The sequence below is a fragment of the Emys orbicularis genome, chromosome 13 (assembly GCF_028017835.1).
Source record: "Emys orbicularis isolate rEmyOrb1 chromosome 13, rEmyOrb1.hap1, whole genome shotgun sequence".
Lineage (NCBI taxonomy): Eukaryota > Metazoa > Chordata > Testudines > Emydidae > Emys > Emys orbicularis.
Window position 1 is genome coordinate 38,271,906 of NC_088695.1, and position 144,179 is coordinate 38,416,084.

Sequence of the window (144,179 nt, forward strand, 5' to 3'; positions counted from 1 at the left end):
GAGGCCTGGATGGAAGTTCCCCCTTTCCCCAACCCCAATGCCAGCGCCCCTGTTATGGTCACTATTCTGCTTATATTCAGCTTCTTTGTGTGTTGGTCTGCAGAAGAGTGCTGTCATTGGGACCGGGGGAAGTTCACAGTGGAGAAGAAATTCCAAGCTAGCTTTGGCAGGTTTAACTAACATGTCCGTTTCTGAGGAAACTGATAGTCTGGCCAATTATCTCTTGTAACCCCACCCTCTCTAAGCAATCCAAGCTCCACTCCTTTGAGGAGGCAGCGGCTCTAGACTTACACATGGTTTCCACAATGCAAGAATCCAGGCGTATGACGCTTTAGACCAGAGATAATTTAAGTGCCTGCCTTGTGCAAACTACTATGTAAACCTCCATAAAGGCCCTTGGCGTGGCACGTGCAACCATTGGATGAAATGCTGCACTCCTCCCACTTGGCATAGTGTATTGCTAACCTCCAGCCTTTCCAGCTGCAGTGCGGGTGTACCCACCAGGAAGGCAGCAAGGAGGAAGATACATTTTTCAAAGGGTGAAATTCATCTCTATGCATAAAGCCAGCCCCAGTGTTATATCTCAGGTTAAATCCCACTTAGACCCTATTTCAGGGACTGAAGTGTTGCCTAGCCCTTTGGGCTGGCCCTCTGCACGGGGGTGAATTCCTTTAATGGGAAAATATTAATCCTGAGAGAGAGAGAGAGAGAGAGAGAGAGAGAAAATAATCAAAGCCTATTCAGTCAGTCTAGTACGAGACAGCATGGCAGTGTGACCTTCCCGGATACCTTCAATGTCCTGTTTCTCAGCAACCAGTGCTCTAGGCCCAGTGAGATCTTGGCTCAGAACTGTATCAACTCTGCATCTCTGATACTGCACAGTAATTGCTAGACTGGATCAGATCACTGGTCCATTGAGTTTGGAGTCGTGCCTAAAGTAGTGCTTTTGAAGCAGACAAACCCCTATAATGTATCTAGCAAACTGAACAGTGCTGTATAGAGGGAGAATTCCTTCCTGACCCCTGTGGCAAACAACAAAGACCCTGACGATGAGAGAGGATTCCCCTTCTCTTATGTGCGATGACTGAGCACAGGATAGTTACAACTGTCTCACCTGGACCAGTACTTAAGAGAGGAAATCCATAACCTGAGACTTTACAGAAGTAAATAGGAAGGCAGAGATGGGAAATGTGCAGCCCCATGATATGTATTTTCCCCTTTACATCTTCATGTTGTCTCTGAAATTGCAATGGTGCCATCTTGTGTTCAAAATGCAAGTCAGCTCTTCGAACTGTGGATTTTGTTTGATTTTTCCATCATGCATCTGGAATAGTCACTGAATGTCATGATCAATAATTCACATGATCTGTTCCCTTTCTCATTGCTTCACTATAAATATTGCAAAAAACAGGAAGCCATGCCTTCCCAAATCTTAGTTTATTGGCTGAAAATAAAAGGTTTTTTTAATTAAAAATAATTATGTCCTCACATGGTTACAACAGGTCCAGGCAGGCAGTCTAGTAAAGCTTCTGCATGTGCCAGGAATATCCTAAAATGCCATGAATTTCACAGGAATGCTTAGTAGAATTATGGTCACACCTAGAGGCCACAATCGGGATCAGGGACCCTAAGGTATTGTATACACAAGTCTGAGGAGAGAATTCCTGCCCCAAATCACTTACAATCTAAATAGATGAGCCAGACAAAGGGTAGGAGACAAACCAGAGGCACAGAGAGGTGCAGTGAGTTGCCCAAGGTCACACATGAGATCAGTGGCAGAGCCAAGCATAGACTCCCCTTCTCTCCTGGCTCCCTGGCCAGTATCCTGTCCACACTGCCTCTCTGAACACTTAATTTCAATAATATCTATTTTAGCAATGTATTTTTTTTAAGTTATAAAGCTCCCACCATCAGCAAGGCACCCAAGCTGCTCTATAATGTAATAAAATAAACAAATAGCCGCCCCCCTTTTAACACTCAGTCAGATAAAACAAGGGCGATGATCTGGGCGCATGGTGATGGCACCGTTGTAAGTAGTACAGGGTGTGGAGGCCACTACAAAAATGCAGGGGAGAAAATGAAGGCTCAAGATACGAAGTGACTTTTCTATACAGTAAGGTGGAGGGGTGGCACTAATTGTTTCTGGCTCCCATCCCATACTGAGGCCTTTCAAGTGTAGTAGGAGGGATCTTTACCATCAGCTCAGATGTTACAGTTATAGTCACCATAGAAATGCCTATGAACATATAATCTGTGGAGCCACTCTTGTTTTCCAAGTAAAGAACATAACGTGCTTAGCTCAATCTGCTGCTAAGGGGAGTCATTTCTAGCAGTTCGAGCAAGCAACTGAGAGTCAGGAGTCATAGGTTCTATTCCCAAGTCTTCTACTCACTGGAAAGGTAACATAGTAAGAAAATTATATCATATTTATAAACTATAAATAAAACCCAGTGAATTTATCCTAATGGTCACTTGCCTTGCAAGCAAAATTTATAATAAAATCCTATGTACAGTGTATGGTAGCCACAATCCAGAGAGATGCACAGGAATACAAATTTGGCCACCTTTGAAGGGGCACTTTCTGTGCCCGCCATGGCTAGAGGAGCTGCCTCTCCCTCTCCACCCCTTGCAGCTAGAAGAGCTGCCTCTTCCTGCGGGGCCCCTGGTGGAGCTGACTCGCTCGCCCTCTCTCCCCCTGGGGCCTGTGGAGCTCACTCTCCCCCAGCAGCTCCAGGGCCGAAGGAGCTGTCATCTCCCGCCCCAGCCGAGGGCCGGATGAGCTGGCTTTCCCCACCCCGGTCCCAGAGAAGTTCTGTGGCCCGTGCCCCTGCTTGCCCCCTCCCCTTGCACACACCCCTGCCACAATCAGAACATGAAAGTGTTTATCAACCCACCCAAAGCCATAGAACTTTTACTGTTCAGGCGCCAGCCTGTCCCCACAGATGTCTAAAAACCACAGGAAAGAACTTTTTGAAAGCAAATTTCCATAAGGATTTCTTTGGGGGAGATTCCCCCCCAAAATTGTTCCATCCCGGGGCAGAGTTTGTACCCCCAAAGGAAATATTATTTTTGGCTGCCAGCTTTCATAGGGTTTGACTTAACCTTTTATCAAACCCTCACTTCATTCTCAACAATTAGGTTTGAGAAACACCTCTAATCTGGCAGTTAGCATCTAAGTATCCGTTTTGCAGTCTGTGTTCATTGTATGAAGAGAGAGATTTGCTGGTGCTAAACTGAGTGACAACTCCGTTACCCCAGTCTGTTAGCTACTCCTACAAAACTTCTCAGGACTCTGCCAGCCCTTACTTTGCCTTGTTAGTAACACTGGGTGCATCCCAATTCATCAGCCGCTTAGAACAGTGTTCCCCTGGAGTATCCAGCCTCTGGCACTGGACACTCACAGAAATGACCAAATTTACTATCTCCAAAGAGACAGCGTACACACCAGCTTGTTTGATTCAACTTTACTTCATAGTACAGCTAAAACAAAGAGAAGTTAATTGACAAAGCTTTACGTGATATAAAAAAAGGATAAGGGAAACAGAATTGGTTACAAAGGAAGCGAAAGTATAACACGCTACACGTAACTTTAGCAGGCTACACTCCTTTGGCTAAAGCAGTTTTCTTACCCTCTACGTTTTTCTATAGAGCTTGCTGATTTTCAGTCAAATCATGATTTTCATGATTCCCCATGCCCTGGCAGGGGGTCTCCTCAGTAAATAGATAACCAAGTGTCCTTTTCCTTCACTCTATGCAGGGGCGGCTCTAGCTTTTTTGCCGCCCCAAGCATGGCAGGCAAGCTGCCTTTGGCGGCATGCCTGCAGGAGGTCCACCGGTCCCATGGCTTCGGCGTACCCGCCGTCGAATCTGTGGGACCGGCGGACCTCCCGCGGGCATGCTGCTGAAGGCTGCCTGACTGCCGCCCTCGCAGGGCGCCCCCTGCGGCTTGCCACCCCAGGCACACGCTCCTGCGCTGGTGCCGCCGCTGACTCTATGCTTCCCAGAGTTTGTCGTCTTTGTTTCTAGGGATGAGACTCCAGTGTTGTCTCATGTTGATTTCACATCTCCCTGTCAATTTGGCTTTTACTGTTGATGTCCATGCAAATGCAGCTCCCATTGTACTTGGTTCCACACTAGCTCAATTTGTATTAGAGACATGGAGATAACTCCCTACCGTCCTCCCTGTCTGGAAGAAAACCTGTTTGTCCCTTTGGTTACAAACTTTAAAACATAATATCAATACGTAGCCATAGTCCTCATTCAGTGTTAATACATAAGTTTCACAATTATATCTATCACCACGGGTACCAGCTTTCATTCAGTACCTTACAAGACAATATAGATAAAGATAACAGCAATGCATTGGGTGTAGTGAGTTTGTCAGGCCTAGTAAGCGTTGCTGTTACAGGATAGTGAATCCTTTGCCTGTTGGCAGCAAGGGGGGTCAGACTGTTAGATGGGTCATATAAGGTCTACTTAATGTACGAGTATGTCCCAACATACCCACTGCAGTGGCTTCTGTGTGTCTAGGATCCTACTACACCTCTACCCCGATATAACACGAATTCGGATATAACGTGGTAAAGCAGCGCTCCGGGGGGGCGGGGCTGCGCACTCCAGCGGATCAAAGCAAGTTCGCTATAACGCGGTTACACCTATAACACGGTAAGATTTTTTGGCTCCCGAGGACAGTGTTATATCAGGGTAGAGGTATATGTGGTTTGATTTGAAATGAGGCACATTGTTTTGTAAGATCACCGCAGCTAAAGAGCCTCTTTTTGGGGGTTTGCCAGTCATTGCGGGCGATCTCTGCATCTCAGACTGTCATTATTGCCATCCTAGTCTTTCCCTTTTATGATATTTTTAATGGTTTAACTGCCGTGACAACAGTAGGTAATTATCCCCATTTTATCAGTGTGGAAACTGAAAGATTAAGTGACTTGCCTAAAGTCATTCCGGTCACTGCCAGGGCTGGGAGAACTCATGCTCCTAGATTCAAAGTCCAGGGTGGAGCCTGGCATGCATTTGTGTACAGGGGACACCAGTGATTGTGCTTGCACAGTGGTAAGTGCTCCAGGAAAAGGGAACTTTGGCAGCAAATCAGGTTCAGAGATGACCAGCTGAAAAATCTTTGTAAAACAAGCTGCAGGGAATGTTTCAACCCTGTAGCGCCGAAACTGTGATTTGCCCCAGATATTACGGGGGGAAATACATCAATCTACCCTGCACTGAATGTGGCATGTGGCACTTCTTGGAAGTTGCAGGGAGGAAGTAAAAATTAGGCATGTAATAAGGGGGAGTTAGCTTCATCTTAACTAGCATCCATCCTATAAGGCTTTACATTGTGAAAGTGCTGTAATGAAATGACCAAAGAACCAGTTTTGAAAAGCTACTCACAGCTTTAGCATGTGTTGCTTTCCTGTTTTTTTTCCACATAGAGGCACTGCAAGAGGGAGTCTGAGTCCATGTAGCTAGTAACTCCACCTTGTAGGGAGATTGCTATGACCCTCAATAGAATGCGTCTGGCAAAAAAACCCAAACCAACCCTCCCCCCCCAAATTTAACCCTCCCCCCCAAAAAAAACAGGTAACACAAAAGTTTAAAGCAGGAAGAGATGTGGCAGACCTACACATTGGCCTTTTTTATTTGATCCCAATCATCCATTCCTGCTTTTTAACTATTCCTCTTAATCCTTTTTTCTCTTTTGTCACAAAAGAATGTGTAAAAATGTATTCATCGTCTGAACTTCAGTAATCTTCTCTTGTAACTTGATCTATAAGATTTTTCTTTTGTTCAAGAACCCATTCTTTCTATATCTATTTCTTTCTCATTTCAAATACTCAGCACTGACTTAAGGAGGCCAAATTCTAAATGGATGTTCATTGGCAAGAGGCTGTTCCAAGAAACTTCCAAGTGTTTAAAATGCTGGTGAGTAAAGCCACACTGGAAATTTTCTGAACCATGGACTGTTTTACGCCAGAACACACTCTTCAGTTTAGGCATAGTGTTGTAGTCCTAGCAATCCTTAGCATCTCGCTGCACTTCTCAGCTGTAGCTCGGTGTTATCCCAGATGGGGAAATGAGGCACAGATTACTTGCTCGTGCTCTAGCTGCTTTTGTATAGGCTAATTTATCTACCAGAGACAGGTACCAGTTGATAGTTGGGGGGCACAATTTAAAGGTTCTGGGAGGCCACCTGACCACCCCATATGTCACCTCTGCTGCCCACCCATCAGCCATTTTGCATGCTTCCCTGGCCAGCACCCCAGGAAAGCCCAAGACCCTCCCACACAGGGCACTGCCCAAGCCCTGCGTGTGCCAAAGCCACCCAGAGCACCTCTCCGTGCCTCAGATAAGCGCTGGAGGGGGGTGAGAGGAAGTGATTTCCAGCCTGTTCCGGCCCCAAACTCGCAGGGTCTGCAGAAGGCCCCTGGGCAAAGACTTAGAACCCTCTTTGCCCCTCACTGTGCCGCTTGGCGTGGGCTGCTCTATTCCCTAGGCTTTGTGAGTGAGGCAGCAGCCACATGTGGTGCTGCTCCTCCTGCTGGTGGTGCCCTCCCTTGCTGAGCCACCTCCAGCTGGGCTCCACAGCTGCTGAAGCCCATGCAGAGCCCAGCACCTGCAGCTAGTTCAGGGAAAGTGGGGGTGGGATCTGCTGGTCCCCCCCAGCTCAGCTCCCCACTGCTGGGCACTGGCAGTGGCTCTGCCCCGCTTGCTCCAATAGCCCCAGCGTGCTGCCCACCGGGATGGTCCCTCCAGGGAGCGCCCTGGGACTCAGCTGCTCCTGCTGAGCCCCTAGGACTGCGATGGCTCTGACCCGTAAGCCCCCCCAGTGCTGGTGGATGCCTAGCTAGAAATGAAAGGCAGAAAGCTGGGGGGAGGAGGGGCGGGCCACCTCTGTTATCTACCATAAAATGTTTACAAGACAGGTGTATCTTAAATATGTATCGTCACTTGACATAGGTTCTACAATGGATTGTGCTGAACTGCACGGTCCTCAGCTGTAGCCTTCATTGGCAGGGAAATGGATTAGAGGATGTAACTAGTGTTAGAACGATAGCCACGTTGCCTTGTCCCATAATGCTTTGGGGGAGGAGGGGGGGGAGTATTTTCAACTTTCTAGAAGGCAGTTAAAAATATTAACTAGTTTTAAAAGATTTACAGAAAAGTAAACGGAGATGGCCATTTGCTAAAAACTAACTAAGCCACACATCTAACAGATGGCTAAACAGAAGCAGGTCAGCCAGCAAAAGCTGGAAGCTGACTCTAGCTGAACATTGTGTCCATGGCATGAAGAATGCATCTCTTGGCATTGTCTCTTCTCTTTCCTCCTACCTTTGTAATTCACTATGTAGTTCCTGTGTGTGTCTGGCCTCTAATAGCAACACTTGTGTTTTGGCTTGAAAGAGTCAAGTCAGATACTTTGGCAAGGTGTAAAGAAAAATACAGTTCTGTGCCAGAAACTATTTAATCTGAGCTGCAATCAGAAGTGGAAATCCTCTAGATTCTTAACATATGAATTATAGGTTGATTTTTGCCTGTGAATAGAGCCAGCTTTTTAAAACAAAACGAACTATGATTAGGAAGTGAATAAGGCAGTAAAAATGTCTCTTAAAAGGGAGGAATAGTTAACCAGGGAAGTCATAAGCAATAAACAAGAACTGGCTATAGCTAACAAAGTGAGCTAGTTTTCATCTGTGTTCTCAAGACCAGAGGGAAAATGCCAGAAAAAAAAAAAAGCAAGACCAGAAGTCTTTAAGCCACCCCATCTGAACAAACCCTGGGTAAAAAAGTTCAACGAAAGGGACAGCCTGAGCATGGAGGAGCTACAACTTAAAATCCACCAAAACCAGCCAGACTGACTACATTAACAGGCTCCCTGAAGAACTGAGTGGAAGGCGAGACCATACCTTTGTTATGTCAAGCTTAATCATGTGCAACCTGAAAGTCACTTAGAACTTGTCTTCACTGCAGTTAACTCGTGTGTTGCCCCTAACGGTCCACACACAGAAACCCTAAATTTGAGTGTGGTGATGTTTTAAACTAGAGTTGGCTGGCCTATCAGGAACTGCACTACAGTCTGAGTCTGGGAGTGGGAGATACTGAGACTTGGTGTAGGGGTGATGAGAGAGATGGCTTCAGGCTGAGAAGGAAAGTCCTGGGGATTCCTACCTGCTGCTCCTAGGCCCAATCCTGGGCCTCACCCTGGCAGCTCCAGCCTTGCTGGGGCCTGCTCTTCCTCCCCTCCCCCGGACATGAGCAAATTTAAATATTTCCATTGCAGGGGCACTAGCCCCTCTGGCTAGAGTTGTAGTACAATTCTAAGGTAGCTGGTCATCCAATCACCACTGCAGCTGGAAGTTTGTATCACACTGTGGCTGCTCTCTCTTGGGCTAAGCTAACACCAGAGGAGTCGACTCGAATTAACTCTCCCATGAAGACAACCTTAGAAGCTTACACTATTGTAGAATATGGATAGCTGTGTCACGTACAGCAGGGCAGTCATTACGCGTGTGCTTGATACTCTGTACTAAATCCTTCTAGATGAAAATCAAGATCCTGACAACAAAACCCCGAAGGTCTAGTGCTCTGTAGGGACCAGTAGCCCTGAGAGAGTGGGTGGCAGGGCCACAAGGGTGCAATCTCCCAGCCAACCCAGAGAGATGCGTTTTGGAAAAGTGAATGATCAGGCCAAATTCTGAACCCCTTCCCAACACCCACCCTGTGGTGGAGAACGCCACATTTATGGGGCTGCTGAATAGATGTGGTCAGGAGAGGTACAGGGGCCATGAGGAAGCCAGAGCTGGTGCTGAAAGACCAGGGCCCTTGCAGTGTCATGAGGTTTGTGAATGGATTCAATTCTTTCCACTGAGAGGTAAACTCTGTCCATCCACCCCAAAGCAATCAACGAGAAACTCCATGAAGAGTTTCCTTAGCCCACTCCTGCTGGTTTTACCAGGGGAGTATGCAACCTGACTCTTGGTTACAGATATTACACATTTACATCAGTTACTTAAGATGAAGTTATTTGGCCGTTAGTTTAAAACTATTTGACAATTGTCTTCTGGTACCAATTGTTAGACATTTAGCATGAGGCTACAAAGAAAACACCAAATCCAATGTATGTTTCATATACATATTTATATATATTTCATGTACAAAGTTACATTCTGAACCCCAAGGATTCAATAGAAATAAATACTGAAATAACTACACTGCTATATGAGCTGTCTTGCTCACAGAAAAGCCTCAAATTTTAACAGACAGCAAGTTGAACGCTGTAGTATCCATCTCAGATTACAGAGGCAAGTAAAATTCAGCGTAAAGTGTCTAACAGACAAAACTGTCAAATTACAGACCATAAAATGTTTAAAATATGTTTAAAAGGTTGAGAAATGTGCAACAAAATTAATAAAGGAAACTTAATTTTGTTAGAGGATGGGACAGACATTTAGTGTATAGAAAAATGCTCTGAGGTGCAACATATGTCGTTACAATATGGCATAACCCTGTTAGAAAAAATATTTAACTTCCGCATAGAGCTGTATTTTTTTTTTTTTTTTTTACTGTGTGTCTCATTTTACAGACGAGGGTCACTTACAAGACCCCAGCTCAACAGGGTCACTTACAAGAGTGCTAAATCAGGTTTAATCCTTTGGTAACTTTTATAATACTCACATGGAAATAAATATTCAGTTACACACCATTTTAAAGACATACGTTCTTTAGAACAGTTAGTATAATAAAACAGATTTAACATTTGTTTGTTACTAAGGCAGCCTATGATAAAGTGTCTACACTCTGCCAGCTCTATCTGATCCAACGCAGGAAGACCTTTACAAGAAATTAACAATACAGCAGCTTATACAAGTCATTTTACCTTTATCATGCAAACACACTTATCCAGACAAGTAATGTGCTGCATATTTTGTGCTCGAAATGTTTTCAAACTATTAACAAGCTGTAGCTATCAAGAAATTCATTCCTATTTATAGGACGTTTAAACCACAAGTCTGTGATGCATAAACACATTCTTGAGATTTAGATTTTTAGGAGTTTGTCATCTTGATGCATGGGGTTTTGCGTGCTTTACCCACCTTTCAAAGTGATCTGGAATTTATACATCCCAGTGCATTGTGAGGAGAATAAGTACGCCCTTAACCTACTGTTCCTTAGAACAGGGGATAAATTTTAAAATGAAAATGCAGAGTAGTGTGCAACCCCCTCTTCTACACCCACAGTTGTACTGTAGTGACAGGTAGTGTTTCCTTTAAAACCCCTCCACTATTGGACAGACACTTCTGTCTCTGCAGCCATTTGCAAGAGCCGGTCCATTGAAGTGAATAGAATGGCACAGTGTACCAGATTGGGCAAAAAAGACGAGGTATGCACTTGCCAGACATATCTGCTCTATTTGACAGCAGTGAAGCAGTTCAGAGAAACAGTTCATTAATAATTACAAATAAAATGCTATACAAGATTTAAGGAACAGAATTGTGCGTTCTTTCTGAGAATACGTGAATGTGAAAATCCATTGGCGCGTAAAGCTTGTAGAATGTTTTCCAAATAGCCAATAAGTTAAATTTAAAAGGAAAGATGGCAGGAGGGGCAATAAAATTGCACCAGTTGTAGTGATGTTTGCATCACTGTTAAAGTTTAGTCAGCATTTGTCTCAGACACCAATTTCATGAGATATAACTCAAATGTGCTTGAAGTTCAGCATACAAATCTAAATATATTTTTAAATAGGTCTTTCTTATAACAATGTTTAAGACGGTCTGATTTTATGTACTTTTATTTATTTATTTATTTATTTATTTTTAAGTTCCCAGATTTCATATTTAAGCCAAAGCAATTCAAGATTGATTTTAAAAATGAAAATTTGGAAAGTGATTTGTGAATAAAACTCATCACGTTTGGCATTCTGGAGAGAAAATACACTACCAAGGTATTAGGCATTTTTAATAAGGATTTTTACTACATAGCCTATGTCCTAAATACATATTTACGAGAGTGGAACAGTTGTGTACAAAATATGCTGTTTAAAAAGTATTTATACATATAAATCTAACCAATAGACCTGAATGGAGTTTTTCTGGTTTATCAGATATGATATGCATTTGAAAAAAGCTGCCTAAATATATATTTACACAATAGACCTCAGCTAAATGTGTTCTTTTAAAAAATTAAGAAAAATATATAAACACGTTTGCCTGATAGACCAGAACTGCTCCTATTGCATAAAAATGTTTAGGCAGTTTTAAAAAAAGTTTGTCTATATTTATTCCTTTGAAACTGTTCCATTCCGTCACAGATTGCTCAGACAGTCTTTTGGGGATACGTGCTGAATGTTTGGATTTTACAAAAAGTCTGTTTTTCAGAGACTAAATTAAGGAACATCCTGGCTAAGAGTTATACATTTTACAGAAACTCTATAGAAAGGGTTCAACTCAGTTTTGATACCAACTCAGGAAATTCAAAGCAAAAGGAAGACACTCAATCCTGAACTCACTCTATTGTGGTTAAAAAAATATATGGTGAGTAGACAGAATGTCCGCCTTGATATTAGACTCTCCTGGCTTCTGTCAGTTAATTCAATCTTCATGTTACTTAATCTGTTAATGTGTTTTTCTTCTCTCTAAATAACATAGTATTTCACTACCTAACCAGGGGTATGAAACTAACAATTATGTGTTTTTTGCCTAATTACAGAGCTGAAGTTCCTTTGCAATTTCATTTGGGCAGACTGTATTTTCTTTTTTGTAGTCAGTTCTCTTGCTCTGTTTGAGGTCTCTAACCTCCATAACAGTTACTCATGAGTTTGACTAGCTAGGCAGAGAAGATTGCTCTAGGGTCTAAGAAAAGATATATGGATTTAAGTCATGAAGAAAATGAATGTATCCCCTGCTCAAGGATTTTACAACTTTTCAGTTTTATAATCATCCCAATGTCTAAGTGTCCTTTGGAAATTACTGAGATGTTGCCATTTGACAAGGAAAAAGTGAGAAGACTGTTCTCCAAACTATTCGTTATTGAGGGTAGCAGTTCTCAAACTTTAGAGTTCTTCAGCAGTCAAACATGAAACTTTATTTAAATATTGTTGTTTTAAGTTCTTCTATACAATCCCCTCTTTCCCCAGAAGTTTTGATGAAAACCACAAACAAAACTGTATACACTATATAAACAAGATTTGTCAGGTTTGAAAATAAAAGTTAAAATTTACAATTCACTTTAGCCCTCACTGAATGTAGACATGAATCTTGATAATTCATCTGATATTAGTTTGTCAATGTTATAATACACTGGGAATAACTTTGCTGTTTCACTCAATATGTTGTGCAGATAAATTAATCTCAGTTGTAATGAAGTTTAACTCAATTAGTGATAGAGAGTGACACTAGCAAAAGAAGTGAACTACGTTAGATTCTTGTGGTACAGTAAACTGTCTGGATTGCTTACCAGTGGTCACCAGTTTTGAGAAATGAAACACTGATTTTTTTCATTATACTGATCTTACCTATGTAACACTGGTGCAGTAAAACAGCACAAGCTAATTCCTGTATTGTTACGGTCTGACAGATTTGCAATATAAAGTTAAACAGCAAAGAAATGCTTCAACACCATGTAGTGAAACAGATTCCGCAAAAATAAAAAACCAAAAAACATGCAGAAGCCTTTTTTCAGTCTCCAGCTGCTTCTTAGTGGGTTCACTCATTGCCATACATTACTTGCCACACTATCAGGTGACTCCTCTCAGCTTTGGCTACAGAAGGTTCAAGTTGCAGAGCTTCTCCAAGAAGTTCAGATTCCCCACCTTCATCACCTGAGAAACGACAACTTAGATTCAGCTGAACATACCAATGAAAATAAACTGGTCTTAGCACTATACACCAGGAAGGGTCAGTGTGGTAACAGGCAAGAATACACAATAAAAGACCATTGCCATCTGCCCCTAGAGCCACAGCAGATTCAAAACCCTTAACAAAAAAACTAAGTTAGCAAGCTGGAAACTTGCACTACAAATATTCCACAATAGTGCATTCTGAAGACCATATTTATTAATACTAGCCCTGGCCTAAGTTAACTGTAACTGATAAATGTCTCATTTCATTTATTTTCTGCTAATCTAAGGTTTGATGCTAGGGTACATAAAGCAAAGTAGAAAAGGGACACAACGTTTACCCTGCATATCACCCAAGCAGAAGTGTTGACATGAGTGGGATTGCAACAGAGAGGAAGAGCTTGCAGACATACAAGCCAAATAAACAGAGCCAAGCATCCAGATACATAAAATGCTTCTCTGACCTAGGAGTAGAAACTGAATGCAAACTGTCACCATGAAATGTTAATGTAATCTGTACAGAAGCTGTAACACTTAAAGTCTGCTGTGAATTCTTTAGTCTTTCCTTTCTCATGACTTGTTCTCATTTTAACTGCTTCACACCATTAGTTTGTCTCACAACTCAACCACTGTACCTCAGTCCTAACCTGCATTAACCCCCCAGTGCTGCACTGATGCCCTTGAACAGAAACCAGTTATGGCAAAACAAGTGATTTTGCAATACGTATGAATAAATGGAGGTTTGGCCTAGACCACCTGAACTACCCTCTGAAGTCTGTTTACAGGTAACAGGCCAACACACTAACCTACTACAGCATATAGCCCTCACTGTAGCTTGTATGTGACATCTGTACAGAAGAGTTTTAATATATCCAGGTGATGTGAGAACATGATGAAAACATTAGAAAGGCTTGAAATGGTTGTCTGGGTAGGTTAGACTGATTAAATCGAAGTATGACTTGGGAAGCTAAACATTGCCTGCATCTTTAGATTGATCTTCAGTTGTATGTTACTGTTTTTCACCAGATAGTAGTGTGCTACAAAATTGCGCTGTCTTCATGGAATTTGAGAAGATTTTTTGACTTTATATTAGAGAGATGTAAAAAAGTGCTGGAAGTGAAGCAGTCAAAACTAGATCCATCAATCATGAGATTATCAGCCACACTTTTTTCACTAAATTCTCCATTTGCAGGGCAATACATTAATTTTTTACTTTGATTTGATTTTATAATTTTGCCTAGAAGGGGCAAGGGGTGGTACATTGTTAACTGCTTTGTAGTGGTTACACCTATTAACTCTTACGCTTCTCATTCATGTATTTCTTTCCTAAAGCAAAGGCTTTTGATTAAGTAAACTCTTGTTTATATGGTAAATGTACACCAAGTCGATACAGGTTGGATCAATGCAAGTGTGTTACTGGAACAACAGGAACCTTTACAAGCTTCTGTATGAAAAAAAGGGCAAGTATAGATCTGAACTGATTTTTCCTTTTTTCTTATAAAGGAAACGAACACTTTCTGGACGAAGACTCATGTAATCTTTAAAAATACAGTTTAATATAAATTAAGACAAGGGCACATGCTCCAGCAATGTAAGATATTAACACAAAAGGACTTAATTCCTTGTTGTCAAAGTACTCCAAGAAATACAGTAACATGACTCAGGGCTTGAATGAATATTTGTATGCAGATTGCATTAGCCTTGACAAAGACTTAACTAAAATCTTTTCGTTTTATCCATCTCTCCTCCACTTTTCTACAGCCCGAGTTCATATGTATCACTGACTTATTTGCCCATTAATAAAAAACAGGGCTTTGGAGCGGAGCCCGGAGCTGAAGCAGCTCCAAAGCAGTGGAGCTGCAGGTTTTTGCCTGGAGCTGGAGCAGAGCCGGAGCACAGCTCCAAGGAAAACTTCTGCCACTCCCCCAATAAAGTCCTGTTTCTTCTAGCTTAGGTAGTGTAGCTGCATTTCAGAAGTGGGTGAGTGAAGGGATTCCTAGATAGTTAATATATGAACTACAGTGTATCTAAATGTATGAAAGCATTCTGAAATCCTTCTCGATGAAAGGCATTAAGACTAATAACTCATTCTCGCAAAGAACATGGTTACAGTTTCAATTCAGTCTTATATTAAATCCATACAGAGCTAATATTTATCCAAACAAATTTAGATACCAGAAACGTTCATAAATTACTGTCCCCTTCCTTAGCCTCATAACAGATTTATCTTTTAAATAGGAAAATAGATCAAGTCATTAACTCTATCATAAAGCACTTTTACTGCATTATACAAAGGTAATGAAAACACATTTTGCAAGATCCAACTTCTTACCCATCCTGAAGTCAATATATCCCTCTCCTCCACTTATCACCAACATAGATTTTAAGGGAGTTTGGCTGAAGAATTCTTGGGCAGATTTATCACCTGATAGTTCTGCTCCACCACTGTTGGCTGGGCAAACAACTTGACCTGTATTTCAGAAAAAAAAACATTGTTTTTATTCAGCACCTTGAATATGAAATCTCTTCAAGTAACTGATTAGAGACTAATAGTGCAGTGGCTTTGCTAGACATATATTTTATGGCCAACCATGCATTCAGCTACTCACAGCCTTGATGCTAGACCCCATTAGCAAGAGACAGATTGGCCATGCTAAGATTATTCCCTAACTCTTTAAAGAGATGTGAGATATAAAGAGGTTACTTACCTGTAACTGGAAGCTCTTTGAGATGAGTGGCCCCTATCTGTGTTTCACATGTGGATATGTGTGCGTACCACGTGCCTGAGACTGGAAAATCTTGCAAGTAGTGTCTGTTGATCCACACCTGTGCCCTGGAGCTCGTCATACTCAGCACTCAGGCTATAAAGAGAGGAGCGGATAGACTGCCTCTCCGGTTACTCCTCTGCTTTAGATCATGACAGGATTCATGGTAGAGGAGAAGGAGGGCAGGTAGTGAAATACAGATAGGGACCATACACCTCAAAGAACCTCCAGTTACAAATAAGTAACCTCCATTTCTTCGAGTGCTGGTCTCTATGTGTATTTCACACAAGTGACAGGTAAGAGGTAGTCAAATAGGAGGGGGATGCAAGGATGCACAGAGTGCAGATGTCTGTTTAATACTGCCATTCCAAAGGCTGCATCTTCAGAAGAGGCTTGGACTAAAGTGTAATGAAGGTGTAGCTGGAACTCCTGGTTGTTGCCTTACAAGGCGTCCAGCATAGGCATTTCTTGAAGAAATACCACTGAGATTGCCTGTGCTCTAGTGGAATGGGAGCTCACCTCATCCAGGGAAGGGAGATGCGCTGATATCAAAGGAGCATACAACCAAAAATCCACTTAGTTTCTGAGTGGATACCACTTGTTTGCATTCTTGCTCTGTTATAGCAAGTGTCTTGGCATTTTTCTAATTGATTTCGTACTCTGCAGGTAGAACGCTTTGCAAAGAATACTGGTAAGTTAACTGATTGATTTATATGTAACTCTGAAATTACCTTACAGATGAATTTCGGGTGGAGACGAAAATTTCTTTATGGAAAAAAAGCATATAGTAGGTCAGCCAGAAGTGCCCACAGCTTGCTCACCCTCTTGGCTGACATGATGGTAACAAGGAAGACAACTTTCATGGGTAAGTGGGACATCGAGCATGTGTCCAGTGATTCAAAAGGTGGCTTGGTAAGCAGTGAAAATATAAGATTGAGATTCCTTTGCAGTGTTAGCTTCTGTCATAACTATAAAGGGAAGGGTAACAGCTCTCCTGTGTACAGTACTATAAAATCCCTCCTGGCCAGAGACTCCAAAATCCTTTTACCTGTAAAGGGTTAAGAAGCTCGGGTAACCTGGCTGACACCTGACCCAAAGGACCAATAAGGGGACAAGATACTTTCAAATCTTGGGGGGGGGGAGGGAGGGGGAAGGCTTTTGTTTTGTGCTCTTTGTTTAAGGGTTTGTTCGCTCTTGGGACTGAGAGGGACCAGACATCAATCCAGGTTCTCCCCATCTTTCTAAACAAGTCTCTCATATTTCAAACTTGTAAGTAAAAAGCCAGGCAAGGCGTCTTAGTTTTACTTTGTTTTCTCAACTTGTAAATGTACCTTTTACTAGAGTGTTTATCTTTGTTTGCTATACTTTGAACCTGGGCTAGAGGGGGGTCCTCTGAGCTCTTTAAGTTTGATTACCCTGTAAAGTTATTTTCTATACTGATTTTACAGAGATGATTTTTACCTTTTTCTTTAATTAAAAGCCTTCTTTTTAAGAACCTGATTGATTTTTCCTTGTTTTTAGATCCAAGGAGTTTGGATCTGTATTCACCAGGAGTTGGTGAAAGGAAGGAGGGGGGAAGGGTCAATTTCTCCTTGTTTTAAGATCCAAGGAGTTTGGATCTGTATTCACCAGGGAATTGGTGAAAAGTTTCTCAAAGCTTCCCAGGGAAGGGAATGGTGGCAGCGGACCAGAACTAAGCTGGTAATTAAGCTTAGAAGTCCTCATGCAGGCCCCCACACTTGTACCCTAAAGTTCAAAGTGGGGATACAGCCTTGACAGCTTCACTACTGGTGGGAAGGTCCTAGTGAGACCCTTCAGGAATCTGGTTGTTATTAGGTGAATAAGGATAGAATAGCCCTCTACTTGAGTATGGAAGACACTGACTGGTCCCAGGGAGACCTGCAGGGAGCTAAAGAACAGGCCCAACCTCGTGAGAGCAAGGAGGTAATCTAGAATAGCAGGAATACCTGCTGTTTCTGGAGATAACTGATTTTGTTGCACCCAAGGAGAGAAACGTCTCCATTTACCGAGATAGCATTTTCTGGTGGAGAATTTTCTGTTGTGGTTGAGAATGATTTGAATGGTCTCTAATGTGAACACTCCAGGTCTGACACCCATCCAAATACCAGGCCATAAGGTGAAGAGGGGATCTCTAATCCTGCCATTCACTTGAGTTAGCAGATCTGGGAAGGGTCATATAGGATGGGAAGATGGGTTGATATGTGCAGGAGGGTCCAGGAAACCAGAAATACCTAGGCCAGTTAGCACTTTGTTGTGATGAATCTTCTATAGAACCTGTTGTAGCAGTGGAATGGGAGGAAAAGTGAACCTCAGGGGGTCTGTCCGGGATAGCAGAAGGGCACCACTCTTGGGAGTCCCAACTTAGTGGCTGCTCTGGAACAATACATGTTGGGTTTCTTGTTCGTCTGGGAGGCGAACTGGTCCCAAGATGGCAATCCCCACTTCAACCTCCCTGGCCACACAATAGCAGATGTAAAGGTAGCCATCTTACAGCAAAAAAACTTCCGGACCAGACTCCAAAGAGAAACTGCTGAGCTCCAGTTCATTTGCAAATTTGACACCATCAGATCAGGATTAAACAAAGACTGTGAATGGCTATCCAACTACAGAAGCAGTTTCTCCTCCCTTGGTGTTCACACCTCAACTGCTAGCAGAGCACCTCACCCTCCCTGACTGAACTAACCTCGTTATCTCCTCACTGACTTATACCTGCCTCTGGAGATTTCCATTACTTGCATCTGAAGAAGTGAGGTTCTTACCCACGAAAGCTTATGCTCCCAATACTTCTGTTAGTCTTAAAGGTGCCACAGGACCCTCTGTTGCTTTTTACAGATTCAGACTAACACGGCTACCCCTCTGATACTCAATCCCCACTGAGTGATGATTTCATTTAGCATTGAATTGTGTATCTCCCACTTGTGGTCGGTGCAGAAGTGCTTGCTAAGATTGTCCACCTCCGAGTTTTGTGCACCCGGGAGGTATGTCACAGAGTGTGATGTGATTCCAGATACACCAGTTCCCTAAGAGGATCAACTCTATGCACAGAAGAAGAGATTTCATCCCTCCTTATTTGTTTATACAGAAGACCGTCATCAAGTTGTCCGACATCATCTGGACATGTCGGGATTGTGTATGTGGGAGGAATGCATTGCAGGCCTGTCTGGCTGCTCTTAGTTCCAGGAGACTGATGGGCATTCTGGCCTCTGAAGGTGTCAACGTACCTTGTGTTGTGTGGTCACCCATGTGGGCTCCCTAGCCTATGAGGGATGCCTCCGTGATTATTTTCAGAGTAGCAGCCGTGTTAGTCTGTATCCGCAAAAATAACAGGAGTACTTGTGGCACCTTAGAGACTAACAAATTTATTAGAGCATAAGCTTTCGTGGGCTACAACCCACTTCTTCGGATGCATATTATGATTGTGTCAGATGTGGGAGGAAGGTAAGGGACTCCAGCACGCACTTGCTCTGGGTTCATCCACCAGGCAAGGGAAGCCCTGATATTGGTGGGGACTGTCACTTCGGTATTCATACTGTGTCTTTCAAGTAAAAATACCAAAGCCAGGCCATTAGGCAATGGAGATGAAGCCTGTCAAACAGCATTAAGTAAGTATAAGAAGAGACCATGTTGCCTAGTAGGGAAAGACAGACCTTGACAGTAGTTGGAGGTCTGTGAGTGATGTCTTATCAGGCTGCTCATGGCCTCGAATCTGTCCATAAGGAGGCATGCCCTTTCTGAGGTCAAGGCTAGGATTGCTCCTATTAAGTCTACGGTCTGAGAGTCAGTAAACTTCTCTGTGTTCATGCAGATTCCCAAAGATGCCAGGCAGGGCCGGCTCTAGCTTTTTTGCCGCCCCAAGCAGCGAAGCAAAAAAAAAAAAAAAAAATAGATAGGCACGTTCGGCGGCAGCTCTACTGTGCCGCTTCATTCTTTGGCGGCCGGTCCTTCCCTCCGAGACTGACGGAGGGACCCGCCGCCGAAGACCCGGACGTGCTGCCCCTTTCCATTGGCCGCCCCAAGCACCTGCTTCCTTCGCTGGTGCCTGGAGCCGGCCCTGATGCCAGGAGGCAAAGCAAAGATGAACTTTGCAGCTGGATCTTCCTGTTTGGAGCAAGTCCACATCTCGGAAGATGGTGTAGCAGTTTTGTCTCATCTGTGCCACCTCTACTGAGAAGACCTTTGTGAAGACCCTGAGTGCTGTTGCCAAACAGAACAGGAGTACCTGGAATTGGTCATGTTCCTGTCCTATTAGAAATCTGAGAAACCTTCTGTGCCATGGGTGAACATTCACATGAAAGTAATCATCTTTCATGCTGAAAGCCACAAACCATGCGTCTTCTTTCAGAGATGAAATTATCAGTGCCAACATAACTATGCAGAATTTGTAAATAAAAATATTTAGTTGATGCAAGTCAAGAATGGGCCTCCATCCTTTCTTGGGAACTACGAAATATGAAGAGTAGAACTCTTTCCCTTGATGTTGAGGTGGCACTTGCTCGATAGCCCCTCACTCGAGGAGAGTGTCCACCTCTTGTCAGAGGATCTCCTCATGAGACTTATCCCTAAAGAAGAGCTGGGAAGATGGTTTGTGGGGAGGCGGAGAAAGAATCTTGACAGGGTAGCCAAATGAGTACTAGATATGATCCACTTTTGTCCATGATTATAGCCCTCCAGTTGTGGGTGAATAATGCTGTGCAGGAAATGGCATCTGTGATGATTCGCAACTCCTGAGTGTTCCATCAAAAGTAACCTTTACCTGGTGGCTGAGGTCAGGTGGCTGACACTGAGGTGGATGGAGTTGCATATCTTGGTCTTTGCAACTTCTGCCACTTCATATTGGTCAATGACAGAAAGGCTGTGGAAGAAACCTTGGTTTATATACCTGTCTATGGTAGGTATTCTTCCAGACCAGGGTATACATGCACAGGAAGCAGAGGCTTGTCCTGGAGTCTTAAAAAGTGTAAAGACTCATCTGTCTTTTCGTCAGAGATTAGTTCTGTCAAATATCAGGGGGTAGCCGTGTTAGTCTGTATCTACAAAAACAACAAGGAGTCTGGTGGCACCTTAAAGACTAACAGATTTATTTGGGCATAAGCTTTCGTGGGTAAAAACCTCACTTCTTCAGATGCATTGAAAAAGTGAGGTTTTTACCCACGAAAGCTTATGCCCAAATAAATCTGTTAGTCTTTAAGGTGCCACCAGACTCCTTGTTAGTTCTGTCAAAGGACAACCTTGATGGTGTTCTGGGGACCCCCGAAGAGGGAAGCCACAATTTATGCCTCAGTACTATTGAGTTGCTATAGCTATAGATGTGACATCAGCCACATCAACTGTGACTTGAAGTGAAGTTTTTGCCATGAGTCTACCCTCATCGACAAAGGTTTGTAATTGGGCTCTTTCCTGCTGGGGAATTTATCTTTAAGCTCCAAGAACTTTAAATAGTTCATAAAATCACACTTTACTAACAGGGCCTGGAAGATAGTGATTCTAAACTAGAACACCTTCCTCCTAAGAAGGTCAGGATGGTTAGTGCCCTTGTCCACAGGGGGCATCTTGTTGCCTGGATCTTTCCAGGGCTGTTTGTACTACTGGGGAACTGGGGGCACAGGTGAGTGAATACATATTCTGCCCCTTTTGGAGGGACATATCTCTCAGCTATTTGGAGAATAGATGTGTATGATGCAGATGTGCGCCATATCACTGTGGCTAGCTGCAGAATAGTCTCATTTACTATGAGCGCTATGTGACTGGGTCCAGTGGTTTACAGTATGTCCAAGAATTTATGCTCTGTGTCATGAGCTTCCTCAAGTGGGATCTGAAGTTCAGTTGCCACCCACTGCGAGAGGTTTGGTATTGTCTGTGGGTATCAGGTGGGGATGGGGTGATTGCTTCATCGGGGGAGGAGGAGGAGATGCTGCCAGCACCCTGGTACCAGTAGATCCAGCTCAACGTCGTCTTCCTCCTCCATATATGCTGGTGGAGACAGTTGCTGTTGCCTAGGAGAAGAGGGCTGGTGAAACTCTTGGATGGATCCAGGGTGTTGTGCATCATGATCCATGGACCACATCAAGGCCAGTATGATGGTTTGAAGGCTAGCTGAGAGAGAAGCCCGAGGCATCAGGTACTAGCAGTTGCTGGGAGGGTAATCATCTGGTCAAAGAATGGATTCAGGACAGTCTAGAAGCCCTGTCTGGTCCTTTGTGGAGGCAATGGTTTGTCCTGAATATCAGATTTAGCTGACAAATCAGTCAGATCCGGTTCCATCTGTGGTACTGTTGATGCTGGTGGATGGAGACACCAGCTTGTGGACAAAGCAGGAGAGTAGCTCTTGTTCAAGGTGGATTCCTTTTCTGGTGTTGAAATGTCCCTCAGAAGGACTGGACCTGAAAGCAGAGCAGATTGTGGCTATGGGAGGGCGAAGATATCCTCCAGGGAGGTTAACTCTCAGTCCATCCTGAGCATGAGGAGTCCCAGTACTTGGTACCGTCGGAACAGGTACATCCACAGGTTTAGTAGTTGGTGGGTCCTTATGAGATTGGGCTGGTACCCCGTTGGAGAAGAGTCCCATTTGGAGCTCTTGGCCAGTGCTGGTGATGCCTATTTTTTGGCTTACTAGCTGGCACTGAATTGGTACCATTGGATCCTTGCGGTCAGGAGGATTAAGTGGATCTAAGTCTTAAGGACCTGAGTGCGAGAACTCACCCAATCTGGAAGGAGTCAGAAGAGATCCTCTCTTGGGAGCAGACCTGAAACGGATCTGTTTCTGTGTCAGTATCCATTACTCTCATGAGAAGCTCGAGACAACAGGTCTTTTGTTTTATCAGATCTGGCCTCTGCTTTGGAGCTCGTGCTCAGAATGGAGATGCTTGAGGGCTGAGGCCAATGTATTGGGGGGGGGGGGGGGGGGGGGGGGGAGGGTGTCTGCCCAGTCTGAATCTGACTGGGGTCTCATGGCTTTCTACATAAGGTACTTGCTCTCATCTTACTTGGGCCTGGGGAGAGGAGCAGCAGGAGATATTGCACTTGGAGGAGATATGGGCCTCCCCAAGGCAGCAAAGACAGCACTGGTGGTCATCACTGGCCGAGAAGGAGCAAGGCACAGAAAACAATTCTTGAACCCCAGAATTCTGGGCATAGTCCTTCCCATAAGGAGGGAAATAGAGAGGGTCCCTGAAGTGAGAAAAACTAATTTACACTAATTATAAAGAGGACTACCAAAACCACTAAAATCTATATGCCATTATGTTTACAGATAAAGAACCTGCAAAGTTAGCTTCAGACACAGAGAATTCCAACTCAGGCCATGTGGCAATAAGAAGGAACTGGAGAGGCAGTCAGTTTGCACCTCCCTTTATACCCTCAGTACTGAGCATGGCGGGCTCCAGGGTGCAGGTGTGGACCAAGAGACACTACTTGCAAGGTTTTCTGGTCTCAGGTGCATGTGTACCCATCTGTGGAAAACACATAGGGACCAGTGCTCGTAGAATTTCAACTTCTACCTGAACAGTCCAATTGGACAGACAGAAAAAGACCTCTGTTTAACAGCTCACTTGTCAACTCATGCCTGCTGCTTCCTGACTGGTAGAGCTATAATGCTGATAGTAAACTTGTTGCTAAATAGGAGAAGAGAAATGGTCTAAGGCAAACTGGAATACCAGTGAATAAATAGTCTCTTTCTAAGGAACATCTAATCCAAACAGGTTCAGTTTCTCATGAAAGGCTTGAAGCAAGACATGGGTAGACTATATTTGCACATATCTTGTGTTTTAACCCCTCATGTTTTAGGGACAGGAAAAATTGATGTAGGTTACTTGAATTTAGGTAGCAATCATTTGTTTATTGTAAATTAAAGAATGCAACCAGTCTAGTTTGGTTACTAGACACTGAAATGTAAAGCTAATTCCGTTTCAGCACAACATTTAAATCCACTTTCAACAGAGACTTTAGAAAAGAGCAGAGCAATTGGAATTCTTTACATATCATCAAAGTACCGTCACCTTTTGAAGCAAATAATCTAACTTCTGCCTTCCTGGGGCCAACTCGTCTGTGTGCATGCACATTCAATAAGGGCATGCATCTGGCATTCTAGTTTCTAAAAAAGCGTGCTTGGCTTTTTGAACCGAGATTTTTTTTACAATAGGGGCATTCTCTATCAATTGTGCTTCATTCATACAGAATTGTTCCTTGATGACAGGAACTGGGCTAGCTAGTGCCAAATTCTTACATTACAGCTGTAATCATCTAGTTTTCATTTCACTACCTTTTTAATAGCGAAGTGCTCAAGTCCTCCCTTCTTCACCACTGCATGGCATCTCCTCCCAGATGAAAGCAAGGAATTTTCTCCACTACCGCCCAAGACCATTCTCATACCATTAAACAGGGTGGGGCTTTCTGAACTGAAATGCTGACCCACTGTCTCAGAAGCAAGGAGGTCTCCCTCCAAATGCACTATGATTTGAAGTCTAGAATCCTAGCTCCATTTCTGAACATGGGGTTTTCCCCTCACATTGGCTTCGCCTGTCTCAACACTGCATCCACTGAGCAGAGATCTAAAAAAAGGCAAAACCCCGCATTTTAAAAACAGGAATACAGAGCTTACCAGGTACTGCAACAAAGAACTTAACAGCATCACGGTGCCCATGGAAGCAAAGCTGTGCATGTGCCATTGAACAATATGGTATGAATGTTCCAGGAGTCACTTTATCACTGTTTTCATCCCCATATACACGTATAACACTCCCAGGACGGTTTCCAGAGCCTGCTGTTGTTTTATTAGCTGTAAAAGAAAAGAACAAAAATGTTTTCCACTTGAAATTTCAGTCTGTAGAAGTGGTTATTTGTTAAGTAACCTTATGGTACTATCTAAAAGCTAAAGCCAATTCAGATAAAATGGAACAGAAGGGCAGAAATGCCAATTCAGGACAGAGCTGGAAAGAAAAAATAAGACTGCATGCTTGGTTATTTGAAGTACATCACAAAATGGAGTAGGATTCTTATTCGTCTAGCATAATTGTCTTAAGATTTACTTTTTAGAAAACCACTAAATTCATGAGGGGAAAATATCTTTAATATATAATACATCTAATTGATGTCTCAATGAACAAATCCTAAAGCATTCAAATGTATAACTATTAAAATGTTAAAGGAAGATTTCCTTAGCATCTGTGATTATAGGGTATCCCATTGCCAGCACAAACCCCACTAAAAATAGTCAGCTGTGGGCATAAAGGAGCTACACCATTATAAACACTGTTTAGTTTTTGCTGGGATGATTTAAAGTCCACTGACAGAAAAGTGCTGCTTATTCATGCTAGACAGACAAGCCATCTCCATTCCAAAGACTATCAAAGGAGTGAAAGAAATGTGATTTGTAATGAGACAAAGTCAACGATGTGGATTAATGACAAAGTTATGAGATATGGTATCAAATTATTTGCTGGAAGAAAAACAAAGTCGGTATGAAAGTTCAGCTGCAACACAGGATGATACACTAAACTGCTGAGCAGATTGGTGGCCATTTAGCAAACATAAAACTGCTGCAATGCAGTAACTGAGTGGAAAAACATTAAGGAACATACAAAGGGTCAATCTATAGAAGTGGGAAACAGCCTCAAAGTGGCTATTAGAAGCCTGAAAATAGATTTTTGTTCAGGATCTGCACTTACCCCTCAGCCCCAGTAAACGTCCCTGGTGGAGGATTACAGCTAAAGTGAGAAAGGAGGAAAGGGGAAATGGATAGGTATGACAGTAGAGGAGAAGGATTAATGAGAACCTGCCACTCTCATATTTGAGTATTTGATAAGACAGAATTTTAGATTTTAGCTCCTAACTTAAGTTAAAAAACCTAGTTAAAGAAGATTCAATAAAAGTAATCAAGAACAATATCTTGTTATATGGTTTCAGGATAAATGGTCAACGAAGGCCATGTCACTTTAATGTGATATTTTAGTTACTGTTAAGTTATATAATTAAATAGTAAAGTTTCCCCTTTCTCTCTTTTCTTAAATGGACACTATCAAAACTGATGGGCAAAACAATGTATAATTAAACAATGTTTTAATATTTCTTCCTCATTCTGAAAAAAATCCATCAGCTCTAGAAAGTGATTGCTATGCGCTAGATAAGATGTCCTGCTCATCAACTCACCAACAGACCAAGGGGACGGAGTTTGTTTGTAGCTGTGTATGCAAGCAAGCTATGTGGTGTGTTCTCCTAATCATGAACATTTACAATGGCAGGGTACTGAAATTTACAAAATTCTGCCTACTCATAAGTACAATGCAGGGAGAGAAGCATCATTGTGTCCATGAACCAGAACATTAATAGACCTAAAATTAAGCCTACCAGCATTGATAGGGTCCTTTTTTAAGTTCACAGTATTCAAAAAGGAAAATCCCCACCAAACTTTAAAAAACTGACTTTGCTACAAACTAAGTGCAACTATTTAATTTTTGGAAGCATGATTTAACTATTTATGTCTTTGCTCAATACACCCATGCAATGCAAAAAACAAACATTTATTTAATGGATGATCAATGTAATGGAACAGTATGAGAAACATAATGCATGTGCTATCAACAAAGGAATTAAAACATGAAGATTTACCACCAGCAAATTTAAAAGAAAGGTCTTCCTCAGGATTGATTTACAGTCAAACCTTAAAAACCTTATACAGTAAGATGTTTAACATCACAATTAATACTATATTTAAAGTTGCCAGCTTTTCCTTTCAGAAACCTTTGTTCAAGCATTTTCTGTTATTAAAAGCTTTGATCCAAATTTCATCAGTGAAGTCTTTGGCAGGGAGCTCTTTTTTATCAAAATTTTAGGGAATGAATTAAACAGATGTTTGGGTTTCAAGACAAAATTGTCGTTCATAGCATTTAAGACTTGTTTCTGTTTGAATTAACAGTGGTTTATTTCTTGGTGGGGGGAGGAGGGGGAGAGGAGAGGAGGTTGGTAGTTCTATTAGCCTTTATAAAGGCTAATTGCTTTTCCTAGAATGCAAGTATTTCATTTTTAAATGTACCACCAGCATATGGCAAAAGTTCACAACTTTTTTATTTTTTTAAGCATACAGTCTTTTTGAATAACCAGTGGCTGAATTTTACCCACCACCTGAACTCCTCTATTTGAAGAATGTGGTTACAACTCGTATGCCCTTGTGCAACGCCTTTAAAAGCAGCTCAGTTTCACTGCCTCTCTAGTCGTAGACACCAAGGAGACATTATCGGTTGTGTGATGGATTCTGAGAAAACAAGGCCATTTCGAATTGTGCTAACTATACCCTTACTGCCAAAATAAGTTTTAAAATGTGAATTTAGAGCTCATGGGAAGTGCCAAATTGTCATGATCGAGAAGTTGAAATCCTCTATTCGCAAGCGGTGCATCACAGGCAGTGCTATCAAACTGACACAGATCACTGCCAATATCCCTACATTCTTTAAGGGTAGAAGTCCCAGTGTCCATTCAATCCATGGCATTCCAAAGGTGCCTTTTGGGATGAAGTGTTTTATATGGAGAGATGTCTGCTAGGAGATAGACCAGATGCTACCAATCCATTTTATGCAGGCTAAATAGCCCTCAGATATTTACTAACCTAGAGCAGATTCAAACCTGGAGATGAATGTATCTATATACTTTACCAAACCCATGGATGACACTTCATATTTTAGCCTTATTGCTACAGTAGTTTCATTGACTGTTTTTGGTATTCAGTTACAGACATTCATTCACATTTTACTTACTTTCTGTTAATGGAATGGAGATGATGACACCATTTCCTGTTCCCACCCACAAACGATTACAAGACACCATAAGAGCTGTGATTCTCACAAATGAGAAGCCTAGTTTTCCAGTACCTAAAAAAATAAACAAGTGCTTCAGTAAAAATTCTGGGCACCAATAATAATCATCTGGATTTCTAGAGAGTTCAGAGCATTTTATAACGTCAACATCCACGTGAGATGGGGGAAATGTTCCCTTTTTACACAGAACCAAGGCATAATGGTTGTGTCCAGAGTGTCACAATCTAGAGAGGGAACTCATGTGGGCCAATTTCCAGGCCTGTTCTCTAGTCTAATCTTGATTCTGTAAGGAATAAAATACTATACTGATAAACAGTTAATTTTAAAGACTCATGATTTTTTCATGCTGCACATTACAGTAAAATGCTTCTGGGTTTACAAGGCAAAGGCAATGATCTACCCAAAACAAGGGATGTAACTTAAAGACAAGTTCAAAGAGCTGTGACACCATATTTTTCCTGGCTAGTTAAAAAAACAATACTGTTTCTTGTTTAAAAAAAAAATCATACAGAAATAAATCTCAGACTAATTTTAAGCTATGTGGGAAAAAACAAAATGATAGCAAAATCAGAAAACAGGTATTCAGTTTTATGAGAAGCAAATTATCTGAGGTTTTGCCTCAGTATTCTCCCCATATAAGTGCAAGGCAACTTTTCTAGGCAACCTACAGCCTCCTCCCACATTTACAGGCTGCAAAACTGAGGCCCAGTTCCAATCAGAAGTTGAGGGGAACTAGGAAGGAAAATCTCAGGGGCTTCATACACTTCTTCCCACTACCATCTTGTCTTCCTAAATAGTTCTGAACTCCTAATGGCTGTCCGCAGTGTCCTTAAGATTAGGAGATTGAGCCAAAAGGACCATGATTCTCTATAGTCCATATTAGACTGTTTGACTTGGACACTAGAATCAGAGGTGTTGGGGAAGTTAAATTCCATGCCACTATAGGCTTTTGATGTCTTGTTTTAAGTTTCTTCTTTGGTTGAGACAAGCTGTTTGACCCATGGTAGATAAAAAAAAGATCTAAGTAGCAACAGGAATGAAAAAACACGATGGTTAATTTTATTACAGTCAGCAACTTACCTAGCATTTTGCTTACATAGGGTTCAATGTCCACATCTTGTAGATGCTGATATGTGTGTGCGTGATAGAGTCGGAGTGTGGAATCCAAACGAATAGAGACCCACACCCCATCACCCACCCAGGCCAGCTGTCTCACTTGGCTCTCTTTCCTTGGGTGTGCATCAAACGATTTCTATGGAAGATTGTACTTTGAATTAGATTGGTCACGAAAAAGACAAGATGATCTCTCTTCTCAGCCAAATCTTATACATATTGGTAACTTTTCCCATAAACTGTCTACTAACCTTGCCTTGAGTGTTTTGTCAAGGCTTGGCATAGCGTTGCCTCACAACATACATCTCTACAGTCATTTGCTATTACATCCCCATTTATGAGCCATTATAATCTACCAACCCTTCTATCTAGAGAGAGAGCGCGAGAAAGAGAGAGAGCGAGACAGAGAGAGATCATATATATTTATATTTTTGTTATTAGGTTCGCTGGTACAGTTTGAGACATTTGCCTAAAAAGTATTTGGCTCTTTCCACTGCTATCCTGTCCTCTTGTGTACAATGAAATAAATATAACATACCAAATAATCCTGGAGCTACAAGATGCATGCCAACCCTCAACAATAAGCATTCGGATGAGGCTGCATCAATTCCTTCTAGTCTTCACTTCCTTTTCCCATATATTGCCTAATAGATTGCAAGATGCTCTGAGCAAGGATCTTGGCCAAGATTTCCAGAGTGATTAGTGATTTTCGGAGCCCAACTTGAGACACACTTTAAAGAAACCTGGTTTTCCAGAGATGCTGAGCACTCAGCCTCTAAAAGTGAAGACCCTTTAGCGTGTTCTCAAGTTAGGCACCCAAAAACTAAAGCACCTAAAATCCCTAGTCACTTATGTTGGCTATTTCCTGTATATGAAACATGCCATGTACCTGTAGGGCACTGCAGAAACAACAGTTTAGACCTCTAGGTAAATTTTAAGTTTGCTTGAACTAGATGGCAAACGCCCTCCTAATACAACAAGTTAAAAAAATCCATCCCCTAGAAATAAAAGTATGGAAAGCCAAATCCTAGAAGAGGCTGCTGATGGAGGGGGGAAGACCACAAAATGCAGTGTGTTGTGCGCTCCCCCTCTAGGCATTGCAGCAGCTGGTTGGTTACCAGGTTTTATTTCACAGGATCTGTTCAGGGAGAGGAAGTGTTGGTGATGCAGATTCCACAAAAATTGATGTACAACCTCTACCCCGATATAACGCGACCCGATAGAACACGAATTCAGATATAACACGATAAAGCAGCGCTCCGAGGGGGCGGGGCTGCGCGCTCCGGCGGATCAAAGCAAGTTCAATATAACGCGGTTTCACCTATAACGCGGTAAGATTTTTTGGCTCCCGAGGACAGCGTTGTATGGGGGTAGAGGTGTATTAATTTAATCACTTTTATAAACAGATGTGGGATAAGTTTTATACTCAAAGCAAAAAAGCTGCTTTTTTAAAACCATAATGTGAAATATTATCCTTGAATTTTAGAAGATATTTGACTAATTTCTCTCCAAAAAGATAATTTCTTAATGATGGCCTGTTTCTGTGCTGATGAACAGTGTCTTCTCAGGATTCATGGATAAGGGTGGGGGGGTGTTTAGACAAAAAGACAATGGCAAAAATTAATTATACTTTAACTAAACACTGTTTTAACTTGCCTCTATTTTCATGGCCTTTGGTTGAACAACATAGATTTTGTTCCTGTAGCCACACCAGACTTTATCATGTACAACAGTCATGCATCGGATGGAGTGATGAGGTCGGCCCAGGTCTAAGAGGTGATAGTTTGTCAAGTCCCACTGACCATCTTTAAAACAAACAGGAATAATTCATAGAGGTTAAGCTCATTTGCAGAAGTTAATCTGCATGCATATTTGCTTTTAAAATGGTACATCTCTACTTTTAGAAGAGTAAAAACCAATGAGGAGTCCTTGTGGCACCTTAGAGACTAACAAATTTATTTGGGCATAAGCTTTCGTGGGCTAGAACCCACTTCATCTGAAACCTTTTAGAAAAGTGTTAGACGCTCATTTAAAAAGTCAATTCAAATTCACGGTTATACTTTCCATTAAATTGAAACAACAATTAAGTGTGGGACTGTTATTGTCTAAGGAAATAAGTGCAATTTTTGTTCTTACAGAATGTGATTGTACATAGTGACTCAGTCAAAGTATGCCAAAGCATTTTAAAAAGCAGTCAGATACTGCTAAATGCATTTGCTTGGATAGGCATATAACAGGTACAATGAGCAACAGCCTACACATAGCACTGAACATTAGCTGTTTGACTGAGCATGGAAATGCTGGCCATGCACTGAGGTTATCCCCTCTGTTGTCTAAAGTGTGCAATGACATCTTTAAATGCTGCCTACTATCTGTATGCCTTTTTTAAAAATAGCACATACAACAGTGTCACTCACCATTAACTGGAGTTCTCCTCTAGGTTAATCTCCTCCAAAGATCATCATTCTTTGACATACTTGAGATCCCTCAAGGACCCTGTAGCCATTGGAATTTTAGGTAACTAAAGTGAGTGTATCAGTATCAAGCCAGTTGAGCCTTTCCTTATATTTGCGTCAGTGCTGCATGCCTGCTTAATATTGTTAGAAGCTGATCGCAAGGATCCAAAGCGCCACAAGGAAGAGAGCAAATAAGTGAGGAACCTGTGGTGATGATCCAACAGGAGAATTCCAATTACTGGTAAGGAACACCCCCTTCTCTCCTATTTGAGATCTCCCAGAGAGATCCTTACTCAGAAGACAGAGGAACAGTGCCTGTCCAGGAATGATAGGGCTGAGAATTTTGAATACAGATTTTGAGAAACAATATTATCAGAAAGAGGTTAATGCTCGCAGCCATGACCAACTACTAATGCTCACAAAGAGGCAGGGGTATATAGTGCATCTTGTGGAAATGACTAAAGGGCAGAATAACCTAAAGTCTGTTCTGTTTTGATAATTAAGTAGCTTTTGTTACATAGCTTGTATATAGAGACTTCCCCAGCTCTCCCATCTTCTGCCCAAAATATGAATGAGTTTTAACAACAAACCAGAAGGATGGTGGATTGGTTTCTGTAGAATTCAGAATAAGCCCTCACTTTCCTCAAATGCCATTAATAAGAACAATGTTATTTTTATGGAAAAATAATTGATGGGTCAAGACTTCTGGCCGACATAATGGCTAGAAAAAAAAAAAGGCTATCCTGCTAAAAGGAAGTCTTAGAAATGCTCAAAGAGCCTGGAAGACTAAACTGAAGTTTATGGAGGATATAAATCAATGTGAATGTTTTAAGGAAAAGATTGGAGAACAAGAGGAAAAAACTGATCCCACCATGGGCCTGCAACTAAAAATAGACCTCTATGACAGACAACAGACCAGTTATGAATTGTTATGGAGATTACTTACAGCTTTGGATTATGTATTTGAAACATTTGCAGCAATGCTAAACCTAGAGAGGAAGATGCAAGCTTGATGAAGTGAGACTGGATAATAAAAAGCCTCCAGAAATTCACAAGACAAGGACAACTTCCAGTTAGAAGACTTTTTTCTGACTCCTTTGATTTCAAAGGGAAATATACTGGAGTATATTAACTCCCAGTGTTATTTTTAGTGCTTCTATGGTGCAAAGGTTTTTTGAACTGATGGATGGTTTCTACCATTTGACATTAACAGAAAGGTCTTGCAGAACAAGTCAGAATGGTGGCCTTTACATGGCTAAGGATTCAAGGCAAAAAATATACAACAACCTTCAAAAAGCCTTAACTTTGGACATAAGTGACAGTAAAAAACTGTCCTATATTTATGACCTGATATATCAGAATTGGCACAAGACAGAAATAAGCAGCAATCTCATTGCTCAGAGGTGGGAAGAATAGTGACAACATAAAATATGGATTATTGACAAGAACTAGATTCAGCTACACAGTGTGGCCAGGATCAATAGATAAGCAAGGTTTAATATATACAGTTCTCAAAATTATACCGGAGGCCTAAATATGACAAACCCTGTTTTCAAGTAAGGGCATTAAGCATTCTATGACAAACAAGACTCTGAAGACCAGCCTCAACACCACAATACCCAACTAAGGCAAAACAAACCAAGATAATGTTACGTTTCTCCTTTAAAAGCAAGAAGAACTTGAAGTAGAGACAGGCATGAGTGAAACTAACATGGAGTTCAGACAACCCAGCTGACTGAAAAAATCTGTACTGAAGGGGTGCACAACAATGATGGAGATACAGGCAGAGGGTCGACTGGCTTAATGCATGCACTTTACTTACTGTACCTATAATTCAAAATTTCAATTACTCCACAGTCCTGGAGGCAGCTCAAAAGAACTTCAGAGTGAGGATCCATGGTGGTGATTCCAAGTAGGAGAAGTTCTTGGCTATCTACTAGAAAGAAAGGGAGAACAGGGGAATTCCTAATTACTGTAAAATAAGTTTGCCTGAACATATCTAATGCTACACTTCATCAACCAAAATGCTAGCAAATTAGTTTTTTGACAAGGTACACAAAACATTAAAGAGACTGGAAATGCTTGTTGTATTAACACGGTTTGCAAAAATCAGATAATTCAGTGCATTCATTTTCAAAGTAAAATATTCACTAATGATACATTTTATTTACTCCGTTTCTATCATGAAGCATCTCTCTACGGTCATTGATTCTGTTTAAGGTCGTTCAGCAGAATGCTTACCAACTCCTCTGTGAAATATTGCTAACGTTCCATCAGCTAGTGCAACTAATACTATTCCTTTTACATGTCTGGAAAAAGAAAGGAGGCAAAAGTATATCATTAGTGTTTAATTCATATTATCAATATAAAAATATAAATAGGACATTTTATAGTAAATATTATTTTACAGTTCAGCATAATTTTATAAATGAAATTCACATTTGCTCTTAAATATATAGTTTTCTAATTTTTAGAATATGGTTGATTGAACAGAAGGGGCTGTGAGACGCACAGGCTGAAAACAGAAAACTGATAATAACAATACATTAGCTACAAAGTAAGTAGGACGCATCTCTAGGAAAATTATAGTTTCCTCTTTATACGAGTCCCCAAAACCAGGAAATACCCTTGATATTTCAGTACCCATAAAATCCCCTTTATTTCCCCTGCTCCCCATTATGCTGACTTAACCCTCCTCTCCATCATCTTCCCCAAAAGAATAAAGAAATGTAGTTTTTTTAACTAGCGTCTCAATGAATTCAGAGTGGAAATCTACTTAAACTACATTATAATTATGCTATCTATAATAAAGGTTCATAAGTTAGCAAAATTTACAAAACATTATTTCAGGCAACTTACACAATACTGAGAATAGAATCTTTAAGTTTAATGGCATGAACACATTTCCTCCACTGGGCCACTGAAGAATGAACATACAAGCTGCAAGGACATAATTGGGATGAATTAAACATGAATACTTCAAGACCATGTTAATGTCTCAGACAATACAAGAATTGTAATCAATTTCGGCCAGGGTAAAGCTTTAATTATGGGAAAAAATTCTCTCATACTGAAAGTGCAGCATTGCTACAGCTAACCCACTGGCTGCCCAAAACATTACTGAACATCTATCCACAGAGCCTGTAACTGGGATAGTAAATGATCCTAGTGATCTGACATTCAGCACTACAGAATCCTTAGATAGTACCATATTTCTTTGAATAAAAAGAAAGCCTTTTCTAGAGACATGTCAGAGATAACTTTGTTTAATTTGTTATTGAAAAAAAGATATATTTGTTAAACTCCTACAATATATAGTACAGTATATTATGCTACAGAAGGATACATTCTGTATGTTCTATAATGCCAAGACAATAAGGCATACTGAAAGGTACTACTGCAGCTTTGGTTCAGAATTTTCTTCCTTTTGTGGGTTTCTCACACTTCATCTTAGTTCTTGGCGCCCCCAGGTTGATATTTAAACTCTTTCTGAAAGCAGGCTTAAAATGACTCCTAATCTTTTTAATTTAGCAGTTTTATAATTAGCATTTTCTTACCATCCATTCTGTGCTCCAAGCCACATTGTAGGTAAAAGGCTGCTCATTTTCTGTGCTTCTTCTCTCACTAGATCTTGCTCATTTGGCAATTCTACCACATCTTTACACAAGTCCGACTCACTACTGAGAAAAACAATGGTAAAGTGATAAAAAATAGTCTGAAAACAAATGCAAAGACTGCTCAAACTATAACCCGGACACCAAATTCAAAGCTGTTAAATGTTAAAATATCCTGTGTATTATAAGTATATCTAAAGCAGAGTAAGAATTCCATTAAGTATACCAATTGTACGACTGAAATGAATACCTTTTTAGAGTCAATTATTTCATGAGGATATCTACCTCTTATGAGGAATGAGAGACTGCATTCAGCCCCATTATTCTGCTCCCATACAAACACACACACCAGGTGGAACCTCATGTGAAGAGCTGAAGGCCTTGAAAAATCTCAGAGATGTCCCAATTTTATTTATTAATGACTCCTACAAACCTCATTCAAGTTTTCCCTCAACTGCCACAGCTAATGCACAGTAGTTGGCTGGACTGAGAAAGAGGCAAGTTACATTTGTTCCCATACACTTTTGAAGAGCCAAGTGCCAGACATGAATAATAGAGCAAGTGTGATATCAATGTGTACACCAAGTGTTGAACAATACTAAACCAGCAGTTTGCTGAAATGGTGGGTTGAAAGGAACAAATAGTTAAAAACAGATTAACACACTCCCTTTTGGAGGTACCTGCGTAGAAAACGTAATGAAGTTACAGTGAAACTATTCTTCATTCTCACTCGAGACCACTTTAGAGAAACTAGTGCAAGATATTCTACATAACTATTTTGTAAAGCTTAATCTGCACACACACCTAGAAACACTTCAGTTATAAAAAGAACAGGAGTACTTGTGGTATCTTAGAGACTAACAAAGTGCCACAAGTACTCCTGTTCTTTTTGCGGATACAGACTAACACGGCTGCTACTCTGAAACCTTCAGTTATATAGTGCCTTCCAAATGATGGCCTCAAGTGCTTTACAAATACTGTATATGAACCTTTGTCTCAATAGTACTCTAAAATGGTACATTTATGAATTTTAATACATTTTAATGGTGTGGACATTGACCATGTACCTAGGCTGGTATACTGGAGAACCCTCTGTTGTATTCTGCACCCCCAAAGGATCTGTGAAGACATGCTCTGTATACACTCCGGTTTGGGCTGGATCAGCTAAATCTTCTCCTGACCCAGCACTGACTTCTGTCGCCTCCGTTGCTTCCTCTGCAGTTGGAACGTTTTCATCTACCACATTACTTTCAGCTGCAGTTTCTATGAAACAAATATTTCAGTTAAAAGTTAACTTGAAAACCATTCTGTATAGACACCGTGGCAAGTGCATGGGCAAATTACTATTAATTCTTTGCCTTCTATTTCCCTATGTGATAGACTATTCCTTTGGATTCCACTGAATAGCCCCATTAAATGGGAAAGGATTAGGAATTGAAGGACATGAAAAGACAGCTTTTGACTGAACGCTCTCTTCAGGTTTCTCTCAACCCATCTCTGCTCTGTTATTTTATTTCTCTGAGGTACTTCACACTATCCCTCTTGCCATAGTATCCGAACACCTCACAGCCTTTGGTGCATTTAGTCTGCCACCCCTGTGAGGTAGGGAACTAATACGATTACCATTTTACAGATGGGGAACTGAGGCAAAGAGAGACTACATGACTTCCCCGGGGTTACATAAGAAGGGTGTGGGAGACCAGGTCTCCAGAGGCGGAGGTTAGCATCCTCCCCTTCCTTCAATACAGGTCTATTCAATTTGTTTTGATGCTGTTGACAACTTACCCTGTATTCCCACTTAAAACTCTAAATATACATGGATGAATATTTTCATACCTGGCTGTTTATCTGTCACAGATGAGGCACCATTAGCATTGTGCGTTATGAGAGATCCTGTAATACCCTCTGCAGTACAACCAACCACTGTGATTCCTCCTAACAGGCTATCAGTTTCTGCTGAGCTGTTGCTTGTCATACTTCCACACAAAGAGGTCTTGTCCACCTGATTGGAGTCTGCTTCTTGTGACCCTTCCTCTCCTACAGGATAATCCGTTTCTCTAGCCCCTGAAAGGCAGATTAAGCTTCATGTAATTTCTTGGATACAGTAAAACACAGTGCATAATCTGTCAAGCAATAAGATCCAAGTTAGACAATAAACAAAGATATTTACAGTCTACAGTGCCTGAGAGTCACATGACTAGAACATCCTATAAAACTTGCTTTAATCACATAACACGAAAAGGCATCTTAAACCAAGCTGCCGCCTTTAAATTAAAAGTGGACAAAGTGATTTAAAGAAGTGCTGCACGCTTGTACCTTGTACGTCAGGTTTCTTTTTGAGCAAAACTTTGCAGCCAGGTTAAAAGTAGAATTGAAACAGATGCTGATAACAGGGGAAAAATGCTAACAGACCCTCATTGAATTCCCTTTGTTCTGATTTAAATTTACGCACATAACTGCTCATTTCCAGAGGCAAGAACGTTGCTTTTGTTTTGTATGATATATTGTTTGAAATATGTATCATTCAAGACAATCCCAATAGTAAGAATCATCATATGGTGGCTAATTCAAAAAGTAGTTCCAACAGAGCAAGTTCATCTTCCTGTCTCACTTTCAAGGTCTGCACAACTCCATTCCTCTACTTGCCTTTCTACACAGCCTCCAGCACATTCTATTCTTCCCAAAGTATCATGTCTAAACATGCCCTCCCTTCGTCTCCACATATGCACCTTCATACCTTACTTCCAGGCTCTCTCTCCTGCATGGAAAAACCTCCTTGATTTTACTGTGCTACGTTAGCAGCCTCACTCAAATCTCCACTCAAAGGAACTTGCTTTTTCAAAGCCTACTAGCACAAACCCTCCACTGGAGGCTAATTTTTAATAGATTTTTTTTTTTTTTATAAATGAGTTAACAAGATGCACACAAAGCAACCAACCTCACCTCCTGAAGTGTTGTATCCACCTACTTTTCTTTGCCCTCCCTACACACTCTGTTGTCTCTTAATTAGATCTTCGGTTAAACGCTAAATGGTAAGACTCCTTGGGGAGGGATCTCATTGTCTCCTGTAAAAGGTACCATACATCTCTATGGGCTCAATAAATATAATAAAATTAGAACCATACTTTGAATGTGGAGATCTGTGGAATACTCCCACTACTGAAGAGACTGTTTACCTCTAAACTGGACTATGGGAAGATAGTGGGCCAGATTATTGGTCCTATTAAGTCACATTCCTGCCTTGGTGTGGTTAAGGGCTGCTCTAACTTATGATAATGGCCAATTCCAGGATCAGAGGTGACAGAAAAGTGGCACAGGCCTGATGTAAGATTAAACCCAGTTTCCCCTCAGTTATGTTGTTTGTTATGCTGTCAGCTATAGTGTATTTTTATCATGATGATTAATCACAGAACTTGTATCCTTTTAGTTCGTCACTTCTAAAACGTTCTGGCTCTAATTTTCTGAGATGAACACACCACTCCAGGGGAAGTCAACTGGCACCAAGGATAGGCTGATTCTCTTACCTGGAATGCTAGCAATACAAAGAACGTGAGAATTGCAAACAATAAAATTGTCTAGGATGTTTCCCGGCTGGTTAGCATCAACAATAATCACTTTTGTAGCGGAGTGTGTGCTAGTACAGATCCAAACTAGACTGGATAATTCTTCCTGATGTTTCAGCTGCTTCTGCTGCTCCTGCAAGAGCAAACAGCAGATGTACTAATATACTAGAAGGGAGCAGGTGGCAGCAGTTTTAAAGATATATACCCATATATTATGTAAAACTCATACTGGACAGCTAGGCATGTTTAATACTATTACATGTATAGGAAACTAAATGAAAAGTAATGAAACTACACAGAGAACTATAAGTTTGAACTAGTGACTAATCTAAGACTGGTGTTGTCAGAAGAAGAGTTACATTTACATGCCTGCACGCTCTCTCAGTATTGACAACTTCAAGTGTTAAATAATCGTGCGTCAGGCCCCAAAGCATCATGAGCATTTTAAAAAATAAGTTGAGTTTTTTTCTTTGCTTTCTAGTTTCTGAGGAAGTCTTCATGTTTTACTTGCAGTCATTCAGGATAGAAACTTTTTAAAATGAAAACAGATTCTCATGCAATCTCTTGAGTTCAGAAGCTGGAACTTTAAGAAATACATAAAAAATGTGGAATCATGATAGAATTGTGAAAGTTGGCAATGCTGGTATCTAGATCAAGTAACTACACAGATTGTGTAAAAATACTTAGCTATTTATTTAGATTTACCTCAGAGCCTGTAAACATCAGACAAAACGTGAATATTTATTTCAGTAGGTGGATTCAATACAAAGCACCAGGTTTTTTTGTCTGGATCATCATTTCAATTCTACCTGAGAAAACTTGCTTATCCATTGCTGACTAGCAGAACTGATTACCAATTAAGTACACCTCTACCCCGATATAACGCGACCTGATATAACATGAATTCGGATATAATGCGGTAAAGCAGTGCTCTGGGGGGGCGGGGCTGCGCACTCCGGCGGATCAAAGCAAGTTCGAAATAACGCAGTTTCACCTATAACGCGGTAAGATTTTTTGGCTCCCGAGGACAGCGTTATATCGGGGTAGAGGTGTATTATTTAAAGTAATGTTGTTTAAATATGCTCTTAAATATTCAACATTATAGAACAGAACTGATCTTACCTTGAGTTCCTGGTCTAGTCTATCTAAGCTACTCTGAGATCCTGTTTGGTGCTTGTTCCCATCTGCATCCGAACCTGCTACATCATTGTAGAATACACTGGCACCAACCACAGAGCCTCCATCTCTTGTCTTCCCTCCTGATAAGTTCACCCCTACAGCACACCAAAGCTTGAAAGAGAAGAATTTGAGCATTTCACTTGCAGAACACATGGCTTTTTTGGCTTATGAAAGTAATAAAGGAACTAACTATGTAGGCTATAACGGGAGTCGAGTACAATTTTTTACACTACAATTTATGGAAGACATAGCAGCAGAGAAAATGAGTCCATTATTCTTAAGAATGCAATGTTTAGAGAGCATGAGTGTAAACTCGAATAAGTGTGATTCTGCTGCAGTGTGCATTCTGTATCACACATTTGCTTTAGACGCCCAGCTTTATTACCTAAACGGATAAGAAAAATCATTCAATATTTTAGGTTTCAGATCAAGGAAGTTACCAGTTCAATGTCTCATTGTCCTCCATCAAGGGCTATCTCCTCTAATTTTCATAATTCTAGAAGTCCTACCTTCATAGATGTATCCTTTTCATCTAAGGGTCTCAGATAGACAGGCACAGGCAAATTCTTCATCTTGTTATCACCCTGACCACCATTTGCTACCTAAAAAGAAAAAAAAATTACACTTTCCCCTAAAAAAAAACCCCATCGTTTGTGAACCTTGTCAAGCACGCAGAACAATATTTTGCCATGGCTGAGGGTTGGTTTGGTTCATGGCCCATAGTTTGGTCAGCACCACTCAAAGGAAACAAAGATGACAGCAAAAACATTTCAGTGCCTTTTTAAATAGAGTGGATATATTCTCTTTTAAAGGACTGAGCTTGGAGACCCCAGCCTTCCTGCAAATTAATGCTCCAGTCTTAATAAAGTTAAAGAAAAAAAAAAATGAGTTTTCTTCTACAGATAGTTGCCCTTGTCCTTCAGTTGGACGACTCATGCTGCCTTCTCAAGGTGCTAATTCAGAAAGCAGACTTATTAAAAAGCTATCTGACAACTAGCTATAATATACTAGCATCAAACACCACAGTTTTATGGAGCCTTAGTACTTTATCCAGTAACTATTATTTATGGTTATTGTTAAATACCCTAGAAGAAGTCATAATCACAATACCTGTTTGTACTTCTGAGGCAGACTCCAGCCAAAAGCTTGCACTCTACCATCTTCCTTTTGAACATGTGCTTTCACTTGGCGGTATTGTTCTCGTTTCTGTTCTCTGCGTGAGGCTAAATTGGCTTCAGATCTAGAGGGAAAATGGATATTTTTTTCCAAATTCATCTCTGTTCTCCTAATAAGTTCTTTTAATGTGTAGGTATGCCATAGCAGAAGTTGCCCCCTAAACTACTGAGGGTAAACATAATCCAAACTATTTTCAGAGCTATTTATTACAGTAAAAGAAAAATGCTACATTTGTTAGTCTGAGCCAAGGATGGTATACTTCTACTGAAACCTGCCTCAGTGCAGGTGTATGAACTAGATGACCTCTTGAGCTTCCTTCCAGCCCTACAGTTCTATGATTCTATGACATCATCTAGTCAGGCCCACTCTACCGCCTCTCCCCATTTTTCCCTCTGTGACCTGCCTCCTGAGCTTTAGCTTTCCCACTGCTTTTACTGGTAATCATCCTTTTGCAGAGCTTGAGGAAAGGCAAACTAAAGTGACCGCACACACAATGCTGTCAAATACACCAAGTACATAGATTTTTTTTTTTTTAAACTTTTGAATTAAAGTAACCTCGTGGTTACTTTTAACAGTAGTAGATACAACATTTTCATCCGGAAATGTTATTTTTAACTTAAGTGTTCTTTTACCATGTAGTTTTGGAAAAGGAAGCTAAAGAGTTTGTACTAAAAATGAAAGCAAAAGATGATGAGCTACAGGCCAACTCGACAATGTCCCTGTGGCATGCAAGATGCATCCAGCTAGGGCAAGGGTGACCATAAGAACGGCTATACTAGGTCAGATCAAAGTTCCATCTAGCCCAGTATCCAGTCTTCTGACAGTGGCCAATGCCAGGTGCCCCAGAGGGAATGAACAGGCAATCATCAAGTGATCCATCCCCCGTCACTCATTCCCAGCTTCTGGCACAAAATTGTTCTACACAAAATTCATACCAACACTTACTTAAATCATTTCATTTGATGAAAAATGAAAGCTTTACTGGCATGAATTATATAAGCACCAATATAAATTCTTGTTCTGCTCTCTAATTTTGACTCTATTTTATTATTGTGCTAGTTATAATCACTATATATACTGTGATGGGTGCTAAAACTGGATTTTTTTAAACAATGCAGAGATTCCTTTTTTAATTTCCTAGGTTTATCAAATATTTTACATGCTTTGTTTATCTTAAAACCTCCTTATGCATGGATATTACCAGAATAAATCAGCTATATAAACAAGTCTCTGAAACTGTACTATATAACTGCTTTGTTTATATTTTCAGTTATCTAAGATTGTAAATTTACAGTAGAAAGACTAACTATGAAATACACTGATCTTTTTATTAGCACAAACATATTTTTCCTTTTAATTATATAATCCTTAATTATGAAATATTTCTTGTGTAGAGATATATTAATTATAAAAACACTGTTGGAACAGTGTTTTGTTGAAAGTCATATGATGCTCATATAGTAGACCCTCAGAGTTACGAACACCTCAGGAATGGAGGTTGTTCATAACTCTGAAATGTTCATAACTGAACAAAACGTTATGGTTCTTTCAAAGGCTTACAACTAAACATTGATTTAATACAGCTTTGAAATATTACTACGCAGAGGAAAAATGCTGCTTTTAACCATCTTAATTTAAATGAAAGCACAGAAACAGTTTCCTTATCTTACCAAAAAAATTAAAAACATTCCTTTTAGTAGTTTACGATTAACAGTACTGTACTTTATTTGCTTTTTTTGGGGCCTCTGCTGCTGCCTGATTGCATACCTACAGTTTCAAATGATATATGTGGTTGGTATGTCATGAGATATGTCAGTTTGTAACTCTGGGGTTCATAAATCAGAGGTTCTACTGTACTTAAAACATTCTTCTGAGAGCTAACTATTTCTCCAGTGCCTAGAGGTAATTTTTTGAGGGAGCAACACTTGAAAATAGCAATGTCACCCATGCCATCTCTAACATGCAACCATCACTACGCATTACAGTTTTCATAATCCTGATTTCATGAGTATCTTCTTTGACATGTTCACTCTAAGAAAAATAATTTGACATAATGTGAACAGTCAACTGCAAGTAATACAATTGATTTTTATCCTGTCTGCCTTTATGGGTCACTTGATAAACTATAATGAATATACAGGTAAAGATTTTGTATTAATGAACAAATTAGTTAATTAGTATAAGTTACAATGGGAAAATAAAAATGTATCTTACTCTTCACTGAGGAAATCAAAGGCTTTAGATTTGTCACTAGGTAACTGAGATAAGGTGCTGCTTCTTTTCTTGACTGATGGAGTAATATGTGAAGTTGGAGCATTATACTTAAGATTAACAGGTGGTTCTGGTTTCTTAGCAGTATTGCTTGATGAACTGAACAGCCTGCTGAAACTGAAGGACAAAAGAAGCATGATAAGTCTGTATGCATCCAACAAAACTGACCTCCTTTTGTACTAGGGTGACCAGATAAGTGTGAAAAATAAAGACCAGGAGGGAAGAAGGGGTAGTAGGTCGCCTATATAAGACAAAGCCCCTAATGTCAGGACAGTGCCGAGAATATTGGGACATCTGGTCACCCTATTTTGTACACAGGGCATTGTGTACACTACACTGCTCAAATCAATGTATTACAGTGGTTGGAAGGGAGTGGAACCAAACCCAGCGGCTATTATGTGCTTAGCAATAGCTTACACAGCCATAACGTGAACCTATGTTAATAAGAGAAGGCATGTTAATTCAAACAGTGGTATTATCCCATCCTCTTCCTTTAAAGGAAGACTGAATCTTAAGTTTCCCTTGAACATCCACCACAAAATGGGCAAAAGGTAGCTTATGTTCTTCATTGAAGAAAAGTCTTAAAGAGTGCGTTAGCTCCATGGTGAGGAACTGCAGGTAAGCCCAAATCCTGGTGACTCCACAACCCTCTATCCATGTAAACCCTCTAGCCCAGTGAACCTACAAACCTTCCAGACCAGAGGTGAACTATTACCAGTTAAGCCATTAACACAAAAAATAAAATAAAATAAAATTAAAAAAAAAAATTAAAAAAATTTACGGGGATTTCAACATTTATCTCCCTTTTTTATTTTGACATTTAATTTATTTAAAGAATAAACAGACAATCAGTAAACATTATTTCAGGGGGAAATAAAAGTGTTGAAATTATATGCAAACCACAAACATTCAAAAATTTTTTTTTATCATTAAAGAAATTTACAAAAATGCTCAGAATCAGTGTATTCAGAACCTGGTTCATCATCTGATAAAAAATACTGTACCATTACTTTGAAGCACATTAGCATCTAACTCCAGTAAATGCACAAACATTCACTATAGGATACAGCTTATGACACATTTTGTCTTTGAGAACAGCCATACCGAGTTGGCATGCTAGGTATCTAAAAGAGAAGCACTTTAAACATCTTTATCTCAAGAACAAAATAATTAACTGACATACAAAAAGCATTAATACCAACTACTTGGTGTTTTTCGCAGCATCTGCCTGTATTTCAGTACTTACAACTGCCAAATGCTTGATCTCTTCTTTTCTTGCATGGCTGGATTTTCTCTTGACGCTCTAATGAAAAGGGAATACTAAGTTTACTAAATAAGCAATAATACAAAAGGTAAGGTGTGTGGGAATACACACAACTTTGGGTATTTAAGTATAAGGCTCTGCCTTGAGCCATGGAGACAGAAGTTGAAGGTGTCAATACCTGCATACATGTCTCTTAAAGTCAGAGACTAGTTTTATCATTTAAACTCAGCTGCAATTGAAGAGTGCTCTCCTTCCAGTAAGTACCCTCCATTCTTACTTCCCTAGTCTTAGATACCCGTTTTATTTATAGTGTTATTCTGTAAGTCACAGTAACAGCAGTGGATACTGCTCCAAGCAACCTTTCGCAAAGGGAAACTTTCAGGTTTGGGTTTTAAAAAAAACAAAAAAACAAAAAAGAACACTAGTTTTAAAGATTTTGGGATGATGATTCTCAAATCGTCTTTAGAGAAGATCAATAATTAATGTTCACTTTCAGCACCAGAAATCAATATAGAACATTGTACTTTATCAATTAGAGTAGAACCCCATTTATCCAAACCTCCATTATCCGCCTTTCTGTATTAACCAAACCACCAGAACACACAGAAATCTGGGAAACTGACCCTTCAGCCCCGCTGCCCAGGACTGATAGCCCGTGCCCTGCCGTGGGGGGCTGAAGCATATAATTTAGTTTTGTGGGAGCACTCTGGTGTGGGGCCCGGGACAACTGCAACAAAAAGGTTGAGAAACACTATAATGTTCAGGATTAAAAAGAGTAAAAAGTGTAAAAATGATCAATACGTGTACAGATTGTTAAACTCACGTCTTTTCTTGTTAATACATGAACAAAATATTGTTTGCAAGAACTAGGGGTCTGTATATTCTGTTAAGCAGATAAGCAGATAAGAAGGGGGATATGTTTTAATGCTTTTCCAGGAGGGGCCAGCTAGTTTAAAAGCAACTCCGTATCTTAAAATAATGGATAGAAAGCTCTTTGCCCATTCTCCTGATTGTCCAAATTCTTGATTATCCAATCTGGCCCCGGTCCCAACCAGATCAGATAAACAGGGTTTCACTGTCACTTGTAAAAGATTCCTTAACAGGAAATTGAGAGAAAGGTGCTTAAATCAATTTTGTGCACATATCAGTGGATGTGAGGAAGCAAAGGGAGGGAAGGGAAGTGATGGAGAGAGAACATATAGAGAGCTCAAAAGAGCAGTGGGTGCTCTGCACATATTTAAGAGACAAGACTTTGGGGGCAAAGAGCTTACGATGTATATAAAGAAAGCACCCAGGTGAAATGCAACAACTTGGATTTTTGGTGGGTTTTTTTTTTTTTTTTTTTTTGCTGCAATGTTTTTTCTTGGGTTTCCTTTTTAATTTTAGATTTCCACTTTTAATCCCTACCTTTTAAACAAAACCTTGCAGTTTGTTTTTAAACTTACCTGTCATAGTCCAATTTAGTGCTTAGGAATTAGCTGGTGACAAAATGATTTTTTCCTGAAGCAAGCCAACTACTGGTATGAGAAGGAAGGAGAGAGAGAGGGAGCAGAATTCCATTACAAGAGTAGCCATGGAAAAATGAGCCATCTCTACCTGAGAAAATGCTGTTTTCCCACCAAGTTTTGGAGTCAAAATAGCTCACGTACCTAATATGTTATAATTAAAGCCCTACTTGAATTGCAGAAGGATTGTCAAAAAATTGCAGCTGAGTTGCGATCAAGCCATGGAAAATTGCAGAAAAGTAATAATGGACCTTATTATTTGCAGGAATAAAGTCTATTTTTCTGCAAATTTTCCGCTGTCGGCCACCAGGGACTGAGAGTGGGGGCCCGGAGCTGACAGCAGATGCCCAGAGCTGACAGCAGGGGCTCCAGCTCTCAGCACCGGGGTGGCTGCCACTGTCAGCCCCACACACAATGGGGCTCCTACTCTCAGTGCAGTGGAAGCCTAATACTGTGGAATCCGCAATTTCCGGAATATTGCAAGTTGAGTAGAGTCTTAGGCCTGATCGATACTACACAGTTAGGTCAACGTGAGGCAGCTTACATCAACCTAATTATGTCAGTGTACACACTACAGCCTTGTCCCACCGATGCACGTCCCCTACTACACAGACATAACTCTACCTCCATGAAAGGCGTAGGGCTTATGTCGGTGTATATAGGGCGACAGTGTCTGTCTAGACACTGCATTACTTGCATCAGCTGTTGGATGTCTTGTCAATTTCAGGGCTCCATCCTGCAGTCCTGATATTGGCCAGAAAGCCAGGCAGCTAGAGCTGGCTCCCAGCCAGGCTGCACCCGTCCTGCTCCCTGCCAGGCTGCTGCCTGGAGGCTCCCCACTCAGGGAGCAAAGAAGCCTGGGTGGCTGGCCCCCGCTCCCAGCAGGGAGGCAAGAGCCGGGGAGGGGAGTTGGGAAGGACAGCTGGGCTCCCATGCCTGCCTCCCGCCCCCTTCAGTCAGTGAAAGTACTTCTAGTGAGGATGCGCACCACCAACAGAAGGAGGGTAGTGTGCACATCAGCCACCACAGTAATTACTGCGGTAGCTGTAAGTCGACCTAACACAGGTTGACTTAAATCAGTAGTGTAGATATGCCCTCTTTTATAATACAGTAATTGAAAAGTAAATGTTAGATGTAATCATTACACCTGACCACTAGATGGCAATATACTGTGGTATTAACTATTGGATGATATATGGGAGTGTTGTAAGAAGTGTCAGAGGGGTAGCCGTGTTAGTCTGAATCTGTAAAAAGCAACAGAGGGTCCTGTGGCACCTTTAAGACTAACAGAAGTATTGGGAGCATAAGCTTTCGTGGGTAAGAACCTCACTTCTTTTGTAAGAAGTGGTACAAGGAAGAACTTTGTGTTGAGGTCGGAGGTGAGAAGCCATGTTTAACTATCCAGAAGGAATGCTGTGTAATTTCGCTGAAATTCAGGACACAGTAATTGATTAGGACTGTTCTATTTCCAGTCTTTATTTCTTAAATTTGACAATTCTTCCACCTTTTCAAAGTTATAATAATTGCCTTTTACTACAGCTGACCAACCAATTCTGATTTAATGATCACATCTGGGCCACAGACCAATTTTATTTTATTGTTTGTATGACTGTCTTAGACGACTTGAGTACAAACACACAGTAAGAGAATTCTTCCTGCCCCAAAAACCTAAGGCTGAAAAAAATTATGACGCACTTAACATTACAAGCTCAGAGGAGTCCCTTTGGCTTCAATGGTGTGTGTTTCATACTTGCTTAAATCTTTATGGGATCAGGGTCTAATTTGATAAGAAACAGCAAAAGGGTCAACAGAGGTCCAGAGAGGGGAAGTGACTTGCCCAAGGTCACCACAGGTCAGTGGCAAATCTGATAACAGAATCCAGGTCTCCTGGTTACCGACCAGTGTCCTATCCTCTAAACCACACTGCTCCCCAGAAATCAATCTGCTAACAATACGAAAGAAATATCAAAGGATCTTATGTCATTTACCTTATCATTTCAGTCCATCGCACAGCTTCCTGAAGCTCCATCAGCCGCTCTTTATATTGATTTCTTTCCATCAGGACACGGGCCATTTCAACACGTGTAAAACGTTTCCTCTGAGCAGTGGGAACATCACTCTGCACATACAGAAAGCAAGCTTATAGTACTACAAAGGAATACCAGGGGCATGAAGTCAGCCACCACCTTTCTGCTTAGAAAATAGGGCAATTAACTCAAGTGCCTTGGATGACTGCAAATGCCACTGAACTGCACAAGGCAAGAGTTGGGTAGCCAGGATTCAAACCATTTTGGGCTCCATAGGCCTAAGACAACACCTTGAACTCCACCCAGAAATCAATAAATAGCTAATGGAAACTAAGTCAAAACCAGTTCACTAAAGGGAACAGGAGGCAGGAAAGGATTAGAGCAGGTTAGTCTAAATAAACTGACATTATGTTTCCCTGAACTTTTCATCTCTTTCCCACATGGAAAATAGTTTATATCTTGATTAAGCCATGTAAGTTTCATAGAATTAAACCAATATGATGGAATATTAGAAAAGGGCATGACACAAACTTGGTGTTAAATATATACCTACATCATCATCCTCTTTCGCTTTTTGTCTTGCTTCCTCTGCTTCTGCACGAGCTCTAAAGAAAAAAAAAAAGATGAGATAACTAAGAGAATCTTTAGCAGATGTTTCTAAACTTTCATGAGGACAGTACTAAACACTCACTTTCTAAGCTCTTCTTCTAATTCCTTGTTCTTCTCTTCAAGCTTCTGCTTAGCTTGTTTTACAGCTTCTAGTTCTCCATGCAGTACATCCTTCTCACAGGTCAGTTCATCCACTTTTGCTATCAAATCATTCTTTACCACATTCAGCGCATTTCTATGCAACAAACATTTGGAATACATTTTTATAACAACTCCATTGAAACCTAACAGCACATAGCTTTGTAACACGAGTATAATTTAGCTCCGATACTTAGAAATCTCTGAATAGATAGTGTTGTATGCAGCAACTAAAAGTTGGCACTTTCTAAAACAAGCTTAAAAAGTACATGACATGCACCACCACCACTGTGTTGTAAACAGGTGACTTCAAGTGTCACCATCTTCTCTCTAAAGCTGCTAAAAACCTGGAAATAAAAATATCCAAATGAAATTAAAGTTCAAATTCAAGTAATCTACATAGCGAATAAATTCCTATAGTTGGTTTCAATTCTGAACTGGAACACATTTTCAGCAGCTTGTCAAAACAGGCAGAAAAATAAAAATACTTGACTACAATCATGCTTGAAATGGAAATTACAGTGGCCAAGTGGTACTATTGTATACTACAGATATGTATATAATAGAAGTTATAGGGTGCTGCTATTGTACTAGGAAACAGACTGGCCAGGTTCCTAGGGCTAAAATATTTTTTAAAAAACATTTACACAGACATCATAGCTCTGAAAATTCCTAAAAGAAAGATCAGCAGCAAAGCCACATATACTCTGCCAAGAAAACCTACAAAGTAGGGTTGCCAGATGTTCAGTTTAACTGAGACTGGCAGGAACTGGTCTCTGCCACCAGGGTGTGGGAAGAGCAGCAGCTGCTCCTGGAGCCTGGAGGAGCGGCTCTGTTTAGCAGCTGCTGCTCTTTCCGCCCCCCAGCCTGACAGACTGGACTCCAAAGTAGGTACCAGCACTATGCATGGAGGGCAGGGGTGACCTATCCGTCCCCCCGCCCTGCTGTGCCCCAATTTCCCCTTCCCAACCCCTTGGTCTGGGGACCCCCTCTGCCCCGCTGTGCCCCGATTTCACCTTCCTAGCCCCTCCCTCCCTGCCCCCCTCCATGCCCTGGTGTGCCCTGATTGGACAGGCAGGCAGGCTCCATGTCAGCTTCTCCTAGCCCAGCTCTGCAGGCAGCAGGGGAGTCCCAGGGGATGGGGGAACAAGCATTGGGGGTGAGGATGGAGACTGAGTGACTGGGGGGGCGCCTCGGGGGCAGAGGTGTTCGGTTTTCCGGGATTAGACAGTTGGCACTGCACACTGTTCTTGTTTTGCTCTTGGAAGCTAGTAGATTACTAAAATGACAAGATTTATTACTCTCTAATTAAAGTTTTTGTATCATTTTAATACTCTGCATACTAACAGGAATGGAGGACACTGGCAGAGTGCAATACAAGTCTACCAAGAAAAAGTATAACTGGTAGATTGAAGTGACGTTTTAGACAAAAATCAAATACATTGTGCTTCATTCAAAAAGCCAGACATAGTACACAGTTGCGGGTAGCTCTGCATACTAAAAATACCATTTAATGCTAAAGTAAAAATATCACCATTTGTCAGTGATCCCATATGGCACGGTCCATTTTGGAAAATGATAAAAAGAGTGAGAGCAGAGGGAGTAGGCAGGAAGCACTCCCCAATTAAAAGCTATAGTTTGACACTTACTTGGTCTCCAATAGCTGGGTGTTCTCCAGAATAAGATTTTCAACTTCACGGCCCATTCCTTTCCAAGACAGAGTAAGTGAATAAATTTCAGAAAAAAGAATGAATATTTTTACCACAGAGAAATCAAATTCAAATGTTTTATTTAAATATGGTTAATCTACATTTTGCCTTTATCTGCCTAACAAGATGAATATAGAATCACTTCACAGAAGCAATGTAAATACTCCCACTGAGCAAATATCTAAAGCTTTCTGTCCCTTCCTTCTCTACTTAGCTTTGCTTTCATCCTTCCCCAGGTGATGCCCGAAGACAGCCCTGGCTAATGACCAACAAAGCCTCTCTGCTGGTTTCCCCCCCCCCAAAATGAATTGCAAGCTTTAGGGAAAGGTTGAAGTACTACTAGGTCAAACAGAACATCTACGTCATTAATGGACAAAAAAATTTAACCATTTACAATGCACAAATTCAATGAAGCGTTCTACAAAAGAGGTTATAGAGTATATTTTATGTTCAAAATGCGCCATTTTTAATACACACAGGACATGCTGAACAAGAAAGCTCAGAGATATAGTGTGAAAGCCTTGAAGATCTCCCCAAAGCAGATGGTACCTTACCAAAGAAATTACGGTCTTTAAAGCCCATGCATTCCATGTACAGCAAAAACAAGAACAAGAAACATTTAATGTAAGGAGTAGTATGAACGAAAAGCAACAACAAATCAAGAGATTTGTAAGCTGTAAGAGTGAATTAAAGAAAAGCCAGCACCGAAAATATGAAATGAAATGTTCTATGATTTGAAGCAGATTGATATGCAAGACATACAGTAAAATAAATGAGTATCACCAAATGAGTTAGCCAGGCATAAACAAAGCTTTATAATGGATTAAAAGGTAATCTTCACTTCTGTGACACGATTTAGAAGCATGGTATTTGGAACAAGTGCTAAACCAATCAATCCAAAATTTAGATGAAATATTCGATTCTGAAAAAAAATTCCAAGTTTTGAGTTTAAATGCTTTCAATTGTTTTATGCATCCATAAGGTTCATTAATATTTCTAGGAAGTTCCTATACATTACTGTCTGCATGCTTAAAGAATATTTTAAGTAGAATCTACTATAGAATTTTAAGTTCTGTTTTAGTTTTTAAAATGTATAATGAAACAGCAATAATAGTTGTAAGTCTTGTTCAGCAGATTATTTTCAAGACAACCAAGCCCAGCATTATGTACACACTGATAATAGGAGCAATTATGCCAATTAGAGGTTAGCGTTACACAGCAAAATAAAAAAAATCTTAAAGAATTACCCTCATTGTAAGAATAGTGTGCACGTCTGGTTTTAACAAGTTCCCTAAACACAGTAATAACTTCCAAAATATTTGATAAGGAAATTTTTTTATTAAAAATGAACAAATCTTAATAGTAAAAAGTAACATTTAAAATAGGCATGCAAGTTGAAATTTGTTTAATCTTGTGAATGATTAGTGTATCATATTCCCCTAAAAAAGAGAAACATCAGGTCTCTTATAGAGCTCATTGGACTTTAGATTGAAAGTAGTAAGTTACCTTAACAATTTACAAGTTATTTTATCACAGCTATTTTCACTTTGCCAACAGCTGTAGAAAACTGAGGTTTGCAATCATCAGGAGGTTTTGCTTGTTTGAAGAATAGATTTGCCTTTTTTTAAAAAAACTGAATTATATATGAAAAGCTATTTTACAAGCGTACCTAGGATGATTTGAACTAAATGCAAACAACTGTTGGGATCCCTACATTGTCAAAAAAGTGGATAAAACACAGCTGGAAAGCCAAAAGGACGCAAGGGCAAAAAAATGTTTCCAAGCAGAAACAATGCAGATAATGTTGTATATGAAAGCAGCAGCCAAGAACGCCTAACTGTAGAAGCAATAGTTTTCAAAGTATTTAAAAGCATACACACCAGAATATTCCCCTGGGTATGCAGCCCAAGAGAAAACAGATTAGAGAATCCCAATTAACTAGGTTTTATAGAACTAGAAACTCAATGCTAATATTAATTTAGAATGGAATAATCCACTAAAAACCACACTCAATACATTGTAAATAGATGTGGCTAGTGTGTGATGCAAGTTAGGAAAATGTATGCGTCTGAGACAAAAATATCCATGTGCTGTAATGCTACATAAATGAAAATCAATATGATCATATAAAAAAAGTTAGTAAGTCAACACATATTTCCACATAACACACGAGAAGCCTAATTACATATATTATAGGAATAGACTTAGTAAAAGAATTGCTCTCTAAACATAAGTAACAAAATAAACTTTGCCTAAATAATGGGAAGACTAAAAAGGGTGTTCATTTTTGCCCAAGGAAAATGGGGTGCCCAATACGGGGAAAAGTCTTATAGATTTAAATAACTATTTTGTAAGATCTACTATGTAGGAGTAGGCACTAAAAGTTGCTGTTAATAGGCTATGAAACTTGATCTCAAGAACCCATTTTTGAATGCAGAATGTCAGTAGCAACTAAAAATTACCAGTGTATGAGGACATGTAAAGTGAGTTATGGATGCCTACCAAAACTAGGAAGAGATGACCACATAAAAAACCACCACAACAGTTACCATCGTTGCTTGTGGTCTCAGCAAGGAAGTCCAGAGTATGAGGAAAAGAACAGAACTATTTTCTCCCCTAGTCTGGAAAGACCACCACAATGGCAGCTAATAGGTACAACTTGCATTGCTGCTGACTATTCAAAATAAAATCAGTTCCAGTGCAACTCTCTATCCAGTTTTCCCCACTAAACAAGAAATTCTCAGGAAAGTGCACAATGTGAATCACTAGAAATTCAGACTATTCAAACATACATGTTTGGTCCCTGCAAATTCTACACCACACCTCCTTAGATAAGAAGTTTGAGAGTCAAACTGCTCTTTATGCTTTCTACACAGCCCATTTTCAGACTCAAAAATCAGCTGCTTCTAAGGGCTTGTCTACACTACTGCTTAAGTCGATGTAATTTACATTGCTCAGGGGTATGAAAAAACAAACACCCCCGAGCGATGTAACTTACATAGACTTAAAACGGTCTCTACACCACGCTATGTTGGCAGGAGACATTCTACCGCTGACATAGCTTCCGCCTCTCGTTGACCAGGAGTAATTATGTTGACAAGGGAGCACTCTCCCGTCGCCATAATGTGTCTTCACCAGACGCGCTGCAGCAGTGCTGATTTAGCGCGGTAGTTAAGCCCTAAGATATGTTCTCTAATGTCTACTGCCAATAAAATAAAGCATGGATGCTGAAATATGGCTCAGTTTTGCTACAGCAAAAGTTTCATGGCACATATTATTACTGAGTTGTTGCTTTTTGTTAAACACTCGGGGATGCTAAAGTGTTTCTAAATTGTTTGGTTCTCAAACACAACCAACTTGTTTCACAATGTAACAGCAATATACAATCTCCCTCATAGGCAAAATTCCAAATATGAGCAATATAAAAAGCACGGTGAGGCCCAACTTGTTACCCAAATGGTTTTAAGCAATGTTAATTTGATTGTCCAAAACTGAGAAAAAATTGCTTTGTAAGAAACATCCTAATATACGAGGCACTAGACACATTCCTGTGTCATACCATATACAGAGCAATTCAAATACCAAGCACTTTAAAGAACTGATGAAAGGCTGAATTTTAAAGAAGTGTGCTATACCACAAAAAATTCACACTGAACTGTGAGATGGTTTCATTTATCAGTACAGGAAAATGGAGCCTTATTCAGCTTCAGGCAGCAGCAACTAGAAGAATTATCCTAACTGAAGTGAATCAGGGTCTGAACAGTCACCAAGTTTACTATTACATTTGTAATCTTGACTCAGGACCTCAATGAAAATAAAATCTTTGTCTCCACTGAGTAATATCCAAATTAATCCACAAAAAATTTAGGCATCACAGCAGAAGCTGGATAGGGCAGTAGAGGTTTAGCAAAACATGGACAAACTGATTCCAGAGTTCTTGTTCCTTTCTTGATACTGACAAAAGTCACTTGAACAAGAAGAAATTTCACACTGAAAGAAACCTAACCATGAAGTAGCACACACATTTATTCTACTTTAATAATACCCTTTCAAGGCCACTGAAATAGAAGCTTAATACAATGAATCTTGGTGTATATTTCAGGAAATATATTTAAAGGGAGCTGCAATTACCAGAAATATGCTATAAAAACACAAGCATAATAATAATTTCTTCAACTAACTTGTCTTACCCAATAAATCTGCTCCTTCATCCACATCTCCAATTAGGCCAGAGCCAGCAGAAGACAGCTCTTCGAAGAGAGATTCTGTATTACGATCAAATGCTTTGTTCTCTATACCTTTGGTAGGCGTGCTAAGCAACAGAATTGAAATTTTTAAAAAAGTCAGAAAATGGAACCAACTATCATTCAAACATTTCACACAGTTGTACAGCAAAGGAAAAATGTGATTTTTAGATGGCTGCTCTATGGTTTGGCTTATAGCTCATTCATTAACATAGAAATGAACTGAAAACCTTGCCGGACATTTCTTAAGTACCTATGTTGGAGGAGTGTACCCCACACAGGCCCTGAAGGGGCTAATGTAAACCAGAGAGGCCCATTAATATACATGGCAGCACCTGGGAGAGACAAAGCCAGGAAGTTTGTAGCAGAAAATGGGCTGCAGTGATAGAGTCTGCAGTCACTCCCTGCCTTTTCTATCCCCCAGAAAGCAGCCCAGGGAGGCAGCAAGGAGTCTGAGGGAGTAGACCTTGGCTGCCAGCTACAGGGTCCCTGGACTACAACCAAGAGTAAAGAGAGGGCCTGCATTCCCCTACCAGCCACCAAAGAAGGTAGTGTGAAACCCCCAGAGATAAGGGATGTAAGAACCATGGAGCCCAGAGACAGACAGAAGACCTGCTGTAAGGTCACTAGACCATAGCTGGGCTGGAGACTGTTACCTTGGAAGTGGTGGACTAAAGCCTGACCTGGCTAGAGGGCCAAGTTGCGAGAAGACAGACGACAGCAGCGACAGAGCAACCTCAGCAGATGGTACCATAGGGGGAAACAGTCGCTGCACTACACTTGACCACAAGGAGTGAGCAAACCCCTTTACAGTGCCTAAGTGGCTTACGAGACTAAGAGCTTGTCCACACAGACTTAGTACTCTCTGAAGTAAGCACCCTACGGAACTTTTAGCGCATAATAGCAGGATCCACACTAAAAGACTTAATACACAGCAGACTAGCGCACTATACATTCATGCCCTGCCTTGCTGTGCAGCAAGTCTCCATATCCACAAGCCCTCATTGTCATTTTCAAAAGTGACTGAAGCACTTGGGCTCCTAAGTGCCCACTCACTTGCAATGGGGCTTAACATGCTCTCGAAATTTTTACCCTCCATCCTCTCATACAGCAAGGGACTAAGTTCTCAAAAACAGGAGTGTGCTGCCAGTAATGTGAGTGTGGAGTGCATCTGAATTTGCTAACATCTTCAGCAGAAAGCTCTGAATGACATTAGACACTACCCCATCCTCTAGGTCAGTGGTTTTCCAACTTTTTTTCTGGGGACCCAGTTGAATAAAATTGTTGATGCCCGTAACCCAACTGAGCTGGGGATGAGGGGTTTGGGGTGCAGGAGGGGCTCCAAGTTTGGGGGGGCTCAGGGCTGGGGCAGGAAATTGGGGCACAGACTTACCTCCAGCAGCTCCCAGTCAGCAGCACAGTGGGGGTGCTAAGGCAGCTTCCTGCCTGTCCAGGCAGACCGCGCTGTGCCCCAGAAGCGGCCAGCAGCAGGTCCGGCTCATAGGCGGAGGCGCGCGGCTCTCATCCACAGGCACCGCTCCCCCCAGCTCCCATTGGCCGGTTCCCAATGCGGAGCCAGTGCTCGGGGTGGGGGCAGCATGTGGAGCCCTGTGGCCCCACTGCCTAGAAGTCGGACCCGGTGCTGGCCGCTTCCAGGGCACAGTGCGGTGTCGGAACAGATAGGCATTAGCCTGCCTTAGCTGGGCAACACCACTGACGGGACTTTTAACGGCCCGGTCGGCAGTGCTGACCAGAGCCGCTAGAGTCCCTGGGTGCTGACGAAGGCAGCCCAGTGCCTTACATGCTGCGACCCGGTACTGGGTCGCGACCTGAACTTTGAAAAACACTGCTCTAGGTGTCCGTAAATCTCCAAATGCCAGAAGCGGAGACTGGACGACAGGGGATGGATCACTCAAGATTGCCCTGTTCTATTTATTCCCTTTGACGCATCTGACACTGGCCACCGTCCGACAGGATTACTAGACTAGATGGACCATTGGTCTGACCCAGTATGACCATTCTTATGACTCTGAAGGATAAATGCTGTGATGATACTGCAACATAAGGGGGTAGACAGGATTTTAAAGGGGTGAGTGAAAAAACCACAAGAATCCAACTTGGAATGAGCCAGTATCCTGAGCCCTTCTCTTAAAAAGATAAGAGCCCTCTTTTGCACATACTCTTAGCTGGGAATGGGAAAACTGCATTTAGGTGTCCTGAGTCCATCACAATATACAGTATCTTGTACATTTGTACTGCAAATGTAGCAATAAAAACAAAACTTGCTGTTATAAGAATTCTTCAGGGAAGAAAAACAGGTCATGGGAACTCATTACGCAACATGTGCTCTCAATCAGTTAAAATTCCAAACAAGTCATGCAAGTTCAAAATGAGTAACTGCGGTACCTTTTGAAATCCTAATCTGTGTACTCAAGTCACAGTATGCAATTTACCTTGAACCTTTATATCCACTGAGGTCTTTATCCATATCCAGCTCTGGCGTGGACTCGATGATTGCCTGAACTTCAGATTTTTCTTCATTTTCATTAGCACCTGGGGGTGGAGGTGGGGAAGTAATATATATATATCCATTAACCACATTTAAGAAAAGCTCTGTACATTATTGGCTTAAAGAGAGTCACATGCAGGGGTCCTCCTGACAAATTTCATATATTATTGTGGCAAAGCCTCTGAATTGTACAGAATTTGAGTTCATATAGTGGTAATTCTATACCGGCCTCACAAGTTTAAAAAGTGATGTCATTCATTAAAATAGAAGGACTAATGAACCAATTCTATTTAACTTTAATTTTAAATTCAATTTTACAATGCCCGGATTTCAGGTTCTTTCTGAAATGGTGATAAATACACACTACTTGGCTCTGCTTGCTGCTAAAACAGGTTGAGCACTGGTTCAGCTACAACTCTCATTAGCAATAGGTAAAAATTCATATTGTAAAGACAAGGCCTTAGACCACGCAATAGTCTCCTAAAGAAAGTGGTGGAAGACCCATTACCTCAAATATTTAAAAGCAGTCAAAATATATTGTAAGGGAAAATCATGAAGGGAGATGGTATTAGCTCATTTAGTCTTTCTAGTTTTTTTAAATAACCCCGGAATGTAATTAATACATAGATATACTTCACATTCCATGGAAAATAAGGTGTGAACAGACCAAGAGGTAAAAAGTGATCCTCATTTCAACATCACCAGTACTCCACTCCCAAAAGTATGAACACATACTTTTCCCTCCAGGCACCAGTGACTGACTTTGTATTGCATTGCATTGAACTGAATTGCGTATCAAGCAAACTGAACGCTGAACTGTTACAGCAGCTTACCGATGGACACAGTTCTTGTTTCTTGAGCTACCTGCACTTCAATGTGCTTGCTTACATCTGATTTCTTCTTCAGTGCATCTGCACTCTTTGCAAGCCCTTCATTATCCTCTTTCAGGGGAGTTTCAGCAGATAACCCAGGCACATCTGAAGCAGCTGTTGATGCTGGGGTAGTAGATTTTGAGCCTCCTTGACTAACATCAGAAAGTTCATCCTAAAATTGAAAGTTTTATTGTTTACACAATTGTCACAGGCATTAGTTTAAACAAGAAGGATTCCAAATGAAGAAAAAGCATTAGTGCATGAACTTATTTCCTGTGCTCACTAGGTTAATTCCATTCAAGTTAAAGCAGTAATTTAGATGTGGTAGAATATGCCGACTCTCATATGAATTGGAACCATTAGATACATCTCCGTGATTTTAATATTTAGGTTTATGGTATGTATGCTTTAATAAGCAGAATGCTAAAAACAACTTTGCTTGCAAGGTCAAGAAAGTGTCTCCAAAAGGTACCGAAGACTATCAGCAGTATGAATGGAACTTTATTTGAGCCTCCTTAGGCAACAAACTGGGTGTACCACTTCAAGAAAAAGCATAAAAAAAAAATAAAAAAAAAATGATAACACCCTAATTTACACTACTGTTCTCTGAGAACATTAAGACAGACAAAAAATAATATTAATATGTCTAAGGAACGGAAATCAGTTTGATATGAAAACTAATCTGATCAAGTTGGTTGCATGGAATCAATCATTTCTATTATTGCATTTTCATTTACCAATTAAGTCCCCACATAGTGGTGTACTAGGGTGGCTAAATCCTACCTAGCAGAGTAAAAAGGCCTACTTCGTTATAGGACTTCCCCTAATGACAAGACATGTTGAAGCCTTGTCTACACTGAACTTTGCGGAAACCTCCCACTCTTACAACTCCAGTGCTGCTCTACCAGTGCTAAGAACAACTAGCACTTATGGCCCTCCCTGTCCAGAGCAGCTCTACACAACAATGATAAGGTCATCCATCACTAGTATACACGATCATTCCCCTGCTAATTTCCCTATAATTCTCAGGACAGACACTCTTCGGAGACTGCCTGCTAGACATACAGATTCTGAACAGATAGATAGGCACCCACACTGAGTCGAGTCACCAAACAGACTAAGTGTTCAGTTTTCTACAACAATATCTTGTACCTAGGATCTGTAGCCAGAGATGAGGCACTTCATTTAGCCAACTTGCTTTATATCATATTTTCTATATTAGGCCAAGAATATTTGCTTTTATTCAAGCTATGGGGAACTTTGTGACAACTTGAATTGGGAATATTTGCTAGGTTTTTGTCCAAGGCATAAACCAACCTCTAACCTGAGAGAGGCAAGAATGAGGTACTTAGTCAAAGCGGGTTGCAATTAACTTCTCCAAACAGTGCCAAAAGGGACCTTGGGGCAGTCTAGCATTGATACAGCAAGTGCCGAACATGACACTTCTAAGGTTTTTTTACACTGAGTATAAAGATTAACCATCCTGAGATTGATACATACAAAAAGTACATTGATTTAGAGATTACAGTTTAACCTTTCCAAGGCCTTCTGAAACAAAATTGAAAGAATCAAATAGCTGCAAGCAAGCGATTTAAGTATCAGGAAATATGCCTAAAAGCACAACACAGATTTGATCTTGGAAATGCTTTTAAATCAAGACACTAAAAACAAAGTCAAGGTTGAAACAGTTTACATTTCGTGACGCACAAAAGATCACGTTGAGGAGAAATTGAATTTGATTATATTAAATAATTTAATTAAAAAGCAAATAAAAAATTGGCATATGTAATTGGATATGCAGCACTACCCATTCTTCACACACAAAGGAAGTTTAATTAGGATTTCAATCTTCATATTCACGTTGAGAATTTTTTGCAAGATGAGATTTTTAAATTATTATTAAAATAGGGAGAAGCTAAACAATGTGAATACTGCCGCTTACAAGGGAATTTTACTGCTGAGGGAACTGAGGGTGAGGAAGACAGTCAAACAAAGCGGCACTTTTGAAAAACAAAATATTACACACTTCGGATACAGTATTTTTTTTACTGATACCAGAATCTAGGCAGTGCTCAATATATGTCACTTACCCAGTTTACATACTTAAGGGAAATTACAAAAACAGAGGAAAATGTTACTAGTTTTTGAACATTAAATTATACAGACTACACATAATCTTCCAAAAAATCTGTATAGCCTCTAAAAAGTAGATGGGCATTGTACATGTATAGGAAATTTAAACTGGTGTTTTTTTGTTTTGTTTAATCTCTTACTCACTAGTTACAAGACAGAAAGCCAAATAGGATAGCAAGCAGAACATGTAGCTGCATTTTGAAAAAAAAAAAAAAAGACCTTGGGAGGGATGGAGGCGGGATGGTGAGGAGGCTTTAATGCAAACCAACAAACAGTGTTGTAATCTCAAAAATCCTGAGCATTCTTCCCTTTGCCATTTAATTTTCTGTACCAATACTTCCTGTAATGTCATCCATTGTTTGGTATGCCAATCCAATTCACTTTCTATTCAGAGTAATTGACAGCATGTGAATTTACTGCTGAAATACAACATTACTATTAGAGTGTTCAGACATTTATTCTGTTGTCACTACAATATATGAAGTAACAAGCTGAAGAGGAAAACTGGTTTAATATATTGACTATTTATATGCAGAATTATTCAAAATTAAAAAAAAAAGTTATCTGTAATAGAAATAAGGTCATTTCACAAAAAAGTGTAATATATACAAAATAAGAGGTGATACTTCAAGTGCAACTGAAAACCCTTTGTGTATTCAGACTGCTGAAATGTTTGATTTTCCTTCAGACATGTAATTCTGAAGGAAAATCTGTAATTCTTTGTAGTCTCCAAGAAGTTAACTAGGTGATCAACAACCTCCCCTTTCTTTTCAAGTACATTTTGGTTCACACCAGCTAGTAGTTAAACTATGAATCCAGATCTTCTTATGCTTACAGATTTTTATTACAGCTGCACCAAAAAGCCCTGATCAGTATTGGGGCTCCATTTTGCTAAGCATTGTAACAATACGTATGAAAACAGTCTCCGGTAAAAAAGATGACAATCTAAGAAAAGTGGGCTACAAATGGTGTGAGGGGGATTGCACTGAATATGTTTAAAATATATACTTTCATACCTATGTATCTATGCACATGTTCCCTGAGAATTATAATATAAAGTACCTACTATCCCCATCACCCCTGAAGACATCACCTAAAGGTAAACCCTAGTGATATTTCTGAAGTTGAACCACACAATTTTGATATAAATATGGAGATGGCTTTGAAAAAAGCAATTAACATTGAATTTAAAATAATTAACTCCAAAAGGCTGCTATCTTCCACGTCAGGTGTGCCTCTCTATCACAACTGACCTTCCCAGTTTTTTATGAAACAATCACTGGGATCCAGAAAGATAATTGCCACATTGCACCAAATTAGACAAATGGTCAAATCTATTCTAGTATTCCATCTCGCACTGTTGCCAGTACCAAATACTTCAGAGAAAGACAAGTTCTCCATGATGGGCAATTAATGCAGTATCACACACCGGGAAAATATTTCCTCTTAACTCCAGGCAGTCAGTGACTAGCTTGTGTCCTGAAGCAGGAAGATCAATATCCCTATAATATTTAAGTATCTAATGTAATTAGATAGTTTCATTAACCATATGTTTAATTGTTCTTTGCCACCATTTCTTGTGGCAATGAGTTCCAAAGACCGTGTTGTGTTAAAAATTTCCTTTTTAAATTTGTCATTTTAACTTTGTTACGGCTGAGTTGGAACCAAGTAGCATAGCTGGAGGTCTACTGTGTCACAATACCCACAAGTCAATTTACATGTACATATTGACTAACCCTGAATGGGTTCAAATTAATAGTTTGTCTGTCCACTATGTTTAAAAGGTGCTTTCTAGATCCCTAATTAGTCTAGAAAATAGTTTTAACACACTATCTTGTTTGTTCCTGCCACAAGTTTGCTTGCTTGAGCAGGTTCATGAAACAGTTTTAGCCTCAGTTTAGATTGGACTATTGTAAATATTCACATACTGAAGTGTATACAGGAGTTTTCATACTGAGGACCCTTGGGCTCACAGGTATTTGGGCTTAGGGCCTCCACCTGGATGCTGCTTATTCAATCTTTTTAGTCTTTCAAACACAAATGATGGGTACTGTATAATAAATAGACTTTCAGTTGTACATCTAGATTAGTCTAACTCAATACATCTCAAACATGAAGGCAACACACACCTCTCCCCCACACACCTCATCTTACTTATGAAATGTACATGTTTCATTTGGAATCTACTGTGTAAACATTACTCTGGGCTCCCTCTCATCCTTTAAACTCGACTCTTGAGAAAAATATTCAAGAACCAGAATGGTTACACAGCCTTCAGAACAGCAGACCCCTGAATACAGAGTTTTTCACATGAGTAACCAGGCTCAAAAAATTATCCAGCATTTATTAGCCTGGGGACCAAAACCACTATTCAAGGTGAAATATACCTGTACTGCCATGTTCTGAAACCCAATCCCTCCTCCCTCATCCGCAATTCAAAGGAATAAACAATTATGTATTTGATAAAATATTCTGCATTTATCTGTAGTATACATTAAATAGGAACAGAATATATTCTGTATGTAATTTACTATGCCTCTCGATTTTGTTTTACCGTATTTCCTTCACTCCCACTTCCTCAGTTCCTTACTAAAGCCTAAACCTGCTCCTGCATTTGCCACGTGTTATTTCTAATTCTCTCCCGCATATATCCCTTTTGCTTTCCCAACACTGCTTTCTGCTATGTCTCCTTTACTTTCCATCCTATTTCCCTCCCGCTCCTCCAAAAATGTGGACTTTGGATCTTAATTTATCCCTCCACTCTCTCTGGCACCAACCATCACCCACAGAAACACACCACACCCAGCCTTGCCAATCATCCATCCCTTCATACATAGGGCTTGAAAAGTTTACTGCACCCCAATAACCAGAAGTCTAAACTAGATCATTTAATTAGACGAAGGGCCTCATTGTCTAGGGGCAACATCCAGCTAGGAAGCCAACCTCCCCACCAGTTTGTGCTTTGTACTCCTACTAGGGTGCTCTCCTTGGATCCTGCTCAGAGGCTCCATCCTTTATGGCCTCCATTTAGTAAGTGTGAAATCTGAAGCCTTCCTACCTTCCAGCAGCCAGCAGTTTAAGAGGGAGTTCTGTTTCCCCACTCCTAATCCAGAACCTCTAGACTACTGCAAAGGGAGGACATCCTCTACTGAGCTGACCCTATAACAACCTTTTTATAAAGCTCTCCTTTAAACTGCCTCTGCTGCTGCTTACAGCTGTCCCCCAGCCAGCAGCAAGAATCTGACCTGATCCACAGTGTCCTTAATAGCAGCAGTAAAGTTTACTAGAGGCTTGTTAATTTCACTGTGTGGTTGAGCTCTACCAGCAGCAAAGATGCTGGTGCTATCTAAGGAATTAGACAGGCAACAACTACTTTGTACTCTATTGTTTGGAAGGGGTTCTCTGCAATCATAAGTGAAAAGCAAAACTTACTGTAAATGCATAAATTAACGGTATTTTCCCCAGATGAAGTTCCTAGTCATATGAATTTTTCAAGCCCTAATGATTCATTTAGCACTTTTAGGTCCTGCCCCATCAATGATATCAAGCCTCATCTTACCATATTATTTACTAAATACTAAGAGTTCACTGTACTGAGTTACATATGTAATACCAAATTTTGAACATCTGAAACAACTTGCTGTTAATAAAGTCTCCAATTGTTTGGAAGTGTCACAACTGCTTGCATTGTCTCCATATACCAATATCCTTCATCACAAATTTAAAAGTGACCAAGATGGGAAGAGTGAATATTTGTTAGTCTCACAGTGAGTCAACTGGAGAGTATAACACAGCATGTGTAACACCTGACTATTGGACATCTCTGACGGATTCCAAGAATATGTACGTTCCCCCCAAAAGATACTCAGGAAGTCATGAAGCCCAAAATTAAGGAATTATGGCAAACAATTGAAGTCCATTTTCTAAAAAGGCTACATGATTAAATATTATAAGCTGCCTTTTGAATGTTAACTTGTGGTAGATTTTTTTTTTTTTTTAAGATTAAACAACTGGATAATGATTCATATTTTAACAAACAAGTAATGAAGGGAGGAAATTGTACTCTTACCAAGCGAATCCAGAGCTCACCCACACAGGGAATAAAACCTCAACATGAATGTTGGCTCTGTTCAAACATTTCTCCAACTCTGTATTCCAAATGCATCCACTGAAGAATGCAGCACACACTGACCATTGACTTTAGCACACAAAAAGCCCCAAACAAATGGCTTGATTGCCCAACAGAAAGTGGCTGTGAAGAAAAAGGGTCTCAACTGATTTTGAATCAATTGTTTCCAAAAATTATAAGGGACTAACCAAGGGTTTCCGTATAATTCAATTGTTTTGCTATAACTACTTAATTTCTTCCCTTGCATTTGGAAACTGGATTTATCAGTAGATTCAACTGATAGCAATATATGCTCCAGAAATCAGTGAGAGTTAAATGTAATTGCATTAAGCAGGAATGAGTCTAAATATTTTCCCCAAATATTTTAAAAATTTGAAATAATCAAGTTGTATTTTGTAAGCAATGTTTCCTAAAGACTTTTTTCATGGAACTAAGTTGTGTATTTAAAATTAGGTCACTACGTTTGTAGAGAACTAAATAGTGGTTTGTATGCAATGCAATCAGAGTAGGGATAGAAGGAAGCAATACATAACTGCATCTTGTCTTCCAATGGCACCCAATATTGTCCTTACTGTACAAAGTTCCAGAATATCCAGATAAACCCTTGTCTGTGTTGCTCCTGGGCAGCTATACGGAGATGTTTTTAGGTGTACCATTCTGCATCCTTCAAATACTACTGCATGAATAAAAATGCAGGTACACCTCTACCCCGATATAACACAAATTCTGATATAACGCAGTAAAGCAGTGCTCCGAGGGGGGGGGGGCGGCGGGCGTGCTGCGCACTCCAGCCGATCAAAGCAAGTTCGATATAACACAGTTTCACCTATAACACGGTAAGATTTTTTGGCTCCCAAGGACAGCGTTATATCGAGGTAGAGGTGTATTTGAAAGCAGTAGTACAAGACACTGGCAAGATACATCATGTTAAAAACTATAATAGAGAGAAATTAATATTCAACTCTTAATAGTGACTGCAGTGTATCATGCCATTCCACAGGATCATTTATTAAATACAGGCACTGTGCTTGGTACTGTGTAAGATTAATAATAATATCTAACTTACAGATATGGTCCCTGCCCTAAGGCACTTAGTCGTGTAACTAGACTGAGATGTGTATATATAGAGCAGCAAAATTGTGCATGCAAGGTAGCCATTTTAAAGTGTGTACAAGTTAATATTTTTTAAAGGACTAATGCCAAGAAATATAATTTGACAATATGAAGTGACAGGTATTGTTTTCTGGAGGGGACAGAATGAGATCAGAAAACCTCCCTTTATAACTCAACTCCATCCACTCTTAAGTCACATGGCTCTAACATGTATTTCAGCAAAGCAACTCCTTCTAAAGCCTGTCAATTTCTGAATTAATGAAATTGCCATGGGGAAATATGAATACAGAGGATTACTTGGGGGAACGCAAGACAAATCTGACTCCTGAAAAGGGTACAGTAGCCTGGAAAGATTGAAAACCACTGTACTATAGTATTTCTGTTCATGGATTGCAAAAGGACAAAGCTTTCACAGAGTCTTCTGATCCTTTTTCTTTTTCAGTTTTTGTATATATCAGGATCATGAAGTATGCTATAGTTTAGACAATGCTTTATCTCCTGAGTTGGGGTACTTAACCACTTGTGAAGAGGCATCTGTTTTTGTACCTCCAAAAAGTAGAGGAGTTCATTAGTGATAAGGCCCTTGTGACACCCTGACACCCCAATATCCTAATTACATGACAGTGGTGAATATGTTTTGTACAAAGTATGTCTTGTGAGGTATTCTAAAAGTCTTGATCTGCTAGACATTAATATCTTGTTGGATTGTATGTGTTATCGTTGTATGTGAAATTATGAAGTTTGGCTATGTATGTGTTACTGAAACATGTGAGGTTGAAAGCACCCACAAGCAGCCCTCCAGGTACAACAGTAAAAAGGCCAAATAATGTTAATGGCTTATTGAGGAAATGCACACAAGCACAAGGATTACCCCATGAACTGTATACAATGGAAACCTCTCAGAGATAGCACTACACAATGGGAACTATTTGAACCATCACAGCAAAAGCTTTCCAGCAAATGGGAAGAAGATATAAAAGGGGGACAGTGACATCATGGGGTGGACTCTCTCTCTCTCTGCAACAACACACCTGAAAACACCTGAGGAGCAACACCTGTGGGAAGTGATGGTCCCAGGCTAGAAGAATCTTTAGCCTGTGTATGAAAACCTGGGAAAGCCAAGGCAACTTGTGCCTTAAGAATCTACCAGCCTGTTTATCACTCAGGGTGAGAATTTGCTAATTTATATCCTACCTATCTAGTATCTTAAGCTCAGTTGCATTATTTATTTATTTATTTACTAAGGTAATTACTTTGATCTGTTTGCTATCCCTTATAATCATTTATAATACCCTTTGTTTCTCTAAACCAGTTTGAAATTCATAAATGGGGATAAAAAGCTGTGCATATCCTCCTCCACATTGAGGGAGGGAGTGAATTTCATGAGCTTACGCTGTACAGTTTTCTGTGCAGCGCAAGAGAATACAATTTTGGGTTTGCATCCCAGAGGGGGAGTGCACTTGAGTAACGGGCAATCCCCTAGCTGAGTTTTCTCATGCAGAGCTGATTTCAGTGTCTGTGTCTTTCTGCAGCTGTACACGTCCCTATGTGTGCGCGCTAGAGGCGGCTTGAGGGCCTGGCTCAGCAGGACAGTGTGAGGGAGGCCAGGCTGGTGGAATGGGCGGGCTCAGTGGTACCCCAGTACATCCAGTGGCACGCCGAAGGGAGGTGGGGGAGTGCCATAGCCCTTTCTAATAGGATAGGAGAAAAGGTTAGCCATGTGGTATAGTCTCAGTCTTGCTCTCACTTCCAGGACTGACAGAGTGATGGCGGTAGTGCACACAGTCCATCACAGAAGGAGTGTCTCATGAATCCAGTAGTTTAGGCACCTGGTTTTTAGGCCAATTTAAATTCTCAAAGGATCAAGCATCTAGGGAGCCTTACTCTTCCAAAAAACTGTTGGAAAGCACATATTTGGTGAACTTGGATTAGAGGACAAACCCTGTGGGCATAGCAAACCCCACAGGATTTATGATCCTCATATTCAGGCACTAACAATTAAGGTCTTCAGCCATTTCAATAAAAAGAGCCCAAAAGTTAAATACTGAGTAACAGAGTTAAAGAGGACAACCTCTGTCATTCCATTAATCAGATTTCTTCTTCCTTCTGAAATGCTGTAATCAGACGGTCTCTTGACAGAAAGCAGCTGTAAAATCAGACTATCTGAACTAGAACTGTACAGTTCTTTCCAAATTATATGTGAGGCAGAAAGCTTATTAGTTCTATAGAGCTTTGATATCTCAAAGTCCTTTTGAATGCTCAAAAAAAATATTACATTATATAGTTTTAATCTTCCCAAAAGACATCTAAAGAGGGAAGGGCCATTCAGATGTTCCTTCATCTTTTTATGGCACCCAGTGCAGGATTATATTTAAAAAACAGTTCAAGTGGAGAACACCTCAAATTCATTTGGTATTTTTAAATATATATAAAAAACGGTTCAGGAATCTCATATTAAACTTAGAACTATTTTCCTCCTCTGAGACACACCACTGAATATTACTGATTTAATATTTTAATTTTAAACTACGAGCACTAGAATTACACAAATTTTATATACAAATATACACATATGTATGTCACAATACTTGAATACTCAAAGTTTTTCATCCCATAGAACATTAAATTCCCAAAACTGTTTATACCAGGGGTCTCAAACTCAATTTACCTTAGGGCCAGTGCCAGTCCTCAAATCCCCCCAGCGGGCTAATGTCACTCATGCCGCCCAGAACCTGCCCCCCAAAAACTCCACCCCCCCACCGGGTAGGGGATTGGGGTACAGGCTCTGGGAGGGAGTTTGGGGGTGCAGCGCTTACCTGGAGCTCCAAGGCGGGGCGGGGGGCCTCCACGTATTTCTGCCCCCAGGCATCACACCCGCAGCATCCCATTGCCCTCAGGGACGCTGAGGGCGGGGACAGCGCGCAGAGGCACAGCTGGAGCGAGCAGGCAGACGCTGCTCAGCTCCGCTGCGCAGCCGGGGCCCCTGAGGGGGGAGAGCCCGGGGGTGGCAGGTGCGGGCAAGGGAGAGATCCGGTGCCAAAACTGCTGGAGCCCCGTGGGCTGGGAGTTTGAGACCCCTGGTTTATACTGTCTATCCAGTCTGTAAATACTGGAATTGCAGGCCTTAAAATTTGTTACCTATTTAGAAAAGAAAAAGATCTCTGAAATAGCAGGAGACAGATCTTGCATTCCCACCCCATGTTGGAAGTGCAGCCCAAATCCCCATTCACTGAGCACACAAAGTTCCTTTAAAATACAAGACTCACTCAAAATCATATGCAATAACTGACTCATTGAGGAGTTTATATAACCGGAGGACGACAGTTCGGCCTTTCCGGTAATGTAGTTATCACCGACAATGTACTGAATCCATAAGATGCAAAACAAACCTGAAAACCAATAGCTCACCTTTAGGCTGGTGTGGGAGCGTGGCTGGCTTAGCTCATGGAATTTCCAGTGCTCTGACCCAGGTGTTTCCCCTCCTTCTCTTTGAGTCTCAGGTGTAAGCAGTGCATCTCCTGGAGGTAATGGGAAGATGCCCAGTGATATAGGACGCTCTTTTCTGTTTGAAAAAACAAAACAAAACCAAATTTCATGAGCTTCAATTTCACACACTCACTGCCTATGCTATACCTGCTTCTGAATATGGCAAGGAAACAGAATTTAGATTCAATCATGCATACTGTATTTCCCATTATACACACATGCAAGTATACACAGTTTGCATTATTTTATTTAGTAATTCCTCAGATTCTGCTTATGTATTCCAAAAGTTTGAGTACTTTAGACTGATTTAACGGATTCCACTTTTGAACTTTGTGCAGCATTTATGCTGGACATCCCATAGTCATTCCAGGTGGAGAAGACTAAAAATTTCAATATGAAATAATTGTTGGACCATGATCATCAGAATCAATGTTTTAAAAGCAAGTCTAATTTTTTTCTTTAATTCAGATGAAGCACTAGCAATCCAATTGCATTCAGAAGCTACGTTTGAAAATGCATTTCTCATTTGCTCAACTGTTGTACAGCACCACAACTTCTGTAATGATCAACTACTAAATCCAGACAAATCTTTTCAACTTTCCCATCCACCTCAAGCAAAAACTCCTTACCTTGAAGTCTAACTCATATCTACTCTTAAAAGCATTTCACATTTACAAGTACATTTGTACATCTAAAAAGCACAGTTTGTACTCTGCTTAGCTGTATGTTTGGGTGTGAACAGAAAGACCTGTTATTAGAACTGGAGGCTCTGAAAATTAGGGGACTATTTTTGGAATGGACTAAAATTAAGCTTACAGCTTAGTTTGTAGGAGAGAAACTATACAAAACCACTTTCCCAGTTAAACATTCAGATCTTATGGTGATATCACTGAAGAGTTTTCAATTTTGGTGTGCTTAGATAATTACAGTTCCCAAATTAACAAATATGAGATGCAGGAAGCCTAAGTTGAGATATGAATTTAGATAGCCTTTTTAATACATAGACAGAGGTGTCAGCAGTTACAGAATTGGCTTTTTTTTAAATCAACAGTACCAATATTACATAGGGCATTGAGAAAGCTGGTAGCAGAGAGGTCTGTCAGGGGCACGGGAGCAAGTTCATGGAAGGTTTTAATCCTCATATTACCTGTCATATTACCATAGTTGGCTATATTATATTCAGATGTTAAACTAGATAAAACAATCAAAAGTAACCTAAAATACACCAGAAAGCACACAGAATTCCACAGACTGGCATGAAGTGGGTCCTATCTCTCCCAAGATCCTTGGGCTATTTGGATAATGGTCCCTTGAAGTATTTTGAAGTGTTGGCACCTGTGTATGGGAACACAGCACCAAAAACTAAATATTACTTTACAGCAGAGAAGCCTAGTGGAAGCCAAAAGATTTCATCCTCCTCTTCATGGAGAAGACAATTTGGGAGACCCCAAAGACTCATCTTGAAGAGCCTTCCCAAAAATCCCAGGACTGATACTGTGTCCAGTGGTGTGATCACAATGAATAAAGCCAGATTATATCTGGGGAGAAACAAAAATGTTTAGAAAGTCATCTGCAGAATGATGTGGCCAGCTCTGTAAAAGAATGTCAGTGTCTGACACTTAACTGAAGAAAGTTAAGATGAAGCAAAACGTTTGCCTGGTCAAAACAGCATGATCCAAAAAAATATGTGCAGTTAAGCACCACTGCCAAAAGTAAAGCCGTTGTTAAAGTTAGAGATAAGTTTACCAAAGGTAAGAGGTAGAGACAGTACACAATGACCGCAGAAAATTGAGCTTTGCAATACAAAGCAGGTAAAAGTATAGTCCATAAACTAGTGGGCACCTCTCAATGAGAAAACCAAGGTAACTGTTTTCACAGTGATTATGGAGACTCAAGTCTATAGTATTGACATGTAAAATGGTCAGGGCCCTATCTACATTAGCCAGGACAACTTCATAGTCTGCTAGCAAGACCTGTGTTGAAACACTAAATGTAGCCAAGGGAAGGTCCATGCTCCTATGCAAAGGGGGCGAAAAAAACTTAAGTAAAGATAGTCAAGAAGTACTTGTACTTGGGGGACAAGAAGCAACAGGTCCTTTTGAGAACATTCACTATGTCTGGATAATAATTTTCTCAAGAGATTAAAAACGTTTAGGAAGTTAAGGAAAATGCCTGAACAAGCACCTTGTGAGTACCAATATAAGAAAGATCATGACGTACAAGATAACGTCTGTATGACTAAATATGCTGTAAAAAAAAAATCAATACCAAAGATTCTGCACTAGGAAACTAGTACACACAGGAGATCTCTGGGTAGGCTCTTAACCAATACAGAAAGACAGCTGGACATTCAATCAGCATTAATACAGTTAAGCACAGATAATGTGAAGCAAATGAAAAAAGCAAAAGCAATCAAGGCCACATAGATAAAAAGTATTGAAATGGTCAGGTTATGCTGGAACAGTAACAACTTTGAAGAAAAAACCTTACTAAATAGTTGCAGAACTAAACAGAAGTTTTTTCTACAACAGCAGGAGTCCTTGGAATCTATTCAAGTACTTCCTTTGTTTAGCATTCCCACATTTCTAATACATATGGGGGGGGGGGGGGGTGAAAGATACGTACACTTAGTTTTCATTTCAAGTATTGATTTTCTGGGGGGAAAATCCAGTGCCAAAAATCAAGTTGGACCCCTTTCAGTTTAAAAGACGGCTCACATTAAAGCATGCTCTGTGAGAGGCCCTTAACTTTGGAAACCACCTTCTGAACCAATGGTCCAAAGAAGCCCAGATCTGTTTATCTTCAGGGTATGCTGCAAAACCTTCTACACAGGCTTTTAAGGAGCGGAGTTTAATGGGGGAGAGGATTATGGACTAAGAAGGGAGATGGGGAATCCTCAAAGAAAAATTCTCTCTTCAGTTGGGCTCACTTTGTTTGGGGGGGGGGGGCGGAATTAGCTGGATTGTCATTTTTAAAGTTATAGTCACCTATAGTAAATAGATAGATGTCTTATATGTACGAAATCAAAATCAAAATCCATGCAAGGGAGAGGTCATTAAATTGTAAGGGGGTCTGTCTTCCCTTCTGACAAGCAAGATCTTCTCCCACTAAAAATAGGGTATAAATTTGTTTGTTGGTGGGATGGGGAAGAGTCCCCCTTTCAGTTTCCAAGAAATATCTGGAAAAATGCCATTTTGCTGAATTAAAGTCAGACAGTATAATTTACTTCCTAAACAACAAATAATAAAAGTATTTATTTAGTCTTTATTTCTTTTAACAGTGGCTTACTGAAATATTATAGCTTTACTAAGTATTTTTGCAGCCACTCTACATTATATCTTTTTGATTACATAAATATTCAAGTTAATATATTATTATATATTCAAGACCATAATGCTTTAACAATTTTCTACAATTTTTTTCTTCACACTAGCTAAGAAAATCAACAGCACAGCCTTTAAAAAGACTGGCTTATTTACATACTAAAATAGTTCTAAAAGTTAACCAAAAGGCTCTACTAAAAAGACAGCACAATTTCTGAGAAAGACTTGAAATATAAATATTAACTTGAAAAGTGATGACATGCTACTAAAAGATTATTTCTTTATCTAGCTGATAGCATTAGTGTAAAGTGTTAGAGTTCAGACTTTTTAAACCTAAAAAAGTAAAATATTTTGCTTTACTTTTAAAGTATAAGGCCTTAGTAATTGATTATTCTACAGAATATATTACCCTATTTGTCACAAAAGAGAAATAAAAAAATAAAAAAACCCACTGAAGGCTAGAGACCAAACCCAGGCCATGTGCTACATTTATTCTTTTAAAATAATCTTCCATTAGAACTAATTTTCTGACAATCACATTTTTAACAAGTATACAAATTTATTTAAGCAAGAGTGACAAATAGTGATTAAAGAATGCCAAGTTTACAAGTTTGAAAGATCACATTTTAAAATGTGGCCCATTGTATTTCATTTAAAACTAGCACTAAAATGTGTCAAAATGATTTTTTCTCTCTTTTTTGTACTAATGCAGATCGGCTACTACTCTAGGCAACCAGGACAAACAGCACGTAACTCAAAGGAGGAAAGAGTTGGTTGATTGCCATACAAGTAGAGAGATAAAGAGGAGAGAGGATAACATTTGACTGAACAATAGTGAATAGGCTCTTACAGCTCTAATACCCAAATAATGCAAGATTTTTCTTTCAAAGTATTTTTAATGATCAAGCAGTATTTTTTTAAAATACATGTAACGTAAAAAAATACTGAAATAATTATATATTTGAACAGGAGCACCCATTACCATATGCTGTATATAAACTGGGTAAATGAAAGGCCTAAGCCATCGCAAATTTAGGACTATATAATATTCGCTAAATGCCTTACAACACGAGTGCAAGCTCTGTCTACAATGTTTAACAAAGCAGCTCTATTCTGCTGGCAAGTTTGTGTCAAAGAGATTGATTTAACAGCTTTCTAAAGGAAAAACACACTGACTGACCTTGTAATTACTTAAAAAACCACCAATGCAAATTTCCTTTAACAATTTAAAAAACAGTGCCTTGCCTTAGTCTATGAATACTAAATATACAGGACTTCAAACCAGCACTTGCAACTATCCCGTTGCCTCTTTTTTAGATCAAAAGATGAAGAAGGAATGAGGAAGATAAAGAAAACAATAAGCAGGGGTTCAGTAGGTCAGAGTACCTGAGTATCCTTGGTAGATTCTGCGTCAGAGCTGGCACACCAGTAGAAATAGAAAAGTGCACAAGCAGCAAAACAGAAAGAGATACCAAGATAGCTGAATTAATGACCACCGCCCCGCCAACGAAGCCAAACACAAATAGCAGCATGCATCCAGGACTCATGGCGCTGCGCTGGCATGGTGAAACGCCGGAACCAAGGCTACACAGACGACGAGGGTGTATCTTTGTAGTGAAAGTCTGTCATTCAGCTGCTGCCACAAAAACAATGCCATCAGCAGCAGATTTCCACTCTCTCCTGCAGCAGCTCCAAACCAATGACATCACTTCTCTCCTCCCCCACCTCCATAAACCATAGAGCTGCTGCTCTTAGCATCTATGCAGCAACCCAGAGAGACAGCCAGCTTATTACCTATTCTCTCCCCCTTCCAGAGTTCATTGGCAGAAAGCTTTGAGATCTGCATAATATATTCACATAAAGCTCTCAGCACAAGCAGACATTTAGACATGTTCCTTTGTAAACCTGTGTATAAAGCAGCAGCAGCAACGCAATATTCTTTAAGTATTTTTAGACTCTGGTATTTCTGCTGTCTACTGTTATTTTGAAATTATCCATATCCAAAAAGAAACCCTGTCTAAATTTATAAAAATGTATGCCAAAATTATTGCCCAAGACCAATGTACAGAGTATATATATCAACATTTAGTGTTACAAAAGCAAGTGTTCCCCCCCCCACTGATTTCTATACTAGTCTCCTACTGCATTCCAATCAACTGACAAATCTTTCTGATTCAGCCAAACTGTTGTTGTAGAATTAAAGAACAGACAGTCTTGCAAACATACATGAATGGATTTTTCTTTCATTTCAGAGTGAGAGGATAATAATGCTTACCTAATTCTACCGTGTGTGGTGGATTCTAGCAGATCACCCCCCGTTAGTTGATGAAGTTTGGTTCTTTCCAAGTGTTCCATATAATTGTGAATCATCTGTTTAAAACAAAATAGAGATACCGTAAGAAATATTAAGTATCATTTAAATGTATTGCAGTAGTGTATTTTACAGCCAATATTGTGCACCACTTTGCAATCCTCCTCTGCATATCGGAAAAAAGATACCAGGAGCCCACTCCATTTTACAGTTCAGAGTTAATTTCTTTCAAGGAAGTAAACGAAATGTTAGCAAAATATTTGACTTTTATGGCAACAAGTCTGAACTGAGACCCTTTCCTTAAAATTTGGAAAGCGTTAGAGAAAGAACCTTAAGTTATTTTTCAAAAATAAAAATTCAGTTTCACTTTAACCCCCTTAAACATAGTCCTATATTCATGCACAGGAAATATTTGAATAGCAACACAAGTGTACATGGCATTTCAGACAGAGTTCTGCAACTAAGTGCCCATAAATGGAAATAATGAAACCCCAATGACTGTAACCTGCTGAAGTTTAAACACATCCAGGGCTTGTGATATTTCTTTGAATGAATGGCAACTAAATCTTCTATATTCAGAGATATTAAGTATTTATAAAAACACACAGAAACTAGTATTATATGTTGAAACATTTTATTGCATTAAGTGTTAATACAGTATATAGCAAAAACCAGCATCTATCTAGAATAGTCACCAAAATAAAAATGAAAATATTTTAAAAACTATATTATGTTTCAGTTTTGAGCAGTTAGTTCCTTTATCAAAATGTGGCCTAATCTACTAGTTAATACATTAAGGAAGAACATGGTAAGTGTTTGGAAAACTGAAGTGAGATTTGATGTGTGTCTCAGGCTTTCCTTTGCCTTCATGTAGTCTGGTCAGATAATTCTTCGTAAAATACTGGTTAAAATTCCCCATCTACACCAAACTGCTACATAATGAAGATAAATATCAGACACCAGAAGACTGAAAACAGACACTGAAAAAAGTCACTGTGTAAAAGCAGAACTTCCTTTGACTCCACTGAATAAATTAGAAAAAAGCAATACCCAAAATCACAGATAGATACAACAATTGCTCATTGTCTTGTTTTTTTGTTACCACATGTATGGTCTTTCAAATTTATATAGCTTTCTGAAAATAAAATCAGTGTTGAATTTTATGTTCTTTAAATGTGTATTTGTGGTAGAACATAAAACAGGAATAGGTATATACTCTGCACATGGTACAGATATATATTTCATGTTTTTATTCAGTGAGGGTTTATAAAATTGCAAACATGGTGATTTCTTACTAAACCAAGTATTTGTAAACAAAACGGTTAAAGAAACAGCCAAGCTATTTGAGCTATGAATGTACTATTAACCCATTTTATTTGTTTTTAAGTAGCCTTCTGTAAAAAGACAGAGTTGCATTATTTGTAACAATTATTTCACACCTTGGATAAATATAAGCCAACAACCAGAACCCTTACTAGTTCATTAAAATCTGATCATATCTAGGATATGCTGTGTCTAGATTTTGACCTAAAAAAAAAATAAAAAAAATAAAGGAACATTGGCTGGTTGGTATCTTAGGTAGTACCCACCATAAACTGATGGGCGCATTATCAATACCTAATTTGGCTAAAATTTGATCAACCCCTTCCTTCTGTTACTATTTCCTCATAATTTTGCATACATACTTTCCCTTCCCTCCTCCACTCCACAGGAACAAGTTTTGTACCTGCAAAATGAGGAAGAAATAAGACATCACAAAAGGCAGTACATTTCAGTTTTAAGCTTGTGAGTACAGTAGTTAGAATTTTTTTTTCTGATCCTTTTAAGATTTATCTTATTTTATCCTTAAGGTTTTTATTATTAAGTCATGCTGTTCTAGCTAGCATTTCACAGTCATTTAGAACAATGCTTAATCTTCAATAGCATGTGTGCTGTTACACTGGAGCACAATAGGGTTTTATAAATCTATCAAGCCAATCAGGAGCATGAGGCATAAGGCTGAGTGAGATTAGAGTGGTAATGATAGAGCAGTCAATTTTATGAAATTTGTTTAAATGATAATGGTCATAATTGAAAACAGGCATTAAAACTACAATAGTATGTAATAGCAGATTTTATAACGTTAATGCTTCATCATAACCATCATTGTGCAAAGCACCACAGAGTCACATCAAAACGAACAGTAAATACATCACACGAGTCACTGACCAGCAATCTTCCTCCACATTTTTCATGCACACCTGAGAAGTGTACCATACTACATCCTGTCCAGCCAGTCAGCCACATCATCGAACCACACTTGTTGCAGGCGCACCCTGCCCCTGGTCCTTGCAAAACTTGCTTTGGCTATCTTCCTCCACTTATAATCCTTGACTATTTTAAAATACCAAGAGACCACAAACATTCAAGCCTTCTGTACAATATGGTTCTGATTGCATTTATAATATAGCCTTAGTAAATTTACCAGGTCAGGCCCAAGACCATGGGATGTTGTTCAGAAAAGAACATCTGCTGGGAAGACAAGAAGTGCACTTCACCAAGAAGAGGAAGAGCATCTTCACGCACCAACTTGGCAACCCAGTGAGGAGGGCTTTAAACTAAGTTCAAAGGGAGCAGATGACAAGAGCTCGCAGGTAAGCATAAAAATATGACCTTAACAAAAAGCTAGATGGAGATGTGGGGGGGGGGTCACATGGAAAATTACTTTAGGGTCATTAGAGCAACAAGAGGGAAATCAGTGGGGGAAATCTGATCCACATCTTGGATGTCTATACAAATATGTAAGGAGTATGGGGAACAAACAGGAAGAACTGGAACTATTAGTACAATAGCTAAACTTTGAGTTCATTGGTGCTAGAGACTTGGTGGGATATTCCAGACTCATGACTGGAATATTGGTATAGAGGGGTATAACTTGTTCAGGAAAGACAGGAAGCCTAAAAATGGAGGTGGTGTTGCATTATACATCAAGAATGTGCATACTCGTTCTGAGGTGCAAAAGGAGGTCAGAAGCAGACCAGTTAAGAGTCTCGGTGTAAAGATAAAAGGGGTAAAAAACAGGGGTGATATCATGGTATGGCTACTGTAGTCCACCAAATCAAGGAGAGGAAGTGGATGAGACATTTCTAGAACAAACAACAGAAGTATACAAAACACCTGGGAGTAATGGAGGACTTTAGCTACCCAGACTTCTGTTGGAAAAGCAATACAGCAAAACACAATGTTTCCAACATGTTCTTGGAATGTACTGGGGACAACTTTCCCCCCAAGAAAGTGGAGGAAATAAGGGGGAGAGTCATTTTAGACTTGATTCTGACCTACAGGGAGGAATTAGTAGTGAATCACTCCATTCACGCCCCCTCCACTCCCTCCGGCGCTCACTCTCCGTCACTCGGTCTCCCCGACCCTCGCTCACTTTCACCGGGATGGGGCAGGAGGTTGGGGTTCGGGGGGGTGCAGGCTCTGCGCTGTGGCCAAGGGGTTTGGAGTGTGGGAAGAAGCTCTGGGCAGAGCCTGGGGCAGGGGGTTGGGGTGCAGGAGGGCATATGGGATGCTGGCTCTGGGAGGGGGCTCCCACCAGGCAGCACTTACCTTGGGCGGCTCCCGGTCAGGGGCGCAGCGGGGCTAAGGCAGGCTCCCTTCCTGCCCCGGCCCTACGCCGCTCCTGGAAGTGGCCAACGCACCCCTGCAGGAGGAAGGGGGGGCACGTGGCTCCATGTGCTGCTCCTGCCTGCAAGCACTTCCCTGCAGCTCCCATTGGCTGCAGTTCCCCATTTTCAGCCAATGGGAGCTGTGGGGGTGGTGCTTGCAGGCAGGAACAGCACACGGAGACCCCGCTCCCTCAAGGGCTGTGGGGGGCGTGCTGGCTGCTTCTGGGAGCGGAGTGGGGCCAGGGCAGGCAGGGAGGGAGCCTGCCTTAGCTCTGCTGTGCTTCCTGACTTTTAGCGGCCAGAGATTGTGATTGACTGGCAGAGGCTCCAGGATCAACCAACGATATACGGTTGGTGACCACTGATCTACATATATAGGCTAGGAGGAAGGTTATATGTACAGGGCTAAATGGTTCAATATATCCTGTCACACTGACATTATGATCCTTTATTCACCATTACCATTTTTAATCAAAATATTTGTAAGTTATTCATTAGCATCTCATTAGGAAATTACATTACAGAAATGCTCCTATGCTGCACAAGTTTGAATAAGAATCCTTCAAAGTCACTGGAATAATCCAAGATTAGTCATCCTGACCAAAGGTTGCCTGTCTCCTTGTCACTAATAGGTTTGTTTCCTCATAGTTTCTTTGTATGCTGGAGACTAGCAGGAAAGTCATTCACTTAAAAAAAAAAAAAAAAAAAAAACAACCGCAAGCACCCTACAAGTTTATTGAAAAATAAGCAAGCCAACATACACTATCAAGATAGATGTACAGATTAAGCCATTAAATAAACTATTCTTGCAGGTCAGAGAACCCTTCCTGTGTTTCTCCAGGAAATCCTGCATTAACCCAGCCCACTGCTATCAACCTTAGTGTTTTCTCCAGGAGTTTTGATATTCTTCTGAGATTACTCCTCCCCCCTCCATCATCTTAAAAAAAAAATTCTAACTCCTCAAGTTTTCTACACTTCCTGTGTTTATTTTAAGAGTGGATCTGACTCGAGGCAACAACTCCCTCCTCAGCATTATGTTTGAGATGTAACAGATTACTCTTTAAGTGTTACAGAAGTCTTGCATTAGACATTTGATCTTTAAAACATCAGCATAAACTTTTGCCTTCCTTCTCCTCTCGTTACCCCTTCTTTTTGTAAGAGTTGCACTCCAGATTCTATTCAATTCCTCATGACTTCCTAGTATTGTTAGCTCAGCATCCTGTCTCCAGATCCCATGAACATTTTTGACCAGGTCCAGTTGTCCAAATGAAGCCAGCCATACTGTTTTAATAGATAACAGGCTGCTCATTCTGGTCATGATTTTGTGGTCAGGTGCACCATTTGAGCAGATCTTCAAGAAGGAGTTAAGTCTTCTTCAAGTTTTCCAATAATAGCACTGACCAGAATCATCCCCTGATGATAATCCAGGCAGGTCTAATTTCTTCAGACTTCCCCAGCAGATGTGTGTGTCAGTCAGCTCCCTGTCCTAACAGTTACCCAACAGATGCCTCTCCTCTCTTGATAGAGTCCCTCTTAACACAGCCAAGTCTCTTTACGCTTGCCAGTTCCCAGGCTTTGGCCCTTCTGGACAAAGCCAGTCCTGCAGGCTCAGCACAAGGTTGAGCCAGACTCCTCAGAGTCAGTGACTGTCATTGTCCCATCATACAACCATGAAGTGTTTGCTAAGGTGTTTTATCTTGAGCTAACTCTTCTCTGCCTGCTTGTTTTCCTTAAAATCCCTAACCAACATAGTCCTACAATAAACATCACAGTAAGCTGGTTAACATACAGTATACAGTATTCATATATTACAGAGCAGCTCCATTTCCTTCATATACTGCATGTACTCCTTCCAATCTGCAATATTCCTGTGTCCCAGATAATCCACTTTAATCTGGCATTTCTATTTTAGCAGAAATTTAAGAGATTTCTGCATCCTGTCACAAGGATGTTCTTCTAAGCATAGTTTGCACTCTAATGCTAAAAGTTATACACCCATTGGGCAGAAATTATCTTATCTGAATTTAAATTAAAAGCATTCTTCCCATTAACAATGATTTCTGCACAGATGTATACCAATTAAATAAGATGATGCGGATCGCAGCTATGGTAACATTCCGAGGCACTAAGCCCATTATTTATACATTACATTAAAATTAATATTCAGAAATATTATATAACACAAGGTCATTTAAATCTTATTTGGAACACTTTTTGGGAAATAAGTATAGAGTTTTACCTCAATTAGATACATATGATTGGTATAACTCTGCTTTGCCAAATTTGTAACTAAAAAGTTCTCTGCATTTCTTCTATGCTAGCCATCCTCCTGGCACTAGTACTGCTCAGGATATTTGTTTATCTGAATGAGCTTGACAAAGTATATTCCAAATGCTAAAGAAATGCTCACTGTTCGGTCACATTTTATCAGACAGAAACAGTGACAAATTTACACGGCCCAATTATGCTTCATTAAACTAAGCCAATCCTCACTGTCAGGGGGAAATAAATAAATAAATATACACACACACTGTGTGTGTGTGTGTGTGTACACACACACACACACACATCCTGTACAGTACCTCTATGTTTTCTAAAGAAATGTTTCCTTATAAACAGGGAAGGTATTTGGGAATTGCTATCAAACCATCTTAACTATACATCATTTATAGCGTGCCACTTTTGTCCAAGCTAATTACAACTTTTGAGACGTTTCTTCAGCTGTTTGTTCACACAAGTTCTTCCTTCCCAGCTTCCCACACAAGAGGTAAGGAGAAAGCGGTCTTTGTGGCTTGGCTTTTCAGTACAGGAATATCCTTCCTTCGGTACAGGAATATCCTTTTCTTTGTTGATTACAGCTATTAGTGTGATCAGACCTTACTTACAAATGCTATTGCAAGCTTGAAAGGTTAGATTTCCTATTTACATATAAATGCAGGTGAATGAAGTAGTACAGCAGTTCTCAAATTGTGGGTGGCGACCCCATTTTAATGGACTGGCGTTAGACTTGTTGGAGCTTGGTGCCCGAGCCCCACCACCGGGGCCGAAGCTGAAGCCCCAAGGGCTTCAGCCCTGGGTGCTGGGGCTCAGGTTACAGGCCCCCCTGGGGCTTTGGCCCTCCCCCTCCCCCGTGAGGGGGTCGGGGCTCGGGTGGGCTCAGGCTTCAGTCCCCCCTCCTGGGATCATGTAATAATTTTTTTTTCTGTCAGAAGAGGGTTGCGGTGCAGCAAAGTTTGAGAACCCCTGAAGTAGTAGATTGTGTAGTCATGAACTCTAAAAATATTTAAATCTATCATTCCTTAAGTTCCCCAGCATCCCTCTTTTCTCTGTTCTGGTTCATGCATTGCACTGACAAGTCTACTGTACTCTATGCATTAGCAGCAGAGAGAAATGTAATAGAATATTGACAGTATATTTCAGTCTGCTGCAGAACTATTTCTGCTTTGAGCCATAATGTCAAAAAGAGGAAAGGATAAGAGAACACACCAATGAATGAAAGATAGGAAAAAAACCTAGACAAGCCTGATACACTAAAAAGTGGGATGAGGAGAGGAAGAGAAAAAAGGGTAAGGGGAATCAACAAACAGTAAAAGGCAGAGGACAGTCGCATGGTTTAGATCAGCGGTTCTCAAACTGTGGGTCAGGACCACAAAGTGGGTCACAACCCTGTTTTAATGGGGTTGCCAGGGCTGGGGCCAGGCGATGAAGCCAAAGCCCAAGCGCCACTATCTGGGGCCGAAGCCTGAGGGCATCATCCTTGGGCAGTGGGGCTGAGATTACAGACCTCCTGCCTGGGGCTGAAGCCCTTCGGCTTTGGCTCTCTCAACCCCCCAGGACAATGGAGCTTTGGCCCCCCCACCCAGGGTGGCAGGGATCGGGCTGGCTCAGGCTTCGGTCCCCCTTCTTGAAGTCGTGTAGTGATTATTATTATTATTTTTTTGTCAGAAAGGGGTCGTGGTGCAATGAAGTTTGAGAACCCGTGGTTTAGACAGCTGTCAGAGCTAATACTACAAGCTTCAAACACTCCTTTCATTATTTGATCAACTGACAGGAAAAATCAATTGTTATTTCAGTAAGCATCAAGGATTATTACTTGCAAAGACAAAGGTGAAGTTGATTAAAGAAAGAAGAAAAATATTCTTATTTAGAGAGATGAGAGTAGAAGAGAAGTTCCTCAAGCAAATATTGTGGTGAAATCACTCAGCTGAATCAGAGGTTTGATTTCATGCAACAGACCCTTGAAGGCAACTTCAAACTACATTCAGCAATCTGTAGAGTGATGTTATCCAAATAATTTTACACTAAATGAACAGTGAGGTTGGTTACCAGAGCAGAACTGAAACACTAGGAAGGGTAGTGAAGGAGTTAGACAATAAGAAAATGGAGAAAATTCAAGGGAGAAAATCTGATATCACTGTCTTTTCATTCTATCTGGTTTCTCTCAGTTTGAATCCAACTCCATCATGAATCTTTAAACAAAATAAAAAAATACATGTGCATAGGACAGGTGAAGATGGACTCGGTCTTATACTGACATGACAAGACCACCTATGAGCCGCAATATAAAGAAGCAGGTGAGGTATGAAAAGAAGTTCATGTTTTCCAGGTTTCCTTAGTGACCCTGTAATGGTGCTAGAAAACCCTACAAATTAAGAGGAGACTACAAATTAGTACCCTGTTATTTCCTCCACTATTATGTGTATTGCAGTAATGCCTAGAGGTCCAAGTCCATTATGCCAAGCAAGGTATACACGGTATGAGAGAGTTCCTGTTCCAAACAGCTTAGAGTCTAAATACACACAACAGACAAGGGGTGGAGAGAAACACATACAACACAAAATGAAAATGTGAAGTTTGGCAAATGTCACGTACAATTTTTATAAAGGGTTTGGGGAGTATTAGGTTGTGAGAGGAGTTACTAAAGGGAGAAAGCCAAGGAAAAGAAAGGAGGGGAACATGGAGTGACACCTAAGTGAAAGTGACTGGAAAGGAGTAGGCTAGAGCAATCAGTCAAAAAGCACAGCACAGGAAACGGAATGCCCAGAGTAAAAACTGAGGAAGAATTGTGACTTGAAGGGCATGGGACAAGAATGAGCTGCATTAAATCCTTTTCCTTTGTGGTAGAAGATAGTCACCTCAGTGATAATAAAATCTAAGGAAACAACTTTCCCCACCCAAAAGAGTGCATTTTAAATTGTAGAAATGTTTGGTAAATTATTTGAATAAACCGAACCTGCATAGCTTGTTGTCCGTTTTGGAAGAAAGTCTATATAAAAAAACAAGATATTCCAAACATTCTATTAGAGTTCATTAAATCAAGTTAAATTGATTATACACATTTGTTGATCTCTCTTATAAATGGAGTATTGGGGAATAGGGAAGAAAAATTTAAACCTTTATATTAATTTCTATTATGGTAATGCCTGGAGGCCCCAGTCAGGATCAGGGCCCATTGTGCTAAGTACTGTACCAATACAAAGAGACATGGTCTCTACTCCAGAGAGTTCACAATTTAAACAAGCAACACAAAAGGGTGCAAGAAAGTGATTCAAAGTCTGAACATTTTTTTAAATAAATATACCACATATATCTTATAGGCAGGGCTGGTTGCACCTCCTATTAAGCTTGCTTGTCACTTCCCATTACAAAACCCTGTTTTCAATTGCTTATAACTTTACCAAACTAACCAATTGGGCTGAATTTTTCTATACCATGGGTCTGCCTTAGTCTTAAATTTGTTAGAGAGCGTTTCAGCCAAAACAGTTCAGCTGTATCCAAGAATGAAACCAAGGGGAAAAAACTGCAATGTTAAAAATAATCCTGATAATCTTTACTATGAGACTCTGCAGCACTCCTGTGCTTTGGAGCAGAGGTGGTGTCTGTGTCAGGGATGTCCCTTTAACTGTTCCTGTGATAATCCACCCAAGTCTGGCCTCTGAAAAAATATCAGTTCACATATGCTCAAGTAGAGAAGTGCTAGAGTTTAACAGCTAAAATTCCTGAAGAATCCATGCTCAATGAGCATGCTCCAGACCCTCACAGCTCCTAGTGCTGGCTAAAAGCAGCATGCACCATCCCCACAGAGCATACTCTATTCCCAGAGTGGGGCCAGGCTGAGCACAGGGAGCCTGTATCTCCTGCCTTTACGCTCTCAATGACACCCTGCTGGCACCTAGGCAGCCATCTGACTCAAACGCAAAGGAAGTACTGAACTGGGGGCGAGGGGGGGGAGGGAGGGAGGGAAGGAGGCAGGATATTGGACTAGAAGGGGATGGAAGAGAAACTGACTACAAATTGATGGGGACTAGAGCTGGCTGAGCAAAAAGACTGAACGGAGAGGCAGGAGAGGGTAAGTGGGTATTGGTTGGGCATCAGACCAGAAGCTTGGGGAAGAGGGGACACGGACTGGCCAAAGCAGGAATCAGTGTGCGAGAAACAGGAGACAGATCTGACAAGGAGCAGGGAAGCGAACTGGGACTGGCTGGGCAAAGAGACTGGGACAAGGAGCTGGGTGAGAGGCAGTGGAAGACAGACTGCTTGAGGAGCCTGTAGATGAAGACAGAGCCAGTATGGGGAGGGGAAAGACTGGAGGCCAATGAGAGACATGACAAGAATAGGTTAAAAGGGACAGGGCAGAAGGGGACAAGCTTTGATTGGGGGGGAGGGCAGGAGGAAAGACATGCAGAAGGGACAGGGCAGAGGGGATTAAGACATGAAGAAGGGTCTGTGGCCACTACAATCGACTCCAGAGCCTGGAATAGCCTTGGAATATTCACAAATGGGCAGTAATGTGACAAAACTGTTGTGGACAGCAAAAGACGAGCCAAAATTTGACTTTTAACTGGTTTTGATGTGAAGTTCATTTTCAAGGATTTGTTCAGAAATTTACAACTCAAATTCAGCAGCTCAACAGATATCAAAGTTCCGGTTCTGTCTGGGAAACAACTTCTATTCAGAACCAGAAAAACAGGCAATGATGTCTACACATAATCTGTTCAGAAGGATAGTCTGGCCTACTTGTAACAATACGAAAGGAGAAATTAAGACTTGTGGGTACTAGTCTTAGCTGTACCACTGATTATCCTCTGGGCATAATTCTGCATTCCTCACATACCCTTAACTCCAGAAGCTACAAAAACTTCCCAAAACCCACATCATGGGATCCCACAGTGCTCTGTCTTAAGTCACCTCTTCTAGTCTATTTTAAGTTCAACTAAGTCTACTTTAGGGGTGTTATTTTTCTGCATTAAACAAAATATTTTTCTTTGGGAAAAATATTTTATGGAAGTCTATATACATATATAGCCTACTACAATAGACAAGAGCTATATTAACATTTATACACTACAATAGTGTAAATGTATATTTAGAATAATAAACATGGATTTCTGAAAATACAGTTTCAAGGATACTATGTTTGATCATACATACTTCAAAATTTTGTGCACAACTTGTAGGCTCAAATTTCCACATTACAAAACAGGTTAATTAACAGCTACAGAACAGAACAGACTAAGGGTAACATTTTCAAAAGTGACTTTAGGCATTTAGGAGCTTAATTCTAAATGAAAGCCATTTCATTTGGCTTGGGCTGCTAAGTGCCTAAATCATTTGTGAAAATGAGACTAGGGCCAAATTTTAAAGGTAGTTAGGTATTGCTATGCTCAGTGTTGCAATCCCCAACTGATTTAGGAGCATAAATCTCATTTTCAAAAGAGATTTAGGAACTTAGGAGTCTATATCTGCAGACAGCATTGCAACGCCTACATACCCTTAAAAATATGGGCCTTAGGCACGTCTGAAAATTTTATCCTAAACTTTTAAAATTAATAAAAAAATTCAGTAAAATCTTTAGAACCCTAACATAATTGATTTTTTTTTTTAAAATTTGGACTTTTTTAAACATAGTCGAGACCTTGTTTTGTACTGTTTGAAAGCCCATAAACATCATGGTTCCAGCTCCTGTGAAGCTTTCATTCCCTTTCTGCTACTCATTGTCAGTATTGTGATGCCTCATACACCACCTAACACATTCATATAGATGAAAACTGCGCTAATGTTACAGATAATCAAATGTCATGTTTCAAGGCACCATATTTTTAGTTGAAAAGGCCAGAACAGAACTGCTCTCACTTTGAAAGACCAGCAGTATTTACTACTGCTGGAGAGCTAAGAAAGAACAGGAGCAGTAAAAGGGCTGGAATCAGAAAATAAGAGGACCAACAAGTAAGATTCTCTCAATACCAGAACAACATAGCAAATTTAGTTAATTAAATGTACTCAAATTAAAGTTTTATTCGACTGAAATATTCCCACATACACATGAACACTGGGCCAGCTAGGATCCCTGCCTGCACTAAGAAGATGACCCTTTGCTAACAGTCGTTCAGTAACAGGCCTGTTTCACATGGTTTATAACTGTTCAACTGCAAGAACAGACCACGCTGAGAACAATTTTGTTTGGTCTCAAGTAGCAGTTACTATTAACAGTTGAGAGAAAGAATGAAGGGAAACTCTCTCCAGACAATGGTTGTCAGCACCAAGTTGATTTCCTAGGGTAAATGAACTCTAAAGGAAGAAAGTGGAACCACTGGCATTGTGGAAAAAGCAGTCAGAACGCCAGAAATAAGCGGATTATGTTACCTTTTTATTTATTTGTTTGCAGCTCATTACATTTGCTTTGAAAAACTGTTTTGGGGGTATGGGAACTACTGAGGATGCTCATGTTTCAACAAGGCCTGAATATGAGAGAAGTGTTGATATAATTGACAGTTTTGTACAAGGAAAGTAATATGGAAAACATATGTACACTCAAACATATATAGCAAATAAAAACGACTAAATGCCAAATTGAGTCTGTGTACAATGGATGTTGGCAACAAAAATGTCAAAATCCATAAACAGAATTTTGTGTACACTACTTAGCAAGCTAGAATGGCTAAAAAATTTCCACTTTGGCATTAACTGCTGTACACAGGAAGCTTAAGTTGACACATGGTGTAAATATTTTATATCAAAATGAATTAAGAGTATTTAGACACCTACCTCTGTATGTCTTGAATGAAGTGCATTGTATTCTTTCTTCAGTTCTGCCTCCCTCTCCTCAAGTCTGCTAACTGAAAAAAAATTAATTAAGGTTAACCCAAGGAGACTCAATACCAGCTACTGAAAGTCTGATTTCCAGAGACCAAAATTGTCACTCCAGAGGTCAGGGTATTCCAATTGATGGATATCAAGCAGCAAGAGGGCACTTAATGGAGTTGAGGAAATTCAACTCTATTATTGTCCTTCTTAAATCTTTCTCACTCCCCCTTCTACAGCTAAAGAAAGCACACTCCTTCCCCTAAAGGTTGCAAATAGCCATATGGAGCTGAAACACATTTTTCACCGACAAGTTACGACCATTAAATCATCAGATTTCCAGTTAAATTTGTCCAGGAAAATTGTTTATATTAGTTCTACCACTTCAGATCTTTTCACACATGCATAACAAGAGAAAGTAGGAAGCAACAGAGACCCTATCACATGCTATACTGTTAATCTTGCATTCAGAGGTCACATCTATGAAGAGAACTGCAAGCTATCTATTGGCATTACCAATAGGAAGTTACACAAGATGATCACAATGGTAACTTCTAGCCTTGGAATCTAGAAAACTTTTCTTCTACATAAACAGGCTGCCAAGTCACAGGCCTAAATCAAGCCGATATTTCTCCACTGAAAAGTTTTAAATGGCTGAAGCAGAGCAAATATTAACCAGATACTCTATGTTACAGTGATCTAAAGTATTAATAATTTGGCAATAACTTACAGTATTCCACATGCCATAACTGAAGTTCTTACATTTAAGAGTTCAACCTTGCACTCCATTGTATATTAAAGTAATGGGCCTGCAGATGCAAAACGAAACTTTTCATTTTTCTTTGAATGCTTACATTTGAAGACAAATGTACTGAAATTAATCTCAAGTTTTTAAAAACACAATTTAGAAAAAAATTTTAGCCATCAGTGCAGTCTTCATTTACAAGATTACAGATGACAGGATTTTTTGGTTATGGCTTGTCTTCACATATGCTACAGCAGCACCGCTGTAGCACTTTAGTGAAGACACTACAGTAGAATCACTACTGGGGCCCAGTTGTACCGATGTAGCACTGCTAGTGCAGATGTTCTATGCTGATCAGCGAGAGCTCCCCCATTGGCATAATTATTCCACCTCCCCGAGCAGCGGTAGCTATGTCCCTCTCCCACTGACATAGTGCTGTCCACACTGGCACTTAGGTTGGTATAACTTATGTCGCTCGTGGGGTGGGTTTTTCATACCCGAGTGAATTAAGTTACACCGATGTAGGTCTGTAGTGTAGACCTGGCCTTAGACCAAGTTATCTCCAAGGTTATGGTATCCCTATACCACATTTCTCTTCCAAATAGTTTATAAACTCAATGCTCTCTTTGCACTACATTTTTAGTATAAGTAGAAGAATTCTGAACAGCTGGGCCCATGTTAGAATTAGCTCTCACAATTAAAATGCTGGTTGGTTGTTGGTGGTTGTTTTTATTTATTTATTTATTTAAAAGCCTTATGGCTACCTTTCAAAATGCAAATTATTTTAAAAAAGGAGTATTTTAAATCTGCATACTATTGGTATGTCAAAGATATACCAAATTGATCAGCTGCTCCCCTCAACTTAGAAATGGGCTAGAAGTAAAACAAGTATGTTTTCTGTCCCAATCTGAAAAGTAACAAAGTACTGTACCAGTACAGGATCATCTACAGCTCTCAGTAGATAAAGCCAAGGTTACCCTTGGTTTTAACACTTTCAGCTCCTAACTCAACTATAATTGGAATTCTCACACTAACTTTCATATAACAAAAAATGGGAGTACTTGTGGCACCTTAGAGACTAACAAATTTATTAGAGCATAAGCTTTCGTGGGCTACGGGTTGTAGCCCACGAAAGCTTATGCTCTAATAAATTTGTTAGTCTCTAAGGTGCCACAAGTACTCCTGTTCTTTTTGCGGATACAGACTAACACGGCTGCTACTCTGAAACATAACAAAAAATGTAATTCTAATATTCAGTACAGTGTTAGGAAGGTTCTTAGAAAATCCTTTTTCCAACCAAAATGGTCTGTCATGGCCTTCTGCGGTGTTCACTCATGTCATTTCAATATAAGCTGTTAGTGACAACACTTATCTGTTTATTTTGGTGTCTACTTTGCCCTATTTTGCAATTAGTTTATTGAAGGCCTTACCTAAGTCTTGTTTTTTCCCTTTTGTTCAGCTGTGGAGCTTTTTCCCCTGCCATTACAAGTTTGTCAACTCTAACTTTCTGCTTGTGGAACGTGCGAGAATATTACATTATGTATTCTTTTGATTTAGGCAAGTGCTCCATATTTTCTAGTTGAGGTCCTCTTCTTCCACTTGCCCTGTTTAAACCCCTCAAGATGATTTACAATACAGTTACCAATCTGTCTGCAGCTATAGACTCAGTGCCAAACACCACAGTATCACAAGACCTATGCCAATATTTTCTCCGCAATTTGTGCATTTCTACTATTGCCAGCGTGCTCCTGTCATCAATATTTCTCAATGCACCATTTTTTAGTGCCCCACATTTTCTACATTTGCACATAGGATATACTTTATATAGGTACTTTATATAGATACTAGTTTTAAAATGTTAAAATTTAATAGATTCAAAAGATGTAACCATAACCTACAACTGTCTGTGCACTTCGATCAACATTACTCTCTAATCTCATCTTGCTCTTCTAAGAACATTAAGATATTTGACAAGACCTTTTGCACTCTAGCTATAAATATCAAACTGCTCAAAAGTATCACATATATATACACCCCTATGAACCAATCTTACAATACAGTAAAAAAATCTAATCCACATAATGGCAGGCTGAACAAGAACTCTAAGGTGAACTTAGCAGCAATTAAGGATATATTCTTAAAATGTAAATATAGCAATAAATACATGAACGTTAATTTTGAAAGGCTTGATATAGGATGCAAGATGCTTAGCTGTGCGTTTCTAAAGAAATTATCAGTGCACTGTAGAGTAAAGCAGATAAGACGACTCTAATTTGTCAGTCAGAGGCAATGTCCATTCTGAACACTCAGGGAGAGAAGATAAGTGCATGGAAGCTTTGGATAAGTATCCAGAGAAAAACAACCAATTTTATTTGAAAAGCCAACTTTTGCCTACTCTATCAGACTATATGGACTATTATCTTCTAGTACAGCTGGACTACAGCATATCAGTTTACAATCTAAGTTAACTATGCCTTGGTCAGATGGAAAGATCCTGTAGAAATATTTAAAACAAGCAAGGCTGGCTCACCTTAGTTTTTCCTGTCACTAATACGTAGGACACATTTGTCAAATCATTAGACTTAGGACTTTTAAGAGGAAAGGTCTTATGGTCATTCCCTTTTGCCCTCATAGCCAAATTTTTCAGGTGCTCAAAAACTGCCTCAGTCCAAGCAAGCAGTTTGGAAATCAGGAAGTGCAAATAGCATTGCTAATTGGCTTCATGTTATGCGAGACCTGTTCCCTTCCTTAGAAACAGTTTCCAAGTACACTGAAATAGCATCAGGACCTAGATAATGCTAAATATTAACTAATGATGGCTTGGGTTTAAAATTTTGCTTCCCAGTGCTGGTGAGTAGAAGATTATATTCACTGCAGTCACAGCTGGGGATTAGCACAGAAAAACACACTGATACAAGTTTAAGTCCTCTGACATATGTCTTAACTAGTACTGGCTCATAATGATACTCCAGAATTCACCAGAGGTGACCTAAACACATACCACATTTAAATGACTACAGACTATCACTTTACAGTTAAACCATGAGACTAATTCCCAACGCTTCATTTTGATCACAACAGCCTACCTAAATGAAATCAGCAGTAAAATCTGCTTTCCACAGTTTACTGTGGTTAATAGTTTAAGATCACTGATGGTGTCCTAGCGCTACCCCCAAATTAGGCTATTTGCCTCCTTCATTGGGCCTATTCTAACAAGAATGGCAGCTCCATAATTAAAGCTATGGTGACAGTTTCACTAGATGCAGGCACTAAAGACCCATGGTGCACACCCACACAGATTTATTTCATAACCATTCTATCTGTGATGGGAACATTTTCTTAGAGGAAGGCCCTGCAATGTGACCGAAATGTCTAACTCTGGTTTAGTCTAATCTCCTCTGGAGTTCTTTCCTCAGCAAGATGCCTACAACTGAATGTCTAGTCTCTTGCTCATGCATTTCATCCTGGGCTTTGCTGGTCAAGCTTGTGACAGCCTTACACTCAGCTTGATGGCATTTTTCTGTCTTTAATTAAATAACTTTTGAATGCCACATCTGATCAATTACAGAATTTCATGGAAAGTTCTAGGCATCAATGGCCAAAACCCTACTGATTTGGGGGGGAAACTGGAAACCAGAAGAGGAAAAAATGAGACATATGAAGCTCCTGCCAGCTTTTCATCATAGCCTCAAGCACCTCTGCAATTGTCTATAGGTCAAAAAAACCTGCATAACATTCCAGCATAACAATACTCCCACCTCAATTCAGTCCATCCTCCCATTAAAGTTTAACATTTTGATGTCCTGAATGACTTATCACCCAAAACAGAAAGAAAAAATGGGGGGGGGGGGGGAGAGGGGACAAATGACGGTGTGCGCACAGTCCCTGGCGGGGGGGTGGGGAGAATGGGAGCACACAGCCCTTGCCATGGGAAGAAAATGGGCAAACCCTAGAATGAGGAAAGGAGCCTGTCCATCTTTTAGGCAACACTGCAACATTCCCCCCCCTTTTTTTTAAAATAGAAAAAATTCTTTTCATTATAGCAAGAATGACAACACCCACAATCCCATCTACTCAGACACAACTCACCCCCCTCCCACAAACCAACAACCCCGTAAAAGAAGCCAATGAAGCAAAACAAAACCCAAAACACCCCCAACCCCAAGATATTTTACTTAAAAAGGGAGAATCAGACACTCCATTGAATCCTTTAGGGACTTCACTATTGCTATCAAATTTTACACAGACGATGCTCAGATACAACACTGACAAACAACGGTATAAAACTCTAAGATACTGAGTAAGGGTATCAGAACCTGGTCCAAAAAAGAAACATAAAAGCTTAGCAATTAATATGGGCGTACAAATGGGTCTCCTAATCCCAAGAGAAACAGGACATCACCACAGCAATAGGCTAGATGGCAGTAAACAAAGCCCTTTAGACTGGCAAGAATACCACCAGCACAACAAATTTAAGTCTGAAGGTTGCCTCATTTTCATTTTGCTCAGCTTGCACATGGAGCAGAGTAGAAGTCTGAAATCGCCCAGGTAACATTCATTTTAGTCTACGCTACTTCACAGCCACTAAGTGCAGCAAAGCACAGTGTTGGGGGTAGGCTAACTATAGTGCCATTTGGGACAGCCTAAAGCCTCACAGGAAAGGGATTTAAAAACAAAAGGGTAGAAATTTGAGATTATATTAAAGAAATGATCGTAAAGCAACTGAAAAAGTTCCTTTTGCAATCCAATGTCTCAGACCCCTATTTCTGGCTAGAAAAATATTTAAAAGATATCACCACAAGGATGGTGGGGTCAAGGAAGCCTACAGAAAATTTCAAGCAGAGATTAAAAACAACTTGTTTTGGTCCTTTCATTGAAATAAATACTTAAATTGCTGAAAACAAATCCATTCTCAATTTTCCTATTAGCCAAATATAACTATTCAGATGAAGGGAGAGGTCTAACAGTTGGCCTTATTTATAATTACATTCACATGTATTTTAAGAAGATAACTTGGCAAGATCATTATCTGCTGCCATTTAAGACAGCCAGAGCATCAAGAATTGAGCAACTTTCATCAGACTTAATCTGTATCTAACCACAAAGAAACAGTCCTTTACTTCAATTACTTCTATTGTTTAATATTCAGCATAGATTGAAGTCTAGTTTCTCAGATCTTGCATATCACCAATCTCAATTTCAGAAAAAATTAGCATTAGTGAAGTTAATTGAATGCCCTCCAAATTCATTATAGCCCAATTTGTCATAGCACATTACAAGTTCAATATTGATTTTGCAATAGTGCAGAGTAGATTCTAAAAGTTCAATCTTTCCAGGTACAATACACACCTACTAAATAACACCTTACCTAGTTCATTTAAATGGTGCTTTACACATTGAAAAATACTATCCTGAACAGTGGAAGAATCCTCATTGATCAATTTAAGGAAGTAATTTTTTTTAACCAATTTGTTGTGTAGACAGTTCAATTTTATACAGAGCTCTAAATCCTCAATGAAGTTCTGCATCTATACAAATATTAGTCAGCTTTGAATATAGTATGTAAACCAAGTTGTAAATATTCAAAAAGTCAGAACACTAGACTGAAAAGAAAACAGATTTCATTGGAAAAACAAAGCTTCCATGAAAGAAAATGTTCACTTTAACATACGCTCAAGGCCCATCTGCAATCTGATATACAGCACACAGTGAAACAGTATCCAAAGATCTGAAATACCAGTACTCCATATGAAAACCTAAGCCTCCTTGATTTAACTTATCCAGTTCATCTCAAACTGAACCAGTCAAGCCTCAAAACAGGAAAGTAAGTATTAAGGGAAACTGAGGTGAAGCATTTGGAACTTCCACCTCCATCCTGAGAACAAGTATGAAGGATTAGGCAATAAAAGCTGCCTGCCCTGCCTGTTCAAAAATCAGAGCTTACCTCCCAAGTTTGATGGCTTTTGCCAAGTTTGGAACACCCTCCATCTGTTTGTTGTCCTCTGCCTCAAACTGCTGATTAGCCTAAGGGGGAGAAAGAGAAACAAACCTGCTAGAAAGCCAAATCCAACGGATCAGATGCCTCCTCAAGAGGAATTATCAGCTCCTGCTGTGTAGGCAGGGCAAAGAGATCCCATTTATTAGTGGGCCTTACTTGCATGACACTTAAGCCCATTCTGAAGGTTCTCCTTGGAAAGTCTTCCTTCAACTGATTCCCTAACAGCATGTCTCACACCAACTTTAAAAGATACAGAACACACGTTCTTTAGTGACTACTTGATAGGCTGACCATCCCAACCTTGGCAGGGAAAAACTAAATTGATTCAACACAAGCGTTTAACTACAGAGCAATAAGACAGCTAGACAGAATCTGAGGGTAAAACATACTGTTTAAGACAAATAGTAAACTCAGTTCCTTGGCAAGAGGTTAACCACCTTCAAATAGTTCACATTTAATACTTGTTCTACACTGTAGTTAAAGTTTTTAAAATTGACAATATGCTGATTTAGACTTCCAAGATTACAGAAATATTTGTTCCTGAATAAATAGCAATGTGCATATATTCAGTTTTTTGCTTGCAGAATTCCATAAAATGAACAGACATCCATTACCTTTAGACAGTAATGTGTCCATTAATATTGCTTTAAGTCCCACTAAGTTCCCAATTTGATCGAGTAGAAACTATCACTGAAAATCCTTAAACTTGACAAACAGTGAAATTTTTTAAATAAGCTGTCATCTAAAATCCATGTTATTTTCATTTAATGTTTATATAACAGTAGCACTCTAGGATCCCCCCATGCCCAAGAATTGAAGCCCGCTGAGCTAGACTCAAGACACAGGCAAAGAATTTCTGCCAGAACAACTTGAATCTACCACATTGTTTAGCCAACCTACATCCAAAAGTAATGGAGCATCCTGACAATGACTACAGGGTGAAAAAAGGACAAGGTAGTGGGCAGAAGCAGGGATAACACTAATGGGGGCGTGGGGTGGGAAACAGAGTGAAGAATGGAATCACAATACAAAATGTTGCGGTTTCTAAAAGAGCTCAATACCAGGAGAACAGTGATGCTAAAACTACAGTACATTAACTTTATAAAAGAAGCTAGGTTACCATAACAAGCCATAATGTAAAATCCAGAAAGACATTTAAAATCTTACACACCCTTTGCTGTAAGTAACTCAACTACAGCAAGTGAAGTTTTTTTGATAAGCAAAATTTAGTAGGCAGTCTAAAATTTAACTAGAGATCCTCAACAAATCTGTAGCTTATCAGGCCTGGGCAGTAGCTAAACCTTTTATTGTTAACTTTCCCCTGGGAAATAAGTCAGTTCTGATATTGATCAAGTAATGTTTATGATTAATACTGGTTAACTTTAAAACCTTCCCCCCCCCACACACACTCTTAGTTAGTTTTATTAATAGGCTTCACATGAGTAGAGTGTAAAGCACATTGATCCATTATGTTGTTCTGATTTTCTACTACATTTGTGTCTCCAGTTCTGTAACGTGACTGACTCCTATGAAGAGCTCTCTAACTGTAGCTCTGCTCCATCTAGTGGGCTATCGACTTCCACAGAATACAGAGGAAGAATCAATGCCACGGGGTGCAGTAAGTCAACAACTACATTAAACAGGCCAGCCTGTTGTCTCAAATAAAGGATTGATATTGAAACAAAAAACAAGGTTTTTCTAGAAAACATTTTAAGTTGATAAAGTTATGCTATAAGACCGTGTCAGCTGGCTCCTCATCCTTTTCTGGTGCTATATAAATATTTTTTTTTAATATAGGTTGAATGCCTTGCTCAAGTTCAAGTGAGTAATATCCAGAGTTTGACCATGTCCAGTTTTGCAATTTATGTGAAGTTAGTAGGTGGTTTTCATTCATTTCTTAGACAGTGGGGGATCAAACCACAAAGCCATTCCAGGTAGGCCCACCAGTACCAGACTTGGCAACAGTTCAAGAGTTGAATGGCATGGCACTAACTACCTCACTGCACTACGTGGTTGGTTCCTCCAGGGGAGGTTACATTGTCAAGACAATGGATGACAGGCAGGGAGAAAATTGCCCTGTAACTAACTGTGACCCAATATATTGCAAAGAAGACTTCAGCTTCGATTGCTGCAATTCTAGACCGAAACAAATTTTTTTTAAAGTTAGTGCTCAACAAGAATGTTCTGAAGACCCAAGCGTTTTGCAGTTACTTTGTTGCACAATGGAGTTTAATCTATTTTTTATAGAACTAGGCAATGTGATATTTGCTTCATGAGGTTAGTGTTCTAAAGCAGCAGCTCTCAGGGTTTATGAATACATGCATTCTAATAAGAAATTGTACCCCGCAAAATCTAGGCTCTTAAATTCACATTAAGTGTTAGCTGTAGAAAGTCTTCCAGTACAAAAAGCAAGAGCTTTTAATACCACAATATACTATATGCAGTCCTATTAATTTAACTGTTATGAGCAATTAGGGAACAGTGTTATTGCCTAAAATTCCAGTATTTAGTCATTGATTGGAGATCAAGGCAGCCTCAGTGTAAACATTAAATTAGAGTTTAAATATGAAAATTTATCACTGGAAATATCACTTAAGCAAGCATGATTTGTAATTTTTCCTAAGAGTAAGCCTCTAAAATCAGGCCAAGATCTTATGGACAAGAGTTAAACTGCAGAGTTATAGTTAAAACAATGGATAAAGTGAATAATTAATTCTACAAAATTTGCTTCTAGTATGATGAAAGCATACGGGACAGTTAATGGTGGATAACTTCGATTAGACAAAATCTACCATCTCAAAACAGTAACACAGATATCTAGGGTGGCTCAATTGTCAAAGAAAACATAACATGATTTGGTCCTTGCAGAGGATTTCAGACACAGGTAATAAGTGTTTTCTGCAGTAGACATAATTAGGGCCAGATTTACATTCAGTGCCATGGGAACATTCCCATAATAGGGAAGAGAGGTTTCAGAAACAAGAAGAATGATTAAGGAGGCTCTCTTATTTGTGTATTCAAAATCACAAAGTACAAAGAAAAGGCAGGACGTTTGTAAAAACCCAATTTATTTTCAGTGTGTTAATGGTCTTATCTAACTCAAAAAAAAAAAAAAAAGAATCTGCAGTCAAACATTACTAAAGAGGGGGGATTATATTATTTCTGCACTATGCAATACTTCTATGCCAAAGCTTAAGTTTACACTGGGGATGTATGTGAGAGTACAGTTTAGCACAGAAGAAATACTTTCATCTCGGCAGAAAGTCATAACATCGTCTTCAAAGAGTTACCAATCAGAAAAGCAGGAGCCTCTACTCATTTCACATGAAATGAAACAGTATCACATCCAAGAAAATTGCTATGTAATCAAAAGTGTGAAGGCAATTCCAGGCTAACACACTTAGTTTCAAGTTGACATCTTAATGACAAGAATCTTCCCAAATGCTCCAGGGCCTAGTAACAATTATGGTGCACCTTTATCTAAATATAACCTTCCTAAATAATCAGAAATACAATAGTCGGGGCTAAATGGCTTCTTGAATTATACTCCTGCGCTCACACTAACATATACATGAATCCCTCAAAGATTAGTAAATGAAGCCTTGGGCAAAGTTTGAGAAGAACCAGAGACTTGCAAATAAGATCATGTGAATACAGAGCAGCTGCGTTGAGATATGAGCAGTAAGTGCCAAACATCAGGATTTGAGACAGTAGAAAACTTGCTAACACAGACTGCTCTGTTCCTTTTATACTGGAAGTATCAAAACAGTTTTAGGTTATTGCCACCTTCATCAGTTTTGAAAATTAACAATGATGAAGATACATAAGCCATAAGTTTTTTTCCCCCCAGTGAACAATCACGAATTTTGATATTTTGTTTGGAATTATTTCTTGTATTTAGAACATTATTGTACTTAGGCCTGGTGTGTACACACAAAGCTGTACCAATACATCTTAGGGCCAAATGGGTCCTATACTACGGAGACTATACCAGCATAGCTATGTTGCTTGGTTATAACAGCATAACCTCGTAGTGTAGACAGCCTACACTGACGAAGGTGTTCTTCCGCCAGTATTGGAACATGACCTCCCCAAATGATGGTAGCTACATCAACAGAAGCATTCTTCTGTCAATACAGCTGTGCCTATGTTGGGAGTTAGGTTGGCACATGTCAGTCAAGCATGTGTTTTTTTCCCCACACCCTTGACCAATATAGCTGTACTGACCTAACCCTTAAGTGCAGACCAAACAATGATCTGATTTTATACCGATTTAATTAAACCAGTGCAACTGTGCATGGTCACTGAGGGCTTGTCTTCACTCAACGTAAGTTACGCTACTCCAGCTATGTGAAACAACGTAGCTGGAGTTGACGTAACTTAGGTCGACTTACCCCAGTGTCTTCACTGCGCTGCATCGACAGGAGTCGCTCTCCAGTCAACTTCCCTTACGCTTCGCCGAGACCTGGGTCGACTGGAGAACACTCTGCCATTGATTTAGTGGGTCTTCACTAAACCCACTAAATCAATCCCTGCTGCATCCATTGCAGCAGCATTGATCTCCCCCAGTGAAGACCAGCCCTGAGGGTATGTCTAAACTACAAGTGCTACAGTTATAGTACACATTTACTACAGTGACAGAAGGGGCTTTTCTGTCACTATAGTAAATCCACCCTCTTGAGAGGCAGTAGCTAGGTCAACGGAAGAATTCTTCTATCAACCTACGTGCATCTACAGTGGGGTTTAGGTCAACCTAACTATGTCATACAGTGTCTCAAATTTTTCAAATCCCTGAGCGATGCAGCAAGGTCAATCTAAGTTTAGGTGTAGACTAGGCCTTATACTCATTTAGCTTGTGCCTGTAAATTTACAGGTGTAAACTAAACTGATAACACCATTTTTAAGCGATGAGAGTCCACACACACAAACTAGTTTAACTTAACAGATTTAGGCCAAATGGGTGCAATTTCTGTGCGTACACAAGCTTTTAGAGTAAAGGGGACCAGATGTTTTCAGCATCTATTCCTGTTGACAGATAGCCTACCTAGGTATTTATACCACAATAACTATAAGATCTAACAAGTTAAGCAAATATGGGTTCTATTTGGTACCTTTTCTTTCACTCTCTTCAGCAAAACAGCTTATATTACGACCATCACTGTGAGAAAACTATGGCAGAAAGATGAGTCTTTCTTTCGGTCTTAAAGCCACTAAGATTTGTACTTATGTTGGGATCTGGTGGGAAGAAGTTCCATAGGTGGAGACAACTGCCAGAAAGTAGGTCCAATATCCCATCAAGATCACTATTGTCACAGAATGTTCCACTGTTCCCAAGAAGCACAGCTGCTTTTCCCACCTACTCAGTGAATTCAAAGATCAACCACACCACAAATTGATTCCTCCTTATTCCAAAAGCCTCCATAACTGAGTATGGGAGAGCCCACTTGCCCAAAGGAAAAAACAAAGATTTCTATCCTCCACAGAATCCAGTGACATACAAGGGGAGCTCTGAGTAAAGCTTCTCCCACATTCAGTAATTAAGGGTGTCAGTATAGCATCTGAAGCCCAGGCTCATGTGCCCTTATGGACCTGTGTTAGCCAACACGTGGACTGTTTCAATTGAAAAATCTTTATTGGTGATATCAGAAGCTAGAAATAACAGTTTGGGGCTTTCCGATTGAAAGTTGAGTTTGCAGGCTGACCGGACAAATATTTTACTTGCAAACTAGTCACAATATAGGCAAAGCTGGCAGAAAGTCCTATAGTTGAGGTTGTCTAATACTTTCCATTATATAATAGTTTTCAGTCATTTATAACTATGCCAAACTAACTGTTCAGACTAAAATTTTCCATGCATGTGTCTGCCTCAGCCTAAAATTCCTTGAAAGTTTCAGCAAAAACAACTCAGTCATTTCTGACAATGAGGCTAGGGAAAAAATACAGTTTGCCAGTGTTAAATTCTTACAACCATTTTGTTAAGAAACACTAGCACCTTTATGATTGAAATTCAGAAAGGTGCGTTTCGCTGTCCATTTGAAAAATCCACCTACATTTCACCAAGTTATAAGCCTCTGCAAATAGTCATTTGCCCATGCTCAGTACATATTTACTAGAGGGTAAATGTAAAAATCTCAGAAGATTCCGTCTGCACTGGACATGCTCCAGTGCAGTTCTGAAAGGGCTGAGCACTATTTTACCTGTCATTTCTCTCTACAGCCACAAGGTACTGTGGACCCAGAACTGAGAGCGGAGAGACTGTCTCCTATGCTCCCAATGCTCCCTGCTGGTGCCCAGAAAGTAGAAAGAAGTAGGAATACATAGCAGTGAGAAGCAGAGGGATGGAAATGCTAGAGCAGGGGGAGGCAACCTATGGCACACGTGCTGAAGGTGGCACGTGAGCTGATTTTCAGTGGCACTCACACTGCCCGGGTCCTGGCCACCGATCCGGGAGGCTCTGCATTTTAATTTAATTTTAAATGAAACTTCTTAAACATTTTAAAAACCTTATTTACTTTACATACAACAATAGTTTGGTTATATATTATAGACTTATAGAAAGAGACCTTCTAAAAACGTTAAAATGTATTACTGGCACGCGAAACCTTAAATTTGAGTGAATAAATGAAGGACTTGGCACACCACTTCTGAAAGGTTGCCGACCCCTGGGCTAGAGGGAAGAGGTGCAGAGGTGGAAAGGAGCAGGGAGAATGGAACATAAGAAGATAGGGACACCAGGGTCTTTAAACACTAGAGTGGACTCGCCCATATAATACAAAAGAATCAAGAATTCCCAAGTCCCAACATTCCTCTGCTGTCAAGCAAATAACTGAAATCCACTGGCAAAAGCAACATCTCAGCCTCCTCTAGTGGCTGGTCTATATAGATAGTGACTGAGGACTTGTCTACACTATCCACAGGATCAGTGGGCAGCGATCGATCCAGCAGGGTCGATTTATCGCATCTAGTATAGACGTGATAAATTGACCGCTGAGCACTCTCCCGTCGACTCCGGTACTACACCGGAACGAGAAGCATAAGCGGAGTAGACGGGAGAGCGTCAGCTGTCGACTTACCACAGTGAAGACACCGCAGTAAGTAGATCTAAGTACATGGACTTCAGCTATGCTATTCACGTAGCTGAAGTTGTGTATCTTATATTGACCCCACGCGGTAGCATAGACAAGCCCTTAGTATTGCTACCAGTTACTCCACTGGATGAAGTTGTAGTCATCTGTGCTGTGGTCCCTCTTCCAATACATGAGGAAGTCAATATGGTTCTGCAAGATTTTTATTATGTTAAGAGCATTAAGATTGAAAATTCAAGCCTTCAGAAGTTATAATGTGCTACAATTCAGATTCCTTTTGAAACCTTAACAAGGCCCCCTAGTGCATGTGTTCATCAAAATGACGTGTACATCAGTACGATTTTCACAATGCCAACCTCACGTCATTTTTTTCCAATCCATCTGTAATATGCTATTTGTCAGGCATCAACTGAATTTTTTTGTCCCATTCCTCTTTTACACTCACTTTCAATTAATCGTCTGTTGAATGTTTGCAATCTTGTTTTCAAATTCTCCATGCCAAGTTGGCCACTGATGTAGCATATGAAAAACTCATTAAAGTTTGATGGGTGCTCTATTTAAATATTCAAAAAAAAAAAAAAAACCAGTGTTTCTAGCAAGATGTATACTTCCAAAATTTTAGAAAGGTTTGCTAGTCAAGTTTCTAATCCTTGAATTTTATGTTTCTGATGACTGTTATTCCAAAAGCAAAATGCAATTTTCTCCTAAAAAACAACACTTACCAGTACTAAATTCTGCTTCTGGAACAAGCCTTTTTCCAAGCAATTAACATGAATTAACTTCCAAATATGAACTAGCAAACTAATAACTGTTTTACATAGCAACTATTCTGATCAGAAATGGCACTGAAACAGAATGCCAAGCCTGCACTGCCTCCAATAGCCTTAATGTGCCTACTGCAATAGAGATGCCAAATCCGAACCAACATCAGAAGTCTTCACATTAAAGGTAGTAAAGTAACCACACATGAACTGATTATAGCAGATACTAAACAGTATAAAAATGTGGCATTCTATGGTGTTATGTACTGTCACCATGTAACAAATCCATCTTGATTTAAAAAGACATTCCATAGTAAATGTAAGCAAGTCCATTTTTAAAAAAATATTAACATTTGAGGGCTTTTTAGAAATCCAGGTAACTCAGACGGAAGTTAGATATTGTGTTTAATTTTTGTAGGTTATTTTAAAGTTAAAAATCTTAAACACACATTAATAGTATTGGTTTGACAGATCACTTCCAAATGTGTGCTGAATTTCTATCAAACACCTCATATTTCTTGCCTTAAAGGTGAAACATGGAGCACTCAATTTAGACAACAAAAACTCAATCAGTGCTATAAGAGAAGCAAAAGTAGAACTAAATTTAAACCACCATTCCTGAGTATGCCACAACTACTGGCTAAAGAAATCCAATATTGTATAAAGTTTAGTGAAATGGCCTACTTTTAAAAGGTGCTGTGGACCTGCGACACAACTAACAGGAACTGCACTTTTGAAAAAAGTCAGGCTGTAATTTAGCATTAAGAGGCCAGACATGAAGCTAGCTTTCTCCATTAAGGCAACAATTTCCTCATGTAACTGCACAAAAAGGAATACATGGAGTGATCTACCAAGTTAAATGCTAGACTACCACACTTTTTAGGCAGATGGTAACAAGGGAGGAGTTGGAGTCCTGAGGTGAGACTCTTCAGTTATACACAGCTGCAACTTCTGACAGAGGATATCAGAAAAAAAATGCTCTGGCAGGCTTATACATACACCCTGTGCTGCTACAGTTTCACTGCTTTAATAATTCAAGCCAGCTAGATCAAAGCTACCTCGAGTATGCCTACACACGTGACAGTCATACCTCTGCTTGCAGTGCAGACATACCTAAAAGGAGACCTATCCCCTCAAAGAAACTAGAAAAGGAAGATAGGTTTTGGATGAGCTGATAGAGGCTGACCAGAATGCGTCAGACATTCGGAGACAGGAGAATGCTAAAAGCCATGAATGCTCTTTCTCCCAACTAAGAGATGGCGAATAAGCCAAACTCACCTGAGCTATGGATAGAAAGATTAAGCTTAAGTAAGGAAATATGACTGTAGGTCTGTTATTTTAAATCCACTCCTCTGCTGCAAACCTTTTGGGCAAAATAAATCATGCTTTGTTTTCAAGAAGTTGTTTCTGTCTCCCTATAAGTATATGCTGTCACAGGCTCCCAAAAGGAAATCCTTGCAGGGACCAGCCCTCGCTGGATCTGCTGAATTAGTCAAGGTTGTTACCCAGGGGTTGTAATCTAGAGACCCAGATAGAGAGTGGCTGGATTTCAGGATCTCACTGCAGAGAAGTGGAGGCATGTGCGTACCATTTTAAAGAGATCCACTCAGGGGACTGAAAGAGGGTCTCAGTGGGGGCAGCCTATCCAGGGTCCATGACACTGAGTTTACTTTGTCAATTCCTATAGGAGTGTCTCTGTTTGAGCATATCATATACAGTATCAGAGGCACGTACTCCTGCAAAATGCACTCTACGAAGATCTGCCCATAATATTCTAATCCACTGAGGAGCAGGGTCTTTGTCTAATCAACCACCACATAACTCCAGTATTCAATTTAAGAAAAACAGTTAAGATGATCTGTATCGCCCTCCTTTTACATACTTCAGAGCACAACATTACCAAGCTCTTCAATCTCTACCTAGCTCCCTACTCTAGCTCTCTTGCCATAGATGCCACTAAAAAAAGCAAGCGTCTTACAGTGAGTAAATTTTTAGGTGAGAGAGGAGGAAAAGAGCTACACATTACTAATGAAGAGAAGACAGCTACACATTACTCATTAGTATTACAGAGAAATCATCCACCATGAAAAAAAGAAAGCTGGCTGAGGAGAAGGCACAAAAGGAGACAGGAAGGAGATGGTACAAAAAGTGTGTTTTGATAAGTAGCATCCTGCTTAAAAGGGTGGAAATTGAGAACCAGTGCCAGGTAACATAGGATCTGGACTGGCAAGGCTGTGTTGTAACCCAGCATTAGGAGCTATATATATCACTACCTTTTCTAAGTCTTTAATGTAACATTTTTCATCAACAGTCTAAGCAAATTTTAAAGCACTGCACATCTTGATTTTGAGCAGTTACCATTAAAAGAATATTCACATTAATACCTATGCTGTGAACACCACTAGATTAAAACATAACCTTGGGACATTTAACAGTAGACTAGACAAAACACTAATCAATTAAAATCAATCTAGAACCAAATACTGTAGATCCTTCATCTTCAACTTATAATTTGTGGAGAGAGGGTATTTAAAAAAACAACAACCAATCTTCTACATTTCAGTTAGCTAAAATAAATTAATTTCACTTCGATTTTCACGTAGTCCACAATATCTTTGTGTCGGAAATAATGCAGCAAAAGCATAAGCCAAAATATATTTAAATTAATTTTTTCAAGTTTTCAGGAAGACACTTCTATTAGTAGATTGAGCAAAACTTGCACAAGTTAATTTTGGGGCTAAGTTACCAGAAAGTAGCCCTCTAAAGTGAAAGAGTTCTATTTAAAAACTAGTTTTCTGTAAATACTAGATCCCCCACTTAGGACAGAAAAGTATTTGAGCAATTCCTCATTTCTCATTATAAAACAGGCTAATCAGGATTATAGGTGAAGATGCTCTCACTTCTAAAGTCTCAGCTGACATTTCACTTAAAAGTAAACTTATTCCCACATTACTGACTTTAGCACAACAGCTATTCTCCTACTCCAACAATATGCCACAACGAAATTACATCAGTGTTTTAAGGTAATTTTACATAGTAGAGTAAACTAGTGTAGAACAAAACATCTCTGCCTCCAGCAGAATTAACTAGACTAAGGAGGATGCTTCATTAGTGGACGTGTATTGAAAGAATGTATATCTGAAAGTTAGTCAAGTGACAAAGTCTGCATTCAGTACTTCAGCAACTACTCACAAACAGCATACAGTTTTAAAAAATATATTTCAATTTGTCTATCTTCATGCAATTGAGACATCTTTAAAATAACCCAAAATATTACATTTTAAGAAAACCAATAGGTTGAAATAGCTGTTTTCTGGAAAGACAATGGTCTCAGCAGCTCCAAATGTTCCAGCAGCCTCTTTTATGATACTCAATCTTGTAGAAGCCATGGACACACCACATTTACCCTTCTGGATGCTGCAGAAATATAGAAAATCTTCCCACAAAGCATTACTTTGATTTTCAGGCTGGAAAAATACCAGTAGTCCAAGGTTTATAATGGTGGTAATAAAAATATTTTCTGTTTATGCCTGGCCCAGCAAACTGGACAAAAAGAAAGAACATTAGGGCATCCACAGTTATTGCCAACCTACTGAGGACTGTTCTGGCTGATTTCCCAAACTCTGAAAGGTAGATGGACACACCTAAAATGCCAAAAACTTCCAAATAGCACCCTGTCAAACCCTTACAAGAGATTCCTGCTCAAGCCTGGACAAGAGGAGAAAAGTAAACTAGGGAGGATTAGGAGTAGTAATTGGAAATGGAAGTGAGGAACTACAGATGGCCATTTTATGATGAGAGTGAACAGGAAAGTGGTGTTAATAAGAGAGGTCCAATACTTCTCTAGGCTAAATGAAAGCCATCAAGACTGCCACATAAAGAAATAAAATGAGACATTACTCTAGAAAAAATATGGAGTCTTATTCATCTCCTGTTTGGGATTTCAGTGAGTTTCTGACTCTCATTTCTAGGTTTCAGTGATTTGTACTTAAGGTATTTTCTCCTCTAATATAATCATCTTGGGTCCTGTTATCATACATAACCTTTTGCCCTGGGCTCTGAAGGAGGTCAGTCTAGAATTTATTCTAATCTTCCAACAGGCCACAGCCCAGCACCAAACACCCTGAAAAGTCTTTGTAGCTAGAGCCTGGGACAGTGGAAATGATCTCTCAGCAGACAGCTGACATTCTCAAACAGTGAGGTTGAAGCAGGAGATTCCAATAAAGAGCAAAGATGGGGGGGAAATTTTCAGAATTTTTTTTGCCAAAAATTGAAGATTTAGGTCAGCCAACCCAACCGTTTCAGTCCAAAAAACGTGAGCAAGTTTCATTGATATTTTCTAAACAAAATGTTATGCCTTTTAATTTCAAATTTTACTTCAAGTTTATTAAAAAATTATAAAAAGTATAAAAACTGAAAAAATTAAAATGTTTCATTTTAGGTCAAATGAAACATTTAATTTGACCGAAATGAATTTTTGACTTTTGTAAAAAAATTCTGAAGTATTTCATTTCACATCAATACAAAACAAAAACCTTGATTTTTCAGTTTGGTCACCAAACGAAAAAAAATTTGGTTATTTACACACGCCTCGCACACTAAGAGCCCTTTTAAAAGCAGCAAAGTGGAAGGAGTCAGTAATCAACATCAATTTATAGATTGGACTGCGTAACACTTCTTGCACACTAAGGCTATGTCTACACTACCCCTTATGTCGGTATAATTTATGTCACTAGGGGTGTGAATAAGCCACGACCAAGTGACATAAGTCACATCAACCTAAGGCCTGGTCTACACTAACCCCCAAATTCGAACTAAGGTACGCAACTTCAGCTACGTGAATAACGTAGCTGAAGTCGACATACCTTAGTTCGAACTTACCGCGGTTCAGACGTGGTCCACACGCGGCAGGCAGGCTCCCCGTCGACTCCGCGGTACTCCTCTCGCCGAGCTGGAGTACCGCAGTCGACGGCGAGCGCTTCCGGGATCAATATATCGCGTCCAGACCAGACGCGATAAATCGAACCCGGAAGTTCGATTGCCAGCCGTCGAACTACCGCGGTAGTGTAGACCTGGCCTAAGCGTCGGTGTGGACAGTTATGTCAGGGGGAGAGCTTCTCCCACCAGCTTAGCTGCCATCGCTCGTTGGGGATGGATTAATTAAGTCGATGGGAGAGCTCTCTCTTGCTGGTTTAGGGCTACACTAGAGAGCTTACAGTGGCACAGCTGCACCAATGCAGCTACACCACTGTAAGCTCTTTAGTATAGCGATAGCTTAAGACTTATACCCTGACCTGAAAAGAGTTCTGTAAAATTAAGATAGTGTTGTGTCCTAGAGTATAGGATAATAGAGAAATCATCAGAATAAAATGTGTTGGCATCTAAACTTCTATCCTAGTTGGAACAACATAAAAGCTAGTTTAAGTGCATGTGTCAAGAGTGGTGGACCAGGCATCAGAAAAAGAGTGGTCATGTATCACTATTGTAGGTTAAATTAGAGTGAAAATTAACATCATCCTGAAGTCACAATGTAATCAAAGTGCAGTTACAGCATGATAAGCCATTTCTACTTACTTTGATCAGCATAATTTTTTGCTTTCAGCTCAAGCTGTCGTGTTTGTGATTCTAATGATTCCACTCGGGTCTGTAAGTCCTTTTTTTCTTGTTCTTGAGAATCTTCAAATTCAATGAATTTCTGACAGACAAAAAACAAATAAAATATTCACTAGTGTGGTTAGACACTGAGCAGCAAGGTTAGGATTTTTAAAGAAGCCAGTGTTAGTCCCCTAAAGCTCACAAATTCAAAGGAAGTGGGTAGCTAACTCCCTCAGGACCTTTTGAAAATCCTAACAACTTTTATTAAGAGGAATATACAGTAGTTTACTTTATTATAAAAGTAATATTCGTTAATTATTTTTCCTGAAACACTAAGCTGCAGAACTTCAAACATTTTAGGTACTAAACAGTAGTTCTCACTAGTGTGCCCACTTTTCAAAGTCTTAAAGCACCTAAATTAGGGTGACCAAATCTGCAAGTTTGGCTTCTCTACTTCCTCTTAACTATAGACATTTTTCTTTCTACTCCAACAAAGTGGCTTTTTTGCTTTTAAAGATATAAACCCTACCACCTGCCCGCCTCTGAATCTGTTCTGTCCATACACCAGAAGAGGTGTGAGGGGCTCCATGTGACTTCTAAGGCAAGGTTTTTCCTTCCCATCTCCTACTGTGATACAAGCAACAAAGCTCTGACACAACATGACAGTGCTCCGCCCTCTTTAACTATTAAGCGTTCTGTGTCACTTTGAGATCAATACTGAGTCAACACCCATTCTGGATTTACATGAAGTTTAGAAAATTGATCCTATTCTCTTAAGTAGAATAAATTCTTCATAAGCCAACCTGTTTTACAAAGAGTAAAATATGAAGTATTGGAAACAGTACCTATTTGTTATATAGGCTATAGAAGAGCTAACATGCAACAAGTTTTGAAGACTGCTAAAGAAAGGTGAGTAATTCAACTATCCACAGTTTAATCATCAGCTAGACTACTGGTCCTCATATAGCAACATCTATTTATGATGCTATAAAGCTACGGTCATGATCTAGAACAGTTTCACTTCCATAAACTATTTTCAGTAGACTGACTTTCACTCCTGAATGTAGAAAGCAGCCCGTGGGAGCTAAAAAGTTTGCATTTCACAGGAAACTGTTGTGTAGTCAAGAGTTTATAAACAGAAGTGAATCTATGAACCACACTTGAATAACAGGTTTCAGAGGGGTAGCCGTGTTAGTCTGTATCAGCAAAAACAACGAGTCCTTATGGCACCTTAGAGACTAACATTTATTTGGGCATAAGCTTTTGTGGGCTAAAACCCACTTCATCAGATGCCTGGAGTGAAAAATACAGTAAGCAGTATATATATTACAACACATGAAAAGATGGGAGTTGCCTTACCAAGTGTGGGGTCAGTGCTAACGAGCCAATTCAATTAAGGTGGAAGTGGCCTATTCTCAACAGTTGACAAAAAGGTGTGAGTATCAGCAGAGGGGAAATTACTTTTTGTAGTGACCCGTCCACTCCCAGTCTCTATTCAGGCTAATCTGATGATGTCCAGTTTGCAAATTAACTCCAGTTCTGCAGTTTCTCGTTGGAGTCTGTTTTTGAAGTTTTTTGTTGAAGAATTGCCACTTAAGTCTGTTATTGAGTGTCCATACAATTGAAGTGTTCTCCTACTGGTTTTTGAATGTTACATTTCTTGATATCTGATTTGTGTCCATTTATTCTTTTGCATAGAGACTGTCCGGTCTGGCCAATGTACATGGCAGAGGGGCATTGCTGGCACATGATGGCATATATCACATTGGTAGATGTGCAGGTGAACAAGCCCCAGATGGTGTGGCTGATGTGGTTAGGTCCTATGATTGTGTCCCTTGAATAGATATGCAGACAGAGTTGGCAACTGGGTTTGTTGCAGGGATTGGTTCCTGGGTTAGTGTTCTTGTTGTGTGGTGTGTAGTTGCTGGTGAGTATTTGCTTCAGGTTGGAGGGCTGTCTGTAAGCCAGGACTGGCCTGTCTCCCAAGGTCATCAAGGATCTACAACCGATCGTGAAGGATGATCCCTCACTCTCAAACACCTTGATTGCATTGGCCTCATTAGTACTACAAAAGTAATTTCCCCTCCCTTGGTATTCACCACTTCTTGTCAACTGTTGAGAATAGGCCACTTCCACCTTAATTGAACTGGCTCGTGAGCACTGACCCCCCACTTGGTAAGGCAACTCCCATCTTTTCATGTGCTATAATATATATATTCTGCTTACTGTATTTTTCACTCCGTGCATCTGATGAAGTGGGTTTTAGCCCACAAAAGCTTATGCCCAAATAAATGTGTTAGTCTCTAAGGTGCCACAAGGACTCCTTGGTGTTTTTACTTGAATAACATTTACAGTTTAAGTTTATAGTGAGCACACAGCATGCCATTTACCTTATGTAGCATTCCAGTGTTCATTTTTGGAGCATTTTGTCCAAATTAACTTCCCTTGATCACTTGGCCAATAAGGTGTAATCAAAAAACTTTAAAGCAGTACCAAGCAGACTAAGATAACTTAGTTCTCTACAACCACTCTGGCCCTTCCTACTTGCCTTCCAGCTCAAAGTATGAACACACACAGCTATTAAGCATCTCAAAATCCTTTGTACACAAGTGGGAGTGGGAAGGAGGAAAAACAGGAAGTGTGTTAAGGAACAAATGCCAGCAGCACTGCTGCCATCCAGTTAGAATTACATCCAGGAATCAATTTTTTAAATACTTGCCTCTCCATCTGATAGTTATTACTATTCCATAGCCTATGAAAAGTTCATGATCTGAGTCCAATTCCTATATGGGCATTATGCAAAATTAATTTGTACTAGTAGCTGAAATCCCATGCTGTCATACAGGTGTGGCGGCTGGGCTAAGTAATCCACTATCTGTGTTGTCTCCCTCATACAGTGATTAAAAATGGCAAAGTGTACACATGCTTATTCAACTCTCACATACAAATCTTATTAATTTTAATACTGAGTGAGGGGACAGACAGCAGTTTTAACATGCATAGCAAAGTTTTAAATTGGGAGTTAAAGACATGAAAGCTAAAAGCGTTTAATGAAAGTTAAAATTCTAGATCAGTTGTTTCAGGGAACGTTACTCTTCATTGTTCAAGCAAATGAGCGCACGAGTAATTTAAGTATAGTTGTACAGTAATGGTATTATTTGCAAGCTGTGGGAGCACTGTGATGAACCAAGTTGTAGTAGTTCCAATATCAGAAGTGTCCAACAATCAGTGCTTTATTGTAGCTACACTGTACATAACACTTTTAAAGTTCTAGCTAACTTGTTTTGATTCTTTCAGGGATGGCTGGAAAGTAATAATAAAATAGTCCAGTTACTAGCTTCATTTCATAGTAACAAATACAATGTATTGTTCCATATTCTAGTATTCAGCATATATAATAATGAAGATAACAGACCTAAAGCCAGAAAGCTAAAACAGTGTTACAGAAAGGGTGCGGCCTTATCTGCTGAAATTGTTTTTTTCCACCCATCTCATGACTGTGATGTGTGGAAGTGATATCAGGAGGAGGAAGTAAACCAGAAACAGAAGTATGCATAATAAACTACATTCAAAACTATGCAGAGAGCGAGCACAAGACCTGTAGGGCTTTGGCAGTGCATAGGTCTTGCGCTTACCCTCTGCGCAGGGTGAAATTCACTAAGTTAGTATATTTTGTAGGTAATGGGGCTTCAAAAGTAGACAACAAAGAAATGAAAGTGATACGTGAAGTTCTGACTGCTCAAAAGTACCTTTCCGGTTCAAATAAATTATACTTGAACTGATCCAACTGTCTAAAAAAGGGTGGACTTTAAAAACCATAGAAGTTACATCTGTAGGGAAAGCATACCACTTCAGCAAACAGACAAAAAAAACCCTGAGCATCATACCCTTCCCATAGTAGAAAGCTGTGTTCTCTCTAATCTAATGACAATAGGAAAAAGGAACCTCTATTGGTATGCAGGCTCCTTTCAGTGACAGACTCCTTGACCTCACTGCAAGTTCACTTAAATCATCAATCGTCACGCTGTCACACATGGCGCACTGGTGGCCCAGGGAACCCTTTCTTATGGACCTAAGAGCTGGCAGGTCACATGGCACTCCTTGTTTCCAATTGCAAAGAGCGGCCTATTCTTTACCAATATTACTCGTCGACATAAGCGATTGCTATAGTTGCAACAGGGATGATATACGATTATGAATGAGATTAATGAGAAGTTGGGAAGATGATCCACATGATGATCTATTTAGATGAGGCTGATATAGGACTCCTGTGTGAACAAGTAGCTTTTCAAAAATATGTCAAAGTTGAGCGTCACTCTTGAGACTATTCCCAAAAAATACTGCATTGAAATAGCTTGTTCACAATTGTTTACATCTAATTTTTTATGCTCCATCAAATTTTAGATTATTTATAAAGGGAAAGAAAGAGAATTCATAACACTTTATAAAAGCACTTCATTTCTACTAATGCAGACCAACCAGCAAGAAATTCTGATTAAGACAAATTATTTAAATGCATTGTTTTCTATTCATACTATAAACTTGAACAAGAGTGCTTTCACATAAGCTGTTACATGGCTATCACAGGACTCAATGGTGTTCATATGACAGCGCTTGGAGCAAAATGCTAAGAGAAGCAAGAAACAGCTGATGCTGAAAGACAGGTAAATGTGTTTTGTGGTTCTCTGCTTTAATGAAGGGAGTTCATATATAAATTTATTAGTTTATTCCAGTATTCCTATGAACTGCTGGAAGAGGGAGTGAACAGTTTAACCATTTTCCTTTGTTTTAGGAATATTCACTAGTGAAATATATGGTGTAAAAATACGACCGGAAACCAGAAACATACAACTTGCACTTTTTTATTCTCTCTCATAGATAGAGAGTCTAAAAGGGTTTTTTGGCCTTTTTAATTAATATTTAAGGCCAGGTCTAGCTTATTCATTCTTGTTAGTGCCGCTTCCCTTTTAAAATGACGAAGTTTAACACAGGCCTTGCACGGAGTAACTTCTACCGCATTAAAGTACGCAGAAGAAAATGTGCAAGAATAGGTTTAAATACAACTGCAACATTGTTAATTTGCTTCTATTTGACACTAGATTTCCAGAAGTTGTGTGTGTCATATGAGTGCAAAAGATTAGCAACAATCTTACTTCTGAATCAACAGCTGTTTTTAAATCAATCTTAATGTCATCATCACACATAAAACCAAATATAGATCAAGTTTTTCATCCTTACACACAATTTCTTCTAGAGCTGTTCAGGACTTGGTTTTCAAATTAAGGTTGTTGTGGTGGTTTTGTTTGCTTGTTTGTTTGTTTTTTAACTAGTTAAATGTAATTCTCTTGGTCATTCCACTGCTGTTTTAAAGATTTACACTGGGCAATCTAAAGAGATGCTAAGGACTCAAGTTCTATTCAAGGGGAATTATGTTCTATCCAAAACAAAAGAATATTCACCGACTAAACAAAAGAATATTCAAAATAGGTGAAGTTATTCAAAGGGACACCACCAACTTATTTCTATTTTTGCCCATATTGTTACAAGTAACACCTAACATGAGAGAAATGTCTGTTTTTTTCTATTCTCCCTGTTATGCTCATGTTTACTTTTTGCATTTGACAGCACTATGCAGAGTCAGAGTCGCTATTTCCCTGTGTAGTTAGTTTCCCCTGTTTATGCAGATCTTCCACACAGCAAAAGGGGAGGGGAAAAAAACAAAACATTTTCAAAAATAGGGAAGTTATTGTGAAGCCACAGAAATTGGCAAGGCAGCTCAGCTTACACTACTTTTAACTTTTAAAAGTGACTAGATTTCAAGATAACATTCCTTTAAAAGTGAACTGACACTGAGGACCAACTTCAACTATTCTATCAAATGACATTTTACAAAATGTCAATTTGTAGCAAGCATTCCCCGAAATTTAGATGAACATAACACAGCAATTCAACATCCCACGTAAAGCCACTCCTGGGTTTTAATGGTTAAATTACAGTAACACTTCATACTTCTTCAAAGCATTTTCTAGGTATTAATCTTCACAACACCCATGTAAAGCAGTGACATTTCCCATTTTGCACACTGCAAAATAAAGAAGGTATTTAAGTGACTTGCCCAACATCTCAGTACATCAACAGCAAAATCAGGGGTGCACCGTAAGTTCCTGGCATTCAGATTCATGCTCCATTCACTCGATTACTACTTACCGCAGATCAAAAATTACACACTGAAAGTATGTGAAATTCAAAATATTAAATCTGGATACGAGTTCTACTCTTATAAAAGTTAGAGTATTTAATTTTACTCACAGCTGAATAAGACAGTAATTTTAAATATTTAACACTGTTAACCTGAAATCCTAAGCAGAAAAACTTTAGCCATTGTCTTCCTCAGTATTTCCAAGTAACCTACAATACTTAAACCCATTTAGTGGGAAGCTGGAAATTAATTCCCTTTTCATGCCTAAATAAAAAAAGATGTATGTATTAAAAGATGTCAGGTTTCAAGAATAGGTTGATTTAATAAGTTATGGAGCAAGTCTATAAAACCCAAACCCCAGATAAATGTTTCTTTGATGAAAGAAATTGCTTGTGGCTGTTTATAAGCCCAGTAGTAATATTAAGCATCAAAGCTTCCGTAACAATTTTCTGCCAGCTACCCATACCTAAACATAGACTTGTGTGCTCCTATGGGAACTACAGTCAGAAGTATATTTATACATAAGACACAGCAGCATAAAAGTTCTTTTCTTCCTCTTCCTCATTTCTTTGTTGCTTGGTACTTTGGCTATACTGGAACCTTTATTAACCAATTTGCCTAATGCTTATTTTGTAAATATAAATTGTCACACAGCAGTCACATGCAAAACATTGGCAAAATATCCAGATATCCCATCTTCTCAATTTTCATGTTAAACTAGGAAACTGAACAAACATCACATACATAAAGTTATGCAGGCGGCTTCTTACTGGTTATGAAAACTGATCACATGCATCAGTCATTAAAGAAATGACTGGCACCCAAAGAATAGCTAAAAGAAGCAGATTTTAAACTTCTCATTTTTGGAAATCATTACCAAAAGAAACCCACAATCACAACTTGCATCATGTCACACAATGCTAATGAGGAAGAAATCCAACAAAAATGGGAGCTTGCTGATTAAAAAACAGTGAGGCAAAAAGGGTTCTGAGTTAAGAAACATGATGAATATTCATCATGAGACTACTCCAAAGAAAAAAATTCCTGTAATGATACTGAGACAATTATCCAGAATAGTCAAACGTGGCAAGCCAAGCAATATCAGGCTTTTAATAGGGAATATGGAAAAATATCTTAACCTTTAGGTCAATCAAGCAATGGAAGAGTTCACCCAAATAAGTCAAAGAACTATTAAAGCCAACCATTTGTTAAAAAATTACCCCTTAAAAGAAAGCAATAGTACAAATCTGTAACTCATGTACCTTCCCCCTCATTTTATTCCTGCTGTTACCCTTTTGTAGAAGCATCTTTGCATTAGTACCAAACATTAAAAAATGGTTGCTATGACTGCATTTGGAAAATGCATGTACATCTTTGACTGTATCATGCATTTTTAAAATTTATCATGCATGTGTTAATGGAGTAATTGAAAATGGCCTGGGAATATTACAGGTGTGTGTTCATGTTGAAAGGACAATCAGTGTGTTCACGTTTGAAAACAATACCTTTAAGTTAGTTGCAGTTTCAGCGACTATCAATAAGGACTTCTGCTGCAATTCAGTAACAATTTTAGTCTACGTTATATTGGTCACCTCAATTGACTTACAGAAATAGAACACTACTATACTGCCAGAGAGATACCTACAGGTGCACAACTTCTGAAAAGTCCATAAGAGCTGAAACAACACTATCCCATTTTGTTTCTGCGATTTGTTATAGTTTCTGCTCCATGTTGAGGAGACCCTTTTTTCACATTCCATCTAAGTATGAACCATCCTTGCAATATAGTCATGAAAATTTACCAGTCCAGGAAAATAAGTCAAATACCCCCTCTTCCTTGTCACCTTGGTAATAAAGTGAAATTCAATCACCTATCAATAAATTAATTCACCTGGAGTTAATGAGCAATTAATTTTGCAAATCTGGTATAGAAATTTATCGTATTCTTTTTACTGGTTTGGACAAAAACTAGATGCAAGTCTTTAGAGAAAAGTTGTGTGTATTCATACTGTATTTCTTTATAACTTTACAAAACAAAGGATGTTTGTTATAGTCTTCTTGCCTGTTCAAGTGTGACCTGTAGCAATTTGTACCTTAACCTTTTTTCACACTAATTTAGAACTATTTGCATTGCAGTGTAGGGTTAATTTTACTAGGCTTGTAAAACAACTTTTTCTAAGTTAAAAAAAGACAACACTAGTACAGAAAAAGGCTACTTTGAGTAACAATGCTTTTCAGTTTTCAAAACAGAAATAAAAGAACATACAGGTGAGTGCAGGACAAGAAGCCTATGTCCGGACATGGACTATTTTTAAGACAGCTGGCTAAATTAAGGATGATGGTTTCACTCCAATTTCTTACTACAATTTTGGAGAGATAGTGTGTTGGAGGAAATAATTAAAGCAACAGTGCGGGACAATATTGTTTGATACTTTTACACAAGGGATACTTTACAAATTTCTACACTCTGAAATAAGAAACTGGATGAACTACCTTGACACACCCAACGATGGGGCTTATTATGTGGTATCATCACTGAAGGACTGACTATGCTACTGAACAATCTCTAGCCACCAGTTGCTCAGCTGAAGCTTCCATTCACCAGCCCAGGGAGTTACAGCCTGAACAGCACTGCCCATTTCTACACACCACATAATGTATCATTTTTTTAGTCACGCCCACACAAGATATTTATAAGGAATGACAATAAAAATAACTATGGAGCTCCTTAACTTTAGAAAATTCACAGTGAGGAAGTTTGAGATACTGATTCATTTAATGTTTGGTTCCTTGGTTACTCTCACAAATAGTACTGTTCTTCTGTATAACCCATGTGAATACAAGAAAAACAATCTTCTAGAGCTGTTCTAGCCAGTTATTTTAAGAGTCCCAAAGAAAGAAGAGCCACATAAAAGAGTGGAAGCTGTGGAATAAGTTAAAACAGCTTGCTGTAATCAACTCTGTATTGTAATTTTCTAACCACAGGGTTAAAAAAGGAATATGATGAACAATACATTCCTCTGACCATGATGCTAAGTGTCAGTACAGTGTGAAGAAAAAGGGAAATGTCTGTTTCCCTCCCCCTACAAATAAGCCACTTGTTTAGCCATGATATGGTCATCTCTGCACCTCAGATGAGTTGGTACGAAGTTGGGTGTCTGTGTGTGTGTGTGTGACCTACCTTGTATAGGAACCGGGTGAAGACAGACTACTACAGAGTAGGGCCACACGCACGCTGGGAAGGGGGCTTAGCTCCACCGTCCCACCAGCAATAGGAAGAGGATGTTAAAAGCCTCCATCCCACTCCCCAGGAAAGGAAACTAGGCTTAGGAAACATACAGCCGACCCCGGACCTCGTCGGCCCGGCCCCTACTCTCACCCTACCGCGAGCCCTATATTGCTGTATCCTTGGCCTGCTCCAGCGTATGGTGACCAGATAGCAAGTGTGAAAAATCAGGACGGGGGTGGGGGGGTAATAGGAGCCTATATAAGAAAAAGACCCAAAAATCGGGACTGTCCCTATAAAATCGGGACATCTGGTCACCCTACTCCAGCGGCACCACCTCCCAGCTCCTGCCGAGCCAGTAGGGTGGCCCGGTCCCCTCAGCTGTGCCACGGGCCAGTCCCGGATCCCCGCCCAGCGCCTCCTCTCGCTCGTACCGGTGAGTAGTCCGACCCCGCGGCCCCTCACCTCCTCGGCCTGCTTGCGCAGCGCCTTCTCGCGCTCGTACTGGGTGAGCAGCTGCTCGTTGTCGTCCCGCAGCAGCTCCAGCTCCACGCTGGCCTCCTGGCTGTGCGCGCACACCGAGTCCAGGTTCTCCAGCACCGCCACCACCAGCGGCATCAGCTCGGCCACCACCTCCTCGTCGTAGCGCCCGATCAGCCGCTCGAACTCGCGGTAGATGGAGCCCGCCAGCCCCGACACCCGCTCCGACATCATGGCGGGGCCGGGGCCGCCCGGGTCTTCCTGGTACACCACGCCGTCCGCCAGCTCCATGGCCTCGGTGCGGCCGGCCCGCCTGGCTCCTTCCCTGACAGGGCCCGGCCGGGCGGCGGCTCTCAGCGCCTCCTCCCCACTCTGCGGCGGGGCCTTGCCTAGAGCGCGGGCGCACGGCACTGACCTCACCCACAGCGCCGGGGGGGGGGCGCGGGGCAGCGGCGTCACCTGGACAGGGCGGGGCCGCATGCGGTGTGGGGGGGGGGTGGAGAGGGAGGGGAATGGCGCGCGTGCGTCGCCGGACTCACCACTGCACAGGGGCGGGAGCGCGGGCCACGCTAGAGCGTATGGGGCGGGGCTTGCGTGAGGGGGCGGGGCCTCGCAGGAGGCGTGTGGCTGGGTCTGAGGTCCCTGGGGAAAGGGGTAGGGCTTGTGGGGGAAAGGTCCTTGCGGGGACGGGAGTGGCCCAGTGGTGCTACGGAGACAAAGTGGGGGAGGGGCTTAATGAGGGAGGGAAAGGAGTGGGCGGGGCCCGTTGGCTGAGGAAGAAAATGTGTGGGGGGGGGGGCATGTGGGGAGGAGACTGTCAGGGGAGGAATGAAGTGACCTGCAGGAGGAGGCTGCACTAAGGGAAGAGGTGCCTGTATCAGAGGCTTTAGGCTTTTGGAGGCTAAGGGACGGGGGGGAGGAGGATGCCTGACTTCACGGAAAGGAGAGAGTGGGGCGAGGAGAAGGGGTAGGTGGATCCACACCTAAGTCTTGTGATGTTTTGTAGGGATCCAGTCCAAGAGCCTTGAGTCATCCTCTGTGTCATATGGGTGGGGCAAGGCGTGGGGAGATAATACATGTGGCAATATTGTACTGTAGCCAGCTCCTGCTTCCTGAACATCTCAGTCAACAAGAAAATACATTCCAGAAAAATGACATCAACAAGCCGTGGAAACTTGAGGCATTTATACTGCTGTATGCTGCATAAATGGTCTGAAGTAAACAGGCTGAACTTCAGTAAGGACAAATGCAAAGTACTCCACTTAGGAAGGCACAATCAGTTGCACACATATAAAATGGGAACTGACTGCCTAGGAAGGAGTACAGCAGAAAGGGATCTGGAGTCATAGTGGATCACAAGCTAAATATGAGTCAACAGTGTAACACTGTTGCAAAAAAAGCAAGCATCGTTCTGGGATGTATTAGCAGGAGTGTTGTAAGCAAGACACAAAAAGTAATTTTTCCGCTTTACTCCGCACTGATTAGGCCTCAACTGGAGTACTGTGGACAAATTAGAGAAAGTCCAGAAAAGAGTAACAAAAATGATTAAAGCTCTAGGAAACATGACCTATCAGGGAAGTTTGAAAAAAAAATTAGTTTGTTTAGTCTGGAGAAGACTGAGGGGGGATGACATGATAATAGTTTCAAGTACATAAAAGGTTATTACAAGGAGGAGGAAGAGAAATTGTTACCTTTAACCTCTGAGGCTAGGACAAGAAGCAATGGGCTTAAATTGCAGCAAGGGCAGTTTAGGTTGGGCAGTAGGAAAAACTTCTTAACTCTCAGGGTAGTTAAGCACTGGAATAAATTGCCTAGGGAGGTTGTGGAATCTTAGTCATTGGAGATTTTTAAGAGCAGGTTAGACAAACACCTGTGATGGATGGTCTAGATAATACTTAGTACCCTGCACTCAAATCAGGACTGCACTAGAAGACCTCTCAAGGTCCTTTCCAGTCCTATGATTCCATAAAGCACTTGAAACAGCTGTAGGAAACAGACTGGTTGGTGGAGCCCAGGTGAATGCATTTTCTGTAATATGTTTTATTAGCATTTTCATAAATTATTAGATGATGAAAAAAGTCTCACAATCCCACTCACTGTACATTCTCTAACTCAGTAAGTCCTTCAAGAGTTTCGACGGACGAGGTCATCTGTGTGTTCCTTTGTAGTATGTGTGGTGTTAGGTGTTTATACTTTGAGGGCCCTCTACTGGCTATGCAGCAGTAGACAGTAGCACTGTTTCAATCTAAATCATAGAATTTTAGGATTACAAGGGACCACAAGGGTGATCTAGTTCAGTGTTTCTCAATGACTGGTCTGTGGACTGGTGCCTGTCCCTGAGATCTCCCTGATATAATTTAGGAAGGCAGCAAGCCTGTCCCTGGTATCAAAAAGGTTGAGAAACACGGATATATAGTCTAACCCCAGGCCACGAAAATCCTACATTGGCAGAAGCTCTTGGAGTTTTGAGGATATTTTTTCCTCATTTCTTGGTGCCAACTGGTGGATTTAACATTTTTTTTAACCTGGAATAAATTTCTCTCCAGATTATAACAATTTGAAGGCAGGTCAAATTTTGGGACTTAGGCAGGTTGAACAATTGCTCTTTAATTGTGATAATAATACTTTATTATAAATACATGAATGAGCGAAGCCTCACAATATGCTGGAGAAGCAAGCAAACATTATTATCCACTAATTACATATGAAGAAGTTCAGGAACAAAGAGGTTAAGTGAATTGTTTAAGGTCACATTGTGAGTCAGTGACAGAGCTGGAATTAGAATTCAGTAGCTCATGGTTCCCAGCCCAGTGCTTAGTTCAAGGGCTTTGCTAATCTCTTATCATGTAGTTTTATGAAGTAGTTCAAGGAATTAATATCAGGTATATGTTTCAATGCCAGTAAAAACTTTTGGGAAAAAACTGTACACTTGCTGATAAAAATTGGTTTATAATGAAAGATCCCTAAAAAATGGAATGATGAGCTCCAATTTGGACATATTATATTCATAGATTAATAATATGGGCTAATTTCTATACTATTTTAACATTAGAGACAGAAACAGAGAAACTTAGATTTGAAAAAGTGTTAGATACTCCATATTCCACAATTTTTATCAGCTATTTCAAAATTGTTTTGGAGAATGCCACCATAGAAATTTTCTGCAGATTGCTATGAGCTACTGGCTTTCTCCGAGTTTTAATGCTATAATGAACTGTATCGCCTGAACTAATATTAATGTTTATATTGCTAAGGTTACAAAGTCTATCAAATTAGCAAATACTATTTAAAAAAATGCAAGAGCTAATCAGGTAGTGAAGATCTAACTAATAGCTATTCCATTAATTTCCACTGGAGAGCAGCAGAGGCTCATACTGTATTTTCATTTGGCCTGGTCCTGAACAATTGCTGTACTTAAGACTTGTGTGTTGCATTGTGTATTTAGATACATCAGATCAGCGGGGTTGCATAGATGTCAGTCTAGTTATGACAAGTAGATCCAAGCTACAAGGTGTGTACCCAGACTGGAACTTTCCCAATATTCAGAGTTGTACAGATGTAGGTTTTTAACTCAGACCACTATAAAGTAGGGGCCAGAGTCACTAACTTAGGATCCAGACCTGAACTCTCCTAAAAATTGAAGGGAGGTGTTCACTTCCAGGGCTTTGGGTCAGGCCTGTCTCATAAAATGTCAGCCATTTCTAGGTGGCATACAAGAGACTTTAAACAATTTGATCAACATTCCATTGTTATATCGGGTAGACCTGTGTCACACTTTCACTTTATGTGCTGTTCATTCACTGACTATCCTGCAGTGTGACCATTCCTCCTCACCTTCACTTCTTCCTTTCTTCCCACTATCAGCTCGTTCCAGAAAGCTACAGTCTCTCTTATTTGGATTCATTATATAATTGCATACTTACCTAAAATACAATGAAAACTTTTAATCAGGAAAAAATGTGCTGGTACAGTACATTATAATTATAAATACAGCAGACTTTTATAGCATGTTGTGTACTATATATTGCTCAACATTCTGTGCTAATCATGGATTAGTCTCAGAAGTGGCAAAGAGAACCCTGGTTTAATGAGTTTAAATGATTTGGCAAAGATCACACAGCAAGTCTGTGGTAAAACTAGAAATAGAACCCAGTTCTCATGGCAGGTTCTGTGCGTTAATCACTAAATCATGCTTTCTTTTTTTTAAATTCTACTTAATGATGTAAATAACATACTGATAGCATACCTCTTTAGGCACCCATTCCTGCAGACACTTACTTTGACTTTAACTGTTGTTTTTCCTGAGGAAGGATTGCAGGATCAGGCTCTATATCAATAATATGAATATCTTAAATAAAGTTGCACTGAAAATAATATAGACTATAACAAAATGAGATATGAGGAAAATATTCAGCTTTTAAAATAACCTTTAAGATAAATATGCTGGAACAAGCAGGACTTTGTATTTTGTAGTATCTTTCAATAAATTTAAAAAAAAAAAAGGAAAATTTAGCAGATCACAGCCATGGTGAAACCAGAAAAAAAGAGAACTGAATACTAATAAACATATGTGTGTACAGGACCACCAATGAGATGCATCTGTTTACACCAGGCTTATGTTTGGCCCATTGTAACCAGAAATAAAGATAGATGTGGATTTCGTACAGCGTAAACTGCCATAGGGAAAAAGAAGAAATAGGGAGCAAAAGTCCACGTCCTTGAAGACGATAGCTTTATCCCAGATTGTTGCTAAGGTCTTGAGAAAAGGAAGTCAAATCTACCCAACTTTTCTATCAAGAAAAGCCAGGAAGTAGATCTTAGAAAGTTTGTCTCAGTCTCAGAAATAGACTCAGAACAAGATGGGGAACAGACTTTTCCCACTAAAAGAAGCAAAGGGAGAGCCTGCCCATTAACTTCCCTTTAGCAGAGCATTTTGGGAATGGGAGAAGCCTGGGAACTTGTATATTATAGTCTTTTCTATTGCTCAGTTAGTGCTGGGTGCAAAAAACAATCGTAGGAAAGAACGTGTTAGCTCAAACAGCTGTTGGAGATCTGCAGGTAGCATTTTCGTATATAAAAAGGCATATTGATTCATGTAAGGGGAAGAATTAAACCAGTAAGACTTTGGACAATTGGCTTCTATATAACTTTCTGTATCTACTGATTTAATAAAAATCACTATGTCTAGGGAACATTTCCATCTCTATCTTTCTCTATCCTACAACTTCTGTGGTATGTGCAGAAATTCTGACTCGTTGCTATGACTGATGAGATTCAGCAGCAAGGAGAATATTAATTTAAAAACAAAGGCTAAACATAGGCTAAAAATAAGACTTGAATCAATGTTTAACAGAGAGATGTATGGAACAATTACAATTACTTGTAAAATTCTTATAAGACCTTATAAAACCTTGAAGCTGCGCAAGCTAGGTATATATATATATATATATATATATATATATATATTATAATATAGCTAAATTATATACATATACTTTAAAAATATACTCAGAGGAACTTATAGTGTCAACATGGGTATAGATTGTTTGTAGTAGAATCCACAGTGTGCTAGTTACTTTCCATGCACTTCATGAGGGATAGTCTCTGCCCCAAGAAGTTAAAAGAATAAAACTTGCCTTCCTGTTTGTGCTGATGTGCTTGCCCCTCACTTATGTTGATTAATGGACAACTAGTTGCAAGGATAGAGTTGGAAATTCTTTAAGCATTGCTTGCCTGCAAACATATTTCATCTTGTGAGAATACCAGTAAGTAGGATGACCAGATGTCCCAATTTTATAGGGACAGTCCCGATATTTGGGAATTTTTCTTATATAGGCACCTATTACCCCTCACCCCGTCCCGATTTTTCACACTTTCTATTTGGTAACCTTACTAGTATAACCTGACTTGCCTTGGCTTTAAAATGACCTGTAGGATTTAATCTGTTTTTGTAAGGCAAAAATTCTGTTTTTGTGCAAGTCTGATTGACAAACTCAGTGGCTTGTGGGGCTGAAGTACTTACCACTTGGATACAACTATCAAAACAGAGGTACTTAAAATAGTTTTTTTTTGTGTAGAGGAGAGGAAAAATACATTACCTGTCAGGGGAGTTATTGAAGGGTTGAAAACAAGGAATAGATACATTAGAGAGGGGAATTTTCCTGACATCCCCACTGCAAATAAATTGTGGAAAATCAGAGGTTGTGGGTATAAAAATACTTCATTGGACTTACATTTTATGTAAAAGGAAAGAAGAAAGCATATATCAGGAAATGAGATGGGAGTTAAAGGTCTGATTAAAAAAAGGATCAAGGGCATCCACAGGAAAATAAAAAGGTACTAGAAATAAAAATCCAATTAGTGGATTAAAGGTAAAAGGCCAAGGTATAAATAAAAGGGTTCTAAGAAAGGATAGTGAAAGGATCAGAACAGGACGAGGCCAGGAGGCTAATACTATGCAATTGGGAAGGGAGGTTACAAAAGGAGAATATAAAAGAATGAAGTGAAATGAGGGATAAATATACAAGTGAGAAAGGCCTAAACATGAAGGGATAGAAGGGAAGAACCGTACCACTTTATTTCACCATTTCCAGAGAGTAGTTTTCAGTGATTCACAGTCAAGCTAGAAGGGATCAATTCTGGGTCCACTTCTGTTCAATATCTTTGTTGATAATTTAGATAATGGCATAGAGAGTACACTTAATCTGCAGACAATAGCAAGATGGGAGGGCGTACAAGTGCTTTGGAGGATAGGATTAAAATTCAAAATTATCTGGACAAACTGGAGAAATGGTCTAAAATAAACAGAATGAAATTCAATTGAGAACAAATGCAAAGTACTCCACTTAGGAAGGAACAATGAGTTGCACACATACAAAATCGGAAATGACTGCCTAGCAAGGAGTACTGCAGAAAGGGATCTGGGGGGTCACAAGCTAAATAAGTCAACAGTGTAACACTGCTGTAAAAAAAGCAAGCATCATTCCGGATGTATTAGCAGGCGTGTGATTAGGCCTCAACTGGAGTATTCTGGACAAATTGGAAAAAGTCCAGAAAAGAGTATATCTATAATCTGTAACACTTCCCCATGTAGACACAACTGCATGCGTTTGACTGGCGGAGCACAGGGCGGTGTAGGGTGACCAGATAGAAATCTGACATCAGGAATCATAATACTCAAAAACCAGTGGGAGAACACTTTAACCTGTCTGGCCATTCAATGACAGACCTGCGGGTGGCTATCTTACAACAGAAAAACTTCAAAAACAGACTCCAAGGAGAGACTGCTGAGCTGGAAATGATATGCAAACTAGATACAATCAACTCAGGATTGAATAAGGACTGGGAATGGCTGAGCCATTACAAACATTGAATCTATCTCCCCTTGTAAGTAGTCTCACACTTCTTATCAAACTGTCTGTACTGAGCTATCTTGATTATCACTTCAAAAGTTTTTTTCTCTTACTTAATTGGCCTCTCAGAGTTGGTAAGACAACTCCCACCTGTTCATGCTCTCTGTATGTGTGTATATATATCTCCTCAATATATGTTTCACTCTATATGCATCCAAAGAAGTGGGCTGTAGCCCACGAAAGCTTATGCTCTAATAAATTTGTTAGTCTCTAAGGTGCCACAAGTACTCCTGTTCTTTTTGCGGATACAGACTAACACGGCTGCTACTCTGAAACCAGATAGAAAATGTGAAAAATCAGGACGGGGGTAGTGGGGCAACAGGTACCTATATAAGAAAAAGCCCCATATGGGCTGCCCCTATAAAATCGGGACATCTGAGCACCCTAGGGCGGTGCCTGCACCTGCTTTGCACCCACTGTGCTCGGTTAGCATGGGCGAAGTCTCCTTTGAAATCGTACCCAGGGGTCCGTACACGTTGACACTCTCGGCCCGTGTCTCCCCTGCTGGGAAAGCGCCCAGAGCAGCCCCTGGCCGCACGCCGGGAGAGGCGGGCAGAGCCGCCAGCCCTGCCAGCCTCCCGCTCCTCCCTACCATAGAGATGGAGATGCGCAGCAAGAGCGCCGCCCACTTCCCGGCGCAGTTAGGACTCGATGGTACTAGAGTCGCTCTGCTCCCTCCTTAATCTTGCGTCCCCCAGTGTCGGGCTAGAGCGTCGCCTCAGTCCTCCCCGATGGCGTATCCGCGCCCCGAGACAAGCGTCCCCGTGGGAGTGGGGAGGAACACGGGCCCCGTGCGGCTGCCCGGCCGGCTCCGGCCCGGTATGCGCTGGGCACGTGGGGGCGTGTTTAGAGCTGGGTGGTAGCGAGGCTGGGGGCGGCGGCGGTGTTACGGCAGCTACCACCCGACCCACCCCAGGGTCCGGGACTGCAGGCGAGCAGGTGAGAGGGGAGCGCAGGGGGGTGGGCGCTGCTAGGGATGATTTAAGGGACAGGGGAGCATTGAAGGGGCTGTATGGGGCGAGGGCATATGCAGTTATGAATGATCCAACGGACATGCAAGCAGGGTCAATATAAGGGGAAAGGCGTTGTAATTAGATTTCTGCATGTTTGTCTGTTAGCTGCCATCTGTCCAGGGCTATTGGCAGCGGGAGCATTAGTACGAGGTGTTGCATTGCTTTTTTATTGTTATTATTTTAGCGCCCTTAGCTTGTTCACAACTGCTCTGGAATAAGGAGCTTGTTGTTTCTCAAATTGTTCAGTCTATGCTATACTTATAGAAATGGGGATTGTGTTAGCACCATGCTTTTAACTGCTTTATAATCTTAGAGATTAGTTTTTAATTTCTGAAAAATGCTTAATTTTGGTTTTTAAAATGTTGACGATTGTCAACCACAGTGACTGTGTAGCTACTGTAGTAGTCAGCTTGTGCCTCTAAAAATGACACATTGGCTACTCCAGTATGACTTTCTTACCTTCCAGTCCCCACACACATTCTTAGCATACTTCATTACAACACTGACTGGCTGTAGATAACTATAAATCAAAGTGATACACACGGTCTTAGTTTAGCCTATTTTGTCTTAAATTGAGGGTAGCATCCTATCAGTGTGCATCTTGGAATACACTGACCTGCAATACAAGCTGTATAAAATCTCTTCATTCCTGGTATGGACTAATTGCTCTCGTCAATGTTTATAGGGCTATTACGTTACGTTTATTTTTGTAGCACTTTTTGGATATTCTTTGATTTATTAGATCAGTACACATAAGCACAAAAAGGTTGTGGAAGATTGTGGGTATGCCTTCTAGATTTCTGTTGTGGCTGCATTTGCCTGCTGGTCCTGGAATACGGAGTCCCTTTTTCTCCTCTTGTAGGACGATGGCATCCATTTCCGAGCGCACTTTCATTGCCATCAAGCCTGATGGAGTCCAGCGGGGACTAGTGGGAGAAATCATCAAGAGATTTGAACAGAAGGGTTTCAAACTAGTGGCCATGAAATTCATGCACGTGAGTTTCCCTCATTTCTATATTTCTCCTTTATGTATGAAATGAAATCTTATAGCAGGCTAGTGTACTCCACTCAGTGAAAAATCTATTGTAATTTTTTTAAATGAAATCTTAGCAGAAATATCAAATGTCAAATTTTGTGTCTGGATATTTTTGGAGACTTTCCAGCATCCAGCTGTAGCTAAATGCTTTTGACAGCCTAAGCAACCTAATTTTAGTAAACTGATGTCCTTAGTCTGAAGGGAATATTCTTATAAGTGCCATTTACACTTAATAGGCATCTATGGATCATCTACAGCAAAAATTGGTTTCTTCTCAAAAGTAGTTAGATATTGATGAAACAACCTTGCTGAGTTAAACTGTGCACTGAAATAATTTTATATTTTAAATTCATATAAACCAAGCAACACATCTAGCCAGTTGCTGGAATCACTTATTTTTAAAGAGCATGTCTGTTTAAGGATTAATAGTGCTCTGTGGTTAATCTCTTGTGATTTAAAGATGCTCTTAAGTTCTTACAGTAAACTGCTTTTTTTTTTTTTGTGCAGGCCTCTGAAGACCTTCTGAAAGAACACTACATTGATTTGAAAGATCGGCCATTCTATGCTGGTTTGATTAAATATATGCACTCTGGACCTGTTGTAGCTATGGTAAGCTTTTAAAAATAAAACTTGCTTAAGAAAAATTAAGCAGTTGATGTGTCTTTTGTTCATAACTTTATTTGTGTTATATTGAAATTAAATACTTTTAAAAAATTGATTAAATGTAGTTACAGGTACAACATATTTCCCTTTAATGTGTGGTTTTACAAGTAAATCTTTCTATTTTTTTTTTAAAAACTTTATTTTCCCTTTTGCAATGTGCTGGGGGGTAGGGGATGAACAGTGGGAAACTGACTGCACAAAGTACTGTCAAATACACAAAATAAGCAAACTGGAAAAAAGAACAGTGAAACATTTAATCTTTCAAGTAGAGAACTCGTATGTGTTAGATGTTGATTGTAACCTATGATTGCTACAAGTGTGACTTTTTTTTTTTTTTTTTTTGGTAAAGAGTGTATACCTCTAAAGTATTTGAGATCTCTATGAAGCTTTATGTGTTTAGGAAATTTTGTAATGGGCTTCTTGTTTGTTTGTTACACTGAAATCTGTTCAGTACCCTCTCGCTTTGGCTAGAAGTCAGTGGAATGACCACAGTTTGTCGGAGACAGTTTTACTCCAATCCTTCTATGCCTTGCCCATAGATTCTTTGAAAAAGGGGACTTAACACCCGTACGATGATGGGATCAAGTTTGGATAACATTGCCAACTCTTCCTGTGTTAGTTACAGTTTGGATTCTGTAATCTTAATGGATTTTATTTTTAAGGTGTGGGAAGGTCTTAATGTGGTTAAGACTGGCAGAGTAATGCTGGGGGAAACTAATCCAGCAGATTCCAAACCTGGCACCATCCGTGGTGACTTCTGTGTTCAAGTTGGCAGGTACGTTCTGAAACTGTCTTATCAAAACTAAACCAGTTTTATATCATATACATACTGACCTACTTAGTTAATTGATTTATGACAAAGTTTTGTAATGTGAACACTATATCCAGTTGAAACTGTCGAAGAATTCAAGCAGCAGAATGTAAATATTGGAATTTGATCAACCTTATAGTAAGGACATATAGACAAGGCCTGAAATACTTTCCACGGAACCTCCATTTTTTCTTGGAGGTCTCCTATTTGAGTATTGACACAATAGTACTTATTTTATGAGAACTAATAAGCTCTCTGCATGATGACTTGCCTCCTGGTCCCTTTCTATAAGACTGTCCTGGTAAACAAGAATATGCCATTTTGTAACAGGTTTCAGAGTAGCAGCCGTGTTAGTCTGTATCCGCAAAAATAACAGGAGTACTTGTGGCACTTTAGAGACTAACAAATTTATTAGAGCATAAGCTTTCGTGGGCTACAACCCACTTCTTCGGATGCATATCATGTTACGCATGTCCTCCATTTTGTAACATGTACTTAATTTAAATGTTAAATTAGAATGAATGTTAGGAAATAAAAATTGGTACCAAAAGCTTGCTAACTGCTGAAAAACCTGTAAGGACGTTAAGGCCCTGATTCTACAAACTATTATACATGGAAAGACCCCCATTAACTTCATCCACATGCGTGGTCCACTAGATAATGTAGGACTGGAGTCAAAGGATGTAAATAGAGATGTGGCTTTCCTTCTCATTCCCTCACTATCAAAACTGATGAGAGAAGAAGCTTGTGTTGCATATTTACACGTACGTTTTATTAATACTTGTAGCCATAGTAACCAGAGAGGTTTTTCTAAAAAGCAAATATTGTGCTTTTAATTCTATAATTATTAATGACTTTTCTTCTCTTAGGAACATCATTCATGGCAGTGATTCTGTAGAAAGTGCTGAGACAGAGATCAACCTGTGGTTCACTCCTGAGGAATTGGTTGAATACACAAGCTGTGCTCATCAGTGGATCTAAGGGCTAGTCTACACTGGCAACATTGCGGCAGCACTTTAACGCGGCTTGTGTCGTAGCGGCAGAGCGCTGGGAGAGCGCTCTAAAAAACCCACCTCCACGAGGGTCGTAGCTCCCAGCACTGGTGCACTGTCTACACTGGTGCTTTATGGCACTGAGACGTGCTGCGCTCTGGGGTGTGTTTTTTCACACCCGAGCGAGAAAGTTGCAGCACTGTAAAGTGCCAGGGTAGACAAGCCCTAAAAGTAAAACCTGGTCTGTGACTTTTAACATCCACTCATTCCAATGATTATGGACCCAGAAACAGTTTCTATTGCCATTATCCTTTAGTTATTTCAAGGCACTTCTGTATAAACTAGTGGAAATCTCTCTCTCTCTCTAATCTGTATTGTGAATATTACATGTAACCAGTGTTAATAACTGCTGCTCTAATTAAAAAGCTATTGAATTATTAATTGGGAAACTTTCTAACTCCGTGTGTGGACAAGAGAAGACAATTACAGTAGGGGAAAGGATCTTTAATTAATGAATAAACACAAAGCATAAACTTTCATGAAATACTCTGTAGCCACAGAGGATAACTTGGTATATGGTACACATCAGCAAACAGTCTAAAATGGCTTAGTGGCCTTAAAATTTATCAAACTTTAATAAACCACCAGGTCATGCATGCTGCTATGTAAATAGATCCATAATATCCCTAAATACAGGAATTAAAGATTGTCACATGTGGTGTACCTCATCCAGTGGACTAAGTGCCCCAATAATAACTATGATGGTGAAACAAGACAATCACTCTGCTCTCGAATGAACTCACACAGAAAAATGATAAGCCAAAAACATCATATCACCCCTGGGTGAATACTTTTCATAAAATGATCACTCTGGGGTGGAGGGAGGGATAGCTCAGTGGTTTGAGCATTGGCCTGCTAAACCCAGGGTTGTGAGCTCAATCCTTGAGGGAGCCATTTAGGGATCTAGGGCAAAAATCTGTCTGGGGATTGGTCCTGCTTTAAGCAGGGGGTTGGACTAAATGACCTCCTGAGGTCCCTTCCAACCCTGATATTCTGTATCTGACCTCTCAGTCCACATCCTCAAAGCAAACCTGCACAATACCATCAAGACAAGCCTCAGAGCTTTAATACATAACTTGCTAGACATGAAAATCATGGACTCAATAAGGCTAGGTCTACACTACCCGCCTGAATCGGCGGGTAGAAATCGACCTCTCGGGGATCGAATTATCGCGTCTCGTCGGGACGCGACAATCAATCCCCGAATTGACGCTCTTACTCCACCAGCGGAGGTGGGAGTAAGCGCCGTCGACGGGAAGCCGCGGAGGTCGATTTTGCCGCCGTCCTTACAGCGGGGTAAGTCGGCTGCGATACGTCGAATTCAGCTACGCTATTCGTGTAGCTGAATTTGCGTATCTTAAATCGACCCCCCCCTGTAGTGAAGACCTGCCCTAAGACATTGAATTTATGGCTCATTACAACCTGTAAGTAACCCACTAAACCTCCTTTGTCCCCTTCACCCTCCTTGCAGGGTTTCAGAGCCCAGGCTCCAGCCCAAACCCAAATACCTACACTGCATTTTTTATTCCAGCAGCCCCCACAAGTCAGACAGCTGACCCAGGCCAGTCATGACATGAGTCTTTTATAGCAGTGTAGATGTACCCTAAGAGTACCTTCTCCCAGCCCCAAAGAAGAGCTGTGTGTCTCAAAAGCTTGTCTCTTTCACCAGCAGAAGTTGGTCCAATAGAAGATATTACCACACATACCTTACACTCTTCCTGACAGCTAACATTTCTCACTTTTACCTTAATACAATCCAAGTTAATATCCCTTTCCAAATCTGTCTGTCACTATGGTTGAGGTTCTTTGTACCATTAATTGTGGTTCATGTTTAGAAGTAATCCAATTATGTCATCTAGAGGAAACTCATTTCAAACCCTGTTGTACATCCACCACATTAGGAGACAAAATCACTCTGGTAATCACTGAAGTGTATGTGAAATACTGTATCTTATTAAAGAAGTAATCCTGAAGCAATTGAGCATTGCTAGTAGCGATTAATGGCTACCTTGTCACTTAAGCAACATATTAAACTGTTATTTTTGCGGATACAGACTAACACGGCTGCTACTCTGAGACTAGCTAGTGCACCTGCAAACCAATAAACTTTTTTGATGTTTCTGGTGCATTATTGCACTAAAAAATGAACTAGAAACAAATAGTTAAATTGCATGTTCAGATCAAGATTTGTATTTTATCATTAGGGTGTAGATCAAACATAATTTTGTTCAAATAAGGACAAATTCTATTCAGAAATTTCCATGGAAGATGGGAAATTCAGTGTCATGTTTAACAAAATGTATAACTGTAAATAATCCATAATTTATTTACCAGGATGGGCAATATCAGAAAGACAAAGTTACATGAGTCTTGAACCACCTCCCTGTATCCACGATGCTCCAAAAAATAAAATTGTTTTTTGGTAGGGGGAAGAGATCATATCCAAACTTTCAGGTTAGTCCTTATCTTAATAATGAGTCAAACCAAAATCCCACATCTAAATATTTTTGAAAAGTTCAGTTCCACGTCTGGATCCAAACTTTGCAGCTCAGGTCCATCTCTAAAACATGACATGCTCAAATAGGACCTAGTCCACTCCCTCCCCACTCCCCAGTGAGAGAGTATTTCTGGATTCAGGCCCATACAGAACAGCCCCAAACACAGCACTCTACTTCTGTTAGTCTTAAAGGTGCCACAGGACCCTCTGTTGCTTAGCACTCTCCCTGTATATCTGCTTTGCTCAAGATTTGACTCCTTGTACTTTTATATTTGATATAGTTTTTGCTTATCTTAAGCAGCAAGATCAACAGAAGTCTGCATGAACATCTAATGAAATCAGCGTGGATATTTGTTTAAATTCAGCAAAGACTTTTCTATTGCCATAACAAGTGATTGTGTACTCAAAATAAATGTAAAAGAAAAATAGTGTTAAACTGATGTCACAGTGTGAATAAAAAAGGTGAAGAGAGAAAAACCAAGCTAAGCCAATTTGCTATTCAAATTTGTAAAGGAGCACAACAGGGAAAACAAATCAGCAGACATGGCAAAACACAAATGGGTGAATAATGAATAATAAAATGTTTTGCACTTTTTATGCATCATATGACTTAAAAGTGCATTACAAACAACGAATAAATAAATAATCAAACAACACTGTAATTATGGCACTTTTCATTCAAAGCTCGCAAAGCAATTTTCAAAATGCGGGGACATATCATTGCCTCCATTTTATCAATGAGGAAAATGAGGCAGAGAGAAGTTAAGTGACTTGCACAAAGTCACACAGTAAATCAGAGGCAGACGATGAAGAAAACTTGAGTCTTGATCCTCACTAGACCACACTTCTAAACTATGTAATCTATGCCAGTGTAGTTCAATGTAATATATTAAGACACAGAAATATACATATTATAAAATACAGTAAACTCTGTGGATGGATACAAATTATCAGATTTTACAGGTAAACTGAGATAGGAAGGGTTCCCAGAATTTAGCTGAGAATTCAAGGAGAGATCTGATACATCAAGAGAAGGGAAGGTTGTCAAAGGGTTTTGAATTGCCTTCCAGTGTCTATAGACAGAAATGAACGAGAAGGGGAGATCAGTCAAGATCAGGTTCTTCTGGAGAAATGCAATACTTGCCACATCTGAAGTGACTGAATCAGCATTTCCAAGTTCATAATTTAGGAACTGGATTAATCACATATTTAGATTAGATAGAAACTTGGATTAATCTTGAAAGCAACTGAATATAAACTGATTAAATACTGTAAATTTATGCAGTATTACAATTGTAATTGGTTAGAGTAAATTAGGGGTAGAAACTGTGTTTTCTATGTGTTGTAATTATTAATAATATTTGAAATTATTAATATTAATGCGGGAAACCACAACACACTAATTTAACCATAAATTCCTTTATTAAACGCAAAGGTTATACAATTGCTCTCAACATGCCTAAAAAGGCCTAAACAATAAGCAATTTACTACAGCCACAGAGTAACAAAACATTTATAAACATTTGATCAAGATATTTACAAACTGGCTAAACCCAGAGATGCTTAGACCCATATTGGTCAGCTCCAATGTGGTCAGGCAGATATTAAAAGTGAACTTTTAAGAATTTACCTCTTTTCTTCCCAAGGCCTTTCCTCCCTGCCTTCTTGCTATTCAACAGTTTCCCCATTGCATCTGGGTTCACGTAGGCTTTAACACTGAAGTGTGGGTTAGGGAAGGACTGTGTTGGCTCATTTTAAGCAGTTACCCCCTATCTGTCAGGGGCCTTCTTTTTAGAAACTTCCACTTATCTCATTAGTTATTCTTTGAACCATCTTCCCTACTTTATTCCTTCTGACCTTATCACTTCTTATTTTCAAGGCTGTCCTTCTACTTGCTAGTTAGGGCCTTTCTTGACTTTACAACACACACATATATATATATATATATCTCCTTAACCAAACTTAAGCTAACTTTAATTTTATACTTAACCTACACTATGTCTGTACAGAGCCCAGCAATAACAACAGTAATTAATAAATAGCAACCTAGTGCTAGGTCTATTGGTCTAATCACAGCAGTAGGAGCTAGGACCTGCTGAGTTCTAGTCCTGATTCTTACACTTTTTACTATTCTTACTTTTAAACTGCAACCACAGCTTCATTCTCCTATGTGACAGCAAAAGAATCTGGACTAGTCCTTCCCCTAGCCTCTGGGCACTTTACATTACCTCTTTGTGGATGATGTAATTTCGAGCAATTGCGAGGTGCAGTGCTTCTAGCAGTGCAATTTGGAAGAAGCAGCTTCACTAAAACAGTGGCAGACACCAACGGTCTCAAAGCAAAAGGTGTTAAGAATGCAGGACTCAAATTGCAAGACAAATGTCTATTGTTAAAAGATTGTGCTGAGATAATTAAACAAACAGCCTTTAAATATTTGAGATTTTGTTGTTATGAAATCACATCATACTGTGGTTCACAGCCATAGCTGGCTCAAGAGCTAGCCTTTGAGGAAGGCAACATAAGTGACCTCCCAAGCTGAGGCCCCTCCTTTGTAAAGTTGCCTCAGTGTCTGTCCAGGGAAATGTGATCACCACAGAGTCTCTAGCGAGGCTTTTAGGGTAATGGGGGCTATTCCATGCCTGCCTTGTGTCTAGTTCCCCTTTACCCTGTTCCTAGCACCCTTTGCCCTGAGTCTGGCCCCTATCCCTCACCCCCTTTGTTTGGAACTTGTCCCCTGGGTCTCGTCCCTTCTGGCCAAAGCCTCAGTCCCCCGCTTCCCCTCCGCCCCCAGTTTAGCCATGGCCTTACCCCCTGCGGCCTGGGTCTCTCTCATCCCCCTTAGCCAGGCGTTTTGGGAGCAGCCGGGCTTGTGCTCCGTCGCCAGACCGGGAGGCGGGGGCGGCCCCCACAGCGGCTTGGGGAGGCGGGTGAGGTTTCTGTGAAGTCCCAGAGGCGCAGGCCTCGCTGGGCATGAGGGCGGGCTCTAAAGGCGCTATATTCCGCCGGGAGGAAGGCCAGCCCCTCTCCGCCGAGGGTGGGTTCCGGCTCCACCCGACCTCGCTCCTCCTCTTTCCCGGCGGACGCTGAGAGAAGGCTGGTGTCCAGCTCAGCAGCGGCCTTAGCAGCTCCAGGGAGGTGAGGCCGGCGTGGGGACTGGGCAGGGCAGGTCTGCGGGGGAAGGAGGCTGAGCCCAGACCGGGGGGCGCCGCCCCTTGAGCCGGGGCCTGTGCTGCCCGCCAGACCGCGGGAGGGGGACCATCGGCCGGGCCGGGTCTCCAGAGCCGGCCGGGGCGGCGGAGCAGGGAGCCCGGCTGGAGACTGAACGGCAGGCCCTGGCCTCGCCGCGTGTGGTAGCCAGGCGGGGCTCGCCGGGCCCCTATGCGGCGAAAGGGAATTGAGCGACCGACACGTGGGAAGAAGAACCGGGGGATCCCAGCTACCACGTGGCCCCTGGGCTGGGAGCCATTGGGGGACCGACAACGGGGGGAGGGGGTAATGTAAATAGAGATCTAGATAGATTGGAAAGGATGGGGGGGGGGGCACTGCAGTAAGGACTAAGGGGGCATGGGCGGTAGTGAATGCGGGCCGGGGAGAAGGGGCCAGCAGGAGCAGGGATGGATCCTCCACGTGTCTGGAATAAATCCCTGTCAGTGGCTTCCCTGGGTGGCATCCCTCGCCCCTTGAGGCACTGCTGACCTTGAAGCCACTCCCTGGGTGATTGAAGTCACCTCCTCGGGCATGTCTGTTAATCGGGACAGGATTGCGGCAAAACTGGCCCTACCTGTGTTGTTGCCTCGTCTCTCTTACCGCTCCCCGTTTCCTTTCGCAGGACAATGGCTTCTAATAGCGAACGCACTTTCATTGCCATCAAGCCTGATGGAGTCCAGAGGGGCCTGGTGGGAGAAATCATCAAACGGTTTGAACAGAAGGGCTTCCGCCTGGTGGCCATGAAATTCATGCACGTAAGGCCCTCCCCCACCCCCCCACTTAGAGGCAGGGCTGTTGTGGGGCTTAATTAATGTTCATACAGCTCCCCGCAATTCTTTGCCATAAAAGTCAACCTGTTATTAGTACATGTGGTTTTTTTTCTCTCTCTCAATTTTACTTGCAAATCCTAGCCATCAAGGTGAACTATACAGAAGCTTCATTCTCCCATATTGTTTTTCCCACATCAAGGAGTTGGCAAAGTGAAAACCTGTAGTCCAGTCTGCACAAGAGTTGATATGCGTATTGTAACTTTTCAGATATAAATACACATACCAGGCCAAATTTTCCTACACAGTCCATGAACTGGATGAAGCTGCATGAATGTAACTGAACAGAACAGAAAACATGAAAGAATTGTATTTAATTTAGGCTCTGTCTGGTGTAGCTTCCTTTCACTTGTGTCTCATCATATCAAACCATAACTACACTGGGTCTCTTCTATTTCTTGTGAAACAGAAAGTTGTAGTCATGGTTTGATATGACAAGAGACAACTGAAAGGAAGGTACACCATACACTTTGCTTTCTTAACATTAGGTTGTATTAATTTAGGCGAAGATGACCATGACTAGAAGGTTACATCAGGAAATGCAATCTTCCAGATGTCTTGTATTCATAATAATCCACAGCTATAAATTAATATAAAGAAGAAATCACAGTTTAACAAAGAGCTGATGGTATTGAACCTGCCTCAATGTAAATTCTTTAGTTAATAAAGAAAATTAGACAAAACTTGTCCTGAGTTGTTCTGCATGTAAAATACGAAACAAACATAATTAGCTTGCAGAAGCAAACTCCTTGTTGTTGATACTTACTTCATGACTGATATGAAGCATCTAATTATTAATGCAGTAATGGACTGCTGCTTCTTTTTATATTTTATTTTTAAAAAAAAATTTTTTTATTGCTCTCAAAATCTCACATTCAACTTTTCTTTAAAGGCTTCCGAAAACCTTCTAAAACAACATTACATTGACCTGAAAGATCGGCCATTCTACCCTGGTTTAGTTAAATACATGAATTCTGGACCTGTTGTGGCCATGGTGAGTAGCATTGTATTTACTTAAATATACATTGTGCTGGAAATGGCTAGGTATCTTTCTTCTAATTACATAAACTTTTTTTTTAATTGTTAGCCTCTGTGGACACTTTACAGCTTTAAAAACAATTTCTTTTTAAATTACACTGTCCCAGTATATAAAATAAAGTGGTAAAAGAAAACAAAACAATTTCCACATCATCCAACGCTGCCCAGAGCACTTTTGAATGGGAGTCTACGTTAGTCCTACACTAGTAGAGCTGCGCTGGAAGTAGTGCAATAGTAAGAAATTTGAAGAGAACTGCTAGTTTATATACGTCAACAATAGTTGTATAGAAGATGAAACAACTGAAGAATACCCCTGGTGATGTTTATAAAATAGCTATGAAATAATTTTTATGTAACAGTCTGTTTATAAAACTTGACTTGAAAAGCCTTCTCCACTTCCTATGAATAGAACATGATGACTTCATTAGGATTCCCTGCCATTCATAGTGGTTTCTGGATTCTAGCGAAACAGGAGGGATGTGGGAAGAGTCCTGAAAGTTGCCTAGCAGGTGAAGTAGTAAGTGGTTGAGATTTCCAAGGCAGTCCAGGGGATTTAAACACTTCAGCTAACTTTAAAATTAGACTATTTTGAAAGTCTCTACCTTAATTCTTAAACAGCTACGTGAGAAGGTATGGTGAGTGTGTGTGTGTTTGAGTTTTCACTGTTTTGTGCTGAATTGGCTCCATGGAGTCTGAGCTATTTAAAGATGCTAATTGCAGGCCACTTCATTAGAGATTTTCAAGTTGCATCTATGTGAGAGCCACTCAGGAGTGGAAATAAGTATTGTCTCTCAATAAGCTTCTGTTTACTAGATTGGTGTTAACAATGGTGTCCATTGTTCTTCAGGCCAGGTGTCCTCTTTCAAATCTCTCTTGTTTCATATATGTTCTGGTAACCAGTAGCCATTCCGATGCTATTTACTCTCATGCCTTATCACAGTGAAAGATAACCAATGAAACGTGTAATTTACAAAGAGTTGTAACCATTTATTTTATCATTTTCTCTTGTTCCTAGTCTTCTCCTTTTGCAATTTAATTTATACAGATTCTAAGATAGATTTAGATCTTTGTGGGGAAGGCCTTTGTCTCCTTGCAAAGTGCCAAAGCTGAATCTTCTGTGATGCCTTGAATGGGTATGGAATAATTTTTTTTTTTTTTTTTTTTTTTTTTTAAAGGTTTGGGAGGGTCTCAATGTGGTTAAAACTGGCAGAGTTATGTTGGGAGAGACTAATCCTGCAGATTCTAAGCCTGGTACAATCCGTGGTGACTTCTGCATTCAAGTGGGAAGGTTGGTGCTGAAATTTATTATATAAAATTAACTTTTCTAAATATTTTTCCAGAGTTACAAGATAAGTATATTTACTGCTTTCATTGTAAGCATCATTTGAATAAAAAACTCTTAAGAGCAGAAATTGTGCAGTCACCAGATACCCATACCCATTTCTTTCCTTGAAAGGTATGTTCTTATCTATACATAATGTATATGCATAGAGAAAACAAGTCATTCTGTGTTACAGCAAGCTATTTTAATGTGGCTGTACTGTTTCCTTTTTAGTGACCCAGTTTGGCATAGGATGAACTTCATGTTGCCTTCTGGAAAGCTTAGGTAGTTAGACATAAGAATCCTAGTCTGAAGCTGAGTTTAATTTGTAGGACACAATCCAACAAGAATGTTGCTTATACCAGGGGTTTTTAAACTATACTTCAGAACGTGATGAAAATGATAATCAGGTCATGGTGATGTTAATAGTTCTACTAAACACAACACAAACTATCTGTTATAGACTGACTTCACAAATAGGCCCTGATTCTATCTTAAAAAAAAAAAAAAAAAGAGCTGTACCATAAGCTCTAGCTTTTCCGTAGTAGATGAGTATCTAGACTTCGGTCCCTATGAACAAGTTACTGACAGTTTCTTTGAAATTTTGTGATTGGCTTTCTTCACAGGAACATCATTCATGGCAGTGACTCCGTAGAAAGTGCTCAGAAGGAGATCCAGCTGTGGTTTCAGCCCGCAGAGCTTGTTGACTTCAAATCTTGTGCTCGTGACTGGATCTATGAGTAAAATGAAGTCTCTCTAATGAATTGTGCCTTCTTAACACAGCATCTCATTCCAGCAGCTATTGACCTGGGAGCAACTATTATGACAGTTACCTTTACATAGTGCTGTAAAGTTTATCAAATAAATAGATTATGGAAACTATTTGTGTAGTCTGTATTCACTAGAAAGCATACTTAAGTATGCATGGAGTAGAACTGGTCATTTGTACAGAAGTATACAACTATGCTTGGGACAAAATGAAATCCACACTCAGAGGAAACTACCCTGAAAACGAGTTCAAAATGAAACCAAATCCGTGAATAACTATTCATGTGCCTGTTACAGTGCTGAAAACTGGTATGTGTTAGGTTGTGATGAGAAAGCAAATTTATATGGGCAGCTGAGACTTCCTTCAGACTGCCCCTTACTCCGCAGCTTATTGGCTGCAGTGAAAGCAGAGGGTGAAGGAAGCACATTACTTCTCCCTCATGGTATCTACTGGTGCTTAAAGAAAAGCACATGTCCTTGCTTATTAGTTTTACACAAGTTGACTCACCAGTCAGAAAAATCATTAAAGGCAGAATCTGTACTTTTTTTTTTTTTTTAAATGCGGAGTCGCTTTAGGGAATTTTCTTCTATTTCCTCACACTTCTGCCCTGTTTGAGTCAGTCTCTGCTTAAACAGTAGCATTATTATGGTCTATACTCTACATTATAGGACTACCACTTCGTAAATGCTTTAAACCAATATTTGAAATTAGACCTCTGAAGACTAGCAAATAATTCAGTTCATAAACTGATCCTCTACTAAAGAGGATGTAAAGTGAAAATGTAGGATGTGGTAATCAGACTAGAGTGGACCTCTGATAGTAATAGTGATTTTTGAAACTAGTAGTATACACCTTTTTGCAGCAAATAACCAGAAAATAGGATTGAATCTCTTAACCCATACATCCCATGTAATGATGGGAAAAACTACTGAGGAGCTTAACATGAGCTAAATGAAAGATCTTAATGAATGGTACTAGCAGACCGGATCAGGTACCCTTATCAGAATGCCCAAGATATGAAACCTCTGCACTGAAAAGCTGAGCCATTGCATCACAGTGCTGGCAAGTTACATAAAAGACACTGATTTGAAAAGCTCCAAAACTAACATGTCAGGTATAGGGTAGGTGATAGAAAGTTTGCTTGGAGTATCTCCTATGGATTGAACAGTATTTCTACAGTAGTGATCATACCTATGAGAAAAATGTTCAAAGGAACAGGTTCATCCACTATAATATGAACCTTTCATATATTGCTTCTAGCTGTAGATGTCACTGCACTTTAAGCGAAATAAGTATTCCCATTTTATAGTGAACCACAGGGGTAACTGACCTCAGACGTGACAGCGTAAGACCTAAGTCTCTCAACTGCCATTCCAGTGCTCCTGTTCATAGGACCATGCTGTCTCCTATAGGCTACAGTTATAAAAGAGTAGTATGAAATTTAATAAACTTGCCATGTTCTTATGCTATGAAAGCCTTATGGCATGCTCAGTAATGATGGCCAACATGGTGTACTAGCCAACTACCCTAAATCACTTAAACCAAGCGGTTAAGGCACTTGGCTATTTAGCTCAGTAATTGATTGTACAAGAGATATTTGTAAACTGAACTGGGCTCAAACAACATTACACACAACATAATTTGATGTGACAGCCAATGTCCCATGTATTCTGCAACTACATACCTACATTTAGTGGTACTCTAGCAGAAATTCTCAATTTTCTATCCCAAATTAAATAAGTGAGGTCTGATTGAATTTAATAGGAATAATCCAGTCAGTACAATAACTGGTTTACTTTTATAGTGAATTCAGTTTTTTAGACTGTCCCCATATTTTCAGTTTCATGTACTGGTGGACTACCACGTGTAGCTTTGAGAGGAAATAGCTCTCTAGCTGCTTGGGACAGGTTACATTTCCCAGTTGTTTGAGGGTGTCTGCATAGCCTGGAAGACAATGCTGCACTAGTTTGTGCTTCCTTCTCCTTTACCAGTTTATCTTCACAACGGTGAGGATACAAACAGCTTTTTTCCTCCAGTGAAAGCTGGAATTTTTTTGGTAAACAGTTCTGTAGAAACAAGTACATTCCACATATTTGCACTTAAGCCATTACTCGCTGTCTATACTGCAATTTGTTCCTGTGCTAGTTGGCGATGCAGTGTCTGTATTGTACATACCACTGCAAATGCAGATGTACCCTACTTAGGGTGACCAGATAGCAACTGTGAAAAAACAGGACAAAGGGGTGGGGGCTAATAGGCACCTATATAAGAAAAAGTCCCCAAAACGGGACTGTCCCTTTAAAAACAAGACATCTGGTCACCCTAACCCAGGGGTCGGCAACCTTTGAGTGCCACTGAAAATCTGCTCGTGTGCTGCCTTTGGCACACGTGCCATAGGTTGCCTACCCCTGCCCTAATCCTACATCATGGCTAAGCAGCACTGGGTGCAAGTCACACTGCACTAATGTCAATTGTGCTGGCAGTTTAGACAAGACTGGGGCAAGGACTGCTCAATAGTATAGAATTGTGAAAGGTCTGTGATACGACTTGTGGCAGCTTTAAAAAGCTTTCCCCTCAAAGATAAAATCCTTTCCTCTCCCCCCCGCCCCTCCAGTTCCGGCAATGAAACCTGCACTGTGTATATGACATCTTAAAGGAAAAGGGATACATTTTCCATTCCCACTGAAAAGCAAAGTTTTCAAAAATAACTGAAGTGTAACTTAAAAATTAAAGTATTTCCGGAGTATATTTAAAAACAGATTTAATTAACTGATTTCTATATTTCAGTTCTGTTATTTGTAATGGGCCAAATAAAGACACTACAACGTATTTGAATATATACCTGAATTAAAAAAAAAAAAAAAAATCAATCAATCTACCATCGACATGGTCTTAGTTTAACATTTTTATTTTGTGTAAAAAAGGCAAATTTAGTGAATTATTTTCATCTTGTACACAAAGTTATAATTTTAATGCTTTTCACATCCATGCTGAAAATCTGCAATCTGGTAAAAATGAAAGTAACATTAATTTCTCCAAAAGCATTTTTCACTTAGTTATATACATTTCATGAGAAAGTTTTAAACACTCTCTCATTGACCACACAAATTACCAAGAAAATAAAAGATTAAATTTGTACAGATATTGATCTATATATCAAATACATACAGAAATGATGTAAAAACCCTATTCATTTCATCTTGATTCCCACCCCAATATATTTTCCCAAGGGCAAAAGCTGATGCTTTTTGTTGTATAAATGGCTGTGACTTTTTTTTTTTAAATATGAAAATTAAAAGGAAGAAAAATTCAGTTTAATCACAGTTTTTTAATCCCTCCCCAATAAAGAATTGTTACCAAATATATATTAGCACCATAGTACAAATATTGGTGGGAGAGGGTATTCACATCACATAAAAACAACAATAATAAAAACAAACAAACACTGAAACCCGTGTTAGTATCCGTAAAACAAGAAATTGATAACTGCTTTAGCTTTCCTTATACACAGCAAGGAAAAGGTTAAGAAGTTGCATTTAAATCAAAATCAAGGTCAGCAGTAAAATTCTGAGCCATAAAAGAAGGGGGCAGTTACAAGGTAAGTTTAGTTATTTGCACTACCCCTTGGTTATAAAAACTTGCTATGCCAAATATTGAAATGACTGTTTGATCCCCAACTTTAGAGGTCAATAGAGATTTAAGATCTCTAACAGCTGTGCCACACACACACACACAAAACCCCTGCAGCTCACTGTGTAATGCAAAATGTGGGCTCTGATTACTTTAGCCAAGTAACATGGTTCACAGTAGAATGAAGGAAGAAAATTCTTTGAACCATGTTATTAATTAATATTTGTACATATTCAGTGAAGCCTGTACTAAAGACACCACTGCCAACAGGTAACCCCACTGTTTGAAGAGACCACTTTAAAGACCACTCCAAGTATGAATCTAGTACAATTTTGCTCAACTTTTACATAAACAAACCTCTCCCAAGCATGTGATTTTAGGTGATTCCTTACATGCTTTGCTTAGGACAGGTTTCACTGTACTTGACAGGTAGGTATTCTTTAGATTCAGAAACCAGACTGAAATTCCAGCCTCAAATACACATGAAATTCCCACCAAAGTCAGCATGTATATCTGAGGGTGGAATTCAGCTTGCAGATAGCCATGTTTAGTTTTTAAATAACCATTTTCAAGGAATATTATAAAGGTTGACAGACCCCCAAATGTGAGACACCCCTCCTCCTACAGTGCATTTTACTATACAAAAAATCCAAAGATTCCCCTTAAAATCTAGCCCAAATCAGGGTTATAATAGTTTGAATAATCCAAATTCTGAAGCTGGGCAACAAACAAGCCCAGGAATCTGGATTTTTTGCCCTCACGATTTGACTTGCTAACTATGGGCCCAATTCCACAACTCCTTTTCACATTAACCCTTATTCATACAACAGTGGTTCTCCTGAAGTCAACTGGGCTACTTGTGCCACTAGGGCTAGTCTACACTAACACTGTAAATCGATCTAAGTTACACTAACTTAGGCTTTGTCTTCACTACCCGCCGATCCGGCGGGTAGCAATCGGTTTTTCGGGGATCGACTTACCGCGTCTAGTGAAGCCGCGGTAAAATCGATCCCTGATCGCTCTGCCGTCGACTCCGGAAATCCACCTCGGCAAGAGGCGGCAGCGGAGTCGGCGGCAGCGCGGCAGCGGTCGACTTTCCCGCGTCCTCACCGCCAGGTAAGCCGACCTAAAATACGCAACTTCAGCTACGGTATTCACGTAGCTGAAGTTGCGTATCTTAGGTCGGACCCCCGCTGCAGTGTAGACCTAGCCTGAGGTCAATTTACAGCGGTGTCTACACCGCGCTACGTCGATGGGAAACACTCTCCCGCCGACTTACCTTCCACCTCTCTGGGAGGTGGCGTACAGACGTCTGATGGGAGAGCACTCTGCCATCAACTTAGCTTGTCTTCACCAGACCTGCTAAATCGATACCGCTGCATCAATTACAGCAGTGCCAATTTAGCCAGAAGTATAGACGTGGCTTAAGTGTTATTCTATGGAAGTAGAGGCTTTATGAAAGGAGATGCATCTCATGCATCCCTTGTGCTCTATGGGCCTAATTCTGCCAGCCTTGCTCACATTGAGTAGTTCTTTATATTACGTGTGACTAATCCCAGTGAAATCAATGCATTCAAATACTAACCAACCTGAGGAAGTACCAGCAGAATCTGACTTTTTGATAGGTGACAGAGACAGTACTTGGTGTGACCGAGGCTCACCAAAATGCCTTTGTTTCAAGCATGTCATCCAAAATCCTGGACTTGCCTTTACATCCCTCTGACCAAGAACCGGGATTGTAAAACTACATTGCAGCCCTTGTTCTGGAAGGCTCTGATTTTTATTTTTATTTTGCGTTTTAAATAAAGTAAATGAATTGGAGGGACCAGGAGCTGAAGGGAGTAAATTTGAAACTGGTCAACCTTGACAGAGTCCTTTTAATATGGGTATTTTAGAGCTAAAATATCT

General features: G+C 40.1%; 3 protein-coding genes across 6 annotated transcripts; 2 read left to right on the top strand and 1 right to left on the bottom strand.

Annotated features, from left to right (window-relative positions):
- Positions 1-12,707: 12,707 nt before the first annotated feature.
- Positions 12,708-117,286, bottom strand: SPAG9 (sperm associated antigen 9). 4 transcript variants are annotated; one of them, XM_065416299.1, is made up of 30 exons: positions 116,981-117,286; positions 107,070-107,190; positions 86,871-86,941; positions 74,140-74,234; positions 68,464-68,617; positions 57,642-57,852; positions 56,753-56,852; positions 54,246-54,367; positions 49,996-50,053; positions 48,291-48,443; positions 48,153-48,204; positions 47,561-47,691; positions 44,050-44,106; positions 43,908-43,919; positions 42,747-42,920; positions 40,467-40,596; positions 39,866-39,958; positions 39,300-39,467; positions 38,139-38,310; positions 36,451-36,678; positions 35,682-35,877; positions 34,558-34,680; positions 33,860-33,940; positions 33,242-33,309; positions 30,201-30,349; positions 28,512-28,683; positions 27,372-27,485; positions 24,224-24,400; positions 15,174-15,311; positions 12,708-12,823 (listed from the first exon to the last, which is right to left on the bottom strand). In XM_065416299.1, the coding sequence occupies exons 1-30, from the start codon at positions 117,284-117,286 to the stop codon at positions 12,708-12,710; spliced, it is 3,942 nt and encodes a 1,313-aa protein (XP_065272371.1). The 4 variants fall into 4 exon arrangements, with proteins under 4 accessions (XP_065272371.1, XP_065272370.1, XP_065272372.1 ...); XM_065416298.1 differs by lacking the exon at positions 43,908-43,919; XM_065416300.1 differs by lacking the exons at positions 43,908-43,919; positions 74,140-74,234; positions 86,871-86,941; positions 107,070-107,190; positions 116,981-117,286 and adding exons at positions 25,290-25,328; positions 73,251-73,411.
- Positions 117,287-125,315: 8,029 nt separating this feature from the next.
- On the top strand, positions 125,316-129,362 carry NME1 (NME/NM23 nucleoside diphosphate kinase 1). Its single transcript, XM_065416139.1, has 5 exons — positions 125,316-125,346; positions 126,283-126,415; positions 126,964-127,065; positions 127,782-127,894; positions 128,800-129,362. The coding sequence occupies exons 2-5, from the start codon at positions 126,287-126,289 to the stop codon at positions 128,909-128,911; spliced, it is 456 nt and encodes a 151-aa protein (XP_065272211.1). The 5' UTR covers positions 125,316-125,346; positions 126,283-126,286; the 3' UTR covers positions 128,912-129,362.
- A 5,152-nt stretch (positions 129,363-134,514) lies between these two features.
- LOC135888329 (nucleoside diphosphate kinase) lies at positions 134,515-138,752 on the top strand. Its single transcript, XM_065416140.1, has 5 exons — positions 134,515-134,614; positions 135,309-135,441; positions 136,406-136,507; positions 137,727-137,839; positions 138,499-138,752. Exons 2-5 carry the CDS (start codon positions 135,313-135,315, stop codon positions 138,614-138,616), a joined length of 462 nt encoding a protein of 153 aa, XP_065272212.1. The 5' UTR covers positions 134,515-134,614; positions 135,309-135,312; the 3' UTR covers positions 138,617-138,752.
- Positions 138,753-144,179: the final 5,427 nt, after the last annotated feature.

Coding starts and splice junctions, on each gene's coding strand:
- LOC135888329 (XM_065416140.1), top strand. CDS start 135,313: ATGGCTTCTAATAGCGAACGCACTTTCATTGCCATCAAGCCTGATGGA. Junction 136,508..137,726: donor CTGGACCTGTTGTGGCCATG/GTGAGTAGCATT, acceptor TTTTTTTTAAAG/GTTTGGGAGGGTCTCAATGT. Junction 137,840..138,498: donor TTCTGCATTCAAGTGGGAAG/GTTGGTGCTGAA, acceptor CTTTCTTCACAG/GAACATCATTCATGGCAGTG.
- NME1 (XM_065416139.1), top strand. CDS start 126,287: ATGGCATCCATTTCCGAGCGCACTTTCATTGCCATCAAGCCTGATGGA. Junction 126,416..126,963: donor TGGCCATGAAATTCATGCAC/GTGAGTTTCCCT, acceptor TTTTTTGTGCAG/GCCTCTGAAGACCTTCTGAA. Junction 127,895..128,799: donor TTCTGTGTTCAAGTTGGCAG/GTACGTTCTGAA, acceptor TTCTTCTCTTAG/GAACATCATTCATGGCAGTG.
- SPAG9 (XM_065416299.1), bottom strand. CDS start 117,286: ATGGAGCTGGCGGACGGCGTGGTGTACCAGGAAGACCCGGGCGGCCCC. Junction 48,444..49,995: donor ACCCAGCTATTGGAGACCAA/GTAAGTGTCAAA, acceptor TTTGTTGCATAG/AAATGCGCTGAATGTGGTAA. Junction 33,941..34,557: donor CTTGGAGCACAGAATGGATG/GTAAGAAAATGC, acceptor ATGTCCTTGCAG/CTTGTATGTTCATTCTTCAG.